Below are 133533 nucleotides of genomic sequence, written 5' to 3' on the forward strand. Positions count from 1 at the left end.
AAACACTCGTGCACCGATCGGGATATCTTCGGTTTGCTTTCAGGACCAGGCCTTTTGGATGACAACTACAGCGTTGGTGTACGACGTTTACATTGAGGCTCACTGCCCGGACAGAGTCAGGAGACAGTTCGGTCAAAGGCAGTTGTATCCTGTGCCGTCAACATTGGATCGGGTCGAACGCCATGACCACAGGTAACAATTCATATACTATTTCAGTGACTATGCATTGTATAGTTAACTAATCATATTTGACTAAATTGTTTTCAATATTTAGTTTATCGAGGACTGGGCAACCCTTCTCCAACATGTGGGTGACAAGGGTGCAGCCTTGGGTCGATGGCTGGGACCAGGCAGAGGAGAACGTGGCGCTTGCGACCCCTGCACACACGGAGGCTTCGTACAGGGCGTACCTGAGCTGGTACCAGCCTCAGACTCGTTGCCGCTTGATATATGCTGACATGCAACCACAGCCGCATGTTGCGACAGCACAGGATGGGTACGCACGACATAGGGATGAGGCATTATCTGGGGCGGTGAGTCAAAGTTATCATCACTTTTCAAATACTTTAGATTACAGTGTTAATGCCTTTCTTTTTCTTGCTTGCAATTTGAAATGTGCAGGTTGATGGACTTAGATGCCAGGGCGAATTTGATGAGGATTCGAGGGGGATCTATGATGGATAGGAATGAGCAAGAGTCGGCCTGGACCCGAGTTTCACAAAGAGCCCATTCCATGCTTGAAGCCTTTGGTAGCCGGACATCGTACGATGACTCGTACGGATCGTCTCAAGCCTCGACCTCGTTTCCTTGTGGTCCCACACAGCAGCAGTCTTCTCAAGCACCTTATTGGTCTCAGCAGCATTATCCAGGTACGTGAGGATACTTACTAACTTTCTACTTTGAAGCCAACAATTAATTCTCAGTCCATACAGGTGATGCGCACCCACCTTACCAACCTCACAGAGGGACTCAGTTTAGTACCATGGCACCAGCTGCAGGGATGTCATTTCAACCAACACAGTCACCACCACGACCTTTCGGTAGACATATAGTCAATATCTTAATTTCAATTAATTGTGGTATGAAGTCTAATTCCTTTTGTATTTACATATAGGATCACAACAGTTATATGATGCTGGACCTTCTTCGTATTACCCTACGGCGACAGCAGAAGGAACGCAAGGTAAATACCTAATCTGTAGCCTGAATTTATCATGTGCTTCTTATTTCTATGAATATTTTAAATAATTTGAACGGTTTACAGGATCGCACCACCAGCTTCCTGATATGGGTCATTCCTCGTATCCACCACCACCAGGTACGTATGATGAATATATACCAAAATATATGACTTATAAGACGATGATTAAGATATCTTAATTGCTACTGTATAGGGCCCACACAGGATACCTTGGAGGCGAACTTCGAAGATTGGAGTCGGTTATTTTCTACACCTAACCAGCAGGCCGATCCTACCTTCTAGACACCTATGGCCACCGGACGTCCAGGTAGAGACGTAGGGCCTCTAGAGCGGCACACCTACTCTACAGACCACGTCCACGCTCAGCGTAAAAGAGGTCGACATGGCCGGGGTGGTCGGGGTGGTTAGGAGGTGGTTCTAGCTGTTTCCGTATTTTTGTTATGGACATGTCGTCATGTTATACTTATTTTGTTCTCAGGCATCACCTATTTCGTTCTCATTTGCGTATGTGGGTGAATTGCTAGCTTATACTTTTCATATTCATGTTCTTTACTAATGGTTTTTATTTGTATCCATATCTAAAACACATCTAATGGTGGTACTGCAATTTAGTTGGGGAGCCTGCCGCCCCCCTGCCGGGCGGCAGGGGTCCTGCCGCCCGGCAGGGGGGCGGCAGGCTCCCGCCAAGGGCCACCGCGCAAATATTTTTTTTATTTACATATAAGTCCCTGCTGCCCGGCAGGAGGGCGGCAGGCCCCCTGCCGCCCCCCGGCGGGCGGTAGGGGTACAAAACTGTAAATTGTGAAATTGAAAATATATTTCTGTAAAAAATATTTTCGAAAAATATAAAAATGAAAAAGACGCTCTTAACAGCTAAGCGATGATCTTCTTTTGTTGCTTTTCAAGCAGAAACTTGTATGTATTGGGAGGTATCATGCTGCGTGGATTGGACGGTGCATGGACATCTCTCCAAAATCAAAGTGACTTTGCTTTCATCACTACCAGCAGTGTACTGTACCACCATTAGGTGTACCCGTATTTGTTGTATCCTACACAAGTGGTAGCCTACTGTTACAAGTGGAGACAAGTTTTGAACTGCTTTTGGCGCCAGTAAAATCTTTATGCACACTTTCCTAACAGTCACCCTACTTTCATAGAATCCAAGGCCTTTAGCTATATATTGTAACGCTCACAAATCAACATTAGAATAATAGTCTTGTGATGAATATTATGTATTATTAAATAAAACAAATATATTTTGAAAAGGGATTGGGATAGCACAGCTGTTTGGAGTGTTCTGCTATCATATTGGTAATTATTGTTTGTGGCCCAATTTTTTTTTGCCACACCAACAACTCTGGTCTAGGAATCATGTACCACAAAGTAAAGCACGCATAACACATGAATTTTGTTGCCCATATATGATCTACATGCAAATTGATGGATCATATATGCAAGTCTCGAAATTTATACATGCATGGTAGGTTTTAGGGATTTTCTTGTCATACAGAGGATCAAATATTCACATGAATTGTGCCTTGTAAAATGTTAACGATATATACATATGAAGTTATCAAATTTCACTTGGCTATACATGGGGAAATATGATAAAAATATCTATATATGTGGGCACAATTAATTATAATATTTGAGTAAAGGCTTTCTATTAGTTGTCATCATCCATTTATTTATTTTTAGCCGTTTCTTCTTTATGGAACATGTGAGCAATCCTATGGCAGTATGCATGCTCCAAATTATTGTTAGGTGCAGAAAAACAGGAATAGCAGGTGTCTTCTCTACTTCATCTCCTCCAAAGCTCCAACTGTAGCTATTACCTCCTTTCTTCACTCGTCTGTCTTACTCCACTTCCTATGGATACTTTTGTTCTACCCAATGCTATTAAATCTTGCATTATGCATGGGCGCCAGCTTTACTATCGCTTGGTATTTCTCCTGGGAATGGATCCTTCCCTTTCCATAGAGATTATTGCTTTTTGGTTGTTGGTTGAAGGAAACGGTGAAGTTGATTTCCTTCGACACATCAGTTCTTTTCATGGAGATCATTTTCTTGCCCTTGTTGGTATGGGGAAGCAATTTATTGATGCCATGCATGGCTTCCCTGTTGATTTGAAATCCAGATCTGCTAGAGAGTTCCACAGACAAGTTATGTTGGGAATTTGTTTCTTCCTCAATAATGTGTGCTATAAGGTCTTAAATGATCTTAGGCGAAAGGCTGAGCAGGGGGTGACAATTCATGATATGGAAGAATCTCTCGAATCAAATTATCATGGTCTTTGTGAACACATGAAGGATCGACCTCATATAAGCACCGTAAGCACAAAAGTAGCACATTTTAAAAATTATGTTTTTTTTGGGTAATTTGATAATTTATTGCACTTAAACAGTGTGACACTTATATGGATGGCTCCAATAATTTTCCTGTAACAGTCCAAAATCTCACACAAATAAAATTTGTCTGAATTCAAAAGTTATTTTCAAAATTTAATTTCAAGACTGTTGAGCTCATCTCCCTTTGTTTGAAAAATCCCTCACAAGTTTAAGTTATCTAATTTCTTTCTAACAACTATGATCGAATTAGTGTGTTTCTCTCTTTATTTCTCTAATATCTCTCTGCACACGTGCATTCCACCTCTCTCCATCAATCAGAGCCACTATCCAGAATATCTCGGCTCCAGTTCAAGGAATACAGTACGCTCATGCACACACGAATCAGGCAATCAGCCCACACTCTTCACCCGTACTCCATCTCTGTTCTTTTCTCGAAGGTAGCAAGCAAACAGCAGCACATTAATTCTCATCTCACTCCCTGCACACACCTCCTCTCTCTCACGTCTCTTTCATACTCTCTCTCTCCGTCGGTGGTGCAGCGCCCCCCTCTGTTTTTTTTCTGCTCCACTGAGCAAGCAGGTAGCACACGCACATGCAATAGACACAGGTAGGTGGACAGCAGTGCAGCACTCACGCACACACCACAGAAGCCATTCACGGCGAGAAGCAGCATGCAGCATGCACTAATGCATGCCCTGATGCATGCACACTCTCGTTCACTCCAACCCAGCACTTCCGTCGGTGCACACTCACGCATAGTACACAGCAAGCCTGAACTCCTCTTTAATGCCACCTCCATTTCTTTTTCTCCCACGTCACCTTCTTCTTGATTTTTCTGCTCCAAATCCAAACAAGCTAGCATGCAGCAGCAATCACTCTCTTTCGTTTTCTCTCTCACTCTCTTTCGTTCTCTCTCTGTCGGCAGCTCTCTCTGACTCACTCCCTCTCTGTCGTGGACAAAAGTCCACAAGGCAGCAGCAGCAGCAGCAGCACAGCACACCAGCTACTCTGATTTTTTTTTTCCACCGCAAGCCACGGAGCTCTTTTGCTCACTGCTCTTCTTCTCTCCACCGATCAAACCAACAGCTGTTGTTCCTCTCTCACCCATCGCAAGCCAACAGCAGCCAGCAGGCGAGCAGCATGCCGCCGTGAAACCCCCCGCCCTGCTGCGCCCGTTGACGCCAGCTCACGCCGACCAGGCTTGCTCTGCTGTCTTAGGGCACCAAGGTCACCGCGGCACTGTACTCGTTGACGATCTCCGTTGGCAGCGAGCTGCAGCCTGCCATGGATGCCGGCAAATACCGCCACGGCCGGAGAAATATCTCGCTGGAGCACCGCCTTAGCCCGCCTATAAAAGGAGCCGGTGAGCTCGCGGCGAGCACAAGGGAAGCAGAGCTCGAGCTCGGAACAGCCAGCGCCGAGGTCTGCATAGGAACGCCTGAGGTCCTGCCTCCGCCGTGCTGCGCCGAGCCAACGACCTTTCTTCCACCCTCCTCTGCTCGCTGCTCTGCTCTTGCGAATGCGTCATGGCCGGAGCCACCGTCACGCGGGAACGCCGTCGTAAGACCAGGCAACAGAGCACCTCGCCCTGCCACTTCCCCATGCCGCAACAACGCCACCACTCGGACCGCATCACCGACGAACTCACGCCGCACACCCCCGCACAACGCTGCTGCCGCGCCCACGCTGGTTCGCCTCGGCATCAAGGCCGGGACGCTGCCACCCAGCTGCAGGCCGCCCAAGTCGCATTCGCTCAGCTCCACCGGAGCCACGCTGCGGCCGCACGCTGACGAGCTGAGGAGCACCGTGCTCGACCCGCTCGCCGCCGCCGCACAGCACCGCCTTGCCGTCCTGCTCTGCTGAAGCCGCTGCCGGGAGCAACCACGACGTCAACGGCCACGAGCACGAGGAAGCCGAGCCTGTCCTTGCAGCACACTAACGCACCGCAGCCACAGGCGCAGGTCCGCCACGACCAAGCACGGAACACGTCCTGACCCGGGCCAAACAGGCACACCCGTTCCATCGTCGCCGATGTCGCGACGCGAGCTAGCTGTAGCTAGTCACCGCGAACGCGAACACACGATTGGCCTTGCCAAGCCTACTTATGGTACCACGGCCGCTCTGCCCCGCGCTTTCGCGGCGGGCGGGCACGTCACGAACCGACCATGCCGGGCACCATGCGCATGCATGCCGCCGGAGGCCGTCGCGCTAGTCACCGTCCTCGCATACACCGGGCACGAGCCAAGTCGCCGCGAACCAGTCGTCGCTGGACACCGCGAGCGCAAGCCTGCACAACCAAATAATCTAAAGATACAATCTATCCAACCGTGCACGTGGCACGCTTTTGTTCGATAGAACGTTCGCCGGACGAAACGTTACCGACTCGATTGCCACGCGCCAACCTCCTGCTCAGGGTGCCCCTCGCGGTGCCATTCCCTTTCGCTGAGTATACGACACGCGCGAACCGCACTCAGTTGCGCCACAGTACCCCCCTTGGCGCCCTGCCGCATCCGTCGCATCGCCGCAGACCGCCGCGCATCACGCTGTCGGCCACCAGCACGCCGCTCCACACCAACAGCTCCACGCACGCGTAGCCACAGCACCGTCAAAGACCAGCGCCCTCGCCGGCTTTTGCCCGGCCTCGTCGCAAACGCCGTCAGACACAGCGCTGCGCTCAGCCTCACATGCCCGACCGCTCCTCCACCTCCGGCCTATAAAAGGCGACGCTGAGCTCTCCTTCCCAGCCAGCACAGCTACCTCATTCCCTCGGTTCCATCAGAGCAAGGATTTGCTCGTCACTCTCTTATTCTGACAAGCTGTTCATCGTGCTCTTGGTAAGCACTGCACGCTATATTCATCTTCCTAAATTTATCTAAAATCTAACTCTAACTATCTTTGTTAGTTTTATAATTTATAGAGTTCAGTTTGTATTTATGTATGCTGTGTTTGTTTGATTTGTGACGCGTAATAGTAGCCGAGAGTTCGCGAACAATGACGAGAGGAAGCCTGGAGTCTGGTGCCGCGGGCTAGGAAGTTTGTACCGCAAGCAGAAGCCGGAGTACGTACCGCAAGTACGAGGACTAGTACCGCGAGCCGGAAGTCGAAACGCGTACCGCGAGTTGAAATACCCGTTTGTTGAGCGAAGGCAAGTTCAATCCCATCCTTTGATGCATGTTTCTGTCCTAATTTTTATAAACACAACCCAATGGCCTGTTTTATAAAATTACATATGTTTTGCTTGCATGAAAACACGGTTGGATAGCCACCCCTTGATTTGTGATAACCATTCCTTGACCACCTAGATTAATGTCTGCTTTTGCTTGGACGTTAATCGACACTAGAACGCTTAGGACTTTACTCATAATATGATTTATTTGATAAAGAAAATGTGTGTGTGTGGGAAGGGATAAAATGTGGATTTTCGAAAGATGAGTATGGACGGGATGGACGGCATTTCTGTGTGAATTGCCGATTGGTGTGCTTATGCCTGTGTGGCAGGGCAAAGAAGGGAGATTTCCATCTTGTCGTGGCTAAGGACCGAGTTGGTGTGTTATCTCACCTAACTCCACTATCGTGCAAACCACTCGACCGTTGAATGGGCAACGGCGTAGCATAAATCCCACTAGTTGGTGTGATAGCCATCAGGAGAGCTGAGAGCAACGGGTGACTAAGGAGAAGGGATAAGCCCGAGTGACTTATGCCCGGTTATACCTAAGTGAACGGTCGATGACCCCTTGGTGCATCCCGTGATGGCTAATCAGGCTTAGCTATGGTGGGTAATGGCTATGTTGGGATCTACACCGACACGACGGTGTTCGAGTTGTGGTATCCTACTTGTGGGTAAAGTTGCACACCTCTGCAGAGTTAAGAATCTATTCGAATAGCCGTGCCCACGGTATTGGGCGAGTTATGGTGTGGTCACATAACTAGTCTTTCTTTGGGATGGGCTGGTGTGAGTTGCTTTGGAATTGTGTCCGGCAGTTGTGCCGTATGCTACGACGGACGGGGAGTCCGGTAGCAGTTTAAAATTTGAAACTCCGTGTTACTCCAAAAACTGATTTTCAAAAAGGCTTTCCTTAAAATAAACCCCTGCATAAAATATCGTTTTTCTGCAAATTAAACCGTAACCTTATCCTTGATTTACCTATGCATATTATTCTGATTTAACCCCTCTGTGGGTGTGGTTGGACTTGCTGAGTACGTTTGTACTCATCCCACTCTTACTTTTTACAGAGGAAGACCCAGATTTCTTACCAGACGACGCCGAGTAGGGTTATCGTTCTACACCCAACCTTGCCTGTGGAACCGGCCCTGTCGAGATGCCTCCACTGTCGCAGTACTCAGAGCCCGTGGTAGACCCCATGTGGTTTGCGGTCTGGTGTTATGTCGTAGTTTGGTTAGTCATTATCATTATCTGTATCGAGTGTCCTTCAAGGTTTGTACAGTTTTGAACCATCTGATGTAATAAATGTGGCATCAGACTCCTGGGACTGGTGTTTTGTATCACATTTAAGTTCTCTCTTATGAGGGGACGCTTCAGGTGGTATCAGAGCCGTAGGTTGGCCGTAGGACGTGACCCTAGGAGCGAGAACCCTTTTTCCAAGCCTTTCACAATAGGTCCAACCCTGTTTAACCTCACAGACCGTTTTTATGCAAAACAGATTTATCAAATCTTTGTTTTTCAGATGGCTGAGGAAGGATGGACCCAGGGCGACTGCCAAGCTGCACCTGGCTTTCCCAGCCTATTGATCAACGCCCTGGAGAGCCTTTGCGTCACGGAACGCCCAAGGTACTACAGCAGACAGTACGAGCATCATGGCACTCTCCGCTGCAGGGTGATCCTAGTCATCGCCATAAGTGACCGCTACCCCGACATTCAGTCATGGCGAGTGACCGCTACAGGGTTTAGGCACCAGGACACCTACCCCTTAGCCGTCAGAAAAGCACTTCGTTACCTGTGCCGGATTTTCGAAAGACACCTCACCCCCACACCAATGAGGTTCTTTCCGCCGGCCATCAGAACCCCAGTTTGGGAAGCTCGAATGAGAAGCCTGGAACGGCGCCGCAATGAAGAAGGCCCCCTGTACCAAGTGGCTACCTACCTAGCCTCCCTGGACCAGCTCTTTGACGAGCAAACCAACTTGCTGAGGGAGCAGACCCATCGAGCCGAGCAAGCAGAGCTCGCGGTAAGACTGCAACAGATCCGAGCAGTTCAAGCCGAGGCAAGAGCCGCAGCCGCGGTCAGCAGTGAAGCAGTTGCTCAGGAGAGCCTCAGGCAAGCCCGGGACCGGCGTATGCAGGAATGGATTAGAAGTGGAACCCCAGTCCCGGCAATAGGAGAAGACCATGTTTTGCTCGGAACGCCCGTCATAGGATGGGGACCACTCGTTGGAAACCCACAAGCACCACCCGAGAACCCTGGAAGGTCTACGGCCGCCGCCACAAGAGAAGCCACTACGCAACTCCGGGAAAACGGAGATATAGAGGACGGCGAGCAAGGACCGCTCATTCCCCTAGAAGACGTGAGTTCTCTTCCGAGGGAGGAACCCACTCAAACCAATGAGTCTGCCTGAAGCGCGAGTGACCGTCAAGGGATGAAGCCGTGTGGTCCGAAGAAGTTCTGTGCCCCCCTTTTTCTTTTGAAGTTGTGTACCCGGACGTGTAGTACGCGTTTGGTCTTGCCCCGTGTTGTACCACCCTTGCAGTAATAAAGTTGTTTGTGCTTGTTGTTAGATATGTTGTGTGTTTGTTAGTTGTGTGCTTATCGGCAGAAGATAGACTCCGCCTTTTCAAAAATACGAATTAAATAATTTAAACATCACTTTAATCCCAATCCAAGTCTCATGAGAGTCCCACCCAATCGGTCGATACCTCTCAAAAATACCATTAGGACCATCCCAAGTCAGCCCAAAGCCACCCCTAGTGAAGAAATGCAACAGGGTGTGCAAGGACAAATCTCTGCTCAGCAAGAATAGGAAGTAAACTAGCATGAAGGGAAAATTCAATTAAAGTCACAACGGCCACCACCCCCCACCAGTTATTGATTCGGAGCAGGTTGTGAACAATCAGACCCTTCTGCTGGAAGCCTTGTCCAATACCATCACCCGCCCAAGGTCCCGCGGGCGAAGCATAAATGAGGAGTATGGCACCAAGCGCTGTGAAGTCACCATCCGCGTCGGAAGAAGCGAAGAATATCCTGACATCAGGCCATGGAGAGTACCCGCGACAGGGTTTCGGTTTGCGGATACCTATCAAGCTATCGCTTGTAAATCGTTACGGTACCTATGCCAGATTTACGAGAGGCCGATTGCCCTTACACACATGAGATTGTTCCCTCCCTTGTTTAGAGATAGCATTGTTTGGCAATCCCATATGCAGACCCTGGAAGGCCAAACGCTGACCGAGGATGATCTAACAGTGGTGTTCATGACTCGGTACTTGCTTGCCCTGGATGAACGCTATGACCAGCAGGCCAGAAGACTGAAGAAATGCATCCGCAGGGCCGAGGAAGCTGAAGTCCAGATTCGCCAACTCCGTGTTCAGGTCACTGAAGCACATACTAGAGCCGCTGCTGTAGAAAATCATGAGGCCATCGTTGTCGAAAGCCTCAAGCTAGCAGAGGACCGCCACACTCAGCAGCTGAAGGATGCCTACCTCGTTACTCAGGCAAAGAGAAAGATGATCACCGTGGATAGTCAGCAACATCCGGTTTTGGATGGGATCCCAGTTACTTTTGCACGGAAGCCCGATGAAGGCCTGTTAGCGCCACCGCCCACTGAAGCCTCTCGAGAAGCCTCCAAGCCTGATGCAGTCGAAGAGGAGCCACTCCCTTTGACTCATATGGCAAAAGTGTGATGCTTCCCGTCCATGCAGAAGAACCCTCGACGACTAAGTCATTCCAACCCAAGACAGTAGCGTTGCGTAATGTAGTTGCGTGTTTTCCTCTTTCCATGTGTTGGAACCTTTCCCTGAATTCAAAAAAAAATGTTGCTTGATGCTAATTCCTTGATGTGGGTGTTTTTCCTTTGGAGTTGCAAAACTTTGATCTTGCAAAAAATTCTTTCATAAAGGGAAAAAAATTAATGCTAACAAGAACACAACAGATATGTTAATTTAATCCTAAACTTGAGCTAGCCCCTCTCAATCTCGGGTCGAAGGACGATTCCAAGTCGAAAGGTTCAAACTAAGAAACTCCAGCATCAAGAAGAATGACCAAGCTTGAAGAATTCCAGAACTCCTTGGAATGGAAATGCACCGAGTTCGGCTGAGAAAAAGAACTCAACATTCATAATGTGTTCTGCAACTCCGATCAAGCCAGTCTCTCCGTTTAAGAATCAGCCGAATCTCGAGGACGAGATTCTTTTAAGGGGGTAGATCTGTAACAGTCCAAAATCTCACACAAATAAAATGTGTCTGAATTCCAAAGTTATTTTCAAAATTTAATTTCAAGACTGTTGAGCTCATCTCCCTTTGTTTGAAAAATCCCTCACAAGTTAAGTTATCTAATTTCTTTCTAACAACTATGATCGAATTAGTGTGTTTCTCTCTTTATTTCTCTAATATCTCTCTGCACACGTGCATTTCACCTCTCTCCATCAATGTGCATTCCACCTCTCTCCATCAATCAGAGCCACTATCCAGAATATCTCGGCTCCGGTTCAAGGAATACAGTACGCTCATGCACACACGAATCAGGCAATCAGCCCACACTCTTCACCCGTACTCCATCTCTGTTCTTTTCTCGAAGGTAGCAAGCAAACAGCAGCACATTAATTCTCATCTCACTCCCTGCACACACCTCCTCTCTCTCACGTCTCTTTCATACTCTCTCTCCGTCGGTGGTGCAGCGCCCCCCTCTGTTTTTTTTCTGCTCCACTGAGCAAGCAGGTAGCACACGCACATGCAATAGACACAGGTAGGTGGACAGCAGTGCAGCACTCACGCACACACCACAGAAGCCATTCACGGCGAGAAGCAGCATGCAGCATGCACTAATGCATGCCCTGATGCATGCACACTCTCGTTCACTCCAACCCAGCACTTCCGTCGGTGCACACTCACGCATAGTACACAGCAAGCCTGAACTCCTCTTTAATGCCACCTCCATTTCTTTTTCTCCCACGTCACCTTCTTCTTGATTTTTCTGCTCCAAATCCAAACAAGCTAGCATGCAGCAGCAATCACTCTCTTTCGTTTTCTCTCTCACTCTCTTTCGTTCTCTCTCTGTCGGCAGCTCTCTCTGACTCACTCCCTCTCTGTCGTGGACAAAAGTCCACAAGGCAGCAGCAGCAGCAGCACAGCACACCAGCTACTCTGATTTTTTTTTTCCACCGCAAGCCACGGAGCTCTTTTGCTCACTGCTCTTCTTCTCTCCACCGAGCAAACCAACAGCTGTTGTTCCTCTCTCACCCATCGCAAGCCAACAGCAGCCAGCAGGCGAGCAGCATGCCGCCGTGAAACCCACCGCCCTGCTGCGCCCGTTGACGCCAGCTCACGCCGACTAGGCTTGCTCTGCTGTCTTAGGGCACCAAGGTCACCGCGGCACTGCACTGTACTCGTTGACGATCTCCGTTGGCAGCGAGCTGCAGCCTGCCATGGATGCCGGCAAATACCGCCACAGCCGGAGAAATATCTCGCTGGAGCACCGCCTTAGCCCGCCTATAAAAGGAGCCGGTGAGCTCACGGCGAGCACAAGGGAAGCAGAGCTCGAGCTCGGAACAGCCAACGCCGAGGTCTGCATAGGAACGCCTGAGGTCTTGCCTCCGCCGTGCTGCGCCGAGCCAACGACCTTTCTTCCACCCTCCTCTGCTCGCTGCTCTGCTCTTGCGAATGCGTCATGGCCGGAGCCACCGTCACGCGGGAACGCCGTCGTAAGACCAGGCAACAGAGCACCTCGCCCTGCCACTTCCCCATGCCGCAACAACGCCACCACTCGCACCGCATCACCGACGAACTCACGCCGCACACCCCCGCACAACGCTGCTGCCGCGCCCACGCTGGTTCGCCTCGGCATCAAGGCCGGGACGCTGCCACCCAGCTGCAGGCCGCCCAAGTCGCATTCGCTCAGCTCCACCGGAGCCACGCTGCGGCCGCACGCTGACGAGCTGAGGAGCACCGTGCTCGACCCGCTCGCCGCCGCCGCACAGCACCGCCTTGCCGTCCTGCTCTGCTGAAGCCGCTGCCGGGAGCAACCACGACGTCAACGGCCACGAGCACGAGGAAGCCGAGCCTGTCCTTGCAGCACACTAACGCACCGCAGCCACAGGCGCAGGTCCGCCACGACCAAGCACGGAACACGTCCTGACCCGGGCCAAACAGGCACACCCGTTCCATCGTCGCCGATGTCGCGACGCGAGCTAGCTGTAGCTAGTCACCGTGAACGCGAACACACGATTGGCCTTGCCAAGCCTACTTATGGTACCACGGCCGCTCTGCCCCGCGCTTTCGCCGCGGGCGGGCACGTCACGAACCGACCATGCCGGGCACCATGCGCATGCATGCCGCCGGAGGCCGTCGCGCTAGTCACCGTCCTCGCATACCCCGGGCACGAGCCAAGTCGCCGCGAAACAGTCGTCGCTGGACACCGCGAGCGCAAGCCTGAACAACCAAATAATCTAAAGATACAATCTATCCAACCGTGCACGTGGCACGCTTTTGTTCGATAGAACGTTCGCCGGACGAAACGTTACCGACTCGATTGCCACGCGCCAACCTCCTGCTCAGGGTGCCCCTCGCGGTGCCATTCCCTTTCGCTGAGTATACGACACGCGCGAACCGCACTCAGTTGCGCCACAGTACCCCCCTTGGCGCCCTGCCGCATCCGTCGCAGACCGCCGCGCATCACGCTGTCGGCCACCAGCACGCCGCTCCACACCAACAGCTCCACGCACGCGTAGCCACAGCACCGTCAAAGACCAGCGCCCTCGCCGGCTTTTGCTCGGCCTCGTCGCAAACGCCGTCAGACACAGCGCTGCGCTCAGCCTCACATGCCCGACCGCTCCTCCACCTCCGGCCTATAAAAGACGACGCTGAGCTCTCCTTTCCAGCCAGCACAGCTACCTCATTCCCTCGGTTCCATCAGAGCAAGGATTTGCTCGTCACTCTCTTATTCTGACAAGCTGTTCATCGTGCTCTTGGTAAGCACTGCACGCTATATTCATCTTCCTAAATTTATCTAAAATCTAACTCTAACTATCTTTGTTAGTTTTATAATTTATAGAGTTCAGTTTGTATTTATGTATGCTGTGTTTGTTTGATTTGTGACGCGTAATAGTAGCCGAGAGTTCGCGAACAATGACGAGAGGAAGCCTGGAGTCTGGTGCCGCGGGCTAGGAAGTTTGTACCGCAAGCAGAAGCCGGAGTACGTACCGCAAGTACGAGGACTAGTACCGCGAGCCGGAAGTCGAAACGCGTACCGCGAGTTGAAATACCCGTTTGTTGAGCGAAGGCAAGTTCAATCCCATCCTTTGATGCATGTTTCTGTCCTAATTTTTATAAACACAACCCAATGGCCTGTTTTATAAAATTGCATATGTTTTGCTTGCATGAAAACACGGTTGGATAGCCACCCCTTGATTTGTGATAACCATTCCTTGACCACCTAGATTAATGTCTGCTTTTGCTTGGACGTTAATCGACACTAGAACGCTTAGGACTTTACTCATAATATGATTTATTTGATAAAGAAAATGTGTGTGTGTGGGAAGGGATAAAATGTGGATTTTCGAAAGATGAGTATGGACGGGATGGACGGCATTTCTGTGTGAATTGCCGATTGGTGTGCTTATGCCTGTGTGGCAGGGCAAAGAAGGGAGATTTCCATCTTGTCGTGGCTAAGGACCGAGTTGGTGTGTTATCTCACCTAACTCCACTATCGTGCAAACCACTCGACCGTTGAATGGGCAACGGCGTAGCATAAATCCCACTAGTTGGTGTGATAGCCATCAGGAGAGCTGAGAGCAACGGGTGACTAAGGAGAAGGGATAAGCCCGAGTGACTTATGCCCGGTTATACCTAAGTGAACGGTCGATGACCCCTTGGTGCATCCCGTGATGGCTAATCAGGCTTAGCTATGGTGGGTAATGGCTATGTTGAGATCTACACCGACACGACGGTGTTCGAGTTGTGGTATCCTACTTGTGGGTAAAGTTGCACACCTCTGCAGAGTTAAGAATCTATTCGAATAGCCGTGCCCACGGTATTGGGCGAGTTATGGTGTGGTCACATAACTAGTGTTTCTTTGGGATGGGCTGGTGTGAGTTGCTTTGGAATTGTGTCCGGCAGTTGTGCCGTGTGCTACGACGGACGGGGAGTCCGGTAGCAGTTTAAAATTTGAAACTCCGTGTTACTCCAGAAACTGATTTTCAAAAAGGCTTTCCTTAAAATAAACCCCTGCATAAAATATCGTTTTTCTGCAAATTAAACCGTAACCTTATCCTTGATTTACCTATGCATATTATTCTGATTTAACCCCTCCGTGGGTGTGGTTGGACTTGCTGAGTACGTTTGTACTCACCCCACTCTTACTTTTTACAGAGGAAGACCCAGACTTCTTACCAGACGACGCCGAGTAGGGTTATCGTTCTACACCCAACCTTGCCTGTGGAACCGGCCCTGTCGAGATGCCTCCGCTGTCGCAGTACTCAGAGCCCGTGGTAGACCCCATGTGGTTTGCGGTCTGGTGTTATGTCGTAGTTTGGTTAGTCATTATCATTATCTGTATCGAGTGTCCTTCAAGGTTTGTACGGTTTTGAACCATCTAATGTAATAAATGTGGCATCAGACTCCTGGGACTGGTGTTTTGTATCACATTTAAGTTCTCTCTTATGAGGGGACGCTTCATTTCCTCATTTACTTGCTGTGATGAACTTTCATTTAATTCTATATTTTCTCTATTCTATATAGAGCTATAATCAGTATCAAGGAGAATCTTCAATTTCTAGAAGTATGCCTAGTGCTATTGAATGCCTTGAAGATATGGAAGAATCTTCGGGTTCAAATTATCATATTCTTTATCAATACATGAAGGATCGGCCACACATAAGCACGGTAAGAAAAAAGGGAACATATCAGGTATAAACCAACTTCTTCGTGCAAACTGTGCAAACTCTAATCTGGACCACCGGATCAACATCCAGGGGGCACAGGGGAGTGAAAGGGGGATTTGCAAAAGTATGATTACCAAATCCAAGAGCGGACGGTTAATTGTAAAATTACCCAAACCCCCATGCCCCTTGGATGTTGATCCGGTGGCACAGATTAGAGTTTGCACGGTTTGCACGAAGAGGTTGGTTTGCACCTGATATGTTCCCAAGAAAAAAAAAGAATATATTTCAAAACTTAATTTATGGTACTTTCCATTTCCAAAATTGATTACCATTTAAACGGTGTGACGCCTATATGACTGGCACCAATAATTTTCTCATTACCGCATTATAGTGAGATTTCATTTAATTCTATATTTTCTCTTTTCCATATAGAGCTATCATCAGTATCAAGAAGATTGTTCAATTTCTAGAAGTATGCTTGGTGCAATTAAATCCCTTGAAGATATGGAAGAATCTCCTTATTCAAATTGTCATGTTATTCATCAATGCATGAAGAATTAGCCTCATATAAGCACTGTAAGCAGAAAAAATAGCATATTCTTGAACTTATTTTGTGGTACTTTCCTTAAACCATGTGATACATATATGGACATTTAACTACTATAATGAACTTTTTTTGGTTTTATATTTGTTCCTTTTCGTTCACACTTATCACCAATATCAAGGAGATTGTTCAATTTCTAGAAAAAATATGCCTAGGGCTATTAACTGCACTGAAGATATGGTGAAAGCAAGGGATGAAAATCAATCAGACTTAGGTAACATGATTTCTCAGCAACAAAAAAAACACCGGATGGAGAATATCTTCAAGATCAACTGTTGTTCCTACCGCTATTGAAAACCACCAAGATATGGTAAAAATGAGATATGGAGCCCAATCGATGAATGCCTTCTCAATAGACCTAGATATTATTAGCCTTCAACAACAAAAACCCATTGGAGTGAACGTATCTTCTAGATCAGATATTCATGGTTTGGAATCATTATTCAGCAGATGTACGTTTTCTTCCCAGTTTCCATTGGAGTGGAATAATACATTTTCCCAAAGTTCTACAATCCCACAACATGACAGAACATTATTTGTTACTTTCTCTAATGGATATCCATTGACTAAAAAGGAAGTATATAAATTCTTCATGAGGTAAGATTCTATCTTTATGTTTACATGTTTGCGTGCAAGTATACCATGGCACATTAAATTATTTTATTTAATATCTTATAAAACCCACATTTAAAACAACCTGTGATAATAACATGAGAGGTTTCTGCTTGCGGTATATAATACCGAAGAATGCAAAGTAGTGCGACGTTTGTAGAAACTGATGAGCAAACGGACAAAATGACATGAGGATGGACAACCGGTGGTAGCACAAGTTTCGTGATTCATTCAAATATTGATAACGGATATATCAAATATATTTTTATAAGATGGAAACAAATTAAATTCCAAATAACACACAAACAATTCAGTGTAAAATAAATGAGAACATCATATGCAAAAAGTGTATTTGTGATGGGTATTCAAACCCAACACAAATGGTAAGTCCATGTGGAAAAATAGTGAGATAAAAGAAGAGGGGAGGAGAAAAGTGTGCATCACTGTTCAAGCCTTGCACATTCATCATCAGTCATCACCCACCCAATTTAACTCATTATTCTTTTTTTCAAACAACTCAAATTTTGCAAGGTATACCATAGGGATCTAGTATTAATATAAGCTTTTTCGCATTCCTTAGAAAGCTATATAACTTATAGACTGCTGCACATTTAGTTCAACTCTCGTATGCATAATGCATTGCTAGGTGTACTTGTTCTGATCACTCATTCCTTCTATATTGCAGCAATTTCGGTGATGTGGAAAGCCTAAGCATAGAAGAGCCTGTTGAACTCAGGCCACCACAGTATGCACTAGTCACATTTGGCTCTCTGGAGACTGTGCTTCTCATCCTTGATGGGAAAGAAAAGGTCAAGTTTGTGACAGGAGGGAAACATTTGTGGGCTCGAAAATATGTGCCAAAGAAGCAGCAGAAGGGCAAAAACAAGGCTTGGATGTGATTGCATAATTTGCAACTCAAGTGGTTTATTTGCAGAAATAGGGCTGAGCATATTAGCCCATCATTAGACTGAATAATTTTCAATTCCAGTATTTTGCTTCTCTGTTAATAAGAGTCGTGTTGTAATAATGTGGCCGTCAATACTCTATAACTAAAAGGGGGGCTTCAAAGTTGGAAGTTGGAACTACCTGCATGAGTCTTTAATTTGGAACTGTAGTCCTATGTTTTGCGTCATGTTGTACTCATGTACCTTTTGCGTCATGTTGACTAAACAATGTGTGCTTAAAGGCTTTCATTTACCTTTTGCGCCCATTTAATTTCTCTGAGCATGTAGCAGTGATCTAATCGTATATCAGTGTTTTAGATATTGCCAGAGGTTTAATTGCTACTGTGCAGGTCTAATCCCCTGCTGCATGCGCCGTCTTCATCACCTCAAGACAGTCTACATGAGCGTGTTCCGGTGCTACCGGGCTCAGGTTGAGGTCTCGTGCGCCATCCTGAAAAGGGGCTCCGCGCTTGAGCATGTCACCATAGAGCCAAAGGTGACACTAGTGGAAGATTCACTGTCCAAGATTTTTGGCATACCTGAGCAAGAGATCCGTGAATGGGCTCACCAGACCTCAGAACGCTTTGGTACAACCATCACGGTTGTAGACAGCCAAGGTGACCGAGAGATCCCCTTAATTCCATTTCCAGTGTTTCATGACTTCTAAGTAAAATCCGAGCTTGTAGCCACACCATCCATAGTTGAAAATGTACTTCCAGCAGACAGCTCAATATATAGGAAGCTAATAAACCTGATGCATTTCAAAATTGCAGTGAGCCCACTGCAGCAACAGAGCTAACATAACTGCGAGAGACAGAGAGAAAGCACTACCCTTGTATTTGCCACAAAATTGCTAAAACTGTCTGAAGCATCCGTGTATTACATTATTACACAATTAATCAAAAGAAAGCAGAGCTAGCTCTACTTGTTAGCAGCTGCCTCTCGTCCGTCAGCTTGACAACTTCCCAATGGGGCTTCCACACAACGTGGTTGTATCCATAGCACTAAGATTCAAAAGACATTGCCAATTCTTTTTCTTCAACCACAATAATCTTGCCTATGTGCAATTTGTCGATGGTGTTTCACTCTTCTTGACACCAAAAGCAATATAGTTCACAGTGATATCATCTGACAGAGACCACTCTCCACTAAGCGGATTATAAATGAACCCTGCCATCTCTTCAACCTGGTGATAGATGTTATTAGAAACACAACTTACAATCCAATTCAACATGATAGAGCGATTAAAAACTTACAGAAACAGAAGCTTTTTGCAACATTAGGGAAAGCTCCTCAGGGGTAACCAGTTTGGACCACTCATGTGTGCCTCTAGGAAGCTGCATAAGTACAATAACTCATATTGTGATATCAATCTTAAGCTGCACTTCACCTTAAGCAAAACTATGCTACTATAATTTTTGAAACATCTTAACGCTCTGGAGATTTCACCACTATGTCCATTATAGGATTCTGACCAGGGTAACAAAAAAATCAGGAATGAGCCGAGAAAATTAAACTGACATGGCCTGATTTCGGAACGATGACCAGTTAGGTTCTCTACATTAGATCATTAAGATTTTCAAATGTGAAATGGAGTCTTCAAAATGAACCAATTTCGAGGGCGTAAACCACTAATATATGGGTCTTAAGACTCTGGTTCTGACAACCCTACAAGGAAACAGCTAGCTACACAAAGCAAGAACACTCTCTACATGTACAGGCCGTGGCATCATATGTAGGAGGGACAGAGCTACCATGTTTCATTTACAACATATCTGAGTATATAATGATTTCAAAAACTGGTTATAAGTTATAACTTGAGTTCGTAAGCAGCAGTAGCTGTCAGAAAGGTATGAACCATGAACAATTTGCACTCTCAAGGGTCAAGACTTCACTAAGCTCGCATATTTATCCAACAAAATGGGCTGCCAAAGTAAATCTGCTAATCTCAGAAAATGAAGCTAAAACATGAAAGAAGGCTAACCCATCTGAGGATGTACTCAGCAGCAACTATTGCAGTGGTATATGCTCTTATTGAACGGTTAATTGTGGAAACTACAATGGCACCATTAGGAGCTGTCAAAGCTGAGAGAGATTCGCAAAACTCCAAAGGATTAGCGACATGCTCAATCACCTGTAAAATATATGAAGTTCAACACATATTCTAGATCCAAAAGTACATCGGTTAACAAACCTGTAAATGAAATGAACCAAAAGAAGAAAAGGGCATCGGTCGAATGATTTAAAGATTCTATTGTTTGGAATGAGCTTAATTAATGCACACAAGTATAAACAGAAGATCCAGATATACGTGAAACAAATTAGTCTTACCTAACCTTATGACTGTCTAAATACAAGTATAAACATATTTTCTCTTAATGATTAATTAATGCACACAAAGTATTGCCGCCGTACAATCTATATTTCTAATAGGTTATTACTCTCAATCAGAGAAAGAATAGGCTCCTTCATACTTGTTTGAAGGAGAGGACGGGTACAGACGGAACCAAAATAAGCATACCTCAAGAGAAATTACAGCATCAAACAGCCTTTTCTCTTTTACCAATGCCTCTGCATATAAACAGTTCCATATATAAACAAAGGAATCAATCACTTAGATATCCAAATTCATTATCTTGTCAAAATAGGAAAGGTAATGTTCATCCTTTGGAGTAAGACTACTTCTTACATATATAACTATTAAGATTGCAACCACATTAAGTACTAGCAAAGTTTAAAGCAAACAATCCCCCCACCCCACCCCACCCCACCCCTCAAAAAAGGTTTACATGAAAAAGAAACCAGCTGCTATATCATAATTTAACAGAAATGCAATACGTAAATGCTGTTAGAACCATACAATGGAGTAACCCTTCAAAAAGAATACCGTTCACTCAACATATAAGTAAATTTAGAGAGAGGGAGTGACAAACCAGCTGTTGTGCAGCAATACTCAATGGAAGCAGTTTCCGGATCAGATGCCTGAGAACACAAGAACCAAGAATCATTGACTGAGGGAATACTGAAACATAGATGCATATTATTGCACTTAAGATCCCAAAATAACTCTCAAGACAAATAAACATAGATACATTCACTTGTAATTTACATGATCGAAATGCGTGTACCGCATGAATACTTGCGATCTTTATATTCTTGTCGACAGCATCAATTGCAGTAACTGTAGCTCCCATCCGAGCAAGAGGCTGCCACCCAGAATCAAGATAGAAGTATTTTATTATTCTTTTCCAGATAGATCAAAATACAAAGAAACACCAGTTACAGTCCACAATTGCACTCAAAACACCCAAAAGGGAATGCATCAACATTAAGATATAATGCTGACACTTTCAAACCAATTAGTTGCCTTATATTATGCCAGGTTTACAAATTTACTAAATTAATTAGTAACAGAATGTGCAATGTTCCAAGCTGAACTAGCATGAGTGTTGAGGTTTGCATATGAAATCACAAAACCATTTCAAAATGGAAATAAGGAACCATTTTCAGCATTTCCTATGTACCAATTTTTTCTCCAAAGAGTAGGTACAAAACTAAGATGATAAATGATCTAAATCAATGTCAAGCTTGACTCCCGCCTTTAGGATAGGTAAAAGTAAAGGTAGTTAGGACTTAGGAGTACCATTAGTTTAAAGAATTCAGTATATCTTAATCAATGTTAAATTAAATTATAGTCAACTCGCTGATCTAAATCTGAACAGTACATATGAAATTCACACCAATCAGCAAGCCACAAATAATTATAGCATAAGCCATATGAATACACTGATAGTCCTATTCTGTAAAGACCTCCTCAAAGAAACAAAGTTCATGCATGCACAAGACCACCATGGTGGAGGGAGGGAGAACCTATTATCACCACCACCACCCCAATCCTTTAAGTATACCACCTCAAAAAAATCTGATAACCAAAAGGCCAACTGCTAGATGTCAGCATCTGTTTCTATAATCAGTAACTGTTGCCAAATGAATCACACATTTATCCCTTCATAAAAGATTATTGTCCCTTTACTATGAAAAGTGCCAGAAGGAAGCAATTCATAGAAGTGATTGACAGAGGGCAGCATCTACCTCTGACAGAATGCCACCTCCACATCCAACATCAATAACTTTGAGGCCTTCAAGTGGCTTAGATGAATATGGATCCCTCCTGAACGGATGAATATGGACACTTACGCAGTTAGCTAAAAAGAGAAATAATCAAGTATGTGTTGTTTCTTAAGAGTTAAGACATGTCAGTTCATAGTCCAAATAAGAAGTTCCATCCCGATTCCCGACATACATGCAATGGAGTTCTATACAAATTTAGGAAGACCATTACTGATTTGGTTAGTCTACTAAAGCATAGTAATTCACTAGCTCAATCGAAAAATTAATCCTATACTGCCCATGTAGACCAGGGCCCCACTATCAAGGAAAGATTACAGCTCACTGCTCAAAATTGGTACAATGGACAGTCAAAAATAATAATAATAATTGGTACAATGAATGTGTTAAATGGCTGCAGAAATGAAATAACTTCAACATTCAACCTTAACTTATTCTTGTACCATTAGAAATATAGTTCAGCAGTAGATTTCAAGTATATTTATTCAGCGGTTCATATCAGCAAAAATGAATAAGTTCCAGGGGTGCAGAAATGTACCTGAAATGTCTACAAAGAGTGGAGCGGATAAAAGACAGGCGGGTTGGATTCATCAAATGCAAAGGTTTGAATGGACCATTTGCATCCCACCTGTTATTCCAGAAAAAGCACCATCATCAATAAGCAACAACATAACAAGGAGATACCTGCAGTTCCCTACCAACTTCAGCATTTCATTAGTCTATTGATGAACAGTCCCATCTTATTCAGGTCTAATTTGTGGGCTTCCTTGAAAGTAGCTTGCAGCATATATTGACAAACATGTGTGCCGATTCAACAGCACTAGCTAACTACATCCAACACCCAGCCAAAGGAAGCGAATACTCTCTTCGTTTGGAACATTGTTTTAACCATTTCATGGCTGCATATGATACCAATATCCAGATGCAGTTATCATGCCAGTAGCGATCCCTACAGTGCCCATCACTGCAGGAGACCTCTTAGTGATGTGGCCTCTCATGCTACAAACGCTGTTCAACACCATCTTTCAAATACACCTGCGCACGCTCAAAATCATGCCGTCATCAAAGCCATCGCCAACAGCACGGGAGTCCGACGTCGCAAGCAAAGGAGAGGGGATCTCACTCTTACCAGGTCTCTGCGATGGCAGCGAACTTGGCGACCTCGGCGGGGTTCAGCGACGAGACAGTGGGACCGCCGCCGCCCGACCGCGACGGACCCCGTTGCGGAGATGGAGGAGGCGGCGACTGCGGCGGGGCCGAGGAGGAGGCAACAGCGGCGTGACGCCGCCATTGGGGGAGGAGGGTCTGGGAAGGTGAATGGATGGGGTTCAGGATTTGTGCCCCGCCGTAGTGTGTGTAGGCGGAGGAGAGGAGGGCGCGGCGTAGGGAGGGAGGCACACGGCGGAGCATCGTGCGCCGCTACCGGAGCACCGGCAAGGTCACGTGGCGTTTGGAGTGGGGGAAGCAGGGTGGAATTGGGAAACAGAGTGGGAGGGAGGCAGGCAGCGCACGGCGAGACGGTGCGGGTGGAGCAGCGGAGCGGCGGCGCGAGGAGAGGCGATGGCGCGGGCGCGGGCGGGCGGCGCACGGCGGCGATGGTGCCGACGGCGATGACGCGGAGGGTTTTGGGCTTTGGTCATCCGATCAGGTAACTCGACTATGGTGGAGGCCCAGAAGCCCAAACAAACCGTGGGCTCCGTTATCAAAAGAAAAAAAAACGTGGGCTCGCGAGGCCGAACCCACACCGAGCCGACGGAGTCAGTCTCGCTCGCTCCGCCGGCCGCCGCCATGGAGCCGTCGGCTTCGAGCTTGACGGCGCGCAGCGACCTGCGCTCGGCGCTGCCCTTCCTCCCCGTTGTACTCCGCGGCAGCGCGCTCTTTTGGCCGCCCGCGGCGCAGGAGTCGCTCAGGGCGCTAGCGCTCGGCCCCGACGTCAGCCGCGTCGCCTCGGGGGACGTCCTCGCCGACGCGCTCACCGACCTCCGCCTCGCGCTCGCCCTGCCCGCGCTGTCCCCGCGCGCCGCCGATGGCCTAGCCCTCTTCTTCGACGACGACCTCTCGCGGGCCCAGGCGCGGGGCTGGTTCGCTGAGGTGGTCCCCAACCTCGCTCGCCTCCTCCTCCGCCTCCCAGCGCTGCTTGAGGATCACTACGACAAGGCCGCCGACGGCGCCTCGGGGCTCCGGATCCTGGCGTCGCAGGACGCGGGCATTGTGCACCTCAGCCAGGAGCTTGTCGCAGCGCTGCTCACCTGCGCGCTCTTCTGCCTCTTCCCCACGGTCGGTAGGGCCGGGGCGCGCCTTCCAAACATCAATTTCGACGGCCTATTCGCGTATGCACTCTCACATTTCGTGTTGTTTTGCTAATGGGTGGAAGACGAACTGGAGTAAAATTGTGTGTCTGTTCACTGATCGATCTACAGAGCGCTGGTTCACAATGCAAGGCAAAGCCAGGAGCAGAAAGTGAGGTGCCTTGTGCACTATTTCGAGAGGGTGACTGATTCTACGCCGACTGGTTTCGTTTCATTTGAGCGGAAGGTTCTTCCGCGCCATGCTGTCTTCAGTGGTGTAACCTACCCTGATGTCAATGCGTGGATGAAATCCAGTGCACCCCTCTGCCAATTCCGGGTAAGAGGAATTACATACCGATCCTGAATGCTCCTTAAGTGTGTGTAGATTTTGGAGCTAAAGTTGATGAATAATTTGCTTGCTGGTATTGGCAAGGCTACTACAAATGGAAAAAATGATCTATTACGCTCACTGAACTATGATGAGTTGATGACGGATAGGGATTTGCTGTGTTGCAGTCATTATTAGTCAAGTTACCAAACTTTTCTTACTGTTGGGATTAAATTTACTGATTGTTTGTTTTCTTTTCATTAGTAGGTATTTTCCTCAGGTTTTATTGAAGATGCGGAACAAGAAGCACTTGAAGTCGACTTTGCAAATAAGTATTTGGGAGGAGGTGCACTTTCCAGGGGCTGTGTGCAGGTATCTTTCTTCCAATTGACAGATTGTTAGTTTATTCAGTCTTTAGATTTATAGCAAATGTTTCTGTTTGGCCTATCATAATCATCTGATTGTTCATTTGTTACCTTTAAGGGAATTTTCTGCATCTGTACTATTTGAGTGGTAGTTTATCCATCAATCCTATTGCACTTTTAAAAAAATAAGTTTATCCATCAAACCTAATGTACTTTAAAAAATTTACTTTCTTGTGTTCTCCTGTGAATTGAAATGTCTTTAATTTGTGTTATGCATATCACAATGCTTTGTGGTTTTCTGTGTAACCAATTTGTCTTTTTTTCTCTATGGTGCAGGAAGAGATTCGCTTCATGATAAACCCAGAACTGATTGTGGGTATGCTCTTCATGGCTTCCATGGATGATAATGAGGCCATAGAAATTGTTGGTGCAGAAAGATTCTCACAGTATATGGGGTTAGTTTAATCTATCCATCCTTTACTCAATTGTAGTTCATAGGTTCAACAAGAAGTAACTGATACGATCCATGGGTTGGTTTCCTTTACGACACACTACTCTTTCTCCTTGCAGGTATGGCTCCTCGTTTCGCTTTGTCGGTGACTATATAGATAGCAAGCCCATTGATTCTATGGGTAGACGGAGAACTAGGATTGTTGCAATTGATGCTTTGGACTGTCCAACTAGATTACACTACGAATCTAGCGGTCTCCTAAGGTAAATCAAGTTACTATTTTGGAGCCAGCAAATGTGTTTTATGGTTTTAGTGTTCCTAATACTCCTTTATTCAGGGAAGTGAATAAGGCTTTTTGTGGATTTTCCTATCAATCAAAGCTTCAGATGTATACAAAGCTTTTCGAGGTTGTTCAACTAATCACTCTGTTAGCCTGTTGAGTTTCTTTTACCACCACTTCTTTTTTTTAATAACCTTTTTGCAGCTAATATGGCTGTAGTCAACACTGCAATCTGTAGTTAGAGTCATTTCTTAAGTTCTCATAATTACCAATGATGTAACTAACTGAAGGCAGATCAAACAAGACAGCACTCTGGTCATGGGTACATAATCTAAAGGAGGGCTTAACATGATTAGCTGGAATCAATGATACATGATAGATATATCTGCTGATTATGTTTCACCTTTATAATACTGTCCAGGATTCTAATAACAAGGATATCAGTCCAAGAATCAGTTCCGATGAATATATAGGGATTTCGACCGGAAACTGGGGTTGTGGCGCCTTTGGTGGAAACCCTGAAATCAAGAGCATGATCCAATGGATTGCTGCATCTCAGGTACAGGAGAAATGAATGTTAGGCTTAGCAGTGCATGTCAACCATGTTCGTTTCCATTTGAATGCCACTACTGATTGTGCTGGAGTCAATTTAATTTCTATGGCTTTTGTGACTGTAATATGAATATTCTTGATTGTGCAGGCGCTCCGGCCTTTTGTGAATTATTACACTTTTGAGAACGCATCTCTGGAAAGACTAGGGGAGGTACTGTACATCCTTATACATCCCTTCCACACAACCTTCACTTACCTTCCGTGTTAAGAAAGTTGGACCTTAGCTTGTACGATTTCTAAAGTTGGTAGAGGTTTGCATGTCTATGATATTGATGGTTCTGTATTGTTCAGATATTCTTCCCCTAGTATGGTATATTCATAAAGTTGTGTTGATCCTTCTCATTCGGTGCAGTCCAATGGACTTTCTCCTTGGACTGACTCCCGATGGGGTCTGGTCCATTCTTAGAAGCTAAACGCTGCGCAATGCACAGCAGAAGTTGATATGCTGATCTAATGTTGATAGAGTTAATCATAATTCTGGCTGTTAGGCTTCTCTTTCATGTTTCCATAATCTTTTCCCCATGGTATCATCATGTGTGCCACAGGTGATCCAATGGATATTACATCATGGATGGACGGTCGGTGAACTGTGGCACATGCTCATCGAGTACTCATCCCAGAGGTCGAGAGGGGAAACTTTCAAGGGCTTTCTCGCCTGGCTACTTCCTAACGGCTGCCCCAAAAATGAAGTGGATTGCATGTCTGAATAGACCAAATTTTGAGGTCAGAATCTCAGGTCCCTAGAAATGTTGCATTACTTGTGTAGATTTGTGTAATTGTGTGTGCTCACGAACGTAGGGGGAAGCAGTTGATTGCATCCTTGCCCAGTTGCCTGCTAGCACTCTGGACGCTTGCTTAAAACTGTCATGAATGTAACAAGCAACGACTAACTGCAGAGAACTGTTTTGCACAATACATATATGATATGTTGGTAAACATATAACGAACAGTATTACCAATTACTACACACAAGACAGAGCTGGAGTCTTCCATATAATGAGTATACGTTTTCATTTCACTGGTGCTTAATTTCATTGCATATTGTGGGCGTTGAAATCTCGTTGATAGTGTTACTCTTGAGAGTCCAGATTGGTTGGGTTTGCCATCCTCTTCCACCTTGCGATTTTCTCCATCCCCTGAGTAGTGGTAAGGAACAATTTATTATTGGAAGTAGTATTCCCGTGCATCATTCATCCAAGTGTAAATTAAAGTACCTACCTGTCGTGGTTTAACAGCCACATCGTTGTCTTGGATGCAAGTGATCACGAAACCCAGGGGCTTCAGCACCTCCTCGTAACTGCATGTGTTAGCATTTGCTGCTAGTACTGAAGATGGAGCACAAACAGCTAGTGCCGTCGTCCATGACGAGGACGATGGCGGCGTCTTACTCGAGCACTGTTGTGTTGAATGGCGGGCCGGCCTCCTGACCTTGAGCCTACCATGCAGATGCAGATGCAGGCATCAGCAAATCATTGATCAGTTAGCATCAACGGCGTGCTGCACTAGACAGTGGCTGCTATCAGAATTCAGAATTACCAGGTACGAGGGTAATGAGCTCGCCATTGGGCTTGAGCAGGTCGGCCATTCGCTTTGCCCATGCTGGCCTCATCGACGGGTGGAAAGCGCAGAAGAATCTGAGGGCGTGCATGATCGACGATCCGTCCAACGGACAAGACATCATTTTTTTCATCAGGAAAGCCATACTCACTAGTGGCAGTTTACTGCTAGGATTAGGATATGATCACGCACGTGTAGTCGAAGATGAGGTCGAACAGCTCCGGCGGCTCCCAGGTGAAGAAGTCCGCCACGACGAAGGCGAACAAGCTCCCGTCGGCCGCCGCCGACCACTGTTTGGCCTTGGCAACGGCGCTCTCGCAGATGTCAAGGCCGACGACGAAGCGACCGGGGCCGGAGAGCGCCACCACGTCGTACCCCTGCACGAATTGAGTCCACATCAAAGCAAGGCAAGATGCATAGCGGCGAGGAGCTAGTGGTGGAGCGTGTGAGGTGCGACCAATAATGCAAGCTGACGATGGAGACGGACTGACCGTGCCGCATCCCGGGACGAGGACGGTGGCGGCGTCGCCGGGCAGCGTCCCGGACTTGGCAAGCTCGACGACGGCCGGCGTGGGCTGGCCCAGGTCCCACGGCGTCACGCCTTCCTCCCAGCACCGGCTCCACCCATCTGCGCACGACACGAGCGCGCACGAATCAGAAATGGTTTGCATCGATGCACAGATGGCAAGCGGCGATGTACCTTGCGAATATTCCAGGCCGCCGATGAGCTGCCGCACGCGGGCCACCGCCGGGTTTGAGGCGTCCAGGACCTGGCCGCCGGCGACCGCCGTGGACGCCATGGGCCTCCTACTTTTAATCAAGTATCTTTGCCTAACAAACAATGGCGTGCATGAGGTTGCCCGTGTAGTGCTACTTCTAGTGTGCTCAGCTCAATACTGCACTTGTACGAGAGGACAAGGCTCGTGTGTTCTCAATCCATCGATCACTTCGTCGTCTCGCCGGGCACCACACGTACCCTGTGTGGTGCGGCCGGTGGCAGCTTCTTGGCCGGCGCCCCAGTACCAGGCTCTGCCCTGCTCCCCTCTCCTCGTCACATACACATGGAGAATAATTGCATTGGGTGACTAGTCTTTTTTTTTCTCAAACACCGAGTATTAAGCAATAGGTAGAAAAAAGTTCGGATACACGCCGAATCCACGGCTTGGGCTAGTCGTGATGGAAAAGCATCACCCTCCCAGAATCCAACTTCACCACAACCACCCTTCGGCTTCTCACCACACGATGTTTAAGTTGCAAAAGAAAAAAAAAAGCAAGAATGCAAGATAAACCATGAGAAGTTCAGATCATCACAGGATGAGCAAACAGAGCCTATCTCTTTATTAGCATTGCAAGGCAATTCAAGCTAGGAAGTAGCCTTCTCAAGACAGCAATAGTATAACACATTTTTTTGCGAGTCTAATAGTATACACATGTTCTACAAAAGTTCCAAGGCATTCCTCCACGAAGACTACAAAACATCTTCTCAAAGGAGGCAAAGGGTAACATGCTGTCTGGCAAAAACAATCGTGACCGCCATTTTTACTATGACATGCTACTATGTACTACTCCGCAGAAATTCTGCTACTGATTTGTTGATCTTTGACATAATGACATCTACACCTGCATATGGACATCTAAGCCTGTATCTCGCATCACATCCACGAGCTCTGCAAGCATCTGATAGATAGACACCGAGTCTGGATGAGACATGTCTCTTGCAACAAAGGCGTGGACCTCGTTCTTGACCTCAATCCAGCTCTCCCCAGCTTCCTTCTTCACCCCCACTTCATCCATCCTCTGCCGCACCCTCCCAGCGTCCTGCCATTCTCCGTGCATCGCGTAGATGTTCGACATCAGCACGTAGCTCGCAGAGTCCCGTTCCGAGAGCTCCATGAGCCTGTCTGCGGCAATCTTTCCCATATCCAGATTCCTGTGCAGCTTGCACGATGCTAATAGTGTCTTCCAAATCAACACATCAGGCTCGAACGGCATCTTCTCGATCACGCCCAGTGCCTCATCGAATCTGCCATTTCGACCCAGCATGTCGGTCATACATGCATAATGGGAAAGGGTCGGTATGATACCGTATTGATCAGTCATTAGTCTGAAGAACATCTCCCCTTCCTTCACCAGACCTGCATGATTGCACCCTACCAAGACTCCAAGAAATGTTGAATCGTCTGGCTTGCAACCACTGGAACACATCTTACTGAATACCTCCAGTGCCATGTTTGCATCTCCATGCTGCGCGAAACCATGAATCAGTGAGTTCCAAGATGTGACATCATGAAGATTCATGGCATCAAATGCAAGCCTTGCTGATCCAATTTGACCACACTTGGAGTACATGTTGATCAGTGCATTCCCAGTACAAATCTTGGAGTCACACCCCACTTTCAGTGCCAGGCAATGAAACTGCATTCCTTGATCCAGCAATGCCAGGTCTGCACAAGAACTCAGACCGCTAGAGAAGGCATAGTCATTCGGTGTCAAACCTTGTGAATGCATCTTAGACAGCAATGCTACAGCCTTCTCACCAAAACCATTCTGGAAGCTGGCAGAAATAGCAGCCGTCCAGCTAACAAGGTCAGGATTTTCAATCTTGTCAAGCACAGCCTCGAGTTCTTCTGCAAGACCACTTCTACCATACATGGAGAGTAAAGCGTTAGACACTCGAATATCTGTCATTAAGTTGCGCTTGATGGCTGAGCAGTGAATTTGACGCCCCAGACCAGCAGATCCACAAGCGCCAAGAGCAATTGAGAATGCATACTCATTCGGCTCCACGCCCTCTGAAATCATCTCGCTGAACACTCGCAGTGCATCTTCCAACCGTCCATCCCTAACGCACAGCTGCATCATGGAGCACCACGACACCACGTTCTTGGAGTTGAGTTTTTGAAACACCAACTTTGCCATGTCAGAGTCACCATTCCTTGAATAGAGATCGATCAGCGCACTTGATGCATAGACACTCTGCAAACCCATTGCCTTGACCATGTACCCATGTATCTGCTCACCGAGAACTCGCGGGCACGCTGCCAGCATGCTCGTCATCGTGTGCTCGTTCGGCTGCAACCCCTGCCCCATCATCTGACAGAGCAGCTCCACAGCCCGTGCGAACTCACCGTTCCTGCAGAGCGCCGAGACGAGCGAAGTGTACCCCACGACGTCCGGCGAGTCCATCCGGCGGCACACCTCCTCGGCCGCCCGCAGAGAACCGCACCTCGAGTAGAGCTCGACGAGGCAGCTCCCGATCCAGGCGTCCCCCGCGAACCCCGCCCGCACGGCGAGCGAGTGCACCTGCTCCCCGAGGCCGAGCGCGGCCGCGGCCGCGCACGCCGCCAGCGCCGCGTTGCACGCGAAGTCGTTGGGCGCGACGCCGGACTCCAGCATGGCCGCGAACATCGCCGCGGCCGCGTCGGGGCGCCCGTTCCGCGTGCACCCGGAGATGGCCGAGGTCCAGGCCACGACGTTCCTGCGGGGCATCCGGTCGAACAGGTCGAGGGCGTCCGCCAGCCTCCCGGACTTCATCAGCCCGTCCAGCCGCTTGCAGTCCAGAACGACGTCGGGCGGCACGGCGCTGCGCCCGTTGCCATCCGCCGCCGCCGTGGTCGGACGGGCCTGACACGGTGGCGCGCGGAGGAGCCGAGGCGTGGGTGGGAGCTTGGCATCGCGGCAGAGCGGGACGGAGGGAGGGGATAAGGCCCGCGGCCGTGTAGCTACCATGGGTGGGAGGAGTGCGGCTGCCTGCGCGCCAGGCCCACCTGTCGGCGCTGTCGAGTTGCGGCATGGGAGGACCCAAATCTTTCCTCGATCAAAATAGACGACGTGACGTGCAATACAAGCGGCTCGTGTCGCGTCGGAGCGAGAGCGCGAGAGGAGGCTTGCACGGATATTTTTATCTTCCGAATTTGAATGTCCACAGAGGAGAAAATAACGGATCGGGTTCTTTCAAAATGATGCGTATATACATACACATGTTAGTTGGGGTAAGATCGATGCTACACAAGAACCCACACGAGCAGCCAGTGACAGGCAGCAATGTATTTCCAAGGCGCTCTACCTGTTAGATGAAGTTTCAACATCCATCCCAAGTGCAACTCCATTTGGCTGGCCTGCCGCAGTGCGGCGCTCCAAACTCCAAAGTCCAAACGATGGATTCCTCACCGGGTTTCCTGCACATTTCATGCAGGACAAGCAGCATTAAACAGTCGTCAGAAGATGGACAAGGTATTTCGAAACATATATACTCCCTCCGTTCCAAATTGTAGGTTGTTTTGGCAAATCTAGATACATAATATTTGCCATGCACCTAGATATAGTGTTTATCTAGGTGCATGGAAAAATTATGTATCTAGATTTGCCAAAACAACCTATAATTTGGAACAGAGGGAGTAGCTCAAACTGAATGTCGCTTTCCATTTACTCTCTTACTGACATGAACATGTCCTAGCTAAACATACAAAAGCTTCCTTTACACCAAATACTACATTATGCTGATGGGCTGTTAAGCAGATTTCCATGTTCTTCTATCCTTCCATGTTAAGCAGATTCCCCAATGATCATCCCATGATTTAGGTACAGAATAAAATGCTAAAATGTCAACCCAGATTCAGAAACACTTTCACATGAGACCTCTGAGGGGGTATTAACTTGTAAGACAAAAGCGATCTATCATCTCAGCATGGGATATACTCTGTGCTAAAGAGAAAGAAACCTGAATGGCAAACCCCATATACCCTGAGTCCAATTGCTATGATGTCCGTCTGCCATAAGGCACTTGGTCGTCCTACATTTGTGACAAATGCATCAGTATATATATGTTTATCACTAAAGTTTACACTAAAGAAACTGCAAAAAACATTCACCTGATACATGTTGTTAGGAAACACCCATTGGACCCTAGAATGCTCTGCTGCTGATGTAGGTTGGCCAAACTGCACAGTTTGCAGAAACTATTTTAAGTCTTTTCCTTTATTGCACATATTTTATACAAGAAAAAAATGCAAGTGCACTATCCAAATAATACACCTGCAAAGTGTTTCCGGCATGCAGCTGGTTACCAAAATGGTGTGGATGGCCAGATTGCACCCCATAACGGCTATTAAATGATAGCTCACTTGGATTGACTTCTTCCTGGAAGATACACAATTAAAAGTAAACATACTGTCAATAATCTCGTTTCTGACAATGGGTTGGCAACCAATTATTGAGAAAAGTGAGTACCATGAGATCAACAACTCCATGTGTCCTGACATGAGTGCCAAGGTTTGAGGCAGTAGAAGAAGAATGAAAAGCACCCTTCTGAGTTACATCTGTTGATACTAATAATGAGTCCTGTCATACCAAAAAAAAAAGGTTATCAACAACAATGAAATGACTCCAGAAGTGCACATAATAGAAGGAAACATGTTATTCCCAAACTGATTTACCATAGAATTCACGCTTATCTCTTTACTCTTCTTAGGAGGACGGCCCCGGCGCTTCTTTGCTGGACCCCCCTCGGATGAACCAGGCTGTGTATGGCTGTCACCATTCACAATCGCACGTTCAGCTGGTGTAAGTTTCTGCTCCAAATCACGGCACAGATTATCATCAAGAAGGGTCTCCTTAATGTCTTTTATAAGCCTTACTGCATGCCTATACTTCTCGTCTGATGACATTCCAATCTCGACAAGACGAAGGAACTGCAAAGAAATATAATCATAACGCTCAACATGATTATTTGTTGCCAAATCCTTTGATGGATTATCGGGGTAGTGCAGCAGCTTGAAGTCATTCCGCCATCTGCTAAGTACATAACAAGGGAGTATGTCATATACTTGCTGCCATTTAAGCACAGATAATGCATGCCTACAAATGATGCCACTAAACTGAAATAGACCACAGTTACACTCCATTCTGTTTGCCGCCATACAGTGAACAACCTCATACTTTTTATTCAGCATTTCACTGGCTGGCTCAGTCAAATCAATAACTATAAAAGAAGATGCTGACCCATCCAGCTGAACTTGACAATGCATTGTTGCCTTCAGCTCATCCTGGAACTTTATAAACATATTCAAGGTGTACAATCTGGATAGCTGCTCTTCCATTGGGTACTTTGATATGACGACCCTGCTGCTATTTAATGAGTCGAAATCATCTTGTTGCTCCATTTTGTATTTCTTGTCCAAAAGCATCATGTAGCTGGCAAGGAATGACACCAATGTGGTCTCCGAGTTGATTGAATCCTCAAAAAATGCACTTGGACTTTCATGCTGGCTAAAAGTCCAAAGCCCAGCCCAGAAGGCATCCTTAAGGAAGGCAGGGGCCCACAAGTGTCGATTCTCATACAGAAAGGTGATCCATTCATTGTCCTGAAGGCCAAATCTATCAATCCAGTCCTTCCACCTTGCATCAAACTCATCATCATTCAAAGAATCATATATTACAGTCTCCAGTTCGGTTCCCATTGCTTCATATTCTGGCAACTCTCCTAATTTTTCTGAAATACTTCTCAGTACATGCCAATCACTTATTCTATGGCGTGTTTTCGGAAACACTTCTCGAACTGCGACTTTTATTGCCACACATTCATCAGTAACTACAGCATTTGGAGATCGTCCTTTCATACAAGTTAACCACGACTTGAACAACCATAAGAAGCTCTCTGTACTCGCATCTGACAGCAAGCCACAGCCTAACAATACAAGATGGCCATGATGATTCACACCCAGAAATGAAACAAGGGGGACTTGATACTTGTTCCTTAAGCATGTTGTATCGATCAAAATAGCATCACTAAAATATTGATATGCTGTCCTGGATCTTGAATCAGCCCAGAGAATGCTCCTTAGATGGCCTTCTACATAAAAATCCATGACATAGAAGGAGTTTGGAAGCTTTGCCTGCATCTCTGCGAAAAAACTGTTGATGGCCACGACATCAGCTTCCCCAATCTTAAGCCTTCCCCAGTCATCAAATATTGGGACATCAATGTCACCGGCAGACGAGCATTCTCCTCTGGCAGCCCTCACGACGAGATCTTTGCTCATCCCGCTAGGCAGTGTCTTGTAGCACCTGAGAAAGCGCGCTGCGGATGGATTCAGCGCGTGGTTGTGCTCAAGGTTCACATCCGTCAGGTGCAGCAAACCGTCCCCCCACAGCCTGGCGACCACGGTGGCCTGGCAGTTGGTCTTGGCCGTCGGCCTGGCCTGGTAGCAGGCGTCCTCCTTGCCGTTCCCCCACTTGTTGCAGACGAGCACGAGGCGGCGGCAGAGGCCGGCCTTGGTGAAGGAGGACTTCTTGACGCAGACCCCGAAGCCCGTGCGCAGGGCGTAGCGCTTGTAGAAGTTGAGCACCTCCTCGTAGGACTTGAACACCATCCCGTCCCTCGGCGTGCGGTCGTCCCCGTACTGCGCCGCCGACGCGGCGGCGCCGTCGTCCAGGTCGACGCCCTCCGCCGCGGCCGCCGCCTCGACCATGGCGGCGAGCTCCTTGCTGCCGGGGGAGATGTCCCCCGCCTCGTCGTCGTCTTCCTGGTTGCCCCCGAAATCCAATTCCTCCCCAGGATTCATGCATACCTCCATCATGATTCCCTCCTACTAATCCACAACCCAATCAGAGGCGGAATCGTGCGGAAAAAAAAACTCATAGAACAATAGAATCCAGCCAGTGATTCAAACAAGCTAGGGTTGCTTACCGACAAGAGAAGAGATCAATCTGAGTCCGGCCGGAGGGAGGAGGAATGCGAGAGAGCAATTCCTCGAGGTGGGCGGGGGTGTGAGAGTGTCGCTGGGACGAACGGGCCCGGCAGCCAGCCGAGAGGGGAGCGCCGCCGCGGGCGACGGCAGGAAAGAGAAGGCTTCCAAGTGAGGGGCTACTTTGGGATAGATAGAGGGGCTCCGTGGCAATTTTGATACTTCCTGGGGTTGTTTCGCACAAATGGTGTGGGACGCCAGGAGGAAGGAGAAAAACTTTAGGAGGGCCTTCCAAAGAGTTTGTTTTTTTTCTTTTGGAAAAAAAACAAGAAGTCCATTTTTTATCCACTTTAAATCCATCTCAAAACGAAAATGCCGTGCAACATTAGTTCACAAATACAGTTTAAATAAAATAGCTGGTGCAGCCAAAATTGGCTTATTATGTGCCTGCCACTCTCAGCAACTTCCTCTCCTAGACTCCTTCCTCCAAGCACTCTCTTCATCACCAAATTGACAATGGAGCTCCAGCAGGTAAGTGAGAAAATGCTAGATCCGCCCATGGCCACTTTATCGCAGTACTAGTATTTAGCAAGCACACCTTTGGCAATGAAATATAAACTAATATATAAGGCATATAAATATCTAAGCACCGAAAATTGGGTCCTCACATGATCTTCCGGTTACATATTTACATGAATGACAGGCATCTCATGCTATTCACGAATATGAAGAAATACAGCAAAATTGTTTGTAACAACGCCAAATGGTTTCCTCAATTTGTACAAAACGCTGAAACTAAGCAATGGAACTGCCATGCTGAACAAACACTGCAGTCTATCGCAAGGGTATAAGTATAACAGCCTCACTTAGAAAAATTGTATCCCCGCTCGGTGTCGACACTCAGGAGCTTTAAGCCCTTAACATGGGTGATGCTCTGCTTGTTGTGTAATGTGTATATGGAAGTTACACAGACAAGAATATACAAATGAACTGGATCAATCCAAACTTCCAAAGCTTGTGTCATGTATTCGGTTCACAGCCTTTTAAACCATATTGCAGCATTTTTCTGTATTTGTACATGGCAAACCAAGGTATCCAAAATTTGGTCCATGTTTTTGCTTTGCTCCTTCGCACTCGTGCTTGCCTTCGCCAAACGAGCATCAGAATGAAACAGCTGTCTGCACTTGTTGATGCATCCCATGGCACTGCTGCCTGTTTTTCCTTAGGTGGGCTTGGCAGCTTTTCATGTTAACTGTAATTTGATGTAGCTCATTCTTTCTCGGATATAACAACAAAAACATCCTTGGGCGACCACCTTCGCCTTGAAACTTTGTCTATTGGATTGATTATGGCACGCTCAGCTCCTTCAAGACGGTACCCAATGACAATCTCTTTCCTCTGTCTAGCACGTAAAATGACCTCAAAGAAATTTAACTCCTCTTCATCTCTAAGGTACAGATCGGATGGTCGTATTTGCATTTCATTTCCCTGCAAAGGAGTAAAGTTGCACACTGATATAGTTAGAAATAAATCTGATAAGACAATGATCCAAAAGAAGTCAAGCTGCTGGCTTAGAAGTTACTCAGACAAACAGAAACATGAGATAAACATTTACTTTCTGGAGATGGATTATATAGCTATATAGGTACAGTTAACCTAATAACAACATCCATGTCAGAGCTAAGGCGATAATACTTTAGTTAGTGTACTAAACATTAGATCCATCTACCATGCTATGCAACTTATAAGTTCAATATTATTTGCATGTGTTCGGGCATTGAATGGTGATGAGGATATGATTGAATGCAGATTGCATAATCATATTTTTCAGAGGTAAATTTCAAGGTCAGTGATTGACCATGCAACCATCAACTTTGGGGGTTATACCTGTTCGGCAAAGAGCTCCTCCAAGACATCATTTATCTGCCGATCTTCTGCAACCATTGCCAATGCCATGCTAACAAGTTCATTTGAAAGAACATAGTCACTGATTTTTGACATTGTCAACAAATTTTTTGTCCTAGGATCCAAAATCTCGCTGATTATAACAGATTTGTCAGATGCTTGTTGCATCTCCCCTATCCAAGAACCTTCAGAAAAGGTCCCACGGGGAACATGTGAAACCATCGCTTCCCTGTATGGAAGTCGTTTTGCCTGCAGCGATTAAGAATGTGAGAACAATCTTCAGTTCTTCTGAGGAGTTTAGTATAGCATTAGGAAAGACAGCATGGAATTTTTAACAGTAGCTTATGATTGAAGATTATGGCATGTGATCTGAAAATGGTATCAATAACAAGTAAAATCGATAAATAATTGAGAAGTCAAAACAATTCTGTTCTAGACAAATAAAAAACCTGAATATCTCTGATCAGCAGTAATGTTGCAAGTGACCTCGAGTCAGCTTGGATTGCTGAATCTTCTACAGATTCATCTGCCAAAATCAGGATCTGCATTTTGCTTTCAAGCATCAGTCAGCGGAAATGCAAGCAATTATACTAATTAGAAAAGGGTAGGACTAGCTATCTGCAGAATAACAAATCTAGCAGGGTACAATTTAATTTCTCAGAACTTACAGAATCAAATGATTCTAAAGGAAGGCTCTCCAGGTGACGGCGAATGACAGCATTTCCTTCACGATGCACTAAAGTAATATTATCCAGACGACTGAAGTCCAGACCTCCATCAATCAACTTTCTTTCCCTGTCAACCTCAGGGACGTCGTTAAACATCCACAACTCTGATCCTGGCGCAAGGAAAGCATCAAGTACCTGGGTATCAACAGTCAAGTTACAATATGTTATTTTCAACCAAAACAAATTAAGGCCTTAATAGCTTCTTCCATCAACTTTGCTGCTGTCATACATTATACAAAATTAAATTCAAAACATGAAGAAATACTATTGATTTAGGACTATTGGTTCAGGTAAATTCTCCCTTCAAATCCTTCCGCTACAAATGTCTCCATTACATGTAAATGAACACTTATGAATGTCAATTTGGATCCATCAACAAGTTACCATTATCATATCTTCTATATCACGGCGCCAACCACAAAACAATATTCTTTCTGGAGACTTTGGAACAACAAAATCTTTAGGCAGATACCCTCTCCTAACCTGCACAGTTTAACAGAGAGAAAAGGAATTAGGAGCTTCAAAGAAAGTACTTACCGCAATCATATCATCTATATCCCGTCGCCATCCACAAAGAAGAATCTTCTGAGGCTTTCTTTCAGAGTGAACAATGTCTATGTAAACAGCCTCTTTAACCTGAATAATAAGATTGACTTTGCTTATGGGATGTTACACATATGTGCAGTGTCTGTCTATGTTCAACTGTCTTAAGACGACTAGTTCTTTATGGTTTCAAGAAGTGAGAACAAGTGGTACACTGGTATACACAAAGCATAAACAGCATACTGTGGTTGCACTACCGGTAGTCAATAAACAAAATGGGAAGGGAATGAATAAATTGCAAATCACGACACCAAGGAAATAAAGCTTCATTTGAGCACAAGTTTTGATTCAATATGCTGTTGTATGTTGGTTGCTGTTATTGTTATTGAGAATACAATCCTACTGATGGAATTTTTATAGAGATTGAAGCAATTCCAGAAGGTTCTTAGGAAAAAGGTCATGTAGATGTTACAGGAATTTCAGTAACACAAGTTTACAGCCGCATATCAAAAAGTTCAAATACAGTCTATATGCAATGACTTTGAGATGCCAACTGTCAACAAAAATATATTTAAAAAATGTTTGAGCAATTAACAACCATCCATAAATGTAAGTAAGAAGTTTTTGAAGCTAACTCTCTGAAATCAGTTTATGCAGCAAGTTTTAAAGATAAGAATATATCCAAATGAATGAGCTTAAATGATATAATAGATAGATTACAAAACAGAACCTGGAGGCAGACAATTATAACAATGGCAATACAGTACAGTTTATGGAATACAGTGAGAAGGTTAACAATGTACCCATACTGCCAAGGACAATTTGCCAAATTCTAAAATCACAGGATTTGATATCAATATTGAAATTATTGTAGTCATAGCAATGAAAAATATCAACTAAACATGAATACTTGCATATTATAAAAGAAAAAAGAACATGACATCTCATGAAAGAATTACCTTGGGCAACGGTGCTGGGGCATATGTGTCATCATCTTCAGCAATTACTATCACCTCATCACCCTCTTGCAAAACATAACAATCATCAGGGTTCAAAATAATCTTGCCCCTATAAGATGCCACTTTTATGCCACACGGAACAGCGTCTGGAAAGCTAATCAGCACATCTTCAAATCGCATTCCATCCAACTTAGGCCATCTCTTAATGTAGAATTCACAGTTCTCAAAGCCAAGAATATCTTCCCATATCTGTATATTAAATTCAAATGATCTTTATAACAGCGTTAAGAAATTATTAAATAGAGATACTATATGTAAATTACTGAGCTACATCTAGCATTCAATCAACGAGAGGATTATAGTGAACATTATGTCGGTACAGTTAAAACTTGAAATTATCCACACATTGCAAATTTAGAAGAAGCCACTAGTTTAGTTTCATAAGATCTGTAGTCCCAAATTAAAGAAAATAAGTGTAGAGCAAATAGGAAATGAAAAAAAAACTGTGCAGAGAGGATATCAATTTTGAATGTCATTAGAGAGTCCGTACAGTAGCTCGTATGGTCATGTACTCACGTATGTCTGGAATCAAATGAAGGCTATAAATTAAGAATACAGAATGTATGTATGGTAGGAGTACCTTTGAGCTTAGTAAACAGACTTTACTAAATGGTTTTTCTAGATGCGCAAATGTGGTATTCAACGATGGAACAGTAACTAGAATCGAACAGAATGCCCAAAAGAAGTTTTTCTTAACGAATACGGAGTTTGATCACACAAGCACACCCAGATGGTCAGAGTGTGTACCCATCACACACAAAGGGAGGTCATGAGTATTTCCAGCTCCTCCTTTGCTTAAATGCTTAGTGGGTTGGTTTTGTGGTCGTGTCCTGGTGCACCAGTGTGTGCATGTGTGTCACCAACAGAAAAGATACTACTTTAATTATCCTGCTAAAAGAAGGGAGGTGTTTCCCTTTAACAAGCAGGATGTGGAGATCTAGTAAAGATTCTTATCTAGACAAAGTAACCGCATTTAGAATTCATTTTTGGATAGAAGGAAACCTGAGCAAGGCCTGGCTGGCGTGCACACTGTATCATCAATCGACCTATCACATCATGTGCAACAACAGTTTCCACGAGATCTCCACCAACAAGCTTGACTAGAACTTCATTGTCAAGATCACTAAGCTCAACTACTATGTGACCTCTTAGTCCCTCTTTAACTCCAGTTAAACTCAAGACTGTTCGCAGTGCCCGTGCATCGCTCTGCAAAAAAGAGTGCCATGATGTAAGGAAGGGCTTTCACATGACAGTATAACTTGATCGGCGAAGCTTACCTGGTCAGCATTTCCTTCTTCCGCTAGAACCACAATTGCTCGCGCCTTTGAAACTGAGACCTTGTGCATGAAGGTATATTTAGTTGGAAAAAGGCACATATAGACAGAAGCGAAGTGCTATCCAGGAATTAACTAACATCAGTACATCACAATCATCCTATTAACTGGCAACAGACCAAAATGGCATATTAAACTGAGAAAAAATTATGTCACAAACTAAGTCTGTAGATCACATTGTTTACCTTTTTCAAGTCAGCAAGAATCAGAGGGCTTCCACTTCTACATATTACAGCTGTTCCTTTCAAGTCAAACTCCATTTTAGCAATGTCTGCTTCCATTTCCTCTTTGTCTCTCTCTGCCATCACTACAATGGTCCCACCTCCCAAGCTTTCATTAGCAATAGCTATTTGGTTCAGCAAAGATCCCTATTGCCACCAAATAGAACAGATTAGTACATAAAGTGGAGGAATGCAACTTTTGTTCTTACAACAAGATGACATGTAACAAAGCAGTTGTACAAGTTAAACTTAGTGAACTAAAGTTATGCATCACATTCTGTCATAGTATGCATGATACTATGACTAATATTATCTAGTTTTAGGTAACTGTGAGGTGATCTGACAGAATGCAGAGCCAGTAAACAAATTAGTGATTTGTCCAACCACAACATTCATACCTAAACAAGGAAAAAGCAACCTACCTAGCACATAGATAATAAATTCGCAACAAAATATTAGCAAAGGATCATTCCAATATTACCAACTTGTCGCTCCATCCAAGAATCAGAGTGTGGCTCTGCTCTATGACTTCACTTCTTCCTTTCCTCAAAGAATCAAACTTTTCAGAGATTGAATCGGTGACAAGACCAAGCATCATGGCAAAAACCAACATCCCACCAATACTAATTGAAACTGAAACCAGCTTGGGTCCAAAACCCACAGCGTTGGCATGGTTCCCAGAGTCAGCAACGAAGGTCCAGGACAGCCAAAGACAATCAGTTAAGCTATCATCAGTCACACCATACAGAGCTAGCCCACCAAGAGCAATGAGCAACAATGTAGCAACAAGTAGAACCAACGGTTTAGCATACGGGTGAAGTGACAAAAATATATCAACTCTGTATGCGAACCGCTTGTTTATGGGAACTTCTTCTGGGTCACGTGACCTCCTTATCTTTGACACAAGGTCTATGTACTTGAGAATTACTAGTGGCGCATATAGTACAGAAAGGGAGATAAGCAGGGAAAAGTTCTTAAGACTTCTGTTTGGCATGGTAATACTGTCATCCTGATACAGAAAATCAATGTCGGTCATATCCAATGAGGAGCCTACAATACATGACTGAAGTTTCGCAGTAGCTACCGTGAGCTGTTCCTGAAACATTCAGAATGAAACAGGATATGATTGACAGCACGTGTAATGTTTCGCGAACTCAGGCACTGCAGGGAAAGTACGTGCAGACTTGTACCTGTAAATGGTAAACCTGATCGTGTAACGAGAAGTTCCTACGGAGAAGGGAGGCCAAGCACAGTAAAATAACCTGAAGCATCAGATTTCGCGATTAAACAACCCGAGTCAACAAAAGTCAAACACAAAAACCCAGCGAGGTCACCCGTCTCTCACCGCCGCTGAGAGCATCCCCGAGCATCGCGGGGTGATCGCCGATGCTGCAGGCTTCCTCCCGTGCGCCGGCGCGGCCGTCGGGGGCGCGGCTTTCTCCAAGGCAGCCGTACGGGCATCATCGCGGCGGACGCCGGCGTACCGGGGGTCACGGCGGCGCGGCGCGGACGGAGGCGGCGGCGTCTGCTGCTGCTGCTGCTCCGGCGGTGGGTGCGGGGAGCGCGAGCGGGAGCGTGGTGTAGGAGGCGGCCGGCGGTCGGCGAGGGAATAGACGGAGTAGGGCTTGGAGGAGCGGTAGGTGGAGGGGAAGGGTGTCCTGGGGGTTCGGGCTCTGGAGGAGGGGAGGAACGGTGGCGCCGGCGGGAAGAACCAGTCGCGGTGCTGCGCCGGCGGCGGCGGCGACGAGGGGTCGGGGTCCAGGGGCATTTCGGGGATTTCCGAGTAGAGGGGCGGCGGATGCTGGTGACGAGTGGGAGGGATGTCCGAGTTTGTTCGCGCGTGGCTGGCTGTTGGTTTTCGCGAAATGATTCGGCCCTGTCACATTGATGGCGCGTTTAGTTCCTTCCCCCAAAAATTTTTGGATGTCACATCAACACTTTGACCAGATGTCGGGAGGACTTTTCGGACACTAATTAAAAAACTAATTTCAGAACTCACTTAGAAACCACGAGATGAATCTTTTGAGGCCTTTGGCCACATCATTAGCACATGTGGGTTACTGTAGCACTTATGGCTAATCATGCACTAATTAGGCTCAAAAGATTCGTCTCGTCGTGTACATCCAAACTGTGTAATTAGTTTTGTTATTTAATTACATTTAGTGCTTCATATATGTGTTCAAATGGGAGGTGAAAATTTTTGGGTGAAAATTTTTGGGAACTAAACGGGGCCTGACTTGTTTAATTTTTCTCTTTATTATCCAAATCGCATAAATTAGATGGTTTTTCTATGACCTTTGATGCCAAAAAACTGTGGACTCTTTCCTCTCTAGGCCTCCGTAGATAAAACAAGCTTCATTTTTTTCTTGTTTTCCAACAAAAAAGTGGTTGGACTATACAAAGTTTTCCATGTATATATACGTATTTAATCCATAGCCAAACATTATCTTGCAGCAAGTTTGCTGCGCGACGATTTTTTAGTTGTCATTTGGTTGACTGCACATTGTTTCATCCGCCTATTAGAAACTTATGTATTTTATAAAATCATATATAAGACTCTGTTTGGTTCCAATAAATCATCTAACTTATTAAATCGGTGACTTGTTTATGCACATTGTTTTCCATGCTTATGACTTATGAACTAGATGATTTATTGGAACCAAACAGAGTCTTAGATATGCTTAAGACCTTATTTGGTAAGTTGCTTTTTTTTGGCTTGTAAGTAGGGAGACTTATTGAAACCAAATAGGACCTCCTACAAGAGATATAAGAGCAGCCTCTTAAACAAGATTGACATATGGGCAATGAATAAACACCAATCAAACATGCCATAATACGATGATATGTTTGATATCACGAGGACGACACAGGCTATTTGCCAAATGAGCAAGCGACTCGTATGATTCTGTAGTACATAGCTTAGGAATTTTTTTCCGTCTGGAAAAATCGAATGGTGATTTGGTTGCTGGTTGGTATCTTTGCCCATTACTTCAATTAGGATAATTTCTTGTATCCAACACATCCCCCCCCCCCCCCCGTGTCGTCCTCCCAGGCGACGCCGCGCCCCCTCCTCCATTCCGTTTCCCCCAAACTCGTGAATCTTGACCCTTTTCCCCACCGCCGGTCGCCGACCACCGGCCGCGCAGGTTCAGTTCCGGCGACTCCCTTGACGGATTGGGGCTTCCCTTGGCCGGATCTGGCCTCCCGCGGTGGTTTTGGCTAGGGCCGGCCCTCCACTCGCGGGGGCTCCTCGTCGACCGGCGCTCCCTTACCGAGGCCCATCCCCTGGTGGGGACGTGCGCGACGGTGGTGCGCGCTGTGACACCCTAAGTGTCTGCACATTAAAACTACATTTGTTTCCTGTGCTTCTTGTGTGAATTGTTTGAGCAAGGGCCTATTTTTTTAAAAAAACTTTAAGGACCTTTGTGTAATTATAGATTGTTCTAAGGTCAACTTTACAGTTTTATTTGAATAGGACGTGTGATTATAGCTTTTGTGAAGGGTTTATTTGCAAAATGTAGTGTAATCATTGCTTGGCAGGAAATCTTTCATTTCAGCCTAAGTTTAAAGTGAATTTACCTTGAAAAAGACAAAAGTCATTTGAATTCAAAATCCCTTCTATGTTTTCAAAAATAACTCTTTAACCTTTGATCAAATAAATTTTTGCACAACATCAAAGTTGTAGGTCTTGAAAAGTTGAACAACTTTCATATTGGGCACTTTTTCATTTGAGCCCTAGATTAAAAGTTATTACTGGTTTACAGTTGGGTCCCTGGAATTTTCGAAAATTGCAAACTAGTCCTTTCTTCCACCTCCAGCCTGCATGTCTGCTCTGCTCCTCTGGCCGCCGCCGCCGCTGTGCCGTGCCGCCCGCCGCCGTGGGGGGCCAGCCCGGCCACCTCCTGCTTGCTGAGCAGTCCCACGCGTCGCGCAGAACCTCTCCACCGCTCGCTACCCCTCGCGCTGGCGTTCTCCTCGCTCCGCCACGCGCCCAGTGGACCGCCGTCGGCTGCCACCTCGCCGCCGCCGTGGCCCGCGCAGCACAGAGCCTCGGAGCTCTATCTCGCGCGCGCAACAGCACTACAAGAAGCCCCGCAACCCGTTCCCCTCACTCTTTCGCTCTTTCCCCACTCCGAAGCCCCAGAACGCCGCCGCCGCCGCACAGAGCTCCGCCGCCGCCTGTCCGCAGTGGAACTCATAGCTCCGCTCCTCCTCCGCTCGCGCTGACCCCGCCACTAGCTCCGCCTCGCCCTCGCGCAGCTAGTCGACCTCTTCTCGTCCCCTAATCCCCACCGGAGCGCCGTTCCCGCCGATCCAGTTCACCGGCGACCGCCGTGCTCCGCCGACCCGCTTCCTCCAGCCATCTCTTCGCGACCCAAGAGCACCCAAGGGTTCGCCTCGGTCCCCTTTAGCTCCTCCACCCCCTATTCCTCGCCGCCGCCGACCCTCTCGCCGGACTCGGCCGGTCATTCCCCTCCCCAGCTCTAGATCCGTCCAGGGGCCTCTCGGTTAAAATTCAAAGAAACCCAGGGGGCTGTCTGCGAAGCCCGTGACTCAAGTGAATAGTGTCTTCAGGGACTTCTTTGTTATTTTGGCTGTAAACTTTGAAATTCCATAGAAATTCAGAGAAAAAATAGAAAAATTTAAATCTTGATGTTTTGGAATCCTCTTGAAGAGATCTTTACAGTGGAATCATAATATGTTGGGTGTTAGTTGAAAGTTTTTGCTGTAAAAATAGATTTGTGTTACTAGTGTTTAAATGCTAGTTGTATTTAACTTTTTCTTAACTGATGATTGAAACCATGTCTTGCTGTGAAATTTTTATGGTGAGATGTTCATGTGACCCTAGTATTTCTATAAAAATTTAGTGGTCATTCCTTCAGTTTAGCTATTTCTTTGATTTAATACTTGTTAAGTGAGCTTTAATCATGATAAATAGTTTCATTAATTATAAAATACTGGTTTTTTTTGTTGAGCCTTTTTTTAGTCATATGTTACTATCTGTAAAATTTGAGCACCAGTTAATGACTAGAACAGAAGCTAAAAATGAATCTTATTAGTTTGCTGTCAGTTTTGTTTATTTTCTCAGAATCAATTATGTGTAGATTAAATTTTGAAAAATTTATAATAGTTAAGTTAGATCTGTGTCAACCACCTGTTAATTTTCTAGCTTCTAGGTTGCCCTGGTCTAACCTGTATAATTCAATCTTGTTCTAGGAGTTGTCTGAATAAATGATTTGTCCTGATTAAATGGTTGCATGTTTTGGTATGAAATTTACAAGGTAGATCACTCTGTTTACATTCTGTTTGATGTAATTTTTGCTGATTTTACTACTGAACGTGTACTGAGTTATTGATTTATTAGCAAACCATGTTTTATTTGCTATAGGAAACAACTACCACTTGTTTATGAAGATTAGTGAGCTTCTTTTGTGTTGTTGATCATGATGCCTTGTGTAGTTAGAAAAGTTAGTTATCTACTCTATAAACGATTGCCCATATACATAAGTTGTGTTGTTATTTGTAGACTACAACTTTATCGTGAAATGAGCATGTTTGTAATTTCATCTATTGCATTACATATAGATACGACTGCTCTATCGGACGGAACATACGAGCTGATCCCGGATTCCGAAGGAGGTGATCTCGAAGCTCAAGTGAACACTACTGTACTAACTGAAGCCCCGGACCAGAGTTCGGAAGAGCCCAGTACTGAAATAGTTAGTGACTACCGAGAAGGCAAGCCCCGGACATAACCTATATTTCAAATTATTACCATTTATCATTATTACTTACTTGCGCATTTACAGTTCTTAGGATTTGAATTGAAATCCTAGATGCATGATCCTAGGAACCTATGTACTGAACACTAGACCTGAGTTCGAATAATTGCTAAGCTTATAGGACCGGTAAAAGTCGAGTGATTGCCTGTCACTCGCGAGCTCTATAGGAATTGCGTGTTTACTTTCTGCTATCAATATAAGAACGACGGACAGGGTTGTGTTCGATATCATGACCTTGTGTGAGACCCGTCTGTGTTGATGAACTTGCTAAGGTCGCGGTGTGTGGTAGTGCTGGTTAAGTTTTTGAACGTACTAGCCACATGCCGTAAATATGGTACGCGGTAAGCCTAGTAGCCGATTGGACCGGGGAGTGGATATACCTATCACTCTCTCTTTAGAGATAGGTTTTTATATGTTATTATTGATCAACACCGCGACTACTAGGGACGAGGTTGGACCTTGGAGCCCTGTAGTCGGGGAGAGTGACCCTATCCACAAGCCGGAAAGAAAGGTAAACGGTTGTTTGGGAACGACCCGACGGTGTTCCAAACGTGTGTGTTAGGTCTGCCTGGCCAGGTTAACAAATTCGATTTGAATCGTCCGCTTCTCACGGTTTGGGACTGCTTGATCTCTTTGCCACACAGAGTAACAAGAGCAACATTATTATGATCAATCTTGATGTTTGCTTAAAGTTCTACCATGGTTGAATAGTAGTTGCTTACATAGAATGGTTAATCAACTAGAATATTGGAACCTAAAATTTGAAAGTAAGGACCTACTCTTTATTGCTTTTCAGCAAAAGGGAAAATAGAGCCTCACAGAACCCTGGATAGTCTAGTTAGGTGGGCTACGTATACCCGTTGACGGTTAAGTCTTGCTGAGTATTAGAATACTCAGCCTTGCTGTTGAAACCCTTTTTCAAGTATGAGTTTTGAGGACCAGGTCGCTAGTTTGTCTTGGCCCTGCTTTTTGCCTCCTGGCTGGTCCGTAGAGTGGGATACGTCTTCGGCCGGCAATGACCCTGACGAGTGATACCATGCTTGGGCTAGCCTGGTATACTTTTGCGACGTGTTGTAGCCGTTGTGTTCTTTTTTCGCTGCTTTTCAAACTCTGAACTTACAGTTGTGGTTTGTATAACTGTTTTACTAAGTTGGGTTTTGTAATAATGGTTTGAACTGGTTTGTAATCACTACTGAGCTTGTGTTATAAAAATTGTGGTTGTAATATCTCTAGACTTGCCTTCGTGCAGGGTATGCTTGTTCGATCCGAGAACCGGTGGTTGTATCGGGACGTTACCCGACAGACCAAGAATTGTTCCGTTTGAAGTGCGTTGAGCCGGTGTTGTCTTTATGGTGATGGCCTGCGCACTTGGGCCGGGATAATTCATGTGGTTCTTCCACACGCGCCCTGGCGGTGCTGGTGGCGGCGTGGTGGCTCGGGTCGTTGCGGCTCCTGCTGGGCATACGCTGGCGGCGCGCATTGGCTGCAGCCACTGTGGCGGCCGCGGCGTGCGTCTCCCCCCTCCCGACGGCGCTGGCGAGATGGCCCGCCCCTGGACCGACAGTCGCCTTGCATGTGCCTTCCTGTGTGCTGCTTCTGGTGGCTGCGGGTGGGCTCTCCTGTGTTGTGGCAGCGTTGTTCAGCCCTCGGTTCTGGAGAAGGATTGAGGTGCAGGCGAAAGCCTTAGGTCTCCTCGCGGACCAATGACGACGACGCCTGCGGGCGCCGTTCACCTTCTTGAAGGCGTCATCCTTGCCACCTCTTCCTCTCCTCCGTTGAGCTTTCCGAGCGAAAGTCTTGACCTTTTTGTCAGGCGACGACGACGTCTTTCCCTCCCTCTCCTAGAGGCGTCGTTTTGGAAGCTTGGCTTGCGGTGGTCGTCTGCTGGTGGTAGTCGCTGGCTCTCTCTGGAGAGTCTCTGCTTCTGCGCCTGCCTTGGCTTGCAGTGTCAACTTCGTCTAGGTTGCATTGGTCGTGTTCTAGCGGATGCTTTGTCACCCTATTCTGGTGGATGCTTGGCCACCGCCGTCGTCTTGGTGCCCATTTCTGGCGGATGCTTTGCTGCTTTGGTGGGGTCGGGTGGATGCTTTGCCACCCTTGTCGTGTTGTTGATCCTTGCACCCTTGGCGTTGTAATATCCTGTTGCAGGTTCGAGTTTGCGGTTGTGTCTAGGTTCGCGGGATTGCCTATGTCTTCTCTGTTTTTTCTTGTTGTATTTGTTTTCGCCTTAATAGCCTCTGTCTATTAAGGTTTATACTGGTCGTATTGCTTTCCTTTTAATGAAATATGTGCTCAGGCACGTTCGCGAAAAAAAATATATGCAGTTAGATGGTTTCAAAAGACAAACAAAATATAAAGAGGAGAAAGTGGTGGTACCTGCATAATTTAGAATTTTGTGTTGTACTTATTTGTTAATTATCGCTTATCATGGTGTCACAAAATGACAGGCGTATGAACGCAATTCTCTTGCAGTTGTCTATATGTGAGAAGTGAGATAAGGCCATTCTCAGTGGGAAGTTTCATGGTGTTTCATTTTTATTAAATAGTATGTTACATAGGATTTTTTGATGACATGACATCAAATTTAAAAAGAGAGAGAAAACCAGTTTCATCTAGATGAAACCATGTCTTAACGAATACCCACTCTTGTTGAGTCATAAAATTAAATGCTACTTGGCTTATGAAACCGTGCTATGAAATTATGTATTATAGAGATGGTTTCAAATACTATTTTATTTCTTAGTTGCTTACGTGAATATCTTGGAAACATCAATATGAAACACCCCACTGGGATTAGCCTAATATCACAAATCCCTTCAAACTCATTTGTACCCAACTAATCATTGCTAACACGATGCGGGCTAGTAGTAGGCTTCCGGTTCTCAACTTGAGTAATGTAAAGAGAGATAGAAATATAGTAGCAAATGAGCTTGCACAAATGGCTAAGCGGCTAAATCATAACATTGTATGGCGTAGTCACTTCCCAGCTTGTGTCGAGCAGTTGATTTCTGGTGATTGTAACTTCTCCGTAAGTAATTTATAAAACCTATCTTTAGTCGCAAAAAAAGAGTACATGAATAATTTGCACATCGAATTGTCTAAAGAGGCTAAAAAGGCTAACATCCAAATCAACGTTTTATTATCTAACGGATTTGTCTGGGAGGCTTATGAATATAACTTCGTTTTTCGGTTCCTCAAACTCAAAGTTTAACTTTTGTTTTCAAACTTCCTTATAACTCCCTCCTACTCTTAAGTATGAAATTTCATGGATAAATTTAACACTATCTTTTTACTAATCTTAAAATATCCATCTGGGCTGTCGAAGGACTGACCACCTGACCCCACGAACCAGAACATTTCCCGCGCAAAACTCACCCATCAAAACAAAAGCGCGCCAAACGAAACGACACAGAGATAAAGAAAAAGGAAAAGAAATCCTCAACCCACAACCCTGCGCCCCCCCCCCCCCCCGATCCGGATGAGTCTCCTCTGCAGTAACTGCAGAGAGACTCGACCACTGCCGTGTGGCCCGGGTGATCACCTGGCCCGCGTGACAGCGGCTCAGTCCTCCTGCAGTTACTGCAGAGGATTTGTTTCCGATCCATGGTTGCGGAGATGGAGGACGCAAAGACCCAGGCCGGGATCGAGTGGGACGGCGGCGGCGGGGGGGCCGACGCTGTGCTGGGCCTAACCGCCGGAGGCGCCTCGGTGTCGCTATGCTACCACCAGGCGTTCGGTCCCCACGACGACCTCGTCCTCCTCGAGGCTGCCGACGACCTCCTCCCTGACCTTCTGCGAGGCCGGTAAGCCCTCCACCCAACCAAGCGACATACACTGTTTCCTCCAATAGATCAAGAAACATTCTCTAGGAGTAGCGCCATTTTTTCAACTTCAGGGGAGCCATTCTCGATTTACGTTTTATTAGGATGTCAATGTCATTATTACTTACGAGATCCACAATCGATCTCCAGTAGAAACTGGTTTTTTGTGCTTGGTTCGTTGACCAGAAATTGCCCAATTGCACTATTGACCTTGTGTGCTAACTAGTTTGCACGAACTATTCTAACATTATTCTCGCTCAATGCAAAGTTAACCCTTGTCAAATTGGCCCACCATGATCCGGTATTTCCAAGCCATTGTGGTTGAAAAGCATAGGCTGTGAATCCCTAGATATGGGCATCTCTGTTATTTACTTGTGAGCGAGTTTGTGTCTCAGTGTACTTAATCATGAGTTTGTCATGGTGTAAATATTCAGTTAAATCTGCTGTTATCCGTTCCTATTCCATTTTGCGCTGGATAACGTGGCTTAACTTTGCCGATGTTTCCTAAGCCAAAGCTGAACCGAGTAAACAGCTGAAATATGTGCCGATATAGTTAGGTTGCTCTTGCATTTGCAGCACTAATTCACATGGCATTGGAGAAGTACAAAGCCTTATGATGTTCTAGCAAGTATGGTGCATCATATCAATGTTTTCACCTCTTAGAAATTTTGACATTTCTCTTGATATAGGGTGACTGTAAGGGGGCGTCCTGATGAAGAAGCTGTCCTCTGCACACCTTCTGCAACGTATTCCATGAAGTTTGTTGGCACATCCAATTCCGTGTTTCTGATACCACCCGGGGAACCATCTGCCCCCTGCTTAAGGCCTGATAATACCAATGGTGATGCTAATGCAGCTGATGTAATGGCTGCTGCCATTAAGTTAGCACCGGGGAACATTGAATTGGTTCGAACTGCTCCACGACTTGACAAACTGAGGAGCCTTCTCCTTGAGAGGCCCTACATACTTGATGAGGATCTTGGAGATGGCTTCCAGCATAAGAAGGGGCTATACACGTGGCAAGACCTCTGCAAACTTATCCAGGCCAGTGATGGTGAGCTGTTAGATGGACTGAATACCCTCACGGCTGTCGAGATTGATGGATTCTGGAGGACAGTCGATGCCAATTCCGTGAACACGATTCTTGACATGATCCTGCACAACTCTGTGTTGTACGACTGGCCATTAAATGCAGTGCCTGAAAATGATGTGCTATCTGTCATGGAATCTGATGGTTTCGCGCATAAGATTGTAACCCATTGCCTCAACAGATTTGGCACAAAGGTTGAGCAGGAAACCAGAAGTTTTTGGAGCCTTGATGAGAAGCGTGTATGCTTACAATTTGCTAGGAGAGTGCTTGGTGCAGGAAAGATGAAGCTTGCCAACTTTATGGACAAATGGGAGAGAAGTGTTCCTTCAGGAATGCGTGTGGATATTCAGATGCTCGAAGGGGAAGTGTTGTGTGACAAACTTGGGGCTGAGACCTGGGTGCATGCTTTCAGTGTTGCCGATCTGCCACTGATGCCTGCTGAGAGGTTTGCAGCACTTTTCCGTGAACGGCTAAAGTGGGAGTGGAAAGATCTGCAACCTTACATCAGGTATGCTTTGCGTCAACCTTTTCTTTGGTATCAATTCTATAGTGGAATTGACATGCAAATATGTATGTCTCTCATGTTCAGGGACTTGCGCGTACCCGGTGTCTCTTCAGAAGGATTGCTCATCAAGTATACCAGAAGAACCCAACCAAGCGCTGAAGCTGAACCAATTTTTACTGCAAGATAATTGACCTAGCCTCCTACAGCCATGCTTTGATGCAGGCGCAGTTAGATATTGTCAATGACACCCAACGTCTTGTTACTGACAGATCTGTGATCCTGATTGTAGTATGGGTCTTATGGTGATGGAATGTATTGTCTGAAAAAACTTTGCACTTGCGCCTTTTGCTCTAACCTTTGGTAAACAGAGCTTTCCAAAGCTGAAATGCGTGCAGCTAGCCAGTTGTCTTGTAGATCTATTTTTCTTTTTGGCAAACACATAACATCTTTGTGTCTTCTGGACCTTTGAAACTTCAAAATTTAAACACCACCAAGAAATCCTTTATTTAGTATGAAATTATAATAGATTCAGAATCTGGGTTGTATTTTTTAAAATATAAGACAATTGAGTTACATTAGCCTCTTCCACATAAAGCCCATGAAAGGTTGCGGGGAATTAACTGAATCGGTAACAATAAATCCACCCACATCCAAAATACAAGAATATTTTGATGGCAGAGGGAACTATGGAAGATGCCCCTCACCTCAATAGGGCGGCCGAAGAGGGGGAGAAGGTGTGCTCCGAGTTTTCAATAAAGTGATACGCAGTGAGCTCCCAACCGATGCACTACACTCATTCACTTATTAACCTTACACTCATCTTCCCCGCATCGCCGAACTATCCACTTCATCTACCGCTTGATTTTCATCTAGGCCAGTCTACCTCTAATCCAAGGCACTGATGACTCCGGCTAAGGGGCTCGTCACCATCAAATCCATACCCGCTTTGGGTGCCGCTATGATGAATGAACCACGCTTACCTAAGCCTCCTTTGCCTCCCACCATTGTGGATGGTGGCACCTTGGCACTGCATCGTCTCGCTCACTTCCATCTCCACCACTAGGCTAGTGACCTCCTAGGTTTCCTTCTAGCCCTAGCACCCACAAATCCCTCTTTCTCCGCCACGAGAAATCCCGAATCCAAATCTCAAACCTTTACCCTAATTTTGAATCCTATATCTACCAAAGTATAGGCATTCCTGGAATTGAATGTTAGCCCATTCTAACTTCCTCAATTGCAATTCTTATTACTTCATCGTCCCCGTTCTGTATTCCACCCTTTTCCACGTTTTTTTACTATATAGGAAGGATTTCCAAATCTAGAGGCTCTCGTATTAATGATAAATTAAAATCTCCCTAGATTTAGATTTTTCCACTTGCCAATTTGCGAGCATCACACTTTGCAGCTCACACTATATAGACAGTTGATTTTTTAAAAAGTCAGTTGATTTTGGAAGTTGCAATAAAATGCGGCCCAGTCATCCCAATTTTGGGGCCCAACCCACCAGAGCCCGTGGGCTGTGTGATACGAGCCACGCCCAAACAAAATAGGGCAAGAGCCCGGGAGCCCTCGACCCACACAACCCTCCGACCACATCTCTTCTTCTTCGTCTCCTCCCCCGGAGAGCAGTCTCTCTCACCGGCGCGTTCAGTAGAAACCCTAAAAAACCCCGTTTCCTCCTTTCGCCCGCAGAGCCCTCCCCACGCCGGGGGTAGGGCTAAGTGGTTCCGCCCGCCATGGACGCCATGCGGAAGCAGCTGGACGTGCTCATGGGCGCCAACCGCAACGGCGACGTGGAGGAGGTCAACCGGAACTACTACGACCGCGACGTCTGCCGCCTCTTCCTCGCGGGTTTATGCCCGCACGACCTCTTCCAGCTCACGGTATGCCCCTCAACACTATTCGATGCTGTCTTACTGCTATGTTGCGTGGTAATTTTGGATAGGTTAGGTTTGGCCGTTTGGGCTAAGAAGTTGTCTCCTTAGGGTTTTCTTTTTCGTAATTCATGGATTAACAGAATGTTGCTAGTGTTAGATGCAATGAGCTTTCAGGGAAAAAAACATCAGAGGTAATTTGTTTCGCTTTGTGCTGCTTTTATCTAACTCGCTTATTTGGCGATTGCAGAAAATGGATCTCGGACCTTGTTCCAAGATTCACTCGCTTCAGCTACGGAAAGAGTATCCTTCATTTGATCTTCTTTTGTGTGAATTTTCTTCACATCATTTTTATTCAGAAATCTAGCTTTCGAAGTACCGTGTATGCCTGCTTTCCTGAGCTGTTGCCAGCTATGAAGAAGCGAAATCAAAGGGATCAGAGAATTTTGATAGAGAGCTTGAGGATATGATAGAAAGGCTCATCGTGGAGTGTGATAGGAAAATTCAAAGGGCCCTGAAACGGCTTGCGGATGAGGATGCCAAGGCAGCTATTGCAATATCTGTGTCTGAGGTTACTTTGGTATTTGCCATTCCTCATACATCAATTTACAAAAGTTTATTTCTAATGTTGACTTGCTTTAACCTGTAAATTGATTATATTGTCAATCTTCACAGACAGACGAGATACTGCAGCTGTCAAAACAAATCAAGGAGAAAATGAAAGAAGTTGATACTTTTGGTAATCCAAACTACATTTGTATTTTTGCCTGCATTGTTTTTTGAATCTAAATGTGTTGATTTATATAATTCTCTATGAGTAACACCAACACTAACATCAGTATATATGTTTATGACTAAAGAAAAAGTTGCCAGGATGGTCACATCAACAATGTGAAAGTAATTAACCTAGACAGTGTCTTTCAACATAATCTTGCAATACAAGATCTACTTGTAGGATTCAGAAAACAGAGATGCTTCTACTTTCTATTATGGACTCATCTATAGCATCCCTTGATGATAACACCAATTTATATTCAGTTCGTGGGATCTAGACATCGTATTTTGGCATCAAGTTTGAGCCTTAAGCTGCTAAATTTTACTGTCAGTATTCAAAGTTCTCTTTGAATGTACTACCAGATTTTGAGGGGAGAACTGATGATAAAATAAAGGCCCAGGAAGTGGTGGAAGAACTAAGAGCTAAAAGGGCTGATATGCAGGTAATACTTTGAAAGTTCAAATATCCAAGTACTTAATTCTTATATCCTAGGAGATGTTATTCCAGCACAAATTAGTAAAATAGTAGTGCTTTTGTTTTGTTTTGATAATTGTTTTCCCTATTTTGTTTCAGGCTACCCTCTTGCTTGATGCTTTTAACAAGGACAGAGCTTCATTACCTACACCTGCTCCACCTCCTCAAGTAGCAGCAGTGCCACCACCTCCTCCTCCTGATGCTCGTACTCAAGAAATGATTAATGAAAAGCTTAAGAAAGCTGAAGAGCTTGGTATGGGATGCAATCTGTTGAATGGCTTACTTTGCAAAGTTTCATGTATAGTGGTTTTGTTTCTTATAGGTTCACATGTATTTAGTAACTTGGGCTAAGTTTGGGCGAGTTCTCCTAGTATATATCTGTCGACTGTCGTGCATCCAATTAATTGATATAAAATCAAATAGATTAACAATGCGTACTACGGAAACTATTTTTTATGTTTTTGGCAAAAGCAAGAAACTGCGAAAGATAACTTTCATGAAAATTCTGAACTGACATAAGGCTATAGTTGGTATATGTGGCATATTTTGATCTCTAGACCTTTTCAGGAACATAGACAAGTTTATGCACTGCATAGCTGTTTTGAAAATGAGCCACCTAGCCAGTCTAATCAATTAGGTGTTAGGCGCCATCCAACCACCCCCCTACAGCTTAGCAGAAGACTATGTAGGTTATTGTTTATTTGTTAATTAGATTAGATGCTGGTTTCTTCTGTAGTTGTTTTAGTTACAATGTCAACCTTCTGATCTTTGCATTTCAAGCATTTGTACTGGCTTTTTGAACTTTGTCACACTGCCTTTTCCCTAACAGCAGAAATGAGTATATGATGATAATATACTTTCATTGCCGTCCTTTTTTGTAGGTGAACAAGGCATGGTAGACGAAGCTCAGAAAGCTTTGGAAGAGGCAGAAGCTTTGAAAAAGGTAGCCATTACAATTACTATGCACAACTTAATTTACTATGTTATTGTGCCAGCTAATTTAAGTAGGTTTGTTTTAGTCTTGATGCCACAGACATATGATACAGATGAACTTTTTATGGCTGATACTATTCCTTTTCTTTTGTTTGGCTAATTTTGTTTTTACTCTTATCATTAGCTGGCGCCACGGCCGGAGCAACCTTCAGATCCTTCTAAATATACAGCTGTTGATGTTAGAATTGTGAGTTTCCACACAACCAATGGCTATTTTGAATGAAGTTGTCGTTTCTTTGATAGAATCAGTTCGCATTGGATTGTTGTCTGTCTTTTCTGTTAGTGTTTTGGTGATTGCTTATTGTGGCCTATGAGTTAGCCCTTGTCCAAGGTTTGTTCTAGAATAGATCTGTGAATCATGTGACACCTAATATAATTCTTGGATCCACTTTATTTGAAATTATGAGTTCAATATGTATTTTTCTCCAACTATGTAATTCTGTAGTCTAATTGGGAAACTGATTAAACATAAGCCTTCACAATTGCATGTTAAAAGTAAACTAGCACAGTTCATGTATCCTCTTTTTTTTTATCAGATATTGTTCTAGAATCGCTTCTCTTCTTTTGGTACAAGCTCTTTAGTCAGTTCAACCTTTGTGCACTATATATGAACCTATATTCCAGCACATTTCCCCAAAAAATGATTGTCTACAAACTACATGTGCATTATATAGAGCTCCAGTGATTGCAAGCATCAATGAGTACTACCTTTATGCGCTTGTCTTCAAATCACCTTTTTATTATGTGGCATCATATATATATTATTGAAAGTTATATCGTACGTTATGGACTCTTGATAGGAATTGCTGCATATGTAATTGAATTTACTCTTAGAGGTGTTATGGCTTACACTGTTTTAAGGGTTCAAGGGTTGACACTATTTTGTTACATAAATTTTAGTTGGTACGGTACTAGATATGTAATTGCTAATAGTTCTCTCTTTGTCCACTTTACAGACTGATCAAAAATTACGCCTCTGTGACATATGTGGAGCATTTCTGAGTGTATATGACAAGTAATGCTAGTTCCTTCCACTCTCACCATTATCTGAAACTATCTAGATTGCGTCTTTACCATGAACTGAATTTATCCCAACACAGTGATCGACGTCTTGCTGACCATTTTGGTGGGAAGCTACACTTGGGCTACATGCTGATTCGTGAAAAACTGAAAGAACTTCAGGTAAATTCCTGCATGCCATGCCCAAATACATTTAGGATGCTGAAAATTGATGAAATAAATTAAGAATCCAGGCTGTGTGAACAGTGAAGACATAAGTACAATCAAATCATAATCCCTCACATCTTACTAGGACTCACATTCTGTTTGTCCATTAGAATATGAGCTTGATTTATTCCTTTGACTTCTCTAAGTCTGTTAAGGTGCAATTTATCAGGTGCTGAGTGTAATGTACCATTTTCTGCTTTAAAGAGTTACTCTGTTTTGGGCCTTTTGGCATCTGTGAGTTTTCTTATCTCAAGAGCCTCAAGGTTCTCACCTTCCCTATATATTATTTCATTACTCACATTGGAGGGCAGTTTGGTTATTACGATAGTCATTACAGGAATTAGTCCATGTTGCGTGCATGTGACAATCATCTTCACACCCATGGCAACAACAGTCACTGTCTCTTGAGAAATGTAAGCATAGGAGCGTGCAGAACATGGTATGATAAATCATGTTTACTTAATTGTGACAAACTGCTCATGTGCTCTGCTTAGTATTATGTTGAGCAGAAGCTGGAGGTTGCTTTTCTACTGGTGAGCCATATTATTGTAGATCTGGTGTAATAAATATTACTGGTTAAGTTATCCTGAAAGCAACGTCCTTTTGCCAACATTTGCTGTAAGTGACAACTTGTTCTGCTGTTTATCTGCTACCTGCTCCATAAATGTGTAAGATTAATTTTGCTGAAGCAGCCTTGCCTGTAATGTATCACTATCACTTACCTTTTCTTTTGGAACATTTGTCTCTTGTTTTCAAGTATGCTAAAATATCATCATTTTTACTGTCATAAATACACTATGCCATCTTTCAGGAGCAGAGAAATAAAAGAAGGAAGGACAGACCTGAAGATGATAGACGGTATGGCATTCCTCATCCTTTTTATTATTTTAGTGATCATCGACATTATCTGAAGTATTTGGCTTTCTAGATCAAGAGAGCACAGCAAGGACCGCAACAGTCGGGCATCAAGGGATAGAGATACAGAAAGAAAAGACAGGATAGACTCTCGAGATGGTAGAAGAGGAGATTATGATAGGGATCGTGATAGACGTCACGACAGGGATCGTCGCCATGACCGTGATCGGGATAGAGATTATGACCGCTCCCGCAGCTACGATTCAAGGAGGAGAGAACGTTCACGGTCCAGGGAGCGCAGGTATTACTGAATGATAGGGTCCTTGCTTAATAGAGCTAGTTTATTGAGTTCTCTACCTTTTTTATTTGATTGAAATATTTTTCACCTTGTCTTTTGGGTTTCATCTCTAGCCTACCCCAACTCGCTTGGGACAAAAGGCTATTTTGTTGTATTTTTCACCTTGTCATTGACTAACCCAGATATTTGTTGCAAATTTCAGGCGCCATGAGAGGTACTAAATGCTGATCCCTGGCTGAAAGATTTTCAAGTGCTCTGGGGAAATAGAGTTGTGATTTGTATCTTCTGAAAGTTCCCGCTAGTTACTGGTTGATGCTGCCAATCTGGTGCATTCTGCATCGTTTAGTACTGTTTTTATATACGACTGTTGTGCCAAGAACGTTCGCATCACATCAAATTCTGGGGAACCGACTTGACAACTAAATGATCCGAGAATGTTTTGTGTTAAAGTTTAAACTCATCAGAAGTTGGAAGCACTTTTTTCTTGTTGTTACCCCAATTTGTGCGATTTCTTTTGTATCATGTTCTGTAATACTTAGTTGGCTTTGACTATTTGTACTCGGAAATCTACTCGCAACCTGATCTCTCGACGGGGGTTTTTCTTGAAGCAATTTATGCGAGATTCTCGCCTTTTTTTTTGTAAAATGATTTCTCGACGGGGTTTTTCTTAAATGAATTCTCAACGGGTTAACTTGCCACAAAGAGGACATCCATTTCTTGAACACAGGCACAGTAAAGGATAACCATTTCCCTCTCAACAATGGCAAAGGAGGCATGCATCTACTCGCAATACTGCAGAATACTTGTATGATATGAACAAAATATTCAAAACCTGAAACTTTTGATCCCAGAAGAAACCAAATCTTGAGCCCCATGAGTCCAGGCCTGTCCGCCGTCTAGAAGGCCTTCCGCGGGCGGACCTTGAAGCTGGTCGACCGGATGACGTCATCGTCGGCGTTGAGCCTCCGCTGCAGGGTGGACAGGGAGTCGGGCTTGGTGAAGTAGGTGACGAGGAGGTATATGCCGTCGTAGTAGGTGGACGGCAGCCCGGTCCGGCTGTTCCTCTTCCTGATGCTGTATGCCAGTGGGATGACGCCCCGGTTGAAGACCTCCACGTACATGGCGCCGCCGGCGACGAGCAGCTGCGGCGGCACAGGGAAGCAGCAAGGTAAGCAGGATGGCAGACCAAAATGAGCGATGCAATGGTACACATGTGGCAAAGGGTAAACAAAGGGTGCTCTGAACATCTCACGACAAGTGAACTTGTAGTTAATTCACATGGGTGATGGAAAAAAAAAAGAACAAGGGGACATCACTATACTGATGCAGAAGAAGTTAATTGCCTAATTGGGACACAATTGACTCCATGAGGGACAATAGGAAGATCATTTCAGTGCTAGCTTACTAATCTCAAAATCTGGTGGTACTCCAACATTATTGTTATTACTTGAGCAGAACTATGTCTTGGAATTCTTATACTGCATTTTCTCTACCACAAGTTTCTACATCATTTAAGCAACGGCATGGCAGCAGTAATGCAGTTCCGAACTTCTGATGGGACCGACCGAGCAGACGGAATAAAATTTCCGACGAACTGATATCAGACACTCACTCATAATGCCATAATGGCAAAATGCCAATGCCCAATGCTGGTCGATTGTGTTAGCTAGCTAGCAGGTAGATGGAGTTAATGGAATCACCTCCTCGTAGCGCTGGATGAGCGCGAGGCGCTCCTCCTCGGACATGTCGGGCCGCAGCACGACCATGGTCTCGTACTGGCGCAGGCCCGGCGGGCAGGGCGGCATCTCCCGCTCCTCCAGCGCCAGCGCCGCCTCCGCGGCCGACATCCCGAGCCCGCCGCCGCCGAGCCCCAGCCCGGAGCCGAACCCCGAGGCGGAGCCCTCCTCGTCCTCGGCGCCGCCGGTCGCGGACGCCGAGCCGCCGTAGAAGGACGCCGCGTAGCCGGCGGAGACCGTGCGGGCGCGGGCGGAGGTGAGGCGCAGCGGTGCGGGAGGGCAGGGGCGAAAGTGCGGGTGCGTGGTGGAGGCGGAGGCGGAGGCGGAGGTGGGGAGGGGCAGCGCCATGGGTGGCGGCATTGGAGGGAAGCCGAGGGCGCGGAGGGAGAGCGGGAGAGGAGGCGCTCGCTGTTCGTGTCGTGTCCGCTGGATAAGATAAGGATAGGACGCGCCACGCCTTAACAACTCCGCTCGGCCATGTTTCGACGAATTTTGGTGAAAAATGGCCGCATTTCAAACATGATTGGGAGATGTAATCGACTATTGTGCTACAATATGGTTAAAGGATCTTTTGCACTTCAAACACGTTTGCGCATCGTTTGCACTGGTACGTCCAAAATGTTACCGTTATCCCAAATTTGTTAGCGAGTTTGGATCTTATTTAATTATGGACTCCCTCCGTCATAGAATATAATTATGTTTATGTTTTTCCAAATTTTAATTTTTAAATTTTGACCAACAATATCTCTAAAAATAAATATTTCAAACAGAAAATGTTACACGTTCCAATAGTTGGTTTCACGATAAAACTACTAACATAATTTTTACGCTATTAGTCTATATGATTATTTTACTATTTATAGTTAAAATTAAAAATATTTTTTTAAAAATCTAAATATTGCTATATTCTGAGATGGAGGGAGTATCATACAGTAAATCCGATGTTATGATAATAGATTTTGTTTTGATAAGCATAACACTAGAGAGAGAGAGAGGGAGGCTGAAATGTTTTATCAAAATTGAAACTGGACATGTTATATCGTGTTTGGGGTAAAAATTTATCAACCCTGCCGATGTCGAAACACTCAGGAGCAACCTATACCCAAGATTGCAACCTATACCGATAGCAAACTGCTAATATGCTTGTGCTTTGTTGTAATTTTCTCCACCTGGCCGTATTAAGCTCCACATGTTTGGTGCTGTGATTGGAGGATTTTACCCATCCACCTGACCCCAAATTCCAGCCGCTTCTTCTTGGTCTTGCCGAGTTCCTCGCCACCATCCTCTCTTGAATTCTTGATCGCTGATTGCTGAAGCTGAGGTGGACTGGCAAGGGGGTCGGTCCAGCCACACTCATACACGTGCTTCCTGTGCTTGCTACTCGAGCTCCCCCGCCGACCACTCCCCCCGCGCACGCGGTTTCCACTCGCTTCGTCCCCTGCAGAAGTGCAGATCTCCTCGCCCTCGACGCGCTCACCCTCAGGTCAACCACACCCCTCCGCCCCTCTACGCGTAACGCATTCCACACCCGCCTCGGGCCTCAGATCTCACTTCCCGTTCTTGGCTTCGTTTCGACCTCTGGCAGCGAGCATGTCTTCGTCGGAGAACCCCACGGTGACCGAGCGCGGCAGCAAGGACCGCCGCGACGAGGACGGCGACAAGAAGGAGGGCGGCGGCGGCTTCATCGACAAGGTCAAGGACTTCATCCACGACATCGGCGAGAAGATCGAGGAGGCCGTCGGCTTCGGCAAGCCCAGCGCCGACGTCTCCGGCATCCACATCCCGCACATCAGCCTCCACCGCGCCGACCTCGTCGTCGACGTGCTCATCAAGAACCCCAACCCCGTCCCCATCCCGCTCGTCGACATCGACTACCTCATCGACAGCGACGGCCGCAAGCTCGTCTCCGGCCTCATCCCCGACGCCGGCACCATCCACGCGCACGGCGAGGAGACCGTCAAGATCCCCGTCTCCCTCGTCTTCGACGACATCAAGAGCACCTACAAGGACATCCAGCCAGGGAGCATCATCCCCTACCTCGTCCGCGTCGTCCTCCTCGTCGACGTCCCCATCATCGGCCGGATCAAGATCCCGCTCCAGAAGTCCGGCGAGATCCCCGTCCCCTACAAGCCCGACGTCGACGTCGAGAAGATCAAGTTCCACCATTTCTCCTTCGAGGAGACCACCGCCACGCTGCACATCAAGCTCGAGAACAAGAACGACTTCGACCTGGGCCTCAACATGCTCGAGTACGAGATGTGGCTCGGCGACGACAGCATCGCCTCCGCCGAGCTCACGCAGAGCGCCAAGATTGAGAAGCAGGGGATCACCAGGATGCAGATTCCCTTCAGCTTCAGGCCCAAGGACTTCGGATCCGCGGTCTGGGACATGATCAGGGGCAGGGGGACAGGCTACACCTTCAAGGGCAAGATTGATGTCGACACTCCCTTTGGGAACATGAAGCTGCCCATAAACAAAGAGGGTGGAACCACCCGCATCAAGAAGGACGAGGACGACGACGACGACGACGATAACTGAGGTACCATCTGCCTGCTTCTGGTGCTGCTGGCTGCCGCTGATTGATTCGTCATCTTTGCTTCATCAGTTCAGTACTCTTTTAGACTTTCCTTACTAGAATGCCCATGGAAAAGATATAGCTTTAGCATAAGCATGCATCTTTTCAATTCAACTTGAGGTGTCTTGATAAGCTAAATTTTCTAGTATATGTTGCAGTATACGAACTTGCTATGCCGTCATTTCTGTCAATCCTGAATTCTGGTTGAAATAGTTGGAACAGGTTGACTCCATTTAATAAGTTCTGTAGTCTCCCCATGGACCTCTTATACTGAAAAGTGAAAAGTGCAGCCAGTTTTTCTCTGATTAGTTAGAGATTTTCAGGTACTTGTCTGAACTACTTGTGCTAGAACCTGTAGTATGTCTCGGTCTCGGACAGATATTCAGTACATGCTCATGTGCCCTGCAGTTTTTATACTCTGGTCAAAATGTTCGGGCTATTCAGTTTGATTCAAGTAAAGATCTGATTTTGGTGAACTTAGAATGGCGTTCTATTCTAGGAACTGAATAGTGACACAATCCAGTTCAAATAAAAATGGAACAAGTATATAGTGCAGGCATGTCTATCAGCACATGGGACGAGTTATCCCAAATCGATTAGGCGGTCGGTGATGCAATGCAACTCTGGGCTTGCAATCCTGCAATAAGTCTATTGGGTTGCTGCTGTAGCTTCGCACACACCGTTACAGCCGTTTCTTGTACGGAGCTGCACTCTTTGCAAAATCGTTCATACTGCTGACCTCTATTTCTGAACCACCCTTTGTTGCAGGACTGAAGTGCTGCTGTTACCAAACACAGATGACAGTGAAGTGGAGAGGATGCTGTAAGGGGTGCAGTCAGTCTGCCTGGCACCCTTAACGCTAGTTGAGCTCTGCATTGTCTTAGTAGCTTCTTGTGTCTGTCGATCTGCATTGTCTGAACATCCTCAGTTAGTGTGGACTCGTCTGTGCTGTGAATTCCTTCTCCAAACTTTTGTGGTTGGAACGTGAGAAATAAGTTCCCATCACCCCTGGTTCTTTGTGGGGCTCGTTGGGAGTGTTCTTCAGATCCTGAAATGTTGTGCCGCAGCGATTGTTGGTACCATATGATCCTGAAACCCATCTATGGGTCGCCATTGCTCCACCGGGCACAGAGTTGCCGCAAAACCAGCAGTACTAGCGAATTTGCATCCATTGAGGGAGGCTGTATGTATTGCCTTCCAGCAACCCCGTTCATGAACGAAGCGACATTCCGAGCAGGTGAACCAAAATGTTCAGACATAGAACCCCTGATCCGCGCCGTGCTGGACTTGCGCGAAATCATCGTCGCACTAGGCACCATGCCACGACACACTGCATGCCAGACACACAAGTGATTAGTCTGATGAGCATCCAATGAACCTCTTTTGTGTGGATCAAACATTTTCTCTCGGTGAATCGTAACTTTGTTACAAGCAAATGAACGGTTACAGATTACAGAACACGAATCAATGCGAGAGGGCTGCGACTCCTCCATGGAGTACAAGCCATGATGCCAAAACATATCTTGGCTGCGCGCCAAGGCCTGAAACAAACAGAAATGTGGAATCCTATCATCGCTTTGTCCAACTACGCCGGCCCGACATAAAGATCGTCCATCCAAGGCACTGCAGTGACAACAGCAGTTTCTTTATCTCCCCCTTTACTTCATCTGCGGACTGCGGCAAGTTCACATCCTCGATTCAGCTACAGCACTACAGCAGCAACTATGCTTCAGATCATATCATCTCTGGCTTCCAACCCCATGTCAGTCAGGACGTCAACGTTGAAATTGACCTTACAGCATTAAGCTAAGAATGTCGCAATGTAAAAAGAATTATCTGTTCATAATTCAAATGGCAGCGCTGGCTCAGGGGTGTTTTGGAATAGGGATTTCAAAAAAGTCCCAGGGACTTTTTAGTATTTAGAAGTATTAAATAAATGTTAATTATAAAACTAACTGCAGAACCCTGGGGCTAAAATGCGAGACGAATCTAATGAGGTATCTTAATCCATGATTAGCGAATGGTTACTGTAGTATCACTGTAGCAAATTATGAATTAATTAGGTTCATTAGATTCGTCTCGCGAAAAAGCACTCCGCTGTCAAAAAACATTTATAAACAGACTTTATTTAATACTATAAAATAGTAAAATTTCTTTTGATGTGATTGGGACCTTTGAAAAAAGCTGGGATCCAAACAGGGCCTCAGTCTCCCTGATAATCTGCCTCAACCCTCAAGTCTGAACCTGCAAAGTACTCCGCCATTGCTGCGGTCGCGTCGCTCACGCTACGACAATGATTTCATCCTGCAAAGTACTCCGCCACTTCGATCCTACGCTGCGATGGAACTTGGAGCAGTAGAAAGAGAGCCCACGCTCGCGGCGATAACGCACACGGTTCCCCAGACCAGAGCACGCGAGGGCTAGCTTTTCTCCAAGAAAACGGCAGCGACTTCCCCCGCATCCTTTGCCGCTGTGGTCCTAGGATCGCTCAAACTCACGCCAGAAGGAGGTTGAAGAGGATGAACAGTGGACACTCGAAAATGGCGACGAACAGCCTGTATGTTGGCTGTTTATCCAACTCAAAAGAACATGCTCAAACCGAGCACACGGGTTACATCCGGCTTTATAGCCATGTCAGCACACAACCCACGCAACCACTAACGCTAATCGCCATGCGCACGAACGCGAACTCCTCGCCGAGCCGTTGCTCTCCTCGGGAATCGGTCTCCAGCTTGACAGCGCCCCCTTGTCTCCCGAAGACTCGGCCCTCCCTGCAACTGCATCTCCTGCCGAACGAACAGCACGCGCCGCACGCCATGATGCTGGACTTCGACACGCGCCAACACGAACTCACTGGACCCCTACACGAGCACGAACTCGTGCACCAGATGACTTGCTAACCTACAGAACGACTCACACAAGCTAACAAACTAGACTTAACCTGAACGCACGCATGCATGACACGCCAGGCCATACCATGGCGTGGTTCTGAACGCACGCATGCATGACACGCCAGGCCATACCATGGCGTGGTTTATTCTAACTATATATGTCCATTTCGGGCCGGCCCGCTGGGCGGCCCGTGGCCCGGCACGGCGAGGCACGGCGAGGCACGGCCCGGCACGGCAGGCGGCGTGCCCGTGCCAACCCGGCACGGGGTCCGTGCCGTGCTTGGGCCGGCAGGTCGGCCCACAGTGACGGCCCGAGCACGGCCCGGTAAATGTGGCCGGCCCGGCATCTGTCCGGTATATATACCCACCCCTCCCCCCGTAACCCTAGCCATTCGGCCATCCCCTCCCCCGCAGGCCGCAGCAGAGCCGCCCGCAATCTCCCTCGCTCGCCTCGCCTCACCCACCATAACCTTAGCCATTCGCCGGAGAGTGGAGACGGACGCCGTCGAGCCACCATCGACGCCTTCTGATCCTCTACCCCTCTCTCTCCCTCCTCGCTCTATCCTCTTCCCTCTCCTCCTCTCTCGCTGCCTCCGTAACCCTAACCCTAACCTCGATCTGGTCAAGTTCTGTGCCAAGCTCCGCTCGTCGTTTTCCCTCGCCGCCGGTGGATCTGGTGCTCCGGCTGCGCAGGTGAGCCGTCCGCCCGTCCCTCTCTTCCGCCCGAGGTCTCGAACCCTAACCCTAAATCAGTAACCCTAACCTCTATGTTCTTCTTCTTTCTCTTGTGTTGCAGATCGTTGGCTATGGGTCTTCTTCCATAGATCCGGTGCCGCGTGGCCGTGAGGGAGCCGGATACACCGGCTGAGGAGGCGGCCATGTCCATGGAAGATGATGCCATGGACGACGACTACTATGCTGCCGCCGAGGCCGAGGCCGACGAGGCGGAGCGGGAGCTTGAGGCGCAGAACGAGGCCGAGGATGCCCGGCGCTTCATCCTGGGTAGCAGTGCAGATGCTGCCATCGAAGTGGATGGTGCCGGCGTGGGGACGGGGACGGGGACGGGCACGCGCACCGGATCCACGAGCCCGACAGGCACGGCCGCGGCGAGTGCATCTGGTACCCGCACCAGGAGGAGGGGACCATCCTCCAAAGTCTGGCTAGACTTTGAGGAGGTGATTGAGATCCGGGGAGGTAAGGAAGTTCGTGTATCTGCCATATGCCACCACTGCAAGAATACCTTGTCTGCTAAATCCTCTTCTGGTACTGGGCACTTGCGCCGTCACCTAGATCTTTGCCCTGCTAAGAAGGAAAAGGATAGACACGGTAGAACTCAGTCTATGCTTAAGTTTAATGCTGATGGTTCTTTTGTGCACTGGGAGTACTCTCCTTCTGTTGCTAGAACAGAGCTTTGCCGTTTGATTGCTAGGCTAGACTGCCTCTTTGCTTTGGTCAATCTGATGCTTTTCAGGACTACATTACCAATGCTCATAACCCTAGGTTTGTGAAGTCCTCTAGGCAAACTACTGCTAGAGACTTGATTGGCCTTTATAATAACCGTGTTGAACAACTTACTGATGTCCTGAAAAACTCTGTTTCATCTATTGCTCTTACATCTGACATTTGGTCTGGTAAAGCTAAAGAGGACTACATCTCTGTTGTTGCTCACTTTGTTAACCCTGATTGATGTTTAGAAAAGAGGTTACTTGGTCTAAAACCTATAGAAGGGGCTCATACAGGTGTTAACATTGCTGAGCGTGTTGAAATGGTTGCAAGTGACTATGGTATTACTGATAAAATCTTTGCTATTGTGCTTGACAATGCTTCATCTAACAAAATTGCTATAGATGTTCTAAAACCTGTATTCTCTGGTTACATTGGTAGTTTGATGCCTAAACCTGGTAGGATTGAAGATGATCTAGCTGCTGTATTCTTGCATCAGCGTTGTGCTTGCCATATCATCAATTTGATTGTTAAGAGTTGCCTGAAATGTTTGAAACCATATCTTGAAGATTTTAGGACTGCTATTACATTCTTGAATTCTTCCAATCAACGTATTGCTTCTTATAAACAGTATTGCTTGAGTGTTGGTGTCTGCCCTCGTAAGTTTGGAGTTGACATGGATGTGAGATGGAACTCTACTTATCTGATGCTTAAGCATTTAGTTCCTTATCAAAGTAACTTCTCTGTGTGGATTCAAACAAACCATCCTCGCAAAGAGGATGGCTCTTTTTTACTGACTCCTAATCACTGGACTATTGCAGAGAAGTTATTGTCTTTTCTTCAATTATTCTATGACTCAACTGTTGCACTATCTGGTGTTTATTACCCTACATCACCCTTAATGCTGCATCATATTTTGAAAATTGCTAGGCATCTAAATGCATATGAGAACCATGAACTGCTAAGAACTGCTGTTGTTCCTATGAAAACTAAGTTCCTCAAATACTGGAGGGAGATACCCCTCCTGTATTCATTTGCTTTTATTCTTGATCCTAGAGCTAAGATGAGGGGTTTCATAAAGTATTGCATAATTTAAGTGTTCTTAATGGTCAAGATTATGCTAGATACCCATCATCTATTCGTTGCAAGTTAACTAAGATGTTTCAAGTTTATGAGTCCAAGTTTGGTGATGCTTGCTTGAGGACTTCAACACTGCCAGCTGTTTCTGGTATGGGAACTGAGGCCTGGGATGATATATATGGTGATGAGGAAGCTTTTGCAGGTAATCCTGGTAATGGTGCAGGTACATCAGCTAGTTCAGGTCTATCTGAGCTCTCTTCTTACCTTGATAGTGACACTGAGGTTAAGTTTGGACCTGATTTCAACATTCTAAACTGGTGGCAGCGCCATAATCAGACTTATCCTATCTTATCTATATTTGCTAAGGATGTTTTGACTGTCCCAGTGTCTACTATTTCTTCAGAATCCACTTTCAGCTTAGCTAGCAGGGTCCTCGAGGAGCGGCGGCGGCGGCTAACACCAGACATGGTGGAGGTCCTCTCATGCATCAAGGACTGGGAGTTGGCGGACTTGCACAAGCAGCACACTGTAGAGAAGGAAACAAAGGACCTTGAAGCAGCCTTTGAAGCTATGTACCTGGACAATGAGGAAGAAACATCACCTGGTACCAAGCGAAAGAAGCAAGAAGGAGGCAGTGGACCTGATGCTGCTGCTAGGAAGAAAGACAAGGGCCCAGCAACTGAACCATCCAGTTCAAGAGGCAAAAGAGCTTGAACTTCAATCTATTCATGTATCTGTAACTGTAATGAACTATGACATGGACTATGAACAATGAACTATGAACTAAGGAGCTGACTGTAACACCCCGGTGTTAATTTCGATGCTAACATTGTGCTTAATCGCTAATCGTGGTTAATCATCGTCTTTAGCGCTAATCGAGTTCGCATAGTAACTTTCGACTTAGCTACGTTCGATCTTGTTTTTCTCCCTAATCCGAATTCTAAATCAACTTTTGCCCAACATCAATGTTGTAGAACTTTTCTTCCTCTGCAACTTTCATTTTGGCCAAAATTCAAGTTTCATCACGAAATTTAAAGAAAATCTTTAATTTTGTTTTGAATAGGACATTTGCAAATGCACCAAAGTTTAAATTTTATCTTTCAAACCATTGCTCAAATGAAAAAGTGCCAGAAACAAAAGTTGAAGATCTCAAAATTTTGAACAACTTTCGTATTCAAAAGTTTTTCATTTGAGTTCAAGAACAAGGGGAAAAATTAAATTTACCAACTGAAATTTGAAACTTTGAGCTATTTACAGAAATGCCATTGCTACATATCCTCCTCTGCTCGTCGCTCGACACGCCGCCGGAGCCGTCGCCGCTCTTCGACGTCCGTGTCCACGCGTCGCGCCGACGAACCTCGCCCCTCGTGCTCACACACCCGTCCTTATCCGCACGGAGCCGTGCTCGTTTCGCCCTCCCCTTTCCTTCCTCGCACTCACACCAAGCCGAGCTCGAGCTCAGTGCCCCGTCGGCGTCCACGCCGGCCATCCTCGCCGCCGTGCCTCGATTCGCTGCGCCCCAAGCCGCACAACCTCGCCCTCCACCTCCTCCGCCCCGCCCCGAGCTCGATCGCGCTGTTCCCCGGCCGGAATCGAAGCCGACCGCCGCGTCCGCCATTGCTGCTCACGCCGGAGCTCCGCCTCTCCGTCGATCTCCGTACTTCGGTCCACCTCCGCCCGATTCAAGCCGTGGTGAGCGTCTCCGTGAGCTCCTCGTCGTCCCCGACCCTTTTCCCCTCCGAACTCGGCGCCACTGTTGCCGCAGCGCTGCTGCGCCGCCGGGTTCGAGCCGCCGCCGCCGCGCTCACGCCGCGGGGCCGCCCTGCGCGAGCCTGCGCAGCGCCGCCGCGCGCCCCGAGGCTGCCTCAGCTCCCTGAGCGTCGCGCCGCCCCGTTCCGTGGCCGCCATGCGCCTCCACCGGCGGAACGCCGCGCGCCGCCGCCCTGCTCCGCGTGCGCCGCCGCTCCAGGCCCTTGCGCGCCGCCGCCGCCCCGCAGGCGCCTCCGCCCCACCCCGCGCGTGCCCCCGCTCCGCCGGGCCCTCCTGACCGCGACGCGCCCCGCCCCTCGCCGGTCTGCACCGCCGCCGGCGAGAACGCTGCGCCGCCGCCCATGCCCAGCGCCACCCCGCGCGCTTCCCGCCCCGCCGTGTGTGCGCCCTGGCCGCCCCCACCCGCGCCTCTGCTCAGCCGCGGCGGCGCTAGCCCTGCGCGTGGGCCCGCCCGCACTGCCCCGCTGGCCGGCCGGCCAACGGCCCCGCGCGCGCCAGGCGCGTCGCCGGCGTGCGGGCCGGGGCAGGCGGCAGAGCAGAGCAGGGGAGCTCCCCTCCCTCCCTTTATTTGGATGACGAGTGGGGCCCACGGCTCCAGATTTGTTTTTCTTTTTGTTGTTTTCAGCTGAAAAGTTTGATAATTTCTACAAAAATGCAGAAAAATCCTAAAAATACAAACTAAAGTTTGTTAGGTTTCTAAAATCAAAGTCTTCAGATGAAAAATATTTGTGCAGGTGAAATGTCACTTTTGCCCCTGCTTAAATTGTGTTTTGTGTTTAAACTAGTTTATTTAATATCGGTTGTTTTGTTTGTCTAAAAATCATGAAATTTATGCAGTGGCCTAATATTTGTATGTGTAATCCTCTATAAAAGTTTCAGGTGTGGGTGCTGTGCACTTTTGTGTAAGTTTAATTGTGTTTAGTTTAACTGGCTAGGGTTAAAGTAAATGCTTCCCATCGTCGATAAATGTTGGAGATTTTATGTGGCATGCTTTACCAAAATCATTGTTATTCTGATAATCCTTGTGGCTTGATCATACCTGCAGGTTAGTCTTGCTTTTAATTTGATCCTAGCTAGGCTCTTTTCTTTATAGTTGTTGTATTTAATTCTTTCATGCATGCATGTGTTTTGCAACAAAACAAATCCCTAGTTAAGTTGATCCATGTTGTTCTAGGGTGGTATTTAAATCTTTCGAAGCGAGTTTAGTAACTTTTGCTTGATAGGAAACACTTCAGGCTAAAAGACATTTGAACCAGGAACCCGTCTCAGCGCTGAACCATCTCTTTTGAACCATAGTTAGGGCTGTGTTTTATCCATGCTTTCTTGTATGTTTACTGCATTGCGTTGCATCATTTCATGAGTTTCATGCATGGCATATTTTATTCGTGTAGACGCTGAAACCGACGTCGTCTATAAGCTGATTGCCGGGCCGGTCCAGGAGCCTTTCGCAGGAAAACCGCAGCCAGGAGAAGTCGTTAATCAAGCTCCCGGAGAAACCACTAACCCTGCTGACCTGCAAGGCAAGCCCCGGTGCATAACTCTTATTTTTAATTACTCTATGTTCTATTAAAGTATTGTGCATTTACGTTCAAGGAATTGATTGGAACCATAGATGCATAATCTTGGCTACCCAGTGTCTCTACTAGTATACAGGTCGTTAGTCCTGCAATGCTTAATTAGGATTCGGTAGAAGACGAGTGATTCCTGTCACTCGCGAGATATAGGTCTTGTTACTTATGAAAAAGTTCTGGAGTGTGAATCTTGAGAAAAAGAAAGGAAAAATGGAGACCGGGCGGAGATGGATTAGTTATGGATATGGAAGTTATGGGAAGTGAGCCTCCGCCTGTGTCGATTGAGGACCGTACCATTGTTGGCACTACTGATCGAGGATTGAACAGTACTAACCGCATGCTGGGAGTAGGAGGTAGTCGAAACCGGTAAGCTCAGTACCATATGTGCCCCGGTAGGCGGACTTGATACTGTCTTCACCAGTGGAGCTAGTATTCAAACTCATGGCTGACCCTTCGTTGGTATCGGTGGGGCTAGCAGTCCCGGGTCGCAGGGCAGTTCGCCTATTCGGTGTGCATATGTGAAGGGTTGGTGTGTATAGCCCGACGGGGCATATACATGCCGTGTTGGTTAGGTCCACCTTGTAAGGTTAAATCGAATCGATTCGCCGTGACTCGCGGATATGAGAACCTTGATCTCTCTGTCACATCGTAGTAAAGAAGTGGAATGATTCTGAACTGAGAATGTTGGTTGTGGTAAGCTGAAAAGATAATGTGATCAACCATGTATGCTCTAGAGTACTAAGCAAACCTAAGTTATAGGGGTCAACTCAATTGGCGCTAAAATATTGAAAGTAAGGATTCAGTGCTAGCTGCTTTTCAGCAAAATAACTCCAGAGCCAAAAAGCCTTTCATGTCTAGTTAATGGGCTAAGTATACCCATGGTCGGGTAAGTCTTGCTGAGTATTAGAATACTCAGGCTTGTTGTTGCCATATCTTTTGAGCAGGTTGTATTCCGGAAGTCTTCGAGGAAATTAGTGTGTCCTGGAGTGGTCAGCCTCTTCCTCCAGGTTGGACGATCGAGTGGGTCCCGTCTTCTCCGTGAAGTGAAGGCAGGTGAGCCTCACATCAGTGGGCAAGATGTGAAGTTCGTCTTCTGTCGTCGACATTATCTATCGTATTGTTTTAAAGCTTGTTTTTAACTCTAAATTGCTTTCCGCTGCTTTTGAACTCTGAGATTTGAATTGTAAAACTGACTTGTAAACACTTGTTGTAGTTTAAGTTGGTGCTTCTGTTAAACTCGGTTTGTAAATGGCTTTAAACGTTTTTGTTGCCGGTAATCATCTGTGCTCGTCTTTTGGCGAGAGTTCCTGTGTAATCGATCCTGGTTAAAGCAGGCGGTCTGAGTGTACTGATTGAGTGCAGTAATCCTGGTTTGAGTTTAAGTGTTAATTATTGCACTTGATTGGTATTATTTGGACTGTTCTGTGACACTGACTGTACTCTTTTCCTTCCTAGGGTTTTCTCACGAGGTGTGGGTTTTTACCTATGAAGGTTTTTAACGAGGCAGCATTGCACTAAGGCTCCATTTACATTTTGAGAAGCACTGTTCTGTGTTCTGTGATGGTTTGAATGCCTGGATGATCTAGTTTAGTATATTGAATGATTATGCCTGGTATTTTGGAGTTTGGTCATGAATTGTTGAATGCTTGAGTTTGAACATATGAAATCTGTTTATATTGCATTATTTGGAGTTGATTGAGCTCTTGTGTGTCCTGGGCACGGGCACGGCACGGCACTGCCGGGCTGACCGTGCCCCAGGCACGGCACGACCCGTCTAAGCTTAACCATGCCGTGCCTGGGCAGGAAAGCCGGCACGGCATGAGGTCTCGCCGTGCCGTGCCTGGGCACGGTGGAACCGTGCCGTGCCCAGGCATGCCCGTGCCGGGCCGGCACGGCACGCCCAAATGGACATGTATAATTCTAACACATCCGGCCTGGGACTCCGGCGTCCGCCATGGCGGCATGGCGCTACCGCCATTCAGCTCCGGCGCGGCCGCGCCTCTGCCTGGCTGCCTGACAACATCCGATCCGCGCCGCACAAGTCCGATCCAGCGGCTAACAAGACCCAGCCCAGGGATGGACGGTATTTGAAATACCGTCCACCCCCGGTCGGTAGAGCCGCCGCGCCCCCGGGGCGTTGGTTGCCTGTCACATGACCTATTTGAACACAACGTGTTTCGCCGCCGCCGATCGCTTGGTTCCTATCGTAGCCATTTTCGGTGAGATCGGTGTCATGCCATGGTGTTGTCCGTGTCGGCTGGCACGGGAATCAAGCTCATCGCCACGGTCTACGAGTGTATGTCGATCTAGTACCGGGAATGGCCGACATCTCGTCCAGTGCCTCTGTACTTCTCGGCCACGCGCGTGACCACCAGCACCACCGCGGGCGACGGCGACGACGACGACGAGGTCCGAGCCGCCAGGGCTGTTCTCCAAGGAAGCGGCGACGAGGATCCCCTCCCTTCGCCGATGATCCCGCGGGCGTGGTCCGCCACGCTCCAGAGGTGCGGCGGACCTGGGCGTCCGGCCGCCTCCGCCATGGCGCTGGCGGGCGGCGGCATCCAGCTCCCCCGCGCGCAGCTGCCCGACAAGTGATAATGACGACCAAGTCCTCCGCCCACTCGATCTGGACCGCACGTACTTGATCCAACGGCCAAAAATGAACCCGGTCGGGATTCTGAGTATCGTCCGTCCCGGTGGACGCTGCCGAGGCTCGCCGGAGAGCCGCCGCAGCCTCGGGAGTTAGTTGCCTCCCTCTCCTCCCTCTTGGACAGTATCCCAGGTCAGAGCGCGCGAGCCGTCTCGATGGAAGCGGCGACGAGGTAACCCGTGTCCTTCCCCGACGATCCCGTGGGCGTGGTCGACCAGGTTGCAGAGGATCCCGCGCGGCTACACCTACCTGAGTCCTCCGCCCGCCCGATCTGAGCCACATGTGTTTGATCCAGCGGTCCAAAGTGAACCAGGGGTCCGTCCACCCCCGGTAGGGATTTCGAGTGCAGTCCGCCCCGTGGACGCTGCCGGGGCTCGCCGGAGAGCCGCTGCGGCTAGGTTTTCGCTGGCCGAACAGATGCCATCGTAGGCGGGTTGCCGGCGTGCCATGGCGCTCCGCTACGTTTCCATGGAGGCGGAGGAGCGAGCACAGGCCCGCGGTGGTGCCAAGGACGACGCGCCGGCGCGCATTGACGCGCCATGCCGTGAATCAACACCTCCATGACTTGCATCAGAATCTTTGTTGTTTCTACGCCTGTGTTCGATCCGAACCTACCATGGCTATATACATTGTTACTTTGAGGTGTTGAATGATTATTGAAGCACTAAATTGAGATCCTGATAGGGCGCGCATTGAGTCAGTATGGACTCGTGACTTTGCTAGCGTTCGGCAGACTGGAGTTGGAGCCTGGAGCTGGAGTGGTGTGAGAGAAAAACACTATTACCTAGCTGGTAGCTAGTGCTGGAGCGATGTGAGAGAGATACTGTAGGGCTGGAGGCTGGTGCACCAGACGAACACGGTGTTTGTGGTTTCCCATCACCCCTGGTTCTTTGTGGGGCTGGTTCTGGTTGGGAGTGTTCTTTAGATCCTGAACTGTTGTGCTGCTGTGATTGTCTGGTCTCTGAGTCCATATGATCCTGAAACGCATCTATTGGTTGCAATTGCTCGATCGGCTGGTTCCGAGCAGAGTTACCACTCCATCAGATCGATGCCGTGGAGACGAAGTCCTAAACAGTGATAAAAAAAATTCACAACAATGCAGAGTCGAAATAAAATGTACAGGCCAACAGGTCTACTGCGAACATTTCTTATTTAACCCATTTCCAAAATCTTGAGTTTATTCAACTGATGAGTTCCCTATACATCCACAAATATAGTTTTCTCATTTCCAAAATCTAGAGGTCTACAGCGAACATTTCTTCAACTGATGAGCTCCCTACCTCCACATTCCTGAAAACATCAGCAGCTAAGTTGCATTACTATACAGCTCATGGTTTTCTTTTCCACAGGGCTCTGATCAAAGCATGGTGTCACACAAAACTGGCTGCACCCCAAAGAAAACCAGGTTCCTTTAATCTTTATATGATGTTAGCAAACTCTTGATGCTCTTCTCATAACAGTCATTGTGCTCGCATCAAGTTTGCACTGTCAGCTGTCAATGGATCCAGTGTTAGTGGATGTTCACACACAAATGCACATATGTACACCTGTTCTCTTCCTCCGCTCTTGGTCAACCATCACCGTCCAACAGTTAGTGGTCACTTCTTCTGCCGCTCTTGTTCTTCAAGTTTATTCCTGAGACCTTTTAATGCATGTACTACTTTTGGATTCAGCTTGTGCTGCAAAAGTTTTCCGTGCAATGAAGTTGACCTGTCAATTTTAAGATCAAGTAGCTTGTGTCAGGACATTTCATAAGTAAATAGAATTCACAAACCAAATTTAGTGCTATTGCTTTAGTAGCTCAACAATTAGGTACATGAAGTTCTCCTTTTGATGCCCAAGTAAATTTTCTGGAAAAAAGAAGGTATACTCCGCTAGTAAAGATGTAACTTAGACCTGGTTTCCTTCAGCTCTAGATCAAGTTCCTTTTCTGATTCTTTTATCTGCAGAGCCACAAGAAAACTATTACGTTATACAATCTTTGTTTGAGAAATTCATATCCATGAAATGCAAAGTATTCAGAATTAACCTCTTTGACCAATCTTTTAGAGCTCCAGATAAGAGCACCCTACAAAATATTCAACATGAACTATATTTTTATCTTCAGGAATAAAATATGTGAATATCAGGTGAAAATGAAAATACCAACTAAAATAGTCTTGTATGCTGGAAGTATAAAATTTCAACTGCTTTCCATGATTAATGTAGATCTGGTTAATAATTTCGTCAGAAATATGAATACAGCTACCCTATTTCCCATATTCAAATCATCTTGCCTTAGCCCCTTGCAGGCTATTATCACTGGTTTTGGATTAATACAATCAGACCTCATGTTTTCCAGGAAAAGAACTAATGACATCTTTTTGGTGGTTATGTACCAAAATGTGCAATATGCTTCCATGACACTTCGATAAGAAATGTGGTTGAATATATATAATAAATAGAGTACAAGAGTAGGCACAGAAACTAGTGCATCAAAGGTCTAGTGGCCGGTGCGTGGTAGAGATAAAGCAGCTTATGTGGAAAGGAAGAGCACATACTTCTCCATGTGCTAATTGTTGCTCCAATGCATCGGATGTTACTACCCATACTTTCGGGCAACCATCTGCGACCAAAGCTTCAACCTGCATAGGTGGAAGAACCAGCAAGTAAGATTATGTTATTGTATTTACTAATGTTATGCATGAAATTTTACTGCCAAAACTAATACAATCACAAAAATGCGCCTCACAATATCTGAAAACAACATGCATTACTTCAGACTTCTTTTCTGACCCCTTTTGAAGAATGCCTAAAGATTCAAACGGTTGGGTATTACATGGCTAGGATGAAGATTTACCACAGCGACCTCCCTGCAAGCTGGAACTGGCTCAAATAATTCCGATATTTTTACTTCTAGTCATGCATGCCTCATACAATAGGGATTTCTTTGCCTTAATTTTGAACTGGTGAGTACCAGCATAATTCTAAACAAGGGTCAAGGAACTCTAGGCAATGCTTCTGATGTGCAATTCCAAAATGTACCACCTTCTCAATCCAAGAATCAGCAGATAAGTCGGCAGAATATACAACATCAACCCTGTTCGATGACAAAATTTTGTTTGTTAGGTTTTCCCTAACAGCCGCCTACGAAAACCTGATGAAAATATTGAACTTCCATTTGTTTATCTGTCAGATCTGCTTGCACACCATCAGTATCTAGTAAAAAAAAAACTAGCACCAAAAGTCAATTTACAATAGTATCTTACCCTTTATATGTTTCCTTATGTGTAGAAAGTCCCGAATTGGCAGCATCAAATACCACAACAACTTTTACCTCTGCAAGTGTCATTGTGAGAAATGATATAAAATACCAAGTGCAAATGTTTGCATGGCTATCAGGAAAACTAAATTGCTGAGCAAAATCGAGGGGAAATGGTATCACACATGATAGGTAAAAAAAAACATGATCGAATTATGCTCCACCCTTGCCTAGCTACATTCATTATAAGGGCTAACTAAATTCACTGTAAATTATAGTATACCAAGTAACAATACTGCATACCAGCTTTGTGTTTTTGCTTATGTAGCCAGCAGGACTAGGACCCTTTTTCTATCGAGAAATCATAACTGAGGTATTTTTAATTGTTATAACAGATTTAATGCGCTGGTGCAGACCTCTTACTGCACTGAAAGATACCAGCTCATCAATTAGCATTTGTCTAGCAATTTCTTGTCTCCCATTCATGAAATCCTTCTTAAGCTTTCCCCAGTAGCCACATACATTGTAGCCGTCAACAAGAATAACCGGTGAAGCAATTTCCAAACCCTCATTTGTCCTAGATTAAATGAAAGCGCAAAGTCAGCAAGTCAGAATGCTCAATTGGAATCATCACTAGAAAAAAAAAGTAGTAAAGTCTGGGATATGAAAGGAAGGACAAGCCTGACAATTGAAGGGTGGAAGAAGGGTCCTCATAGATATCTGCATCATCAGGAAGCACCTCTTTTATTACTTTCTTTTTTGCGGTATCTAGTAGCAGGTTGAGGCCCGCTTGTTTGCTTCCTTTCATACTCCTGAGAACAAAGGTTTAACTAGTTGTAACAATTAACAAGAGTTGTGCTTCAATCTGAAAAAGGATGCACTGCACGCATCTGATAATCTGGTCCATGTTGATCTGTAAATGTAATAGTCAATCTTCCGTGCTTTGGGCACTAAATAATGATGATATTTCTCAATGCATTTACAATACACTCTCCTGGTGAATTTATAGAACCCGCTACCCGCAGCAAAACACTAATTCAACACCTAGAGACAGATAGGAAATGACAATGGTGGAAGCTGGTTCTAAAACTGAATGCAGGAAAAGATTACCTTCCAAAATTTTAGAATCCTCAAGCTCTGCTTAACATTAGATGTAATTCTAGGAGGCCGTACCACCTACAAATAACACAAGAGAGAGTATGTAAGGATGCTCCCTTTCCTTTTTACTTTGTCTCACATGTTCCCAGGAAGCAGGCAGTAAAAATCAACCTACGAAGAGCCCCTGAGTCTACGCAGCAATGATTCGACTCCAAATGCCCGCCGCATTGTTCCACGCCAGATGATGGCCCCAGATCCGATGCTACGAACCTAATTTAAATTTAGGTGGAAGGGGATTGGGCTGACCTTGTTGGTGCCCGCGGGGGCGCCGCCCCTGACGCCCCTGCCCTTGCCGTTGCCCTTGGCCATCGCCACCACGGTGGCGGACGCGGAGTAGGCGGCCGAGCCCCGGCCGCTGGTCCTGCCCGCGGCGCCGAGCACGACGAGTGGTGGAGACTCGACTGAGCTGTCTGCAGTTGCCCGCCTAGCGCAGGGAGAGCGAGGCAGCCCGCAGCCAAGAGAACGGGTGGCCCGGAGGGGGGGGGGGGGGGGGGGGGCGTATTGCCAGAAACCCGCCTTCTCCATGGCAGGCGCTGCAACAAACCAAGGGATTGACTTTTTTTCCTGTGCATTAATGGTAGGTCTTGCCAATTTTCCTATGCATATTTTGGCTGACACGTGGCAAGAATTTTACATGGGAGGTCCAGATTTTTGAGAAGCTCAGCATCCAGCGCTGGTGGATCTACATATGCTTGATGGGAATGTTGCCAAATTGTGCCTTTGGTTATGGGATCTTTGGCCCTGTTTAGATCAGGGCCGTAAACCCCGTAAACGCAAAAAAATGTCACATCGAATGTTGTAAATCGCGAGACGAATCTAATGAGCCTACTTAATTCATAATTTACAACAGTGATGCTACAGTAATTATTCGCTAATTATGAATTAATTAGCATCATTAAATTCATCTCGCGATTTACAACCCATCTGTGCAAAAAAATTTGTAAATAGACTTCATTTAGTACTTCAAATTAGTAAGATTTCATCGCAAAATTTTTTTTTCTTCCATCTAAACACGGCCTTTATCATTTTGCTAGCGGTGTATTGCTATACCCACACTCAAATCTCCCCACATGTTTAGCCGAAAGGTCTTGTTGCATAACCTTCTTAGCGACAACAGTGGCCGTGAACACAAAAAGCATAAATTCTCATGCCAAATCAAGCATTTAGCTCATCTAACACATCTTGTCTGCCTTATTTGTTGGCTTTAGTCGGCAATAAAGGTTAATGATTTCCAATGTTATAACAAAATATCTAAGATATACATTCCAACTTTTGTTCTGATTAATAGTAAGATTTTTTATCTGCGCACCTCAGAAATTAAAAAAATACACATTATGAAAGCATATATGCTTTAATGTTGCACAACAAATTCAAGTGTAGAAATGTTCGTTCAAAAAAGAATCAGCCGTAGAAATGAACCAACGAGAGGTGCTGAGGTGGCACAAGCTGCAGGTACGGAGTAACCGTACCATTTCTCTCAGACGCGCTTCTCCTCGTGCCGTCTTCCCTTTCAGAGCTAAAACCACAGCTAGCTGCTGCTGGCAAGCAAGCCGCCAAAGAAAGAAGACGCAGCCCAGGCGGGAGGAGCCCGAGGAGAAAACAACAGCGAGGCAGGCGAAGCTCCCGAGGGAGCTGTAGGCAGCCAGCCAGTTGGGCGCGCGCAACCAACTACCAATTCGAGGATCAGAGGAGCAGGGGAGGACAAGGGGGAAGAAGCGCGCGGCGCGGGAGGTTCCGATCGATCGATCGATCGGCCGGCGATGTCGGGGCGGCGGCCGGCGACGTGGGAGCAGGCCGGGGACGAGTACGACTACCTGTTCAAGGTGGTGCTGATCGGGGACTCGGGCGTGGGCAAGTCCAACCTCCTCTCCCGCTTCACCCGCAACACCTTCTCCCTCGACTCCAAGTCCACCTTCGGCGTCGAGTTCGCCACCCGCACCATCCAGGTACGACGGCCCCCGCTAGCTCTTGCAGACATGATCGCCGGCCTGCCGCCGCTTCCGCCTGCCCGATTTGTCGCCCAGATTTCCTTTGCTTTGATCCAAACGGGGCTTTGACCTGTTTGCTCCTCAGTGCAGTCTTCGTTCCTGCTGTCTCTTTCTTGTTGAGTAGGTGCGTCCGTTCTTGACCTGGAACAGTTCGCCCAATTCGTGCAAAATTCGTTTGGGCGAAATCTGACCAATCTTGAGTATGAGCTGAATTGGATCGATGGAAGTGCAACGTACGGGATTCAATTTATATGAACCGGAGGCTTTTCCTCTGTTTTGATTTTGCCTCTGATCATTTGAAATTATCTCTTGATCAAACAGAGGCTCAGTGCCATTTGAAGTTCGGTAGCATGCAAAATTCGAACCACGGAAAATCTGACACTGAAAGGAAACATACATTTTTCAGTACAAGATTGTACTTTCTGAACTTTCTGAAGCTGTAGTGACAGTGCCATCATAATTGAGTCAATTCAGTAGCTGTTGTTTTTCTAATTGATATATCCTTTGGCGAACAATTTCATCAGGTGGAAGGGAAGACGATCAAGGCGCAGATCTGGGACACGGCCGTGCAGGAGCGCTACCGGGCGATCACGAGCGCCTACTACTGCGGCGCCGTGGGCGCGCTCCTGGTCTACGACGTGACCAAGGCCGCCACCTTCGACAACGTCAAGGCGGTGGCTCCAGGAGCTCCGCGACCACGCCGACGCCAACACGGCCGTCATGCTCATCGGCAACAAGACCGACCTCGCCCACCTCCGCGCCGTCGCTCAGGACGGCGCGGCCGCGTTCGCGGAGCGGGAAGGCCTCTCGTTCGTCGAGACCTCGGCGCTGGACGCCACCAACGTCGACGAGGCGTTCGAGACGGTGCTCACGGAGATCTACCGGAGCGTCAGCAAGAAGGCGCTCGCGTCCGACGAGGCCGCGTCGAGCGCTGGCTCCGTCGGGGAAGGGCAGTCGATTCAGGTGTCGGCCACCGACTCCGGCGGTCTCACCACCAGATGCTGCGCTTTCTAGCCATCCCTCATGGCTTGTTTTTTTTTTGATAAGATCCCTCATGGCTTGTTATTAGTGATCATCAACATTTCGTCTATTCGTATAGTTGCTAAAAAAATTGATGTTACGCGAAGAAAGTGAGAAATTGGGGTCAGAAGGGAAAAAAAATCTCGTTGTGTACTGTGCATATGTATGAGTTCCATATCTACGACTACTTAGCTTATGCTCGGGGCCGTCAGGGGAACCTGAGAAGCCCTGTGCTATGGATAAATTTACACCTTAGTGTCTTATATTGATGTTTTTGAGATGGCCACATAAGCAATAAAGAAATAAAATGGTGTTTGAAACTACCTCTACAAGGTATAATTTCATAGTGTGATTTTATAGGTTTCAAATAGCATTTAATTTTATGACTCAACAAAGATCGGTATCTGTGTGCGCATGTAAAAAATCGATGAGCTAATAGAAGAAATACAAATAGAATATTTGATCGCATTATGGAAGAATATGTGATGAAAAAAATAGCGCATGTATGATTTTATATTAATAAATTAATATTAAAGTATTATACATATTAGAGATGATATATGTATTTTTTGTAATTTATAAGAAAACATGAATATATTGCATGAAAGAATTGTAGTTCGTGAGACAATTAGTGGAGAATGATGTTGACACATCTTGTATAAAGAGAGAAATAGAGAGTGGATGCATCTATATAGGATTAGATTTTCGAAAATTTGGTGGAGAATGACAACTTTCCATTTTCGAAAATTTGGTGGAGAATGACAACTTTCCGTTTTCTATCTTGAAAAAGTTTGAGGGTTCTCCGATCCTTTAAAGACTATTTAGATTTTACCTTCAGTGTAATCGAGACCAAACCGTGCTTAATAATCAGAACTGGCACGTTACTATGCAGAAGCAGAACGGATAGAAGAGCCGTCGTCAGGTGACACATCACAACTTCACAAGTACCAAGGAGGGGCCACGGCTAGCACGTCCGCAGGCCTGCCGGAAGCGGCCAAGGCGCGCCTCCTGGCCGACGTGCGCTATGGCGGCACGCCCTCGCAGCTGCCCTCCATGCACGCCCGCACCCGTCTCTGTCCTCTTCCACCCCCTGTCCTTATCCCCTCACCTGGCCGCCGAGCTCCACAAACACAAGTCGCCCTCCCCTCGTCGGCGGGAGCTTCTTCTTCCTCTGCCTCGGCTCATCTTGTGTGATGCCCCTAATCCAAGAACTGCCCAGGCAGAAAAATTTCTGAAAGAAACACACGGATCAGATTGCTTTCGCCGTGTGTGCGTGCGTGTGTATAGACAGGGGGAAAGAGGTCGATCGACGATCAAGACCCGAGCGCAAGACAGGGCAGATTTGTTGAGTAGCGATCGAGGGAGCGAGGAAGGACAGAGATGGAGCAGGTGCTGAACGCGGTGATGGACCTGGTGGTGCCGCCGGCGAGCATGGTGATGCTGGCGTTCGCGTGGCCGACGCTGTCCTTCCTGCGCGGCGTCGAGTGGGCGCTCAAGACCCTCACCAAGGAGGACATGCTCGGCAAGGTGGTCGTCATCACCGGCGCCTCCTCCGCCATCGGCGAGGTACAGAGACATGCTCAGCATCCCTTTGGATTGCAATTCAACAACCAATTAGCTGACGCCTGCCGCATGCAGCAAATCGCGTACGAGTACGCGAGGCGGAACGCGAACCTGGTGCTGGTGGCGCGGCGGGAGCAGCGGCTGTTCGGGATACGCGACAACGCGCGGCTGCTGGGTGCGGGGCAGGTCCTCGTCATCGCCGCCGACGTCGTCAAGGAGGACGACTGCCGGAGGCTCGTCAGCGACACCGTCGGCTACTTCGGCCAGCGTGAGTCCTAGTAGTAGCTGGCTGGTATCAGATCAGTGAATTCCCCATCTCCCGTGCAGAACTGAATTCGAGCCGTCAAGCAGAGTCTGTTTATTTCTTCTTCTGACAAGATCAGAACACACCTGGCTGCTGGCAGTGAACCATCTGGTGAACACCGTGAGCTTGGAGCACGATTTCAACTTCGAGGAGGCCGCGGACACCACGGCTTTCCCTCACCTCATGGTATGAATTGTTCTTCTTTTATTTGTGGATGAGTGATCTTGATCGACTCTGAAAATTATGTCTGCAACCAACTATATATTACATGAACTTTGATCTCGTGCATGAGCAGGACATCAACTTCTGGGGAAACGTTTACCCGACCTACGCCGCCCTCCCCTACCTGCGTCGGAGCCAAGGTCGCGTCGTCGTGAACGCGTCCGTCGAGAGCTGGCTGCCCATGCCCAGGATGAGCCTCTACTCGGTGAGGCCTTTTTCTTTTCTTTGCCATTTTATTTGGAATCCACTCTGAACAACAAGTAAGTGATCTGATGCGTGGCAGGCGGCGAAAGCCGCGGTGGTTGACTTCTACGAGACGCTCCGGTACGAGGTGAAGGACGACGTGGGCGTGACGGTGGCGACGCACGGGTGGGTCGGCGGCGACGCCGGCGGCGGCAGGTTCACGCTGGAGGAAGGCGCGGCGGAGATGCAGTGGAAGGAGGAGCGGGAGGCGACGCTGTCGGGAGGGCAGGTGGAGGCCTACGCGCGGGCGCTGGTGGCCGGCGCCTGCCGCGGCGACGCCTACGTCAAGCGCCCCAGCTGGTACGACGTCTTCCTCGTCTTCCGCGTCTTCGCGCCCGACGTCCTCGCCTGGACCTTCCGCCTCCTGCTGTCCACGGCCGCCCAGAGCACGGCTCCCACCACGGCGGCCGCCCGTCGCCCGCCGCCCGCCGCGCTGCCGGCCCCGCCGGTCCGGCCGCTGCTCGAGTACCCGGCGGCGGCTCGGAGGACGGCCGCCGCCCAGATGCAGAAGCTGGAATAATGAGACTGCGGTGCACCGTGCACGAGCACATGTTTGCGAACGATGCTTTGATCTCTCAACTCTTCTGGGAGTAAAAACTGGTCCTCCATTGCATTCGCAGGTTTATGTACCAAATATGAACTGATTTCGTTTGGTCTCTCGAATAAATCGCCGGGTTTGTACGGCAAACTTGCATGTTTGTGTGACTAACAACTGTGTAAAATTTTGGGAAAGACCACACATCGAACAGTGGTCGTGCCGGAGTGGTTATCGGGCATGACTAGAAATCATGTGGGCTTTGCCCGCGCAGGTTCGAATCCTGCCGACCACGCCTCATTTTTTTTAGCCCCTCCTGCTGACCACCATTTAGGAACTTTCATGTTCTGTTTTCTTTTGGGGGCGCTGCTAATCAAAGATTCATCCCTTCCCCCCATACTTCCTCAGGTTTTTCTTAATAAAACAGTTTGCACCTAGGGGTTCAAGCTGTTTTCCTAACACCAGCTCAACATGGTGGAGCACAAACAAATCAAGCGAGGGGCATCCCTCGATGCGTACCACTCGAAACATTTGATCACCATAATATGCCTACCACTCAAAAAAACAGTCTGTGTGTCAACAAATTATTCACCATAATGTTCACACAAATTATTCATCTTCCTCAGCATAATGTCTGACTGACTTTGATCAAGGGCCCGAAGCATAACAAGATTCCGGCACATTTCCCAGGTTAGCTCCCCAGTATGCATCCACAACGTGCAAAGTTTGCGTGTTCCATGCTTGCGCGACTTTCGAACCTTAAGGCTCAACACCAACTACAGAACGTTGGGAATCAACTAGCATAGTTGTACAGCATGATGAGTTTCAGAATTTTTGCAGCCTTTGTTACTCCATCTTCATCTCCTCCTTCCCTAGAAGTGATTAGGTATCAACTAGCATTGTTGTACAGCATGATGACTTTCAGAATTTTCCCAGCTTTGTTACTCCATTTTCATCGCCACAGATGGCCATGGTGCCAGTTACCTGTTTGCTGTGAAACCAAAAGAATAGCTGGTCTGCTGGGTCATTGTTAAAAGAAGGTAACAGCGTGTTGGCAACTTGCCAAATGACATATACGTATTATCCGGCAGTAAACATCCCAGGGTAATACTTTGAATCAGTAGCTGCATATATCTCGAACAAAATAATGCATTTTCAGACAAAGGCGAAGAGCGCTTGTCACACCATGAACATGAATAGCCAACCAAATTGAACAAATGGCATGGATGATAGTTTGGATTGTTATATTGTCAAATGCCAGATATTCATGGCCATACCAGTCACTAAATCACAAGCGCTGATTCAGTGCTCTACACCCATCTTTGTAATAGATTTACAACACAATTGTTTCGAAGAGAATCCACTTATGTGGCAGCAAGCTGCAGCATGGCTTCTGACACTTGAAATGCCTCCAGCGTTATCCATCCATCCAGATTATTCAAGGTGCTGTGTACCTGAGTTCATGTTAGAAAAACAAGTTGCGTTGAATCTTTGCTGTCATGTTCGACTCTCAGGCACTGATGCCAAATCAAAATTCTCTTCCAGCACGGTCAACACTTCAGTAAGTGAAGACACCTTAAAGTCAGGTTTAACTTCCTCAGGCAAAGAATCATGTGGGCCATATCGCCCTGTTTCATCAAGCAAGCAAGTAAAAGCTCCTGCCCTCTTTCCACAAACAACCTGCAAAGTATGGTAAGTTTCGAGGTGAAACGCAAGGCCGTGATTTAGTTCTCCAGCAGTCTAGCTCTAACTTCATCAGGTTATAGTTTACCAAGAAAGCAATACAGAACTTCTGGAACTAGTAAAATTAGTGCGCATTTATGAATATGACCAGTTTATGGTGGTTCCTGGCTATGATGCAAAGATAACTTCAAGCACAAAGTCAGGTTAATACTTTAAAAGACATATGTTATGATGCAATTGTATTTAGGCTTAAAGGCAACAAACTTGGTTTCTGACTATTGCATCATGCTAACTGAAGGGAAGAGAAGGTGCTATTATATAGCAATCCTTTAAATGCTAGAGTTCATAATGGGATGTTCAATTCATCCTTGAGACTGTCACCAACCATGATCAATTCATGTGGTGGAATGTTCCAAGTGGAGCAAATGTGCAGCAATGGAGCTGGATCTGGCTTGTAGGGGCGAAATTCTCTGCTCAGTGCAGGAGCAAATGTCATCTGCAGAGACCCCAATACAGACAGTTATTGAATATGGTCATAATCTGGAAAAAGAAGTACCACATTATTATCATATTTACTTGACAGGTATGAGTACCATGGATAACCAAATGAGCATGACAAACAGGTAATCATCATAAGGGTAATGCAGCAACTTACACCAAATCTTTGGTGAAATAAATCAACCGCATCCTTCACATTACGGGTGATCAAACCTCTTCTGCAAAAAGTTGAGGTCCGAAATTAAAATCTGCATATACATCTCTAACACAACAAAGGATTCACAGATAAACACTAATAATGACCCAACACATATGGTACGCAGCAGATAAGAAATTCAATGGCATCCATCAACAAACACCATCTCCGATAGCCAAGGGACGGTTTTGGGTCACACTTGTCACTCTTCTTAGGCGATGCTCGATAACTCTCTCACAAAGCTTCATCGTATGGCTCATCAGCTTAATCCCACGGTAGTTAGTACAACTTTGAACATCGCCCTTGTTTTTTAAGATATGTACTAATATACTTCTCCTCCATTCTTCCGGCATCTTGTTTGACCGAAAAATGAGATTAAAAAGCTTAGTTAACCATACTATTGCTCTATCTCCTAGGCATCTCCACACCTCAATGGGGATACCATCAGGGCCCATCGCTTTACCTCCCTTCATCCTCTTCAAAGCCTCCCCGATCTCTACCTCCTGAATTCTCCTCACAAAACATCTGTTGGTATCGTCAAAAGAGTCATCTAACTCAAGGGTAGAGCCCTCACTCTCCCCATTAAACAACTTGTCGAAGTACTCTCTCCATCTATCCATGATCTCCTCATCCTTCACTAGCAGTCGATCTGTCCCATCCTTAATGCATTTGATTTGATTGATGTCACTTGTTTTCCGCTCGCGGATCCTAGCCATCCTATAAATGTCCTTCTCCCCTTCTTTCGTGCCTAGCCGCTGATACAGGTCATCATACGCCTTACCCTTTGCTACACTCACAGCTCGCTTTGCAACCCTCTTCGCTAATTTATAGCCCTCGATGTTGGCTGCACTCTTGTCAAGGTGGAGGCGCTTGAAACACTCCTTCATCTCCTTAATAGCCCTTTGCACCTCGTCATTCCACCACTAGGTGTCTTTCCCCTCCTGTTTGCCTCCCCTACTCACGCCAAACACCTCTGAGGCCACCTTCCGAACACATGTTGCTATCTTTAGCCACATGTCATCTGCGTCTTCTCCTTCTTCCCAAGGCCCCTCACCTAGCATCCTTTCCTTAAACGCTTGTGCCGCTTCCCCTCTAAGATTCCACCACTTTGTTCTTGCAATCTTGGCACGTTTGTCCCGGTGGACACGTACCCGAAGACGAAAGTCCGCCACCACAAGCTTGTGTTGAGGGACAACACACTCCCCAGGTATCACCTTACAATCTAAGCAATCACGTCTATCCTTCCTCCTAGCAAGGATAAAGTCGATCTGGCTCGAGTGTTGTCCACTACGAAACGTCACAAGATGGGATTCCCTCTTCTTAAATACGGTATTCGCTATCAACAAGTCGTAGGCTAACGCGAAGTTCAACACATCCTCCCCCTGTTGACTCCTGCTACCATACCCAAAACCCTCGTGCACTCGCTCGAACCCTACATTAGTCGCGCCCACATGGCCATTGAGATCTCCTCCTATGAAGAGTCTCTCGCTGGTAGGCACGGTACTAACCATGCTATCTAGATCTTCCCAGAACTGCATTTTGGTGCTCTCACTAAGGCCTACCTGAGGGGCATAGGCACTGATCACATTCAAAACCGAATCTCCAACTACCAACCGGATTAGGATAATCCGGTCTCCTTGCCTTCTAACCTCTACGACTCCATCCCTAAGGCTCCTATCAATCAAGATGCCTACACCATTCCTACCCGGAGTTGCTCCCGTGTACCAAAGCTTGAAGCCAGTATCCTCAACCTCCTTCGCCTTCTGGCCCTTCCATTTAGTCTCCTGAACGCATAGAATATTTACACGCTTCCTAATTGCTGCATCAACTAACTCTCGCAACTTACCCGTTAGGGACCCTACATTCCAGCTATCTATACGAATTCTAGTTGGCTCGGCTAGCTTCCTTACCCTTCGCACCCGTCGAGGGAAGTGCGAAGACATTTACTCATTTTTCACTACACCCGGGCGTAGATGTAGCGCGCCATTCAGGTGACGACCCGACCCTTGCTCACTTATCATCGTACCCAGGTCACGATACGACGCGCCCTTGGGGGGATGGCGACCCGGCTCTTGCCCATTTATCACCACACCCAGGTTCCGATGTAGTGCGTCGCTAAGAGGGTTACGGCCCAACGAGTTTCTTGTGGGTTTCAAATCCATTAGTGGCTATTTTTTATGCTGGTTTGCCAAAACCTAACGCAACCCTCCTCCTTTACCCGGACTTGGGACCAGCTATGCTGAGACGACTCAGGAGAGAGAGTCTTCCAGTCAGCATAAATCATTTTTATGCTAGTTTTTAAGTAAAATGGTTCTTGGACAAGACCACAAGAAATGCAGATCCATCATCCATGCTCAAACACATTTGAAAAAAAAACACGTTATATTTGATGGCTAAAATAAACTGGTATTTGAATTGAAAACTGAAATGCAGATCCATCATCCATGCTCAAACAAAATGCTTCGAATAAATTGACTGTATTAGTGAGCAGACATGCTAGATCAGTTTCCTCCTTATGTGCCCATGTAATATGTAGGAAGCCCCTGTGAGCTACTAGGGCTAGCCACAGATATTTTAGTAGCTAGTGTTGCTGATTCCATATACTTCTGAAACTCACTTTCTTCCATCGATAGCGAGCGAGCATTAACATCTATTAAAAACATCTTTGCTGAAATGAGGTTTGTCAGATAATATTCGACTTCTGAAACTAGCTTCGTTTCCCTTCTAAAGAGCTGAACAAACTTTAGATTTGAGTGCAGTTGAGGAGGATTGGCCTACACCATGTTTTCAGAAAGCTCAGTTATAATCAAAACTGAGAAGAAATATCAAGAGTAACACAAGAGGAGCTTGCCTTGATAGTAATATAGATAAGAATAGGAAGGAACTCATCAGCCCCAGACAGTGTTCGATCATTTGACATTGATATGTTCAGAAGCAAGTTATTGATGACTTGACAGCAGCTAATGATACATAGAAGTTTCACACGTGGTGCTTTGAACGAATTTATCTTTTGCAACTCTTTCACTGCAAGCTAGAGTGGGATGTGCAGCCACAGACATTAGGCTGTAGACTGGACTGATTTCTTTTATGTGAATTTTGAATACTACAAAAATTTTATATGGAGAAGTTGAATAATACATGATTAAACCCAGTAACTTCTTGAACATTACTATGAGAATACTATTGATTATTGACAACAGAAAAAGATAGTGCCAAATACTTGACAATTGACACTCTTTTCAATATTGAAGCTAGTAAATGTCTCCAGGTAATACTTGGGGCGTCATTTTGATCAACATATAAAGCTATTTAAATATGCAGTTAAGTATAGATAGCTAGAGTAGCATACATTGATTACTCCCATCGTTACAACTACCAGGGACTTTTTTTTTTCGAGAATACGCAGGAGAGCTGCGTATCATTGCATTAAGAAGAAAAAGATTGTTAAAAGCTTACAACGCGGGCCAAAAAGGGGCGCACACACACTTCAACCGAACTTTAAAGGACTATACGGCCCTAAGAAACAACCGAAACACCCGACAGAAACGAGGCAACTAGCTAACTAGAGGTGACGCTCCCCCTAAAGGCAACCGCTGAGGCCAGCCGATCGCAGCAAGTTTCATCGCACCGGCCTGAATCCAATTGCTTCCCTCGGCGATGATGTCAGACAACAAACGATTTGGGGTCTGCTCGGTGTAGTTAAACACCCTGGCATTCCGCTCTTTCCACACCATCCAAGAGACGCATCACAGCTGTATCTAGTCCCTTCTTTTGTTCGTTGGACAAGTCTTGGCGCAAGGTAAGCCACCACTCCAGGAAGCAATCTGCAACAGGCGGAGGGTTTTGGTAACCGAGCGCAGTGAACAGGGAGTGCCAAACCTGCTTGGTGAAACTGCAGGTGCAGAGGAGATGATCGGCAGTCTCGACTTCTTGGTCACACAAACGGCAGTCTGTATCCGTAGTTAGCCCACGACGATGCCTGCGGTCCGCTGTCCAAATACGACCTTTGACTGCCAGCCAAGTAAAAAATTTAACTTTCATGGGCGCCCAAGCCTTCCTGATCGGTGTTGCTCCCTTGAACTGAATTCTCCCATGGAAGAAAGCCTGATAGGCGGACCTAGCTGAATAGGTGGCATCTGTGGTCCATTTCCAGCGGATAGTATCCTCCACGCCAACTACCAGGGACTGAAATAGTGTGGTGAATGTCTAAAGGTCAGAATGAATTACCAGCCACGAGGCCTCATTATGCAGAACCTTAGGTATATCCAAGTGATGAGGCTTAACAAACTGCTGCAGTAGACTAATCTTCTCTGATATCTCCATGTCGATAATGGCATCCTCTGATGAGGCCCCGAAAGTGTGATTGAACAATTTTGTCATGATGTACTTCTCAAGGCCCTAATGCACAAAACCTCATCAGTGCATCTCAATGCTCATTGTGTCAATGCAGACAGCATCCGGGAAAGGAGGACAAGAGGGGGAAAAAAACTCCGGTGGGGTTTCACCTCGAGCGCGTGGTCGATTTCCTGGTTAGTGGCGTTGGCCTAGAGCGGGTGGTCCCTGATGGCGCCCTCCATCTCAGTGAGACTGAGAAGGCCTGCACCTTGCTGCCGTCCTCCTCGGTGTTGGGCTCGTCGAAAAAGGACACGAGGAAGCTGCGGGCCAGAAGCTAACCGCTAGTTAGATAGATCCATAGCGAGCAATTCGCGCTCTACTATCTAGTCATCTGGATTGATCAATTCAAGCTATGATTTTTCGGCGGTGTGGCCTCGCCGGAGTACGGGACGGGGAAAGGGGTGTTACCTCTTGATCGAACGAAAGAGATCGGCGGCGGCTGGCGGCGCATGCGGTCGAGGAAGTCGTAGAAGTCAGGACGCGACGCCGCCGACTTGGGGCTCTCCATCGCAACTTCGCACGCCGCCGCCGGCGATTGCCGGCGGGTTGGGTTACAATTCCAGCTTCCTCTGCTAGTACAGTGCTGCCCCGAACAGGAAAGAGGTTCCGCGCGACGACTTCGCCGCCTCGATCTCGCGATTACTGGATAGATTAGAGATAGTGGCAGAGTTGGATCAAGCTGCAGAAGAAGCGAGTAGGACTACATTTCAACTCCCTTCCGAGAAGAAAAGGGCAGGGAAGAAGAGAGAGAGAAAGCAGCACTGTCAGACAAAAATAGTTTGGGGGTCTTTCTCTGCAAAAACGCAAAGGGGTTCATTCGGAAATCACAACACTCCAATGATGACAACAGACATCAGTTTGACAAATTATGGTTTCTCCGTAGCACAATCAAGAGGACACAAATTTCTACAGTATCCATCTACAATCCCACATACATCCTGTTGAGAATGGACATTAACTGGTTGGGGAGGCATCCATCTCGTTCAGTTACTCAAACAGCGGCATGAGTCTTCCTTAGCAAAGATAACTTGCTGCTTGTTCCATCCCCTTGCCCACTGTGAATGGCTAAGTTTCATGGGCACATTTTCCATGCAAGATGCATCACATTGTCGTCGATGTATGGGCGCAAATTCCACATGAGGCAATAGCTCTGGAGTTCTAATGAGGGTGTTTTAATGGATAAAGCACTGACAATCCTTTGCTGTAGGGTAAGGTAAATCTTCGTTACTCAAAAAGGTCAACCAAAATGATGGGGAGGCCGCAAAATGCAAAGAATAAAAGCAAAATATCATTCTGACACATGGACACAATTTACCTGCATCATATAGTCAAGCTTCAACATGTTGCGAATGATGACCATCACTGTAACATATGATACATCGCTGTCCAATTCATCTACACTTTTATCCTCCTCCTGTAGTGCAGAAACACCCTGGAACCCAGTTTCCATTTCACTGAATCATTGCAAACCGCAAGTTTTTTTTTCTTTCTGATCAACAGAACACTGAAAGTAAGGGACTAGAAAAGGAATGTTGGGACAGAAACTTCCTACCTCCATCATGCAAGATTCAGTAGTCAGCTTGCTGTCGATGCTATGACTGTCTGAAACTTTTAGAGCACTTAAACTGGCTGTTAGTGTGATTTCATGGACATCCTCAACTAGACATTCAAGCTCTTCAAGCAAAGCCTTAACTAACAGAAAATAAAAGAAGAGCAGCTAAATTAGAATTGGGAGTTTCACAAAAAATGATAAGAAGGCAATTTTATAAAGGAAAAAGTCTAAATTACTCCCATCAACTATAGCAAGTCCGAATAACCCCCTAAACTATCGTTTGGTTCATTTTACCCCTAAACTATGCCTTTTGGTTCAAATTACCCCCTAATGCGCGTATGTAACAAAAAAAACTAACCCAGGCCGTGGTTTCGGCATTGTAACTTGGTCCGATCCTTCTATCTATTAATACAAGGACGCGCAATTCTCCTGCACGTTCGAGAAAAAAACTACCCCCTAATACAATTTGTCCTTTTCATTTCTCCATGCGTAGGTGGAGTTTTAAGTTGAAATTTTACAAGGTGATAGTACACTTCATAACACATGTTAGAAAAAATATGTTATAATTTTTTTATCATTTAGGATAGGATATTTAATAATAAATTAATCACTAGAGTTCAAAATTATATGAAAAATAATGATGAATAAATTATAACAGTTTTTTAATATATGCTGTGATGCCCACTACTACCTTGCAAAATTTGAAATTAAAATTTGTGTATGGAGAAACAAAAAAGACGAATTGTATTTTGGGGTAAATGAACTGAATGGAATAGTTTAGAGGGTAAATGGAACCAAGTTATAGTTTAGAAGGTTATTCAAACTTTGACTATACTTGAAGGGAGTAAATTGAACTTTTTCCTTTTATAATTTATAAACCATAGCTTCAGCTTTAAAATATGAATCAAGGACGGCAATTGGAAGGCGTTGATGAACGCCATAGCTAAATGTTCCCCTCTAATGGAAAAATAGGTGGTACTTCTTCTTGTTCTCGATCTGGGAAAATTGTGGCCAAATGTAGAACCAAAAAATCCCTGTAAACCACCTTGACAAATATAAAAATCCAAACTCAGAAAGTTTATCTATGCTATGAGCTATCATTATTGCATCTTTTGTAGCATAAAAAGCAGAATTATATATTGTTGTTGCACACATTAATTTCAACTTATATGTCCAACAAGAGAATACATCCCTTTGAACCACAATGTTTGCTGCACCAATCTAAGTGCATCTGTCCACTCAAGCAGTTTGCAAATTTTGCAAAGGATTGCAGCAAGGTTTTTACCATTAAAATGCTTGAGAATATTGAATACGACAAAGATAAACCAACTCACATAAGATACTGAAAGATCAACTACCTTTGTTTATATGATCTTTAAGTCCATCTTCGCATGAACGTACTGGTACAGGAAAAGAAAATTTCAATATCAAACTGTTTAAAGGGTATGGACTTTGGAGTTATCAATGAAAAGAACAATTAGGTTGTCTAAAGCTCATAAGTTAACAAAGAAAACCAAGGCCACAGCAGAATACATAGAATTTGCTCAAAATCACAATATGAGACGAAACTGTACAATCAGGACCTCACATAGTCAGTACTACTCCAGTTCAGAAGGAAAAAAGAGCACGAATCTAGATAAGCAAGTCATATCAATTATTAGCATACAAGAATAAGAGAAGCTTTTCACTAATTAAGCTATATAACTCACACTGATTTATGTTTGAGATATCTTGGCAGTGAAGCCTGCAACCAGCTTCAAGATAGGACCTCATTCTGCCAGTGCAGTTAGATTTAAGTATCTGATTCATGACATCTGATTCGGTAGGAATCTGCGGCCTCCGAAAATAATCTGAAATAAGATAGCTCAGTGCCTCTGTCAATCATATTACGGAGGAAACACTGGTAAACAGTGCATGATATATACCATCATAATGTATTAATGTTAAAGAGTATAAAGGGCACAACAATGGATTATCCCATAAACTGAACCTTGAAGGGCTATCGGTCGTGCTAACAAAAGGAGAGGGAGGGAATACCAGAGTCACTAACCAAGTTCCTGACTGAATCTCACGAGAAATCGATTCCCAGATTCAGCTAGCTCCTCGAACCGAGCCACCCTGTGTCACGGATGGAAGAACCAGCACAGCACATGTTAATGGAAATTTCAGTCAACCAAAGAAACAAAATTCAGATAGCGTACGAGGATAGATTACTTAGTCATGAACTCGACGAATGCATCGCGGCAGGTGCTCTCATCCTCCCTCGCCGCATCGGGCGGCGGCGGCGGCGCTGAAGCCTCTCCCTCCATTGCCTGCAAACTTCCACGGAGCTCTCGCCTCGGCAGCGACGGCGAGACGAGCCCAGTATAACTATTTAGTGGGCCGGCCAACGCTTTCGGCCCATGTTCTGGTTCAATGGGCCTACACAGGCCGAGACTTTTTAACCCACGGTGGGCTCGGCCCCTTCCGCCCCCGTCGTCGTCGTCGAGGGCGAGGCAACGGCGGCCGCGAATGGAGAACGGCCGGCGAGGCGCCACGTGTCTGCAACCGCTGCCTCACTCCCTCTACTCCCTCGCCGTCCTCACCCTGCTCGTCGTCTCCCAACAGTCTCTACGGGCGCCGTCCCACACTCCCACTTCTCCGACTCCGAGATGGCGGCCTCGGCACTAGCCTCCCGCGCGCTGCAGCCCCCGCACGGCCACCATCCGGCCGCGCCTCCGCCGCGTGCGCGCTCGTCAATCGCCGCCGCTCGCCGACGCGTGGCGGCCGCATCCGCGCGCTGCCGAGCGGTGGCTGCGGACAAACGCCCCGCCGACCCCGCCTTCCCCGAGGGCCAGAACGGCGGGATCTCTGGGTAAATGCCGCCGCACCCATTCGTACCGCACCAAAGTGACCATTCAAATTTCAGACCTCCTCATCGTCTCCCCGTTGTTGTTTTGGTTTCGGTCGATCAGGGCGGTGGAGAGGCCGGAGGCGGACGTCATCGTCATCGGCAGCGGTCTCGGTGGGCTGTGCTGCGCGGGCCTCCTGGCGAGGTACGGCCAGGATGTGCTGGTGCTGGAGAGCCATGACCGCCCGGGAGGCGCCGCGCACTCGTTCGATATCAAGGGGTTCAACTTCGACTCGGGGCCATCCTTGTTCTCCGGGTTCCAGTCCAGAGGCCCCCAGGCAAATCCACTTGCTCAGGTGAGCTCACGTGCTACTTGATTGTGCATAGCCTTTTGGTATTTTGGTAGTCGGATGGACTGCCAATGTTGATCAGAGAGCTTGAAACTTTTCTGATCGTTCGAGTGTCTCAGGTCCTTGATGCCTTAGGCGAATCGGTACCTTGTGCATCATATGACTCTTGGATGGTTTATGTGCCTGAAGGACAATTCCTCTCTCGGATTGGTCCAACTGAATTCTACAAGGTAAGCTATCTTGATTAGGGCCACTGGAACTTGGCAGCACGTGCATGTTCAGCAAGAAGTTGTTTCAGTAGTCATTGGAATGTTTATCATCTAGTTAGCAATTATAAGGTGTCCTCGTAGTCCTACAAGTAGTATTTTTCGTTACTGTTTTGCTTACAATGACAACAGTGAAGCAAGCACAAAAAAGTTGTTTACCAATAATCATGGGTGCTTAGCGTATTATCTAGCTACATGATAATAAGACATGGCAGCACTTCTGCTCATTTCGTGATACTGGACAGATAGTTCCATACAAATGTGTAAGCAGACCTGTTTGGGCGTTGGCGAATTGCTGTATGTGTTGTGTAATTCAGACAATCTTCTTCTTAATACAAAGATGCATGTGCAGCTCTCATGTGTACTCGAGGAAAAAAAATGTAGTTCCATACAATGTTGTGGTCTCCACTGTGCACACCTAATTGTTGTGAAGTTGTGATCTAAAGAGAGCAAATAATGATGCTGGGGGAATGAAAGCCTGAAATGGGGGGGGGATGGATGTAGCAATGCTTTGTCACATTTAGTGATATTAATTTTTTGTCAAAAATTGTTTGTGTAGGAAATGCTCTTGTTCTTGATTGGATACTTACTCTCACTCTTGATTGGATCTTAACTTGTAATTTTTGCAGGACCTTGAAACATTTGTCGGCGTTGACGCTGTCCAGGAGTGGAAAAAGCTTCTTGTGAGTTTCCTTATCTAGCATTTAGATTCTTATTTCAAGCCTTTTCTAGTTGTTAGATAAACTATTTGAATTGCTAAACAACACAGGGGTAATGCACTAGGTGTTTTCTTTCTCGTGGGTTAGTACTCATGCACTTTTATTATGCAAAGTTTGTAACTTAGGATGCTCTTATGCTCCATTAAAAATGTGCTAATACCATACTGAAAACAATCTCAGGATGCAGTTATTCCTATGTCTGCAGCTGCAATGGCTTTGCCTCCACTTTCAATTCGAGGTGATTTGGGTATTCTATCTACAGCTGCCGGCAGATATGCTCCTTCTCTATTGAAATCATTCATACAAATGGGACCCCAAGGAGCTCTGGGCGCTACTAAACTTCTACGGCCGTTCCAAGAGATTGTTGATTCACTGGGGCTGAAAAATCCCTTTGTTCGTAATTGGATCGACCTCCTGTGCTTTCTACTTGCTGGAGTCAAATCTGATGGTGCTCTTTCTGCAGAAATGGTAATCTGAGTTCTGATAGGTTAAATTTCCTCTTCAGTAAAAGGGCGTACCCAGTGCCGTAGGAAATTTCCTCTTCAGTAATTTACCAAAAAAAAGCTGTTGCATTGTCAAAACAGTAGTAACACATAATGTGCAAAATATGAGACACCAACAAATTCAGTATTTATTGCCTGTCTCCTAGATCTAGGTTGAGGTTGATGTTGCGGATCTTTTCCCCTTCTCTTCTTAATATATTAATGCGCAGCTCTCCTGCGCATTCGAGAAAAAAGGTTGAGGTTGATGTATTTTATTTACTGCATAAATTCCGGATCAAATAGACCATATCCATATGCGTGACCATAAACATATTATGAAAAGTTTGCATTTTGTATCTCTTTTGAGAAACGTTGTGTTTTGTCAATTAGATAATTTGATATGTACACATTTGAAGTGTTTTGTTTATCATTTGATCTAACTACATCATCAGGTTTATATGTTTGCAGAATGGTATAAACCAGGATGCATGCTTGAGTATCCTCTGGGTGGAACTGGAGCAATAATAGATGCCCTTGTGAGCGGTATTAAAAAATTTGGTGGCAGAATAGCTCTTCGTTCTCATGTTGAAAAGATCTTAATCGAGAATGGCCGAGCGGTTGGTGTCAAGCTACAAAGTGGACAAGTAAGCTTCAGAGGATATTTTATTGGTAAAAAACATAAATATTTCTCCTCCAGAACCAAAACGATAGGAGAACTAGGAAGAAAACATGGGGAGATGAATGGTATGTCTATGACACGACCACAAAGACAATAACAGAAATAACTTGCAGGGGTCTGATTTGGACGTCATGTGCCCATCATAGACAATGATTTTATCTAGTGTGACATTTCGCAATATTTTGTCCTTTAAAAATGCTAAAAGGCCTTCAATCAGAATATACGATGCCCCATATCAATAGATAGTGTCCATGTGAAAAAGCAAACTAGGTATTATCCTCAGTATTGCATATCATATTTAGTTTAAGTCGTTCTCCATGCCTTTCAGTTAGTGGCAGACCATAGAAATGATGTAGGCCAAGATGGTAAAAAAAAACACCATGCTGTCTTGTGCAGTCTATTTTGAGTGGCATGATTGTGCCACATGTCAATCTAGGCCACTAGATGAACTTTTTCATTGCAATGACTGCCATCATCCAACCTATGGTTTTAAGAAAGATGCAGCTGTTGAAATCTTGTTGGACATTATGCCCTATTGTCTATTGCAGGTCATACGTGCAAAGAAAGCAGTTGTTAGCAATGCGTCTATGTGGGATACTTTGGATCTGCTACCACCAGATGTTGTCCCTAAATCATATGAAGATAAAGTGAAAACAACTCCACAATGTGATTCGTTTATGCATCTACACTTGGGTTTCGATGTAGAGGTATACTTCGCCTGAAGTGAAATCTAGTAAATTATTTTTACTAGGATGTGTTCTCCGCATAGGTGATGTCTCTTACCATACCCTTCGAACATTACTGAAACAGAATGCTAGAGAGGACTTTGGTATCCATCACATTGTGGTTGATGATTGGAACAAAGGAGTTGATGGTGAACAAAACGTTGTGTTGATATCCGTTCCTAGTGTTCTTAGTAAGGACCTGGCCCCTCCAGGAAAACATGTTCTTCATGCATATACACCTGGGACTGAACCTTTCAGTTTGTGGGAGGGACTGGACCGGAAAAGTGCAGATTATCGAAGATTGAAGGAAGAACGTTCTGAGGTACATAAGTTCCAATTCTCATTTCTTGCTATGCTATGATGCAATGCTGCTATAGTTCCAATTTTGCTGCCATCAGTGCGTAGCAGTATTGCATATTTTAGATGTTCCTTGGGGGTCTAATCTGTCCACCCTCATTGGTCCAGTCCTTTTGCACACGTGCTCATTTTCATTGTATAAGCAAGATCCGATAATGATAGTGAAACAGTCAAAAGAGAGAAATGCCCCAAAAGCTGGCACAGAAGTCATCAAAATGAGACTAGTTTTTCAAAAGAACACCATCAACTGTCTGTAAGAAGTAATAACTTCGTTGCCTTACTGTGACTGACATTCTAGTGCAAACTTTTCAGGTGATGTGGAAAGCAGTGGAGCTTGCTCTTGGCCCAAAATTTAGCCGAGAAAAATGTGACGTCAAGTTGGTCGGGACACCATTGACGCATAAGAGATTTCTCAGAAGGAATAGGGGAACCTACGGTCCAGCCATAAAAGCCGGAGAAGCCACTTTCCCTGGGCAAGCAACGTCAATCCCCCAGCTCTTCTGTTGTGGTGACTCGACTTTCCCAGGAATCGGAGTGCCGGCAGTCGCGGCCAGTGGTGCAATCGTCGCGAACACTCTGGTCTCGGTGTCGCAACATTCAGAGCTGCTTGACGCTGTTGGAATTTGAGTGGCAGACATGTCCTTGGTAAGTAAAATGGAATCTCCATTCGCAATACCATTGCATCCTAGAGATATCATACTAAACTTGGCTAATGGACACTGAAACTGCATCAAATACTTTATGATGGAGCTTTTCACCGACAACAATGCATGAAGGTTAAGTTTATCGCCCTCACATGCCGAATCCAGCTGCGACCCCCTTAGAATAATGATGTTTCTACTTCTCAAGGCACAGCTCACATGAGCACTTTACAGTCGCATATGCGAACTGAATTGTTGATGTGAGGCCCATTTGACCCGGTCAACGAATGACAGTAGCATGATGAGGATGAACAGAGCAGCTATCCCGGTGGGCCTTTGAGTGCCCCCCCTTTTGTTACCGCCACTTGTTTTCATGTTGCTATTCCTTTGGGCAACTGCATGTGACTGTGCCACTCTTGCTTCTCGTATTGCCGCATCAAAGTTTCTCTGGTTGATCCTAAAAATAAAGTTTCTCTGTTTACAGGAAGGCAGATCGTTAGATATGGGTACATACATACACAGACAGGTAACCTAGATTTTGCAATGGCTGTTGAAAAGAGCATCTGGATGATGAACAAGATTGTTACAACATGAACGCAGTTACTTTGTAACTTAATTGTAATTTGCAAAAGAACCATGGTTCATTATGCAGAAAGCGTTTACTAGTCAGAACTGATACTGGGGAAAAACATGGCATGACATTGTACAGTGCCGATTCAGATATACATGGAGCTTGTATTGCCCCCACATTGTTAAGGGGTTGTTTGGTTCCAGGGACTTTTTTTAAGTCCCTGGAACTTTTTAGTATTTAGAAGTATTAAATAAAAATTAATTATAAAACTAACTGCAGAACCCTGGGGCTAAATTGCGAGACGAATCTAATGAGGTATATTAATCTATGATTAGTGGATGGTTACTGTAGTATCAATGTAGCAAATTATGAATTAATTAGGCTCATTAGATTCGTCTCGCGAAAAAGCACTCAGCTGTCAAAAAATATTTATAAACAAATTTTATTTAATACTATAAAATAGTAAGATTCCTTTTGATGTGATAGGGACTTTTGAAAAAAATTTGGTTCCAAACAGGGCCTAAGAGAGGTGTGCTGCATCTGACAAAGTGGTCGCGTCAAGGGAACCATGCTCGTTGTATTGTTCTACCGAAAGCTCTGTGGCACATGCAGGCTTTTTGTCGAGATTTTTCTGGTACGGAGAACCATGTGCTCATTTGTGATAGACCTTTGTATAACTGCAGTCGCAGTTGTCTGAAAGTTATTCAGCAACAAAATGCCAGCTATGCAATCTTTTGATCAGAGCAGCACCTGTGCTGAAAAATAATTTATTCTCCTCTTTTTTGGGAAAAGACCAACCAAATTATCGTATTATTATCATCATTGTATATCCATCAAAAAGTCCTTGTTCCACTTTATGTGCTTTATTCAGTGAAGCATGGTTAAAGGTCCATCGGAAAGTCAATTTATATAACTGGCAAACATGGATTAAATTAACGTGGATTTTCAGCACTGGATAAACACAAGTTGCTACTAAAAACAAATGCCTGCCATCACAAGTCAGTTCCCAGTCAAAGCTCACATCCATCAATCCCCAGTGTTTTCACTGCCGAATTGACTGCGGCCTCGAATCACAGGTCACGCGCTGTGTTTTGTTGGCATCTGCATCCCCCCCCAAACCCAAACCCCACCCGGGCTTCTCGCTCTCCTGCAACTTCCTTGATCTCCCCAATAAATTTTTCTGGTCCTTCCATGCCATGCCAATTCTTTTTACCGGAAATGGAAAAGTTTGGAAGGACCAAGAGCTAGCAGCTGCCATCCACTACCTCACTCCCTCTTCCCCTCAGCCCTCACACCTCACTCACTCACTCACTCCACCAACTTGCTTCAGAGTCCTAACCATCTTCCTCTCCCCTTACCCAACAAGAACCCCAAGGCTGTGAAGGGCATGTGGGTTGATCTGCTCCAAGAACTTGTTGTCGATCTCGGCGTGGTTTCAGTTTGAGGTACTGGCTCTTGGTTCTTTGATCCCCAATGGCTCCCCACCCGGGGATTAAAATGGTTCTTCCGATGTCTTCTTCGTCTCCAGTTTCCACGGTTCTGACCCAATTATCGGTGTATTGGATTTGGGATGGATTGACCGGTTTATCTCGGGGAATCTTGAGTTCAATTTTGGGTTTGATTCATCACGATTTGGAGGAAGTTTCAGCTGTTTTTTTACTCAAGAGTTTTGCCTGATCTCTGTATGGTGGAAGCTCGGGTGTTTCTACTCTCTTAGTTGAACCAGCACAGTGTTTTCTGTCGTTTTCCCCAATATTTGTGCCAGCTTGCATGAAAATTACCCCCCCCGTGAATAATTTTTTATTCATGCAGCTGTCGTTTGATTTACCGGGCATTAGCTATGGCAGGCTGATGTTCCACAAGCGATGAAACTGCACACTGCAGTGTTTGTTCATCTTGACCTCGGTGATCTTGATTGAGCACACCAGTTACCAGTTACCACCCAGCTGGGTCATGGCGTATTCCGGGCAAAGGCACGGTGGTGTTGGGAGCTCCTCAAGGCCAGGGAATGGCTTCAAGGGGCCTGCCAACTCGGTCGAGTTTCTGGGAAGGGGAATACTGGAAATGCAATTGAGCGATGCCAAAGCAGATGCTGATGATGAAAGGGTAGGTTTATACTACTGTTTGATTGCTTGTTGCTGAACTTAATGTTGATGTTTTTCTCACTGAATCACCACATTCAATCAAAATATATGCGCAAATCCACCCTCTTCCCTCATGTGCGGTTCTTTAATGTAGCATTGCATACTGGAGCCTACAAAAAAATTGTTATTGCCTGTACTGCATGTTGGCAATGTGATCTCCAACCTGGAAATGCATGTTACGTGTTACTTCACGATCTTATCACCTATTCTTGAGAATCTGAAGAAACTCGTGAATCAATTCTGCACTTTGTTTTGTTTTTGACTTTTTTGTTTGCAGGACATGGGGTCAGGCTCAGATGTGACTGATAATTCTAGTAATGAAGCTAGTCACATAAAAGCGACTACAATTCGTGGGCACAATGGCCTGCCTAAACAGGTGAGGTTAATTTTACAGTTCTTGGTATATATGATATCTGATATTGAAAAAATCTAGCAAATAATGAACTGTTTTGCAAAACAGTCGGTCACATACATTGCTGAACATGTGGTTGGAACTGGTTCTTTTGGGGTTGTATATCAGGTTAACAGCTCACCTTTCCATTTTCTTAACTGTTCTATGGCTAATTGACAGTGAAATGCATATAACCTTTTCATGTTTAACATTTTAGGCCAAATGCCGAGAAACAGGAGAAATTGTTGCGATAAAAAAGGTTCTTCAAGATAAACGTTACAAGAACAGAGAGCTGCAAATCATGCATATGCTTGACCATCCTAACATCATCGGCCTTAAGCATTACTTCTTTTCAACCACTGAAAGGGATGAGCTTTATCTCAATCTTGTTCTTGAGTTTGTTCCAGAGACAGTGAACAGGATCGCAAGGCAGTATAACCGAATGAATCAACGGATGCCCCTCATTTATGTCAAACTGTACACGTATCAGGTCTGCCTTCACTAGGTGGTTTTTACTAATCATGCATGTTAAATGCTGTTTTTGCTTTAGAAAAAATTCCCTCAGTGTCACCATTGATCTTCTAATTAAAGAACTTACTTTACAAATTATTGATAAAACACGTTTATGCCCTATGCCACATTTTACTATCCTTTAGCAGACTTTCAAAGAGACAAGGGGATAGATTCTGGAAAATGTGGGGTACTAGTTCAATAGAGTTGTCTAGTGGTCGTAAGGCATGCATGCATCATGTTCCACACTTGAGCTTGCGTGTTATGGGTGTGAATCTTGTTCTGTAGTACATTATTTTGTCATGTTCATCCATTTGAAATAAAATTGGAAATAATAGAGAAAATACATCATGGGTTCCAGTGACCTTACAGATAATAATTCATATACAACAACAACAACATAGCCTTTTTTCCCAAGCAAGTTGGGGTAGGCTAGAGATGAAACCCGAAAGAAATAAGTTCAAGGTTCAGGCACATTGATAGCTAGTCTCCAAGCGCTCCTATCCAAAGCTATCTCTTTAGAGATATTCCAATCCTTAAGGTCTCTCTTAACCGACTCATCCCACGTCAGTTTAGGTCTACCTCTACCCCTCTTTACATTATCGACCCGCTCAAGAACCCCATTACGCACCGGCGCCTCAGGAGGCCTTCGTTGGACATAATAATTCATATAGGGTCGCAAAATAAATCAATATAATATACTTGTATGAGCATGTTTGTTCCCTGAATTAAACATATAATTACTTTTATCTATGTGCTATCTTGTAGAACTAGCAAGTGTTATCTTCTTGGCAGTCATATGTTTGCCTCATATCTGCTTGAAGTCTATATCAACAGTAGCACTGTATTGAAAGTCTGGAACCTCTCTTGAAGTTCCCTATCAATGATTCACATTGATTGTTTCCATGAAGAAACCAAGCTAAATATTATTGAGACATTGAAAGCCCAATGGGGACAGCTTGTCAATTATCCTTATCCAAATTTATGTCCTACAACTTGCTTCCTATATTTTTAGATTGACCCCTTTGAATGATTGCTAGAATACAGAGTATCTGCATGTCCACATGAGATTTAAATGCTTGATTAGTTGGCCAAGTGACTTCAATCCACTCTTCAGGGACACATTGGCATTACTGTGTAACTTACAATTAGTGCTTATGTCTCTCTCTTTTGGCCATTACTGCATGATTGTTTATGTGGCTCTCTTTTTTTTTGGATTCAGCTGTATTTTGTCTTGTATATAATTTTGTCTGCTCCTTATAGTTGTTAGATCAAACAATTTCCAGCTGCCTTCACTTTGTTTTAGTAGGTCATATCCTAGCAAAGATTTCTGCTGTGCATCAAGTTATCTAATTTTTGTCCTAAATCTCTTGACTTTGCAGATATGCCGAGCACTTGCTTATATACATAACTGTATTGGCATCTGCCACCGTGATATTAAACCACAGAATGTTCTTGTGAGATTTGCACCTCTTTCTTTTGTATAATAAATATGTTACATTACATGTATCATTTAAATTTGACAGATGATGTGTTGTTGGGATAATATGGTCACACCATAACACCATAAAATGCCATTTGGTTTGTACAAATGGGATTGAGTTCGTGGTAAATATGTAGCCTGGTGTCATAATTATTGGTTAGTTCCACCAACATCTATGGCCTGGGCAGTTTGAAATTGGAAAATTAATCCACTTGTACATTATTCATGTATAGATGCTATCACATGTGCATTGTTTAGTGGCTAGGCTGCAGGATGTCATATTGTATACCTTGTATATACTGTTTTTCATGTTGATGGTACCTTCTCTTTTGGAATATCCTAAGACTGGACCAAAGTCATGCTCCGAGCTCCACTGATGTCGATTGACAATCATAGAGCATATGGAATATGAGTTTCCTATAATTGCCTTCTATTTGTGCATACCTAAAGGGCTTTATCTGTTTTGTCTGCTCTAAATGCTGATGTAGCTACTCTTTTGCTGTAGGTCAACCCACATACGCACCAGCTCAAAATTTGTGATTTCGGAAGTGCTAAAGTATTGGTGAGCTATGTTCTTTTGATCACAGTTAAATGCACAAAGAATGTTGTAGTATGACACACACTACATTACTTGAAATAGTGAACAAATGCACAGTTCCACACTAAATGCAGGTGACCTACCTAGACATGGTACATCCTTTTTGAATAAAAAAATTGTCATGATGGGATTTTTGCAAACATGCAGGTCAGAGGTGAGCCAAACATCTCCTACATATGCTCAAGGTATTACCGGGCACCAGAGCTCATATTTGGTGCAACGGAATATACTAGTGCTATTGATTTGTGGTCAACAGGCTGTGTCATGGCAGAGCTGCTTCTAGGACAGGTTTGGCACGTCTCCCTCCCTCTGGTTCTTAACTTTTTTGCTTCTTCTGATGACAATCATCCATGTAGCCTTTGTTTCCTGGAGAAAGTGGAGTTGACCAACTTGTTGAGATTATCAAGGTGATTTTCTTGTGGCGTCTTATACTCTTTATCTCCACTGTTTCGTTAGCTTCTTCTGCACCATGACATATTGAGGCATAACAACTTCCAGGTTTTGGGTACTCCAACAAGGGAAGAGATCAAGTGCATGAACCCAAACTACACAGAGTTCAAGTTCCCGCAAATTAAAGCTCATCCATGGCACAAGGTAATCTGCATGGTGATTATTTAGATCAGTGCCATCACAAAGATGTTCAGCTGTAATTAACTGTCATACAAAATGGATGCATGATATGCACAAATGGAAAGCATTTATACAGCTCAGTGCACGCGTTGAAAGATGGAGATTTCAGATATGCATATTATAAGACTGTTGCATTGCTAATTGTGAAATTTATTGGGAAAATTGATTACTGTTACTATTGAAGTCAGGCATGCAAGCAATGTCTGCATCACACGTGCTCAGCCATAAAACTGAATGAGCATTATTTCTCATGATTCATATGTCATCACAAAAATCTCTTCTATCCAGGTTTTTCAAAAAAAGCTTCCACCTGAAGCAGTGGACCTTGTTAGCAGGTTTCTGCAGTACTCACCAAATCTTCGGTGCACTGCTGTAAGGACCCATGAACTTTTATTTTCCTGTCACTAATTGCTAACATGATACGTTGTGAGCTTTCAGTCTTCTAACTTGGGAGTAATTCTTCAGTTGGAAGCTTGCATGCATCCTTTCTTTGATGAGCTGAGAGATCCTAACACTCGTCTACCAAATGGGCGGCCTTTGCCTCCTCTATTCAACTTCAGATCTCAAGGTACCATATAATCTGCCAGTAGTTAATCTTTTGTTCCATTAAATGAACATACTCCCTTTTAATAGAAAATTGGACAATAACTCAAAACTAATCTAGCTGCTTCAAATTTTATTCTCAGCTAAACTGATCAGCTGTTTGCAATCCTGACAGAGCTGAAAGGTGTTCCTCCAGAAGTCGTCGAGCGCCTTGTCCCGGAGCACGCGAGAAGGCAGAGTTTGTTCATGGCTTTGCGGACCTAGTTTCCGCTGGTCTTTTTGCCCTTTTTGCACTGCTTGTTCCCTGAGGGAAGCTTGTAAAGCTCTAGCTTCTCCTTTTCCTTCCGTCCTTCCCTGCTTTCCCGTTCTTTCTTTGGAGCTTTGTGCGGATGAGATCCTTGAGATACACTATAGTTGTTCCAGGATGTGAGGTTGAAGTGTGTGGTGTGCAGTTGGCTTTGAGGCTGGAGATTTCGGTCGCAGTGTTGTGAGAGCCTTATGAAGCTTTTTTCTTTTTGTCTAGTTCTCATGCTTCCCTGGTTTGAAATTTTCTTAAATTCATTTGAACTTGCTTCAAGACTTGGTTATGTGAAGCATTGTGTGCAGTAAAAGGGGTAGTAATTGGATCGTGAGGGAGACATTGGTCTATGAGAGATTGGATGATGCAACCATTCAGGAAAGAGGCTGTCAACTACTGCCTACTGGTGTTCTGTTTTACCTAAATTACATCTACGCCTTGTTCGGCTGGCGGATTCAGCCGGATTCAGCCAGCCACAACAGTATTTTTCTCTCACGCAAAATCAGCCCAGCCACCAACCAGTCAACCAACAGTATTTTCCTCTCACGCGAAATCAGCCAGCCAGCCGAACAAGGCCCTAAATGCAGAGTTTCCTCTTATGCATTGCGATCACACAGTTCAAAATGATTGACCCCTTTGAATGATTGCTAGAATACAGAGTATATGCATGTCCACATGAGATTTAAATGCGTAATTAGTTGGCCAAGTGACTTCAATCCACTCTTCAGGGACACATTGGCCATTACTGTGTAACTTACAATTAGTGCTTATATATGTGGCTCTCTTTTGGCCATTACTGCATGATTGTTTATGTGGCTCTCTTTTTTTTTAGATTCAGCTGTATTTTGACTTGTATATAATTTTGTCCGCTCCTTATAGTTGTTAGATCAAACAATTTCCAGCTGTCTTGTATATAATTTCCGGGCAAAATTTTTTGGAAACTCTTACAACACTAATTAGGAGTATTAAACATAGACTAATTATAAAATTAATTACATGAATGGACGGGAAATCGTGAGACAAATCTATTAAGGCTAATTAATTCATCATTAGAGGTCGTTTACTGTAGCACTGCATTATCTAATTATTGCATAATTAGGTTCATTACATTCGTCTCGCGATTTTGCCCGGGAGTTATGGAATGTGGTTTGTTAGTTTTCCACATTTAATATTTCCAATTAATGGTCAAATGTTTAAATTACTGTAGCACGTGAAAAATTTTGGGAGCTAAACACGGCAGTTTTAGTAGGTCATATCCTAGCGCAGGTTTCTGTTGTGCATCAAGTTATCTAATTTTTGTCCTAAATCTCTTTGACTTCGCAGATATGCCGAGCACTTGCTTATATACATAACTGTATTGGCATCTGCCACCGTGATATCAAACCACAGAATGTTCTTGTGAGATTTGCACCTCTTTCTTTTGTATAATAAATATGTTACATTACATGTATCATTTAAATAATTAAATTTGTCAGATGATGTGTTGTTGGGATAATATGGTCACACCATAACACCATAAAATGTCATTTGGTTTGTACAAATGGGATTGAGTTCGTGGTAAATATGTAGCCTGGTGTCATAATTATTGGTTAGTTCCACCCAACATCTATGGTCTCGCCGACCGGCGGGACCTTTCCAATCGAAATTAGGGCGTGTTTAGTTCGTGAATTTTTTTTTTGGTTTGGCTACTGTAGTATTTTCGTTTTTATTTGGTAATTAGTGTGCAATCATAGACTAATTAGGCTCAAAAGATTCATCTCATCATTTACAGCTAAACTGTGTAATTGGTTATTTTTTAAAATTACATTTAGTGCTCCATGCATGTGTCCAAAAATTCGATGTGACGAGAAATTTTGAAAATTTTTGGAAACTAAACATGGCCTTAGCCAACACGGGAAGAAGACAGAAAGGGAATGCACACCGATGAAAAAAAGGAAAGAGTTAATATCTATCCGAAATCGCTCGCTAGTCCCGACCCTGACGCGCGCTCGCTAATTAGCCAGACCCGGTGCTACGCAGGGTTTGGCTTGTGAAGGCACATATATTATGATTGCGAATGTAGCTCTTTTTTTGCAAAACTAAGAAATTAACTTGTAGTGTGTCAACATCGTTCTGTGGAGGCACATACCATAATGCCATGAAAAGGGTGAAGGAACCTGCTGGCATACCTTAAAAAACAGAAGGTAGATTCCAGTACATCAATTCCATAGAATTCGAGCATGTGAAAAGAGCTTTCACACACATAGGCACATGTAAGTCCTGACAACACATCTTGGACATACAAGCACACGCAAAGCGCAAGTTAATTAATTACTCATCACCTGCTCAACAAGCAGCTTATGAACATGATTATTATTGTTACTTTACCTTAATCTCATGTCCCCTGTAACCAACATTGAGCATCCTTTAAAATTTTCAGGCCCCATATACATTAGTTGCTTTATGAAATTGCCTACTATGCACAACAGAGCATTCTTTGAATCCCATAGTAATATGGGATTGCATCTCCAACGCTAGGTGCGAGCACAAAGACCAAACAAATGCGCAAGTTTCTAGGACTACTTAAGGGGAGCAACCGAACCATATACAGTATGCCATCATCCATCTGCACTAATCTGTCTATCATCAATTCCATGTGGGCTGGACCAGCGTGGCAAACATTAAATGAGCACAAATTTAAAACAGGTACAATCATGAAAAGATTGCAAGAAGAAATATACTAATTGATCTTATATCTGCCATCAATTTATACTTAAACTGTCTAGTTAAACACTAGCTAGGATGAGTATGTATGATCACACATGGCCAGCTCTTTTCTTATTTTAACATGACAACTTAAGATATATTAGTTGACAATGATGAACCGTATCTGAGACAAAGCACTCTAATCATCAAGAAGCCAATAGTAGTAGCACACTGTGAGGGATCGATTGTTGCATCTTCATCGCGGTGACAGCTTGCCCGGCCCTTAATTCGCAAGATCTGCAAAGAAATGAATGCAGAAAATAACAACAATGGTATATCTCAATTGCTGTATGCACATGTTTGAGATATGTACTTATGGATGATTATAAGAAAAGCTTGGTTCGAATGAGTAGTATATTGCTTAATTTCTACAGATATCTAGCAAATTTCAAGAATTTTTTTTTTTTGAGGAAAACAAAATAAGAAGGAAGGCATGCATGTGAGGTGACGAAGTTAAGAAAGGAACAAGTACCTGGATCGTAGAAGCTGGTATAAGGTAAGACATCCTCATCCCATGTTTGGGCGACCTTCCTCATCTGCCTCGACTTGAGGTTGAGTGTGAAGACTCCCAACTCTATGTCATTATTTAAGCATAATAAGACAGTATTTGTTCCCTCTACGAAGCGAATCGTGTCATCATCTGCGTATTCTCTGTCATCTTCGTATCCTAAGGTATGCCATGTGGGGATCAATGTCTCGAGCTCAGCAACATCGTGTCGCACCCATACTCCAACCCCATTCAAATCAACTTGCCGTGACAACGTGTAGATGCAATTGCGATGAGACTGGAGGATCCCTAGCCCTCCATCGATATCTATGGGAATAGCCTGATTGTGACGCACTTGTGGTGTGTCGATGGTGGACAACCGATGGCTGCCTAAGTCATACTTGAGGATCCTTATCACAGCACACTGAAGGGTGAAGTAGAGCGCATCTCCAATAAGAAGACTGGGTTTCATGAAGCCCACAGAACCGTAATAGTCTTGATTAGTAGCGCAGGTTTCGGCACTCCATGCTCCGGTCTCTGACGAGTACACGCTCGCACACGTGCACGTGCTCGTGGCATAATTCTCCGCGCCGGTTGTTTGTGTCTTCACAGAGACCACGAGGAACGGACCGCCATGACAGTCGAGGTGGTCGCAGCCATGCTGATGGCGGGCGCATAGCACAGCATCAGTGGAAGAGCATAGGTAGGTCTGCTGACCAGTGTGCGCGCAAGGGGGAAAGCTCAGGTGCTGCCGGTTGCCGGTGACGAGGTCCCAGACGATGAAGCCTGGTGAGTCGTCGTTAATGTCATCGATCAGCACACGGTCATGGCGGCAGTCACGGGCCATGTAGTAGCAGCTTGTAGGCACCGGCGGCGGTGAGAAACTAGTGGTTGGGACGAACTCGGGGGCGTCCATGAAGGCGCCGTTGTAGAAGTAGCCCAGCAGATTAGGCGTTCGGTGGAACCGGCTGTAGCGGCGGCGGAATCCGCCATCAGAGAGGATGCGGCACCAGGCCTTGCAGACCATGGCGGCACGGATGAGATGCGCCGGGGGGACGCGGAGAAGGATCTCTTCGACGAGCTCCTCCATCAAAGCCGCCATGCATGTCGCGCGATGGGTTGGTTGCATTGGGAGCGAGAAATCGGGAGCAGGAGGAGCAGGATAGGATGATGATGAGTCGATCGGCTCCGTCCCGGACATGGGGTTAGCCGGTTAGGAACCAATACCAAAGAATTATATATATATGTATATAGCCAAAAAAAAAGATACTGAATATCCCAAGACCTGAAATCGGAAAGAAGCTTCAGATGGAAACTGAATTTCCGATCAAAATGGGGATAAAGCTGCGCCAAGCATCTGATGTCACTAGAGCAACATGTCGTCGCATCCAAAACCAACGTCTGGCTCCTACCCATGTTGCAAGTTTGCTGTGATAATGATTTTATTTTATTGGTTAGGAAAGAAGTGATGTTCATTAGGGTGTTGGGATCATGTCTTAGGTCACCGCATCCCACATCGTCTGCGTTCCACTAGTCATCGCCGCCAGCATTCCCTGTTCTCTCTGCCCTTCATAATACACATCGTCGGCGTTCCACTGATCGTCGCCGCAGGCGTTCCCCCGTTCTCTCTGCTCTTCATAATATCGCACATTGCATGGTCGTCGGCAGTAGTCCCTGTTATCCTGGAGGTCAGCAGCAGTTATCTATTCTAATTCCATCATGTTGTCTTGATCTAGATTGCTGGGTATATATACAATATTTCACAAATATTTATTTAGTTATTTTACCCATCAATTTGGACCCTCTTTTTTTCCCTCTACAGAAAATGTTGCGGCCGATGTGCTAATGTTGATTCTCCTGGAGGTATAGAGTGCTAATTGGAGCACACAAAAAAGGACGGGGACAAGTCATCCTGCATAGGGAGCTAATCAGAGATTTTTTTTCTTCAAAATCAGCAGCCTTCAATCTCCGTCATTTCTCTCTATTTAGTTCATTTCATTCCTCTATGTTTATGGAATTAAATATTGCCTACATGCATGGATTTGATTGGACCAAATAACTCATGCAAACTCCGTTGGTAACAAATCAGACTATATATTCCTTACTATTAAGCTAGCTCACCCCGTCCCTCACCAATTTGTTGACTACCTAATTCTATAAACATCGAAGTGAAAATAATATGCTTACATATTTAATCAAGGGTTGTTTTATATAGATACTAAATGTTAATTTCCTTTTTGACTTTTTGATAGCAAATATAATTGGTTATTCAATCACGCAATATATGAGAATTTTTTTAGTATTAGTTCGATGCAATCCAATTATTTTTTAAATAATTTGACTTTAAACACGTGCCACACATCTCCACTAGTACCAAAAGAGATGAATGCATTCTGCTCGGCTACTAGCATAGCAAGCTTGCCCAAGTGACCTCGCAAGTAATGCCGCAGGTCAGGTAATATATATAAGCTAGCGAGATTATTTCCTTCTTGCTTTAATCATGCACGTAGAGAGTTCCAATGTTCTTCAAACTTTGAGCATTTGGTCACTAACATATGTCGAATTATTCATTTTGTCCTTTTTTTTTGCAAAAGGGTGAAGATCAGCTATATGCCTATATACACGACGGCGACATATTAGCCTGTTGGTGGGGCCTAAAAGAAATGTTAAATAGGACCCCCAAGCTTCGTCAAATTTGGAGCGTGTTCAGTTCAAGGACTGTAGAGTCCAAAGCACTCATTTTCACTCCAACTAGCAAAGGTACATCATGCCCCAGGCACGTGCTTTCAAAAAAAAAACATATTTCAGCGGCAACACCTAACATCAAAGAATGTAACGAGTAGTATGTAACACCCTAGTTTTCACCTTGAAGTGTCTAGCTTAATTTCATAATTTTCGGATTTCAAAAAAGACTAGTTTTGGAAAATTTAAAACTCATCATAGGCTCTAATTTGAATTGTTGCATTCATGCTAGTGCATATTTTATATTTGTATGTTGTGTTTGAGTTCCAAAACTCTTCCAGAATTTTTCCTGGATTTTTCCGCGTTTAATTCTATTTTGTACATTTTATTTTATTTTTTGGTTAAAGAAAATCTCCTTTTTTCTTTTTTTTCCCTTTTCTTCTTTCTTTCTCCCTTCTTCCTTTTTCTCTTCCATCTGGGCTGCTGGCCAACCACCAACACACACATGTTTCCCTTTTCTTTCCTTTTATTTATCCCCTTTCTTTTCGGCCCACACCGGCCCGCCGACTCCCCTCTCTCACTGACGGGTGGGGCCTGCGCGTCTGCTCCTTCCCCTTCCCCAAGCCGAGCAAAGCTCATACCCAAGCGGCATCCCGGGTCCACTAGCATGCACACGTAGGCCAACTCAGCCCGTGCACTGCGCTCCTTTTCTTTCCCTGCTGGACATCCGCTACGCCCTATTCGCCTCCCTTTTTCGCCCTAGATTCATGCAAGAACGTGCCGCCGCCAGTCAAGTTCGCCGCGCAGCGTTCGCCATCGATCCGCCGCTGTGGCGCTTCTTCGATCACACCACCGCCTTCTAGAGCTGCATGGTGAGCTCCGCATTTTCCCCCTTTCCTCCGCTCATTTTGGCCCAGTAAAGCACCTGCCAGAGCTCGCCGGGGTTTCCCATCAAACCCTACCGTCGACCGCCGTCTCTGGTCTCTATCTGTCTTCCTAGATCCACCTATTGGCTTCCCCACCTCGCGCTCGTACCATAGGACCTTCTAGTGCTATTTTTGGCACACTAAGTCACCGAATCAACGCCACACCGGTGAGCCTTCCCCGCACCGACTGGCGTCGCCGCCTGTGCCGGTGTTCCGCCACATCGCCGGGCCGCCCCAAGCTGGCCTGACCGTCGAATTGAGATCCAACGGCATAGAGCCTATCTAACCTAGTCAAACCCCAAACCCCTCCGGTTAGCTTTGGTGTTTTTGCAAAAAGGCCCTCCACTTTTCTAAAAATCAACTCGCAATCCATATCTATTCAAAAATAATTCTACTTTAGTCCTTTTTCTTGAATAAAACACCCTAACCTTTTTCAATATAGAACCCGCCATCCCTGTCCTTGTTTTAGCATGTTAACCCTTTAGTTTTCATATAAAATTATATTTTAGCCATGGTTTCTTTCTGTTTAGCCCTTTTTAATAGGTTTATTTCGTGAATAAGTCCCTGCAGAACTGTTTTTAACATCTCCTTACCATTTTAAGTCTGTTTTAAGCGTTCTTAGTGCCATTTTGATTGTTGTAATGCATAGAACCAGTTTCTAAATTTTTTATGTCTGCTTTTTAAATATTTGTGTACTGTTTTAATTTATTTCTATTGTTTTTTTGTATGTACTTGTGTTGCTTGGCTTGATTCGTAAAAAGTAGGCGAGGAGCCGTTCGAGAACTTGCAAGAACAAGACTTTGAAGATGTTGAGCAGCAGTAAGTGAACGAGGAAGACAAGCATATTTCTTGATCATATTTTGTGCTAATAACATTTACTTTATGCTTGCATGCATCAAATTGAAGAGTACCTATTATCCTTATTGATCATCCTTGTCCTTGAAATGCCGGGTTTTTTAATAAAATATTTTGGGTAGTTTGCTTAGCTGCTGAATAATAGTTATGGGTAGTTTACAACTTGAGGCATGATGCTATACTTATATCCTTTTGGAACAATATGATGACTTTGAGAAGTTAATTAAAATCAACCATGGAGCGGCCACCCGGGAAAATAGCGCAACCACAAGAACTATGTGGCTCTACTCTTAGTTGATTAATTAGATGTCTCTAACTTGTTAGTAGCTAATCGGAAGGCGCATGGAGGGGCCTGTGATGAGAGGTTCGCTGCCTGCCCTTGAGATTAACGGTTCAGTTTCTCTGCACACTGGTGGAAACTTTAGATGGTGTTTCATTTCGATTTTTCGGAACTGAATTTTCACTAACTTGGAAAGAGTTGAGCACACTTTTGGGTTTCCATCAATGTTGTACCGTTGATATTGAACATGCGACCCGTGGTTTTCATACGGATAGTTTTGGCATACCATCACGGGAGCAACAACGTGTACACAACCACGTTGTAAAGACATTCAGCACCCTACCTTGCGCTTTATGCATAAATGGGTTGCAATCACATGCTTTCCCAGGGATGCTGTCAGAACTGTTCGTGGTGGATGGCGGAGCGTGATCCAAGAATGAGGGGGCCACTCTTTGTTAATTAACCTGCTACAGTAATGAACAGTGTTAAATCATTGTTTAACTAATGCAAAGTTTGCATGCAGGGGGGAAGCCCAGTTTCGCCTCCACGAGGCTCCGCCCTGGTGGTGAGGAACTTCGCCTTCTTTATGCCGTTGTAAACAAAATTAAAATTTCTCCTTTTAAAGAAATGATTCGCCAATGGCAGGCCCGTTTTTAGTGCCTTGCGATCGCACATTTCAGGGGTCCCCAAAATACAATGAGTGTACTAGTTATATTTGTATAATATGTTTATTTTAACTATATTTTGATTCAATACAATGCAAATATTAGTCCAAATATATCATCCCAGCCCAGCCCGCTTTCCGCTTCTGCCGTCACCACTATCGAGCGACCTCTGGGCATTTTTTTTTTGAGAGGGTACAACAAGGACGCCACACGCCCACACACCCACGCACACCACACGCGTGCATGTTCTTACACACACTAGAGGAGAATTGGGAAGCACCAGACTTCCTGTGCACGGAAACGTGCAGTATGTGTATCCCTAACCTAAACCGGGAAATGTCACGGCAGCAACCGGGGAAAAAACCCCGTGAGGCACGCGGGTGTCGATCCCAACATGTACCCACGCCCGGCCGCTCGCGCACCTGGCGAGCGAGCCAACTGAGCTACGCTCAGTCCTCGCGACCTCTGGGCTTCTGCCCACGAGGCATCGAGCGAGTAGCAAAGCAGGCAGCAGCGCCCGCCGCCCAGGCATCCCCCTGGCCCCTCCCGCTCGGCGCTCGTGTGGCCTGGCCCTGCCGGCTGCCGCCCTGGCCACTGCAGACCTGCAGTGCAGGCACGGGTCCAGGTCTAGTGCGGACGGTGGTGGCTGTGTGTGTGCCCCTGTGTGTACTGTGTCTGCTAGTGCCTGCGTCAGTTGGAGTTTGGACTTGGATTGAGAAGCCAAGAAGGCAAGCAGCAAGGCGCTCTGCCGTTGGATTGAAGCTGTCCAAAGTAATCTCTATCTCTGAGTCTCATACAATGTTGTTTTTTATATCGATGATTACTAATTCCAAATACATCTATTAATTTTGTTGTTTCTATTGTTAGTCATGTCTTCTATAAAATATGCATCTAGTTATAAAAAACGTCAAAAGAAACAGAGGATAAATGAACTAATTGAGTCTCAGAAAGGGGCAATGGAAAGATTTATTAGAAAGGAACCATAAATTTCTCCTCCTCTTGATCAGACACTTGATTATTTTTATAGTAGTTATTACTAGGCCACTAGGCCCCAGTTCATAGTTTCGCACGGGGCCTCCGAATTTGCCGATACGGCTCTGGCCAATGACTTGGGAATTTGTGGATGGTTGGCCATATTGAATGTACCTCTCTCATTACCCAAATTGCTAATGGGTTGTGTGTTTTGAGTTGGGCTCAAATTTCATATATTGCTGCTCCGTGTTTTAAACTTGATGAGGCTTACTTGGTCCAAGGGCATACTTTAAAGCATAATCCAGATGGCTCTCATATTTTTTTTCCGGCTATGTAAACAAGATCTCGCCTCCTAACCCGAGGCTTCGTTTATATAAGAGCAAGAGTCTAACATTTGAACTTTGATGCGCCCTGACGTCCTTTATTTATAGTGTAACATCCCATATTTTTACGGAATGTTATATACTCCAACAATGTGAATTTTCAAAAACTTTTTGTATACAAGTGCAAATAGCTAGATAAACATAAGGTTGATCTCTCTCTTCCATCTCAAATTCGTAGAAAATTAAAACCAAATAAACATAAGGACTATAAATGTTAGTGTGAGTATTTGGAGCTTTTGAATTTTATTGAACCTACCTTGTTTAAATTTGGATTGAATGGTTTTTGTATGAAATTGAGTGGCAAATAATTTAAATTTGGCCATTCAAATTATTTGCAAAAGCTAACAAGACCTCTAGCTAGCTTGGGCCAAAACTTTAACCCCTAACCCAGCCCAGCACCTAAACCTATCCAACCCAACAGCTGAACCCGGCCTGCCCCGCCTACCCGCCTTGGGCGCGCGCCCTCGACCCGATACCCCGCATCCCGGCCCACGTCGCAGCCCAGCCACCAGCCCGGCATCGACCCGCATCCCTTTTCCTTCGCCTGCACTCGCTGACGAACCTGCCCCACCTGTCAGGCACACTGTGCCCCTTTCCCCTCCCTCTCACCTGCTCCCGCAACTGTCAGGATCCACTGGGATCTGACAATTAAATCTACCCTAATTAACGAAGAACTCGCAGAAAATTAAGGAAATAACGAAGAACAGCTAAGCTACGGAAGGAACAAATGGCAGTTCATCACTTTCTTCTTGTTCTCCAAGCCGGGGAAAAAGTCACAGCGTAACAGCTGCCCAGTTTACATTACGGTGAATAGTAACTCGGTAAATAGAAAGGTAGCCACCCGATTAAGCACGGGCGGTAGAGATACATTCTCAGCGGAACTTAAAGAAATACGCCATCACTTCAGGAAAAACACCTTTTCACCCTGGTGCGTGACAGCAACTTTCCCTCAGGGCCGTTTGGCTTGTCCAATTCGCTAGCATCTTTCTTACTTTGGGCTCGTCGTAAAGCGGGCCGTTTATGGGCCTGCGCGATGAGCAAGTTCGTACACATAGGAAGCCCTACTTGTCAGGCGGCGACGGCGACGGCGGCGGCGGGATGAGCACGCCTATCGTCGGTGAGTCGGCGTTCGATTCTCATGGGGATTTGGTCGGATTCGGTCGCCGCGATGATTCCGTCGAATTTGGGGTTGGCTGTGCCGCGGATTCGTGTCGTTGTTTCGCTGGCTCGAGGTGGAATTTGGGGATTTTAGAGTAGGGGTAACGGGAGGGGTAGGGCCGTGTTTGGTTGAAATACATGTAAATACTGTATCAATTTTGACCACTAATTTAGAGTATTAAATGAAGTCTAATTACAAAACCACCTCCACAACCCCCCGTGTAAATCGCGAGACGAATCTAATGAGGCCTTTGACCGCGCGATTAGAGGATGGTACTGTAGCATCACTGTAGCAAATCATCACTTAATTACCGTCACTAGATTCGTCTCGAAAAGTTACACCCATCCCTGAAAAGGTTTTGCAAATAGACTTCGTTTAGTACTCCATGCATGCGAGATTCTCTTTTCGAAAAACGTGCGCGAAAAATTTCAGTGGTAACCAAACACGGCCTAGGACTGGTTTGGCCTTGTTTGCTTTCAAAGCGCTGCCTAGCGCTACAAAAAAATCTCGCATGCATGGTGTGCTAAATGAAGTCTATTTGCAAAACTTTTTCAGAGATGGGTGTAACTTTTCGCGACGAATCTAATGATGGTAATTAATTGATTATTTGCTACAGTGATGCTACAGTAACCATCTTCTAATCGCGCGGTCAAATGGCTCGTTAGATTCTTCAGGGTCACTAGCGCGGGGGTTCTGAATTTGGTTTTGTAAACTGGCTTTATTTGACACTGTAATTAACGGTTAAAGTGTCACTATTCACTAGCGCTAGAATCCTGGCGCGCATCCAAACAGGGCCATTTGTTCCGTCCCCGTATTTCTTCTCTTTTAGGCGATTTATTATGTACTGGGTTCGGATTTCGATGTGCGATTTACTCTGTCTTCCGCAAGAGTTTGCGTTTTTCAGGAGAGCTTAGAACACTCGGACTTGAAAGGTTCGCTAGGCTCCAATTCGTTCTTTGTCATTTCAATTATCCATCTCAACGCATAGTAGCTTCTAATCTGCATATGTTGTCTGGAACGTAGTATTTCAGGGGAAATTGACAATGTTCTCACCAAAAAAGAATAATCCCACGCCAGCAAAAACCGGGTCAGGGAGTTTTCTTAACCAATGGTTCAGGGTTTCTCTACCTTTAAAACAAAGTTCCGGGATAACTCCCTGGCTGGCTGAGGTTTTATTTCAAGGGAAATTGGATCTGTGACATCGAGATATCATATTTTTTTGAATTATACTGGAGAAGATAATTGTTGCATGGAAATCTTTTTACTGAGTATTATATTCTAAACTGCCCGATCTTTCGATGGGGGAACCATTTTTCCCCTTGTTTTATCTGAGAAGGAAGCTAATCATATATCTGGGAAATCCTTTCGCATATATAGTGTTCATTGATTTCTATGTTGGCAAGAAACATGGAGAAAATATCTTTGAGATATTGAATTGCTCTATTCTCTGTATTCTTGTAGATCCATATCAGGGAGAATTTCTCGAGATAATTGAGTAGTACTTGCAGCATGGTACTATGTAATGTATCGTGTTTAACTGTAGAGGTACGCTTCTTGCTGGTAATTATTTGAGATCTTTACTCTTCAAGTAAATTTAAGTTGCTGTTTTGTGTAATTATCTTCCTAGTTCATATAAAACACGTTGGTTTCTTTTATGCCTCTTGACAGCTTGTTGAAAGTTTATTTTGGTTAACAAGGATTAAGATTTCTTCTAGTCTGGTCAGGCAATTTCTTTTCTGTTTACCGCCAGTGCCAGTTAGATTGCCTGTCTCCTAGTGCAGCTATTGGCTTCCCTGATACTATGCAGGAAAATGTCACCGTCTTTTTATTTTCCTCTCCATATGGAACATTTGGTGACCTACAATTTGTATTCAGGACAAACTGTTTCTTTTAGCCTTTTACTCATGCTTTCATCATACCGCAATCACACTAAGTTGTATCATGTGCACCAGAACAGAAGCTGTCCAGGATATTGGGTTCTTTTGATGGGTGTCAGAGAACGGGAGTGAAGAATGTGTTAGGTCACTATGATAAGTTAAAAGTAAATGGTGCAAGCTGCCTTATTCTTTACTGTGAACTTTCAGATTCCATCGAGAAAAAATAGGGGAAGACACCATGTTTCAGTGGTAATGGTCAGTGGATATTTGGCACTTCTGCAAACAAATGTGAGCACATGTTGCAAATATGCGACCAAGGAGGGCCCCTTGTAAAGATCCTCGATGGTCCAAAGGATGCTGTCATCGATCTTGACTGGCATCCTGCTGAACCCACAATTGCTATAGTATGTGCCTTGTATACGTTACGGCCAAGGAGCTTGTAGAGGCCTTGTGTGATTTTGGAGAATAAGAAGAAAATTAAGAATATGTTGAGCGAGAGGGTGAGTTTAACCTGAATCCACGTGAAGAAAAGGTGAATAAAATTTCTCTATTTGTCTTTTTAACTGTTCTTCACATTAGCATTTTCTTTGTAAATCCCCTACGTAGGCTGAGGAAGTAATTATTGAAACATTTTCATATTGATATTGAAACATTTGAGAAGAATGCAATGTTGAGTGATGTGAAGGATTCTGTTGATCGTCTTCTTACTAGCAATTCTTTCCCCAGATGTTCCTGATGAGCAGCCAGAGATGCCTTGGAAGCTCATCAATGCTGGCGGACCATTCTAGTTCCCCATCCTCACTGAATGCTGTACAGATGGTCAATCTATTCCTCTGTCGTCAAGCCCAATGGAAGGCTTTCTTTTCTGCAATTTCTTGTGTCAGTCAGTTCCTTTGATCCTGTGCAATGTAGTCTTTTGCTTTTGATTTGTTTTCCAATTAGTCTCTGCTACAGTACCTGATGCCGCGCGTGACAAACATTGCACGACAGGAACTTGAGGAAGTATGCAGGATCAAGGAGGCTGCGACGCATATCATCTTCCAGTGCCCTTTTGCCCAAAACTTCTAGCGGGCACTCCAGTTTGATCTATCGGAGGACATCACCACCGCAGCACTTGATCAGCTGCCCCGCCCAGGTCACGTTCCAAGCAAGCACTTCGAGACCTTGATCCTCTTGTGCTGCTGGCAGCTCTGGAAGCGGAGGAATGGAGTTGTCTTCCGTGGGGAACACAAGACACTGAGGCAAATGCTGATGGCTTGCAAGGCGGACGTGGCGCTGCCGGGTAAAGCAAGCCTCCGTGGTGTAATTTATTTTCTACGGCAATGTAAATCTCAAGATGTAAAACAGCTGTAAAACTCTATCATGTGGGGGATTATCTCCCCTCCGTAAAACATTTTAAAAAAAGTCTGCTAGCGGTGTGGTTCATTATGTATTCATATAAGAAAGACTTGCAGACTGTCATATAAAAAAAACTAAACCGTGTGTAGAATCTGAATCGCAAACTGGACATGCAAGTTTCAGACATCTCCCGGGGTGCAGAACCCCATAACCGGAATCAGAATAGTAGTACCCTTAGGCTTAGGCAAGGTCTTCACCTTACCGCTCTCGAGGTTGAGGCTGATCGGCCCTGGACCTGTTCGAGTCCCGATCAAGAGACTCCTCGTAGATTCTACCGAGCCCATCAACCTCCTTGCCGGTAGAGGGAGTCTGACGGAGCGCGGTTCCTCCCACGCAGCAGCCGCTTCTGCTGCGCCCACTTGTGTCTCCCATATTCGGACCAACGACGAACTGGACAACCCAGCAAAGCCGAGCCGGCCTCCCGCTGCTGGTACGAGCACGGTGCCTTGATCTCCCTGGCCGGGGATCGCCGGTGGCGCCTCCATGTACGAGAGGCGGTGCGCGTCGCCGACGAAGTGGTACCGAATGATTGCCCTTCTGTCTGTCCGGAAGTACATGTTGCCGTTGACCACCGTCGTCGCCATGTCCTTCATGCGGGCGGCCGCGGCGGCGGCGGGCGGCGGCACGGACGCAGTGGCGGTCCAGATCCTCGTAGCCGAGCTGTAGACGTACGCTGACGCGAGTGCTTCTGTGATGCCGACGAAGACGATTGAGAACGGTTCTGCGTGGCAGTTGAGGTGCTGGCAAGGCTGCACGGCGGCGCAGAGGATGCCGGCGCTCCAATTGACGTTGGCGTTCGGGAACTCCGCGGGGAGGGAGACGTTCTCGTGGTGGGCGGCGAGTGGATCCCAAAGCACGAGGGTCCGACGCCAGTGCGCCCTCCGGAACAGCACGCGCCCATGGCGGCTATCCAGCGCGACGAGACCGTGGCCATCGTTGGGGAGGCGCGGGACGAGCGGGGTGGGCAACTTGGGGATCATGGCCACGTAGCCAGCCGCAGGTCTCTCCCTGTAGTTGTACACGCACCCGATCATGGGGGGCACGCGGTGGTGCTCGCGGTACCGGCGCAGGAACTCGGCGTTGGTGATGATGTTCCGCCAGACCTTGGAGACCGCAGCGCAGCGGAAGAGAAGCTTCGGCTGGTCCGGCGGGAGGCGCAGCAGAATCTCCCGGTGGAGGTCGCTGGGGAGATGCGGCAAGCGGCCGGGACGGAGACGGACCCGGCGTGGTCCGCCGTGCGCCATGGCTGCGCTGGGGTTGCTTGGTGTCAAGGGTTAGACGACGGAGCGGGGAGAGGGAGGAAGGAGGCGGTTTCAAATGTTGCCGAGCATGTGGTGAGGCGGCGCTTTTGTACACGCTGGCACCTGGCGGTTGCAGTTGCTGGCAGGAATGGGGCCCACCAGCTGGCTTCCGTCGCACAGAGGCGCGGATGTTCCCGGCGCCGGCCGCGTGATGTCCCAAATCCCAATTTCGACATCGCAATGATTACAAATGGCATTTGTTCCTAACCGCCCTTTTGCCCACGCGTGGGGTGGTGCCTTCGGAAAACGAAAACGAGTTCGTAGGAGCTCCGGCGAGTTACTCCGGCGACGATGCTTTTCGCGGTGGGCGGAGACTGCTCGACGGCGACGGAATCGGCGGCGAGCGATGCGGGCGGCACTGGCAGAAAACAGAGGAGGAGAGAAGGATGACGACGCCGGCACTGTAATCATTCAAAACTTTCATCGTGATCCCTTCGGGCAGCTCCCTGCCTGCTTGCTCGTGGCCTCGTCGCATGCTGGCGTGTGGCGGCAGCCGGCAGGAAATTTTACTGCGGCGGCCAGGCGGAGGGCGGAGCTGTGCTCTGCTTGCCCGTGGCCTCGTCGCATGTTGCTGCTGTTGCCATCGATGGTTACTTCGAAATGCACACACAAGCCGTCACTTCTTGAGCAAACATTGTCCAAACCAAACACAAAATCACCGAGAACCAATGACCAAAGTTGTAGATGGTTCATAGATCTACAACTGATTGATGGGAATTTTGTTCAAAGGATCCATGGTTTGGGACATCAAAAGCTTGGAAAAGCCGGCCAAGAACTGAACACCTCGTCTTCAGTTTCAGAGACCCAATTGCAAACCTAGTCCAAAACAGCTCTGAGTTCAAACTTTGAGCATCAAATAAATTGCCCAAGAACCATCTTCATTGATCAAGATCTAGTGAAAATGTACAACAAACATTCCACTACAACGTTTAAAAGAACATTTTCAAAGTGTCCATATGAAATCTTTTTAAAACTGTCCTTGAACATGGATACTTGACCATGTTTGACTCCTTTCATAATTGGAGTTCAAATTTGAATTTCAAACTGGACTTGGATTTGACTCATCATAGTTTGTCACATTTGATTCAAGTTCACCTTTTTTATCTGAATTCATTATGGTTCACTTGGTCAACCTCTAGTTTGACCGAGGATTCATGCCCATTTTTCTCATTTTCTTTGCCCTTTTTCATTATATTTCTTCTCTTTAGTTCATAAATGGAGCTTACCCTTTTCTAACACTGTTGGTGTTACAGAGACGGTTGCAACTTGTTTACATGGTACTTTCAGATTTTGCTAGCAGCAAATTGCCCAAGAGGATCCATCATGCTAAGTAAGGTGGTAGTAGTAGTACCTGGATATATTCAAAAGGTTTCCTATTCAAAATCCATCAAGCTCAGGCTGCTGGTTTCGGCATCTTGCCGGGCAGCTGCTTTAATTGATGAAAGTGTTAGCTACCACGATCAGTTATGGATCTCGTGTTCATATCTCTGGTGTGTTATGAGCTATGGCCGTGACTATATATCCTATAAGTTTCCATTTAGTCTTACTTTAATTTGGTTCATGTTATGTTATACTGATGGTAAATCAGCTTGGAAGTCAGAATATTGGGTTTCTTTTTCACTGAACATAAGGTTGATCACCAGCCAAATAGCCAGATCACATACCGTTTCAAGCTTCATTGGAGCTATGTGGCTTAGTTTTAGTGAGCATTTTAAGTACGAATGTTGCTATAATCGTTATGGTCATTTTTGGCAGTTCTTTGTTGAACTTTTCCAGGTCATATAGCGAAAACTGTATGTCAGGTTTATATGCCAAAGAATATTTCGGTTACTGTTCTGTTAATGCTTGACAGAGCTACTTGGCACTAGCAGAATATGTTACTTTCCTTTTGTACAAAAAAAATTATATATGATCACAGCTTGTTGGCTATTGACTTGGATAGCTTCTCACGCGTACCTCGTTATTCTTGGTTCGGTTTGTCAAAATTCAGAGTGTTTTTGTGTTTGTAACTGGAGAAAGTGTAATGTCGGGGGGCCAGAATCTCGTAGCGCTGAGTTAGCTGTACCTGAATTTGGGTTTGGTTTTTGAACTTGCCGATTTGGGTTTGGCCAGAATCACAATGAACATTCTGTCATGCCTTTGTTTGGTTTTCACAGTAACCGTGACCGCTGTCAAATTGCTCCGCGCCTCCACCACTTCATGGAAATCCAGATGCCCCAGCCAAGACAGCCTTTTCCCCCTTCGCTGCTTCTGTAATTTCATCATCACCCGCGCGTGGGGACCCAAAGAATGAAGGGAAAAAATGAATCAAGAAATGCGTTTTGGAATTACGAAATTTGAACGCCGAACCGGCGAGAAGAGCCGTACGCGGTACGCCGCCGCCGTGCCGTGTGGTGGGCCCCGCGGGCTCGGTGACCTCAGGTGGAGCTCGACGCCTCCAATGGGACAAGGGCGGGGCCACGATGGAGGTGCGCGAGTTCCGCCGGTACGCCGACGAGAAGATGGCCCCCAACGCCGGCGAGCTCGCCGTCTTCCAGGAGGAGCCACCTCACCCGCCTCGAGCGCGGCGCGACTGCCGTGGCCTCCTCCTTCCCGCGTGCCTACTCCGACGACAGCCTCGACTTGTACCGTTGTACGACGGCGAGTGCTTCCCGGACGACGACTTGGGCGCCCGCGACAGGGTTCTACGCCGTCGACGCCATCGACTGCGCGCCAGTGTCGGTGGCGCTGCCCGATCGGGAGCGACTGCTGCGGCGGCGCGCCGTGGTCAGAGGACGAGGAGGTGTGCAAGCTCAGCGCGCGGATGGAGGCGGACGACCGGGAGTCCATGCAGCAGGTCATGCTGTTCGAGGAGATCGCGCAGAAGGAGGCCGCGCCACCGGCTCCGGCGCCGACCAGCTTCCCTGCCTCCAGCGGCCGTAGCAGGCGCATCCGGTCCCCGTCGTGCTCGGCCCCGAGGACGGTTGGTGACAGGTCCCGGCCGCCGCCCAACCGCCCTGTCCAAGCTCCATCTGCGCGTGCCGCCTCGCCTGCGCGCGGGCCTCGTCCGCCACCGCCTGCTGCAACTGCACCCGCGCCTGCTTCGGCCTGGACCTGCCGCTGCTGTCGCAGAGACGCCGATGGACCTAGGGGCGAAGCCCAGTAACAGCCCGCGGGTGCCCGGGCACCCTCTCCATTTTCGAAATTTCTTTAGAGGTAGCAAAATCCGGTCTTATTGGCACCCCCAAGCCCAACATAAGGCACCCAGCTCACCCATCAGCCCAAAAACTGAAGAACGAAGCCCACCTGTGGGCTGTGGTTCTTCCATCCGAAGCCTAGCACGGCGCCCTAAGCGCACCGGCACCGCCCACGCATGAGGGAGAGCCAGACGCGCGGCGCAACTGTTTGCCTCCCTCTCCGCCTCTCTGGTTCTTCTCTCCTAGACCTAGACGCCGCAGCCATCGTCGATCTCACCGGACGCCGTGTGGATCTCGCCGGACGTTAGCATCAGCCCTGCGTCAGGCGCCGCCGCCCGCCGGCCGCGCGCTCGCGCCGCGGGCGGCTGCACGCCCGCGCCGGTGGCGCGCCTGCGCCGGCTGCGCACACCAGTCTCCAGGCCAGCGCCCAGCGAGCCGTCGCCGAGGGCCCGAGGCGCCGACAAGTCCCGTGCCCACCAGGCCTGCAGTGCAGGCCACCACAGGTCCACAGTCCACAGAGCACAGGTACAGGCGTACAACACACACGCAGTGATGCTCCTTCTCCCTCACATCTTGATTAGTTGATTATGCAAATGAATCAATTTTTTATTGTACAGTCAAGAACATATCTTATGATTTATGAAATGTGATTCCATTTTGATTTTATTAGGTATGAGTTAGGTTATATAGCAGAACTCAAACCTAGGCACCTAGCGGTATTGTGTATCAGTGAAATTATGAGTTCCATTTTGATTATGCAAATGAATAAATTACAGGTAATTATGCAAAGAAGAAATGAAAAAAAAGTTAGCAATGAGTCTTTGGTTCGTCGTTTCCATGCAAAGGGTGGAAATATACTCTCTAAGGCTCCGTTTGGATGTTGATATTGGAGAGCTTGACATTGTATTGGTTTCAATACCAAATCAGGCTAGGTATTGAAATAGACTCAATACCAAAGCTATTGTTTGGATGTAGATAGAATTTTCAGATGGAATTGAATGAGTCAGCTAATATCAATTCTCGTTTGGATGTGCATCTCCAGAAATTGAAATTGGCATCCTCCTCCACCCCCAGCATGGCCATGGCCTCAGCATCCTCCTCTGCGCAGCCCTCACCCAGTCATCCTCCTCCTCTAGCATGGCAATGGCAGATCTCAAGTGGCTGGGGCGGACCTTGTCATCCTCCGTCGTGCGTCTGCGGCTCGCTGTCCCCCTCCGCACCTCGCTCGTCTTGCGGAGGTGGGCATGGGAGGGGCGGAACAGCTCGCCGTGCGGAAAGGGCAGGGGAGAGGCGGCTTGGCTCGCTGGTCGGAGAGGAGGCACGGGTAGGGCGCGGCTGCTCACAGCGCAGATAGGGCAGGGGAAGGGCGGCAGCCCACTAGCCGGAGAAGAGGCAAGGAAGGGGTGGCGCAGCTTGCTGTGTCGAAGAGGGAAGGGGAAGAGGCGGGACGGCCCGCTGGTCGGAGAGGCAGACAGGGAAAGGTGAGCACGACTCGCCGGAGAGGAGGCAGGGGAGTGGTCAGGGGCGGAGTTCCGGTGGCGGTGGTCGGGGCGGAGTTCTGCGATGGAAGAAGAGAAGCGACGATCCAATTCATCCCAATACGGAGGGGTGAGGCTCCGCATTCACGAAGGGCTATTTTAGTTCAGGTTCAATTCTTCGGTATTGGTCCCCAATACCAATTCCAAATTTTGTAGACATCCAAACAACTTGTATTCACTAGATCAAATTCCAATTCCCAATACCGAGCTCCAATACTGACATCCAAACGGACCCTAAGAGGTAATACAGTGCAAATACTTTAACTTTTAATGGACAATCACAATCCTATATTTTCTTTGCTCAATAATTGACATATTTGTTTTTTTTTCTTTAGGTTGGATGTATATTTATATGGAACATCTTTTGTCAACATTTTGGGCTTTTGGTTAAAGTGATCAATGCCACGTTTATTTAATTATTTTGCTATAGATGGTGACCGGTGAGTGTTGTTGCCCTATCCTCTACCTGTTTACATATGTATTCAGTAGACTAAAATGACATTGACATTATTGGAAGTTGAATTTGATGTTAAAAATTATGGATTAGTTATACTATTTATTTGTATATCATATGAGGCACTGTATTTTTTATGAAGCTGTGCACGGCACCCCCTATCTATTAGCTCTAGCTTCGCCCATGGACCTGCCGCTACGTGGCGGTGGCATCACCCCGCAAGGAAACCGCTGGCGAGTGGCGAGTGCCCGCCCACTCTTCATTGTCTATATCCATCATCTAAAACAAATATTCTGTCATTTTCATCAAAATTTTCTTCTCTATTCCCAATTTTGCTGCACTCATTCATCTGTAACTCCGTCTGTACCGACTAACAACAGCAGACCCCACATATCAGATTTTTTTAATCTCTTTTACCCCTCTCTCCCTTCCTCTCTCCGACATCGAGCAAGCCGGCCTCCCTACCAGGCGCCTCCCTCCATCGACGGCACCCTCTGCTCCTCCTCCCCGGCCGCCCTCTGCTCGCGCGTTCCAGTCCACCTCCCGTGTCCTGCAGGGCGCCCCATGAGCTGAGGCCGCCGCCGATGGGCCCGCTCCCCGGCGCGCAGGACCCCGCGCCATCGCCGTCGAGCGGCCGCGGCTCCTCCAGGCGCCGCCTCTGCCGCGACCGCCGCAGCGCCGTACCCGCAGCCGGCCTCCGCGCCGGCGTCGGGGCCGGCCTCGCTCGCTCGACCTCGTCAACAGCTTCCGCATCGGCGGTAGCGGCGCGAGCTCGCGCAGGACGACGGCGGCGGCGGCGCGCGCGGGACGGCGGCGGCGGTGCTCGCGAGACGACGGCAGCGCGCGCTCGAGGGACGACGGCCTCGGAGCTCACCGACCGCGAGCTCGGCGGCCTCGGCTCGCTAGCCTCGGAGCTCGCCGGCCTCAGATCTGCGGCGGCACGGCGGCGGGCCGGCGGGCCTGCGGGACGGCGGTGGCGGGGCCACGGGACGGCGGCTGGGCTCACCGGCACGGCGGCTGCGGCAGCAGGCTCCCTCCCCGCCTCAGGCTCCCTCCCTCCCTCCGGCAAGCTCAACGTCGGCCCTGCGCGGGGCGGTCCTACGCGCGGCGGCGCGGGGTGGTCCTGCACGCAGCGGCCTGCGCGGTGGCGCGGACGGCCGCGCCGGCCCGCGCGGCCGGAGTAGGGTGGCTGGGACGGCCGAAGAGGGGTGGCCGGGGCGCGCGCGCGAGCGGCCGGAGCCGCCCAGCTCCCTCCCGCGCCGCCCACCCAGGCGGCCCTCCGTGCGCAGGCCTCCCTCCCGGCTGCCATGGCGGGCGAGACGTCCTCTCCGACGCGGCCTGCGCGGCAGGGCGGAGGTGGCCAGCCGGAGCGCGGCGGGGCGGAGGTGACCGGCTGGCACGCGGAGGGAAGCCGTCGGGCATGCGCAGAAGCAACGGCGAGGTGGGCCAACATGCTATGTTGCCCGGATACGCGGATACGGATACCGGTACGCGATACGGGGATACTCTGATACGCCATTTTTCCAAAAATAAGGATACAGGGATACGCCAATATATATATATATATATAATAAAACTAAATAAAAGTTTCAAGAACTATAATGTGAGAAAATAGAAGTTCCAGGGACTATAATGCGTCATAAACTCATATATTCATTTGTTCTATAATTATTAGAAAAGGGAAGGGGCAAAGGAAAAAAGAACCAACCTTATTTTACCTGTTTGTCTATTCCATGAATGGATGTCGGTCGTCTTCTTCCCCAACCTCCGGCACTCTCTCTGTGTAACGGCCAACTCCGGCGGCCGCGGCTCCTCCTCTCCCTCTCCGGAGGCCGCGGCTCATCCTCTCCCTCTCTAGCAGCCGCGCGGGCCGTCCAGAGGCGCGCTCCGGCGGCCGTGGCGGCCCGCCAGCGGTGAGCTCCAACAGCGCAGCACCACCCTAAATAGTGCTTTAACAGATATGCGGGCCTCTGTCTGGAGAGGCCGCGCAGCCGCTGGAGCAGTAGGAGGCACGGACGGGTGGGCGGGCGGAGGTGACGGCAAGGGAGCGATGAGCGATGGGGAAGGAGCGGGAGGAGGCACGGGCGGGTGGCCGGGCGGCGGTGACGGCAAGGGAGCGATGAGCAGCGGGGAAGGAGCAGGAGGAGGCGTGGGCGGGTGGCCGAGCGGCGGTGACAGCAAGGGAGCCGTGCGAGGCTGCTGTGGGCCTGCGGCTGCGCGAGTGGGGATGAGAGGGTGGCACAGCTGAACGGAGGACCTTTATACGAAGCGATTGAGTGGTGTTGTTAGGGTTTGAAGGTATCGGACAAGTATCCACAGGTATCCCACGAGTATCCGATTTATTTTTATTATTTGAAAATACCTAAATAGTCCGATACTTACGGCATACGTATCCGGAAGTATCCGTGGAGTACGGGTATCCGATACGGTATCCGATACCGGTACGTGAGTTTTGCGAAGTATCAGCGTATCATAGCCAGCATGTGATTGCTGAGGCTCTGTATCCGTCTGGAAATGGCGTAAATGGGACGCTCCTGAACTTTTACAGGGTGTTTTTCCGTAGCCCAGGGTAAAGTCTGTTTTTCAACCCTGAACTATCACGATAGTCCGATTTTGGCCCTTGAACTACGAAACCGGATATCCTACACCTCCAACTAACGAAACCGTTTGAAAAACAATCCTGGCTCAGTCAAAGGCGGTTTTGCTACAGTAAAATTTCTGAATTTCACACCTCTCTCGATTAAATAATAAAGAAAGCATAGTTAATATAGTCTTAAAATAATGATACTTTTTTGGGAGGTAGATCAAAAGACAAGAAATTTATTTTGGCTAGACGTGATACATTAAACATAATGAAATTTGAATTTTAAAATTTTAAAAATGGGTAGAATTCAAAATTTCTTGAATTTTTGGGTTAGCTTAACCTTTGATAAAAATGAAATAAAAATATGATAATTCATATTTTTTTATTTAGTTTAATAAGGTATTTTTTATTGGCCCAAGTTTTTATGAAAGTTTTTGAATTCCTTCGCAATGCTCAAATTTGAATCAAATTTGATTCCTCAAATTTTAATTTATGAATTTTCTATAGAACTTAGGCCAATAAAAATACCTAACTAATCTAAATAAAAAATTATGAATTATCATATTTTTAATGCATTTTTAGCATAGGTTTAGCTGACCTAAAAATTCAAGGAATTTTAAATTCTACCTATTTTAAAAATTTTATAATTCAAATTCCTTTATGTCTATTGTTGCACATCTAGCCAAAATAGATTTTTTGTCTTTTGATCTACCTCCCAAAAAAATATCATGAGGTTTAGACAATATTAACTATACTTTCTTTATTATTTAATTGAGAGAGGTGTGAAATTCTAGAAATTCGGAAATTTTACTGTAGCAAAAACGCATTTGACTGAGCAAGGTTGTTTTTCAAACGGTTTCGTTGGTTCGAGGTGTAGGATGTCCAGTTTCGTAGTTCAAAAGTCAAAATCGGACTATCGTGATAGTTCAGAGTTGAAAACAGTCTTTGCCCGCCACTGCAGCACCATTTTCGATATCCGCGTCCTCAAGGAGGGCGGCCCCCGGTGCGGGCAGCCTGACGGCGCTATCCGCAGCGCCAAGCTTCTTTCTGCAAGAAACCCAAGCTGTCAGCTGTCACTGTCAATTCAGCTGACAGAGGAAAATAGTAGTGAACTCAAGGCTTTTAGATCCAAAATTTTTACACCAAAAAACATCACATTGAATGTTTGAATATATGCATGGAGTACTAAATTAAATCTATTTATAAAATTTTTTGCACGGATGGGTTGTAAATCGCGAGACGAATCTAATAATGATAATTAATCCATGATTAATCCATAATTAGCTGATGGTTACTATAGTATCATTCTTCTCGCGATTTACAACTCATCCGTGCAAAAAGTTTTGTAAATAGACTTCATTTAGTACTCTAAATTACCAATATTCTTTTCTAAAACTTTTTGGGCAGGAGATCTAAACACGGCCTCACAGTTATAAATTAAATCAGCAGCACCCCTTAAATTAAGGGGAAAAATATTATTCATGCTACTATTCCTTAGCGCACGCAAATCGAGAAAAAAAATCTTCCATGCATGAAGTCCAGAATGGAGTCTATTTGTAAAACTTTTTCAGGAATGGGTGCAACTTTTGCGATGAATCTAATGACGGTAATTAATCGATGATTTGCTACAGTGATACTGTAATCATCCTCTAATTATACAGTTAAAGACCTCATTAGATTCTTCAGAGTTTCAAGCGCATGGATTCTGGAGTTAGTTTTATAAACTGACTTAGTTTGATACCGTAATTAACGGTCAAAGTGTTGATTTTCTAGCATTCTAGGAAAACAAACGGGGCTAGTAATATTACGGGAGTCAAGCACTGCTCTGAACACGAGACATCAACAACAATTTGAATGTGCAGCGTGCATCGTAGTACAACCTTTGCATTGGAGGCGAGCGAGACGGCCACCAGCATCTCCACGATAGGGAGGACCCGCCCGCGTTCTGTTGACGTCACTGCTCCCCTCCGAGTTGCTCGTGAGATGAGATCTACCACCTCCGAGCCTCACGGCCAGCGCCGCTACCTCCGGCCGCCCCGTCACCGCCAGTTCCTCTCGATGCCTTGGCACCCACACCACACCAGCTACAGCTCCACCAGACCAGACTGCGTCAGTAACGACATGAACACGCACATATCCTGGAGCCCGTCACGATCATGGTCGCCGGCAGTATATGTTCAGGAGGTACGGCAGCCCGGCTAAGTGGACCCTGAGGCGTGTAGGTGGGTCCGAGATGAGGGCCCGATTGAAGTCGCCCGATGCGCCAGCGAGCACCGCGTGCGTGTCGCCGCCGTCGGAGATGATGCCGAAGCCGTTTCTCTCGGAGAGAGGGGAGCAGCCGGGCCTTGGTGACTGTGACCGGCACGCGCCGCATCGGAAGGTGAAGAAGGTGATGGCGGCGGCGAGCCAGGGCGGCGCCCGTGAGGCGAGGTCGTTGGGTTGTAGCCGGCAGATCAGAGCAGGACGAGCACCCAGAGCAGGCGAACCGGTGCATGCGCTCCCACACATTGTCGTGGAGGTGGCGGACCAGCGGGAACGCGGCCGCCGCGCACGAGCCGAGGATTTGGCCGCTGCATGCGGCGCCGACAGGCTCGCGGTGCGTCACACCGTCACGGCGCGTCACAC

At 46.3% G+C, this 133533-nt stretch overlaps 15 protein-coding genes, 3 long non-coding RNA genes, 1 other non-coding gene and 2 pseudogenes across 43 annotated transcripts in view; 12 read left to right on the forward strand and 9 right to left on the reverse strand.

Moving 5' to 3' along the window:
• The first annotated feature begins 13436 nt into the window (after positions 1 to 13436).
• On the forward strand, positions 13437 to 14100 carry LOC120687477. The gene is made up of 2 exons (XR_005680756.1): positions 13437 to 13685; positions 13823 to 14100. It is a non-coding gene; the product is annotated as an uncharacterized LOC120687477 (long non-coding RNA).
• A 4468-nt stretch (positions 14101 to 18568) lies between these two features.
• LOC120687479 (ubiquinone biosynthesis O-methyltransferase, mitochondrial-like) lies at positions 18569 to 23551 on the reverse strand. Of its 2 annotated transcripts, XM_039969476.1 has the most exons (9): positions 23014 to 23551; positions 22423 to 22512; positions 21849 to 21927; positions 20885 to 20962; positions 20690 to 20738; positions 20278 to 20327; positions 19741 to 19890; positions 19013 to 19093; positions 18569 to 18942 (listed from the first exon to the last, which is right to left on the reverse strand). In XM_039969476.1, the coding sequence occupies exons 1-9, from the start codon at positions 23292 to 23294 to the stop codon at positions 18814 to 18816; spliced, it is 987 nt and encodes a 328-aa protein (XP_039825410.1). In that variant the 5' UTR covers positions 23295 to 23551; the 3' UTR covers positions 18569 to 18813. The 2 variants fall into 2 exon arrangements, with proteins under 2 accessions (XP_039825410.1, XP_039825411.1); XM_039969477.1 differs by lacking the exon at positions 19741 to 19890 and having other exon boundaries at positions 23014 to 23534.
• Positions 23552 to 23619: 68 nt separating this feature from the next.
• LOC120687478 (poly(ADP-ribose) glycohydrolase 1-like) lies at positions 23620 to 27205 on the forward strand. Of its 2 annotated transcripts, XM_039969475.1 has the most exons (10): positions 23630 to 24214; positions 24305 to 24509; positions 24768 to 24872; positions 25202 to 25320; positions 25436 to 25579; positions 25654 to 25723; positions 26018 to 26155; positions 26297 to 26359; positions 26754 to 26931; positions 27007 to 27175. In XM_039969475.1, exons 1-9 carry the CDS (start codon positions 23673 to 23675, stop codon positions 26916 to 26918), a joined length of 1551 nt encoding a protein of 516 aa, XP_039825409.1. In that variant the 5' UTR covers positions 23630 to 23672; the 3' UTR covers positions 26919 to 26931; positions 27007 to 27175. The 2 variants fall into 2 exon arrangements, with proteins under 2 accessions (XP_039825408.1, XP_039825409.1); XM_039969474.1 differs by having other exon boundaries at positions 23620 to 24214; positions 26754 to 27205.
• On the reverse strand, positions 27071 to 28708 carry LOC120687481 (probable thiol methyltransferase 2). 7 transcript variants are annotated; one of them, XM_039969483.1, is made up of 7 exons: positions 28466 to 28653; positions 28257 to 28393; positions 27958 to 28142; positions 27745 to 27842; positions 27597 to 27636; positions 27427 to 27505; positions 27071 to 27344 (listed from the first exon to the last, which is right to left on the reverse strand). In XM_039969483.1, the coding sequence occupies exons 1-7, from the start codon at positions 28563 to 28565 to the stop codon at positions 27279 to 27281; spliced, it is 705 nt and encodes a 234-aa protein (XP_039825417.1). In that variant the 5' UTR covers positions 28566 to 28653; the 3' UTR covers positions 27071 to 27278. The 7 variants fall into 7 exon arrangements, 5 of the variants coding, with proteins under 5 accessions (XP_039825417.1, XP_039825414.1, XP_039825415.1 ...); XM_039969481.1 differs by having other exon boundaries at positions 27100 to 27344; positions 27427 to 27643; positions 27958 to 28045; positions 28099 to 28142; positions 28466 to 28657; XM_039969480.1 differs by having other exon boundaries at positions 27597 to 27643; positions 27958 to 28393; positions 28466 to 28679.
• A 671-nt stretch (positions 28709 to 29379) lies between these two features.
• Positions 29380 to 31494, reverse strand: LOC120693188 (pentatricopeptide repeat-containing protein At2g27610-like). Its single transcript, XM_039976611.1, has one exon. It carries the CDS (start codon positions 31492 to 31494, stop codon positions 29380 to 29382), a length of 2115 nt encoding a protein of 704 aa, XP_039832545.1.
• Positions 31495 to 31652: 158 nt separating this feature from the next.
• On the reverse strand, positions 31653 to 35687 carry LOC120687483 (protein FAR1-RELATED SEQUENCE 8-like). 3 transcript variants are annotated; one of them, XM_039969490.1, is made up of 7 exons: positions 35453 to 35687; positions 33201 to 35351; positions 32995 to 33105; positions 32800 to 32904; positions 32637 to 32705; positions 32486 to 32557; positions 31653 to 31943 (listed from the first exon to the last, which is right to left on the reverse strand). In XM_039969490.1, the coding sequence occupies exons 2-6, from the start codon at positions 35340 to 35342 to the stop codon at positions 32522 to 32524; spliced, it is 2463 nt and encodes an 820-aa protein (XP_039825424.1). In that variant the 5' UTR covers positions 35343 to 35351; positions 35453 to 35687; the 3' UTR covers positions 31653 to 31943; positions 32486 to 32521. The 3 variants fall into 3 exon arrangements, with proteins under 3 accessions (XP_039825424.1, XP_039825422.1, XP_039825423.1); XM_039969488.1 differs by having other exon boundaries at positions 32486 to 32705; positions 35453 to 35645; XM_039969489.1 differs by having other exon boundaries at positions 32486 to 32705; positions 33201 to 35354; positions 35453 to 35645.
• Positions 35688 to 36057: 370 nt separating this feature from the next.
• LOC120687482 (probable ion channel CASTOR) lies at positions 36058 to 43035 on the reverse strand. 4 transcript variants are annotated; one of them, XM_039969486.1, is made up of 12 exons: positions 42546 to 43035; positions 42391 to 42462; positions 41682 to 42296; positions 41165 to 41347; positions 40923 to 40982; positions 40648 to 40851; positions 39586 to 39834; positions 38468 to 38566; positions 38024 to 38218; positions 37805 to 37897; positions 37338 to 37604; positions 36058 to 36938 (listed from the first exon to the last, which is right to left on the reverse strand). In XM_039969486.1, exons 1-12 carry the CDS (start codon positions 42966 to 42968, stop codon positions 36720 to 36722), a joined length of 2679 nt encoding a protein of 892 aa, XP_039825420.1. In that variant the 5' UTR covers positions 42969 to 43035; the 3' UTR covers positions 36058 to 36719. The 4 variants fall into 4 exon arrangements, with proteins under 4 accessions (XP_039825420.1, XP_039825418.1, XP_039825419.1 ...); XM_039969484.1 differs by having other exon boundaries at positions 40923 to 41039; positions 42546 to 43021; XM_039969485.1 differs by lacking the exon at positions 38468 to 38566 and adding an exon at positions 38621 to 38719 and having other exon boundaries at positions 40923 to 41039; positions 42546 to 43021.
• Positions 43036 to 50457: 7422 nt separating this feature from the next.
• On the forward strand, positions 50458 to 52801 carry LOC120687484 (sister chromatid cohesion protein DCC1-like). The gene is made up of 3 exons (XM_039969492.1): positions 50458 to 50786; positions 51494 to 52402; positions 52484 to 52801. The coding sequence occupies exons 1-3, from the start codon at positions 50587 to 50589 to the stop codon at positions 52584 to 52586; spliced, it is 1212 nt and encodes a 403-aa protein (XP_039825426.1). The 5' UTR covers positions 50458 to 50586; the 3' UTR covers positions 52587 to 52801.
• Positions 52802 to 53962: 1161 nt separating this feature from the next.
• LOC120687485 (putative RNA-binding protein Luc7-like 2) lies at positions 53963 to 59394 on the forward strand. Of its 7 annotated transcripts, none has more exons than XR_005680763.1 (14): positions 53963 to 54282; positions 54524 to 54576; positions 54685 to 54853; positions 54949 to 55012; positions 55411 to 55490; positions 55622 to 55775; positions 56404 to 56465; positions 56640 to 56702; positions 57472 to 57530; positions 57616 to 57697; positions 57912 to 58005; positions 58080 to 58600; positions 58671 to 58898; positions 59098 to 59394. XR_005680763.1 is itself a non-coding variant. In XM_039969494.1 (13 exons), the coding sequence occupies exons 1-13, from the start codon at positions 54136 to 54138 to the stop codon at positions 59114 to 59116; spliced, it is 1218 nt and encodes a 405-aa protein (XP_039825428.1). In that variant the 5' UTR covers positions 53963 to 54135; the 3' UTR covers positions 59117 to 59394. The 7 variants fall into 7 exon arrangements, 2 of the variants coding, with proteins under 2 accessions (XP_039825428.1, XP_039825427.1); XR_005680762.1 differs by having other exon boundaries at positions 57912 to 57976; XR_005680760.1 differs by having other exon boundaries at positions 57616 to 58005.
• Positions 59395 to 59582: 188 nt separating this feature from the next.
• Positions 59583 to 61069, reverse strand: LOC120687486 (30S ribosomal protein S6 alpha, chloroplastic-like). Its single transcript, XM_039969495.1, has 2 exons — positions 60596 to 61069; positions 59583 to 60037 (listed from the first exon to the last, which is right to left on the reverse strand). Exons 1-2 carry the CDS (start codon positions 60989 to 60991, stop codon positions 59792 to 59794), a joined length of 642 nt encoding a protein of 213 aa, XP_039825429.1. The 5' UTR covers positions 60992 to 61069; the 3' UTR covers positions 59583 to 59791.
• An 850-nt stretch (positions 61070 to 61919) lies between these two features.
• LOC120687487 lies at positions 61920 to 64260 on the forward strand. The gene is made up of 3 exons (XM_039969496.1): positions 61920 to 62114; positions 62217 to 63170; positions 63975 to 64260. The coding sequence occupies exon 2, from the start codon at positions 62222 to 62224 to the stop codon at positions 63167 to 63169; it is 948 nt and encodes a 315-aa protein (XP_039825430.1). The 5' UTR covers positions 61920 to 62114; positions 62217 to 62221; the 3' UTR covers position 63170; positions 63975 to 64260.
• An 11468-nt stretch (positions 64261 to 75728) lies between these two features.
• On the reverse strand, positions 75729 to 79535 carry LOC120693218 (annotated as a pseudogene).
• A 977-nt stretch (positions 79536 to 80512) lies between these two features.
• On the forward strand, positions 80513 to 82193 carry LOC120692943 (annotated as a pseudogene).
• An 837-nt stretch (positions 82194 to 83030) lies between these two features.
• On the forward strand, positions 83031 to 85044 carry LOC120692942 (11-beta-hydroxysteroid dehydrogenase-like 5). Its single transcript, XM_039976330.1, has 5 exons — positions 83031 to 83584; positions 83657 to 83849; positions 83986 to 84071; positions 84181 to 84312; positions 84391 to 85044. The coding sequence occupies exons 1-5, from the start codon at positions 83399 to 83401 to the stop codon at positions 84868 to 84870; spliced, it is 1077 nt and encodes a 358-aa protein (XP_039832264.1). The 5' UTR covers positions 83031 to 83398; the 3' UTR covers positions 84871 to 85044.
• Positions 85045 to 85098: 54 nt separating this feature from the next.
• Positions 85099 to 85180, forward strand: TRNAS-AGA. Its single transcript has one exon. It is a non-coding gene; the product is annotated as a tRNA-Ser (tRNA).
• A 5465-nt stretch (positions 85181 to 90645) lies between these two features.
• On the reverse strand, positions 90646 to 95589 carry LOC120691606. 2 transcript variants are annotated; one of them, XM_039974739.1, is made up of 9 exons: positions 95424 to 95589; positions 95260 to 95327; positions 94919 to 95059; positions 94568 to 94609; positions 93210 to 93349; positions 92973 to 93089; positions 92066 to 92858; positions 91768 to 91917; positions 90646 to 91660 (listed from the first exon to the last, which is right to left on the reverse strand). In XM_039974739.1, exons 1-7 carry the CDS (start codon positions 95516 to 95518, stop codon positions 92730 to 92732), a joined length of 732 nt encoding a protein of 243 aa, XP_039830673.1. In that variant the 5' UTR covers positions 95519 to 95589; the 3' UTR covers positions 90646 to 91660; positions 91768 to 91917; positions 92066 to 92729. The 2 variants fall into 2 exon arrangements, with proteins under 2 accessions (XP_039830673.1, XP_039830674.1); XM_039974740.1 differs by lacking the exons at positions 90646 to 91660; positions 91768 to 91917 and having other exon boundaries at positions 92424 to 92858; positions 93210 to 93265.
• A 220-nt stretch (positions 95590 to 95809) lies between these two features.
• LOC120691604 (prolycopene isomerase, chloroplastic-like) lies at positions 95810 to 101559 on the forward strand. Its single transcript, XM_039974735.1, has 11 exons — positions 95810 to 96063; positions 96164 to 96395; positions 96509 to 96619; positions 97285 to 97338; positions 97555 to 97842; positions 98309 to 98500; positions 99084 to 99242; positions 99346 to 99582; positions 99930 to 100262; positions 100743 to 101017; positions 101357 to 101559. Exons 1-9 carry the CDS (start codon positions 95861 to 95863, stop codon positions 100242 to 100244), a joined length of 1791 nt encoding a protein of 596 aa, XP_039830669.1. The 5' UTR covers positions 95810 to 95860; the 3' UTR covers positions 100245 to 100262; positions 100743 to 101017; positions 101357 to 101559.
• Positions 101560 to 101841: 282 nt separating this feature from the next.
• On the forward strand, positions 101842 to 107819 carry LOC120691605 (shaggy-related protein kinase kappa-like). Of its 3 annotated transcripts, none has more exons than XM_039974737.1 (13): positions 101842 to 102274; positions 102677 to 102935; positions 103251 to 103349; positions 103434 to 103493; positions 103582 to 103854; positions 105257 to 105331; positions 105863 to 105919; positions 106103 to 106243; positions 106312 to 106362; positions 106454 to 106549; positions 106874 to 106957; positions 107051 to 107153; positions 107304 to 107760. In XM_039974737.1, exons 2-13 carry the CDS (start codon positions 102783 to 102785, stop codon positions 107390 to 107392), a joined length of 1281 nt encoding a protein of 426 aa, XP_039830671.1. In that variant the 5' UTR covers positions 101842 to 102274; positions 102677 to 102782; the 3' UTR covers positions 107393 to 107760. The 3 variants fall into 3 exon arrangements, with proteins under 3 accessions (XP_039830671.1, XP_039830672.1, XP_039830670.1); XM_039974738.1 differs by having other exon boundaries at positions 102668 to 102935; positions 107304 to 107675; XM_039974736.1 differs by having other exon boundaries at positions 101843 to 102274; positions 102642 to 102935; positions 107304 to 107819.
• A 3253-nt stretch (positions 107820 to 111072) lies between these two features.
• On the reverse strand, positions 111073 to 111760 carry LOC120693220. The gene is made up of 2 exons (XM_039976632.1): positions 111217 to 111760; positions 111073 to 111119 (listed from the first exon to the last, which is right to left on the reverse strand). Exons 1-2 carry the CDS (start codon positions 111758 to 111760, stop codon positions 111073 to 111075), a joined length of 591 nt encoding a protein of 196 aa, XP_039832566.1.
• A 6664-nt stretch (positions 111761 to 118424) lies between these two features.
• On the forward strand, positions 118425 to 121942 carry LOC120687235. The gene is made up of 3 exons (XR_005680661.1): positions 118425 to 118538; positions 120042 to 120125; positions 121184 to 121942. It is a non-coding gene; the product is annotated as an uncharacterized LOC120687235 (long non-coding RNA).
• Positions 121943 to 126523: 4581 nt separating this feature from the next.
• Positions 126524 to 133533, forward strand: part of LOC120690710 — an 8277-nt gene continuing 1267 nt past the window's right edge. The window contains exons 1-3 of one of the 3 annotated variants that reach the window (XR_005681877.1): positions 126524 to 126857; positions 127375 to 128111; positions 128206 to 130088. This is a non-coding gene — a long non-coding RNA (uncharacterized LOC120690710). Of the gene's footprint in view, positions 128112 to 128205; positions 130089 to 133533 lie in introns of those variants that run through there. The other 2 variants (XR_005681876.1, XR_005681875.1) reach the window with 2 other exon arrangements.

Source organism: Panicum virgatum, chromosome 9N (assembly GCF_016808335.1).
Source record: "Panicum virgatum strain AP13 chromosome 9N, P.virgatum_v5, whole genome shotgun sequence".
Classification (NCBI taxonomy): domain Eukaryota; kingdom Viridiplantae; phylum Streptophyta; class Magnoliopsida; order Poales; family Poaceae; genus Panicum; species Panicum virgatum.

What these genes read in the sequence shown, in the direction of transcription:
- LOC120687482 (XM_039969484.1), bottom strand. Translation starts at nt 42,968, where the DNA reads ATGCCCCTGGACCCCGACCCCTCGTCGCCGCCGCCGCCGGCGCAGCAC. An exon ending in AAGAAGGAAATGCTGACCAG is followed by an intron (nt 40,852 to 40,922) that starts GTAAGCTTCGCC and finishes TCTTTTTTGCAG; the next exon opens with AGCGATGCACGGGCACTGCG. An exon ending in CCCCAGCACCGTTGCCCAAG is followed by an intron (nt 38,567 to 39,585) that starts GTAATTCTTTCA and finishes TAAACTGTGCAG; the next exon opens with GTTAGGAGAGGGTATCTGCC.
- LOC120687485 (XM_039969493.1), top strand. Translation starts at nt 54,136, where the DNA reads ATGGACGCCATGCGGAAGCAGCTGGACGTGCTCATGGGCGCCAACCGC. An exon ending in ACGACCTCTTCCAGCTCACG is followed by an intron (nt 54,283 to 54,523) that starts GTATGCCCCTCA and finishes TGGCGATTGCAG; the next exon opens with AAAATGGATCTCGGACCTTG. An exon ending in CTGTGTCTGAGGTTACTTTG is followed by an intron (nt 54,854 to 54,948) that starts GTATTTGCCATT and finishes CAATCTTCACAG; the next exon opens with ACAGACGAGATACTGCAGCT.
- LOC120693188 (XM_039976611.1), bottom strand. Translation starts at nt 31,494, where the DNA reads ATGGTAGCTACACGGCCGCGGGCCTTATCCCCTCCCTCCGTCCCGCTC.
- LOC120692942 (XM_039976330.1), top strand. Translation starts at nt 83,399, where the DNA reads ATGGAGCAGGTGCTGAACGCGGTGATGGACCTGGTGGTGCCGCCGGCG. An exon ending in CCTCCTCCGCCATCGGCGAG is followed by an intron (nt 83,585 to 83,656) that starts GTACAGAGACAT and finishes TGCCGCATGCAG; the next exon opens with CAAATCGCGTACGAGTACGC. An exon ending in CGGCTTTCCCTCACCTCATG is followed by an intron (nt 84,072 to 84,180) that starts GTATGAATTGTT and finishes GTGCATGAGCAG; the next exon opens with GACATCAACTTCTGGGGAAA.
- LOC120691605 (XM_039974737.1), top strand. Translation starts at nt 102,783, where the DNA reads ATGGCGTATTCCGGGCAAAGGCACGGTGGTGTTGGGAGCTCCTCAAGG. An exon ending in ACAATGGCCTGCCTAAACAG is followed by an intron (nt 103,350 to 103,433) that starts GTGAGGTTAATT and finishes TTTGCAAAACAG; the next exon opens with TCGGTCACATACATTGCTGA. An exon ending in ATTCAACTTCAGATCTCAAG is followed by an intron (nt 107,154 to 107,303) that starts GTACCATATAAT and finishes CAATCCTGACAG; the next exon opens with AGCTGAAAGGTGTTCCTCCA.
- LOC120687481 (XM_039969478.1), bottom strand. Translation starts at nt 28,565, where the DNA reads ATGGCGTCCACGGCGGTCGCCGGCGGCCAGGTCCTGGACGCCTCAAAC. An exon ending in CGGCCTGGAATATTCGCAAG is followed by an intron (nt 28,394 to 28,465) that starts GTACATCGCCGC and finishes TGTCGTGCGCAG; the next exon opens with ATGGGTGGAGCCGGTGCTGG. An exon ending in GACCTCATCTTCGACTACAC is followed by an intron (nt 27,843 to 27,957) that starts GTGCGTGATCAT and finishes GCACGCCCTCAG; the next exon opens with ATTCTTCTGCGCTTTCCACC.
- LOC120687484 (XM_039969492.1), top strand. Translation starts at nt 50,587, where the DNA reads ATGGTTGCGGAGATGGAGGACGCAAAGACCCAGGCCGGGATCGAGTGG. An exon ending in CCTGACCTTCTGCGAGGCCG is followed by an intron (nt 50,787 to 51,493) that starts GTAAGCCCTCCA and finishes CTCTTGATATAG; the next exon opens with GGTGACTGTAAGGGGGCGTC. An exon ending in GATCTGCAACCTTACATCAG is followed by an intron (nt 52,403 to 52,483) that starts GTATGCTTTGCG and finishes TCTCATGTTCAG; the next exon opens with GGACTTGCGCGTACCCGGTG.
- LOC120687483 (XM_039969488.1), bottom strand. Translation starts at nt 35,342, where the DNA reads ATGATGGAGGTATGCATGAATCCTGGGGAGGAATTGGATTTCGGGGGC. An exon ending in ATGCCGGAAACACTTTGCAG is followed by an intron (nt 32,706 to 32,799) that starts GTGTATTATTTG and finishes CAAACTGTGCAG; the next exon opens with TTTGGCCAACCTACATCAGC. An exon ending in ATATGGGGTTTGCCATTCAG is followed by an intron (nt 31,944 to 32,485) that starts GTTTCTTTCTCT and finishes TGAAATGTGCAG; the next exon opens with GAAACCCGGTGAGGAATCCA.
- LOC120687487 (XM_039969496.1), top strand. Translation starts at nt 62,222, where the DNA reads ATGTCTTCGTCGGAGAACCCCACGGTGACCGAGCGCGGCAGCAAGGAC.
- LOC120687478 (XM_039969474.1), top strand. Translation starts at nt 23,673, where the DNA reads ATGGAGCCGTCGGCTTCGAGCTTGACGGCGCGCAGCGACCTGCGCTCG. An exon ending in CACCCCTCTGCCAATTCCGG is followed by an intron (nt 24,510 to 24,767) that starts GTAAGAGGAATT and finishes TTTCATTAGTAG; the next exon opens with GTATTTTCCTCAGGTTTTAT. An exon ending in TGTATACAAAGCTTTTCGAG is followed by an intron (nt 25,724 to 26,017) that starts GTTGTTCAACTA and finishes AATACTGTCCAG; the next exon opens with GATTCTAATAACAAGGATAT.
- LOC120693220 (XM_039976632.1), bottom strand. Translation starts at nt 111,760, where the DNA reads ATGGCGGCTTTGATGGAGGAGCTCGTCGAAGAGATCCTTCTCCGCGTC. An exon ending in TGCCACGAGCACGTGCACGT is followed by an intron (nt 111,120 to 111,216) that starts GTGCGAGCGTGT and finishes CATGAAACCCAG; the next exon opens with TCTTCTTATTGGAGATGCGC.
- LOC120691606 (XM_039974739.1), bottom strand. Translation starts at nt 95,518, where the DNA reads ATGGAGGGAGAGGCTTCAGCGCCGCCGCCGCCGCCCGATGCGGCGAGG. An exon ending in TATCTCAAACATAAATCAGT is followed by an intron (nt 94,610 to 94,918) that starts GTGAGTTATATA and finishes TTCCTGTACCAG; the next exon opens with TACGTTCATGCGAAGATGGA. An exon ending in AGCTTGACTATATGATGCAG is followed by an intron (nt 92,859 to 92,972) that starts GTAAATTGTGTC and finishes CTTACCCTACAG; the next exon opens with CAAAGGATTGTCAGTGCTTT.
- LOC120691604 (XM_039974735.1), top strand. Translation starts at nt 95,861, where the DNA reads ATGGCGGCCTCGGCACTAGCCTCCCGCGCGCTGCAGCCCCCGCACGGC. An exon ending in TCAAGCTACAAAGTGGACAA is followed by an intron (nt 98,501 to 99,083) that starts GTAAGCTTCAGA and finishes TGTCTATTGCAG; the next exon opens with GTCATACGTGCAAAGAAAGC. An exon ending in ACTTGGGTTTCGATGTAGAG is followed by an intron (nt 99,243 to 99,345) that starts GTATACTTCGCC and finishes TTACTGAAACAG; the next exon opens with AATGCTAGAGAGGACTTTGG.
- LOC120687486 (XM_039969495.1), bottom strand. Translation starts at nt 60,991, where the DNA reads ATGCCGCCACCCATGGCGCTGCCCCTCCCCACCTCCGCCTCCGCCTCC. An exon ending in TCATCCAGCGCTACGAGGAG is followed by an intron (nt 60,038 to 60,595) that starts GTGATTCCATTA and finishes GTGCCGCCGCAG; the next exon opens with CTGCTCGTCGCCGGCGGCGC.
- LOC120687479 (XM_039969476.1), bottom strand. Translation starts at nt 23,294, where the DNA reads ATGCTCCGCCGTGTGCCTCCCTCCCTACGCCGCGCCCTCCTCTCCTCC. An exon ending in GAGGTGGCATTCTGTCAGAG is followed by an intron (nt 20,963 to 21,848) that starts GTAGATGCTGCC and finishes TCTGGGTGGCAG; the next exon opens with CCTCTTGCTCGGATGGGAGC. An exon ending in TGCAAAAAGCTTCTGTTTCT is followed by an intron (nt 18,943 to 19,012) that starts GTAAGTTTTTAA and finishes ATCTATCACCAG; the next exon opens with GTTGAAGAGATGGCAGGGTT.